Here is a 144179-nt window from a genome sequence, read left to right as displayed (position 1 = left end):
GGATGCAATCACTAGCTCAATGATACAGTCCGTCAGTTCGGCCTCTGTGAAGTCACATTGGAGACCCTCAGCAATGACTGACAAACTGGTCAATAGACTCAATCGGCTGCTGTCGAAAAGACATAAATTTGAGCCTAAGGATACAGAAATTTAGCTTAGCTCGAAGTTGATCCTCTAACGTGGACCAGATTTTCACAGAATCCTTCTGCTCTTCTTCAGTTAGACCAGAAGTATTAGGGCAATATAAGCCTTCATTGCCAATGGCAATACGTATCTTTACTGACTCCACAGCTTCACCACGTCTGTGACTGCTGCTCAACAAAACAAAACTGTACTCTTTGCTTGAAAAGCTGACCTTCTAATAGCAGGTCCACTGCTTTCCAGTTGATAGTAGGCAGTGAGAAACTGTGCTGTCATTCTTGCAATAATTCATTGCCTTTAACTTTACCTGAAGCTAAAAGAAATCTCCTGCTGTACAAGCAGACAGAAATATTGCAGCAGCAAATGCCTGCAGTTCTACTTGTGACCACAGTGTTGTCTACAATCCTTTGGGGAGATACTGAGTGCTGCAAGTTTGTTGCAGAACCAAGCAGGTGCAAAATGCTTAGGGTGACCAGATTTTTAAAAGTCAAAACCAGGACACATTTAAGAGTCTTGGGAATCTTGGGAAGTCTTGGGACTCTGTGATGATTGAAACGTTGGGCAACTAATGGCAGAAGTCCAGGGAAAGGGGTAGTTGAAGGTAAGTGGTCATGTGATGACATCTCCCAGAATATGTCCAGCCAGAATTGGCAAACTAAAGACACCCAAATATTGAAGATAACAGTTTTGAAGCACAGACTTCTGCTTCAATGACATTTCTGTCTCATTTTCTTAAAAAAAACTGAACCAAGGCTACGTTGGTCACAAGATCCCAGAATCCTCTATTCTGCTCTAACTTTGCTGTGCAATGCACTATGGTAAGACCAATCTCCATTTGAAAGTCTTGTTTATTTTCATTTGCATATTGGGTTCTAATAGACATTTTCAGCCAGAAGCTGGATTTTAAACTATTGAACATGCCTTAAGTGTGGGAGATTTTGTTTGCAACCAGAGCCACAAGCAGGAAAGCTCGCAATCTTTCAATGAGATGTTTGGTTGAACATGCCATGACTCAGCTGAACTTGCCTGCCATGTTCCTCAGCACTGATTGGTGGTTTTCCGATGGGCACTTTCTGACTACCTGCTTAAGAGTGGTTTGCGGTTGGCAGACACAGCTGTCAATCTTCTGTCATCACCCAGAGGCTGATTCCCTCCCACCTTCCAGGTGGTATTCCAGGTAAATTACCCCCATGATCTCCAATAAATTAACCTGAGTGCCTCCTGTAAATCAGTGCTTTCCTTGCTGGACTCCTCCATGGAAACCCTAATTGGCCAATCAAGAGTGCTCTGACGGAATGGGTGATCAGGACACTGAATAGCAAACCGACCAGGGCAGTGATAAGCTGTCCCATTGAGAATCTGGCCATTTTTGGGGGAAGAATTGCCCCGGCGCAGGCTCTGGATGTTGGTGAGAAGGATTTCTGTGCATGTGGGAGCATCCTGGTGCAGCCGATTAATGGTCAGTGAGTGGGTGACATTCTGATTCCCAGGCTTTTTAAAAATTCATTCATGGGTTTGGGTGTCACTGGCAAGGCCAACATTTATTGCCCATCCCTAACTATCCTCAAGAAGGTGGTGGTGAGCTGCCTTCTTGAACCACTGCAGTCTATGTGGTGTGGGTACATCCACTGTGCTGCAACCAAGGTTTTTTTAGGGTTTTCCAAAAATAAATGGAGCACTAGGTAAGGGAGTGGGGGAATTGGAAGAGAAGAGTTGATGATGCTGTGCAAAAAAGTGAAGTACTGATGGATTTCTGTGCCATGGTTCATGCAGGGGTATTGAGTATAAAAGCTGGGAAGTCATGCTGCAGCTGTATAGAACCTTGGTTAGGCCACACTTGGAAGATTACGTGCAATTCTGGTCGCCACATTACCAGAAGGATATGGAGGCATTGGAGAGGGTGCAGAGGAGGTTTACCAGGATGCTGCCTGGTCTGGAGGTTATTAGCTATGAGGAGAGGTTGGAGAAATTCGGATTGTTCTCACTAGAGCGATGGAGATTGAGGGGCGACTTGATAGAAGTTTACAAAATTATGAGTGGCATGGACAGAGTAGATAGTCAGAAGCTTTTTCCCAGTGTGGAAGAGTCAATTACTAGGGGACATAGATTTAAGGTGAGAGGAGAAAACTATAGAGGAGATGTGCAGGGCAAGTTTTTTTACGCAGAGGGTAGTGAGTGTTTGGAATTCGCTGCCAGAGGAGGTGGTGGAAGCAGGAACGATAGTTGTGTTGAAGAGGCAGCTTGACAAATACATGAATAGGATGGGAATAGAGGGATACGGACCCCAGAAGTGCAAAATGTTTTAGTTGACGGGCAATATGATCGGCACAGGCTTGGAGGGCCGAAGAGCCTGTTCCTGTGCTGTACTTTTCTTTGTTCTTTGTTCTAACTATTTGAGCTATTTTGAGGAAATTGTCTGCACACCAGGACGTTCAGTCACCATAAAGACACTGCAATGTTGCAACTTCACAGACTTCCATAGAATAAAGCTGACCATGGTCCAAATTACCTTACCCAATACAAAACCTTACCCTATACGAATGCAGAGCTGCCTACACAAGCTGATGGTAGTTTTGCAAATGATGTAGCCTGTGAATCTTCTGATATCTATGACAAGTACCTCATTGGAGCAGGAGGAGTTCAAAACTGAAAAATCCCCCTCACTGCCACCATTTTGTGTTCTGTTAACCTCTGTGACAGCTACTACCATGCACACAAGGCCTGACAACTCAAGATGGGATCAGTAACACAATAACATGGATTCTTTATTCAGATGGTTCAGCACATACAAAGAGGGTCTTCGCTGTACAAGTCCCTTTTCAGACTGCCAGCATACAGAAGTCACATATTCTGTTACATCACATCTCTTACATTGCTGTACATTGGAAACATAACCACACCTCTTAAAGGTGCACCATAACACTCCGGACTTTCTTTTTTACTAACCTAGGAACACCTGTCTTTGGCCTTTATCACCTTTCTCAATAGCACCAGATTTCTTTCAATTATCAAACTTCCTATCTCTCCAATTTCTCTGGAAGTGTCCAAATTGGGACCTGTTACTAATATGCTTGTGAGTCAATTCATAATCATCTACCATTTCTGCAGCTTTTATTTTACGAACTTTATGTACTTTCAGGTGGAACCTTATTCCTGAAGGGACACTGTTTTTGAATTCTTCCATCAGAATCACTTTCCTAAAGTTCTCAAAATCGTGTTCAACCTTCATTGATCTATACCGCCTATCAACACCATTTCCTCTCTCCAGTTAATTCTACATAAATTTCCTCTTCAAATTTCTGAATCTCTGACTGTCTATAGGCCTCTGGTACCAATTCATATGCACTGAGAACAGCACTCTTCACTCTGTCATAGTCGCGTGAGTGCTGTTCTGAAAGAGATAAGTACACCTCCAAAGCTTTCCCTATGAAAATGCTCTGCAGGAGCATAGTCCAGGATTGTTTAGGCAAATTCAGATTATGGCAATTTTGTCAAATGACACACAGGTACTCCTTCCTCCCTAAATTTAGGTACCAAGAGAATATTCTTTGCCAAATCAAAACTAGGTGTTTGCTCTCGGTCATCCTCATCTTCACCACCAATGTACATTCATGTAATCTGAGTCTTTCTCTTTCCAATTATATATCTCTTTCTTTAGCTCTTTCCTCTGTTTCTAACATCTCCCTAATTTTTCTCTTTCTTTTGGAACACGAGTTTTTTTCATTTCTCTTTCTTCACTTTCCATTTTCATTCTCTCTATTTCAAGTTGTCTCCTTTCCCTTTCTTTCTCTTTAAAATGCTCTTTGGGCCAAATCAGTGTTAAATGCCGACATCACGATCTGCCCACTATACATGCTGCTGGCGAGAATAATATTTCATGTTTTTTCCACCTCAGGAGGATCAAGAAGTGGACACAACACAACTCCAGGTACAATTAATGGCTACTTTATTGCAAATCTTTAGCATCTGCGTGCACTAAGATAGTACATCCATCAAACATGATCAGTTCAGAATTACAGTAAAGCATAGTAAAAGAATTATATGATTATAGTATGTGCTTGAAAAGCTTTTACAGTTCATTTAGCAAAGTGGCTTCCAACATTGTATATTACATGCATGACACAGCACAAAGACATCAGAAAGAACACAGGAGCAGGAGTAGGCCATTTAGCCTCTCGAGCCTGCTCTGCAATTTAACTAGACCCTGGCTGATCTTCTACCTCAACGCTATCTTCCCACACTATCCCCATATTCCTTGATGTCATAGGTATTTAGAATGACTTCTGCTTTGAACATACTCAATGACTGAGCCTCAGTAAATCAGCAATTGTACTTAAACATTATGATGTTGCTTCCTATTTTGATTATTTATCTTTTTGCATGCTATAATTATTGCTACTATTACACTACTTAAAGTCCACAACTAAAGCTCTCTGGACTGCTTCCATAAGCTGGTTTTGTTCCTTTTGCTGCAAGAAGCATGTTCAAAAGCTAATCAACATTTAATTTTAATAATTTTGACCATTATTAAATGTTAAAAGTTCTCCTTTTGTGTAAACTTTAAATTACTCCACCCCTTTAATTCACTTTTCTTCTCCAGCTGCTCATGTGCCCCCGGACTCAGCCAAATGTGAATCAGGTGCTACATTTATGAAGTTGGACAATGAGTTTTTGATGGACAATAAAGCTACCATTAACTTTCAGGTACAGTCTATGCTAGTAGAGGAAAATCAAGGCTACTGAGCCTACTTCATTTTTCATATAACACATGAAGCCTTGTCATAGCACGTGAGGCCAGGCAGACTAATATATTAGCAGTTAGTTCTCTCTGTACATAATGAGGTACAGGGTCAATGCCAAATATAATTTTCTTTTCTAAACCTGAAAATCGGCGTACACTGTCCAGGATAATAGTGTCAAAAGGAATATTAATCTCCAATATGTCATCTGCTTTTACTAAACGTATATCTAGTTTCAGTCTTTTGAACTCACACTGCAGCAGGTAACTGTAAACGTTGCATTTTTTCCCTGTACTGCACAGAATAGCTATCTGTTTTGTTGAGTAGCCTGTCTCAAGGTAATGTTTTATTTTGGCCCCGATGTATTTGGTTATCTCTTCTCGTGTTAATTTTCCTTGCTCAACCTCTCCAGGAAATGAATGTCCACAATTGGCATTTTCAGATAGTCTTTTCAGAAACTCATACTTGACTTTGTTATTTAGTGACTCAAGAATCTTAGTCATGTTTAACCAGACAACTTTGTGTATTGTCCTGGCATTCCGGACTCCTATTGTCAATTCCTCTCGTGGATCCTGGAATTCAACCCTGGGCAATCCATTCGGTGAAGTATGGGACATCTGGAAGTAATCCATGAAAATCCAGAAGACCCCTGGCCCATTAGGATGTGTTTCTTTGGCTGTTGTGATTTCTTCAGCCTTTTTATACCAGTTACCATTCTCAAGGCGGAAGTTTTGAGCCTCATCAATGACAATATGTTTCGTCGTTGGGTAATTGAAACTCATGAATTTCTTCCTTGTAACACAGGTGCAATTTGTTTCTTGCCTAAAATTAAATTCCAGTTTAGTATAAAATGTCACTGAAAAACAGCTTAGTGTGACCAAAAAAATTTCAAAACCAAATTTTTCTTATGAGCCTTACATAGCTGGGTGTACAGCCTGACATGTCCAGCTGTTTTTGGGAAGGGTTATCAGCTATGGCTCAGTTGCAACATTCTCACCTCAGTCAGAAGGTTGTGGAGGTTCAAGTCTCACTCCACAAACTTTAGCACAAAATCTAGACAGACACTCGAGCGCAGTACTGAAGGAGTGGTGCATTGTGAGAGGTGCCATCTTTTGGAAGCAATGTTAAATTAATACCGTTTGCCCTCTCAGCTGAATGTAAATGACCCGGTGTCTCTATTTTGAAGAAATGCAAGGAAGTTCTCCCTGGTGTCCTGGTCAAAACTTATTCGTCACCAATATCTAAAACAGATTATCTGTTCATTATTGCTGTTTGTGGGTGCTTGCTGTGTACAAATTGGTTGCTGTGTTTCATACCTTACAACAGTGACTAAACTTCAAAAAGACTTCATCGGCTGTGAGGCATTTCGGACTTTCCTGAAGTCATTTTAAAGATGCAATATAAATGCAAGCTGTTTTTCCTTTTCACAATGACAAGTAAGTGGCTGTATAAGGTAAGAAAAATGAGGACCAACAAACCTAAGCAGATGTGATAGAAGGAGATGTACACATTTTTAAAGGGAATATTGTGGAATTTAATCAAATGGGCCAACATTAGGATTTGTGCCAATGAAGATTAAACTAAAGGAAAATTGGGCAAAGGAATTGGAAGAAAAGGCTCTCATCCATCATTCTTTTACATCACCCATGACCCAAACTATAAAAATACATCAGTACATTAATCTCTGTTCTTAAAAAAGCTATAAAAGATATAAATTTTACCTCATAAATTTCTCCAATGGATTATTTTCACAAATGTAAAGAACCTCATCTTGTTCACATTGGAAGGTGTTGATAATTCTTTCAATGAGTTGCCTAGCTATAATTGTTTTGCCAGTTCCAGGAAGGCCGTGCACAAAGAGTTTTTTGCATTTCTCAATATTGTGTTTTGAATGAAGAATCTCAAATTGCTCCAATGTTAGCAGATTGAGAAATTCATAGCCAAGCTGGTCACTTAGAAAGGATCTGAAACTCAGTAGAACAATAGTCAGCGCTCTCAGCAATGCTTTGATATCATTACTTCTTAAGGAGCTATAAGCACTTGGGTACTGAACTTCTAACTTCCTCTTAGCATTGTTCACATTGTCCAATCGCATTGTAGGTGTATTATCGTCTTTGACTGACTCACTGTTGGGATACCAAAGGATTTTGGGAATTACGCATAGTTTTCCAGTATAACCACCTGGATTCACCAGTTTTTTTTTAATGGAAAACGCTGTGTCTTTTGAATACTTGAAAACGTCATCACTTTCCCGTCTGACAATAGTGTACAATAGTGGAGTACTCTTTGTGCCCACAAGCAGTGCATCACATATTACATCCTGGTTCTTTGGCAGGCCAATGTCAACAGCCCAGCTTCTGGAGAAAATCAGGACTCCCTGGCTTCCTGCAGGTTTCATTTTAGGCAGCAGCTTCCCCAGAGCTGGATAATTTTTAAGCAATTCGTTATATAAGTGGTCTGGTACTATACTGATGATGGTGGAGTTAAATTCCACTGTAAAAAAAGTAAACAATATATTAAGTATATAATACTGAATAATTAAGCCAATGATGCAAAGGTTGAATGGCTTCTAACAGTACATGCCATTATTAACATTAAATCATAACTTGTGGCGAGGAAGAACTACCCTCAGAATTGTAAATCAACTCAAGTTGTTGGATAGCTTGGGCTACTCCGTTATTAGCTGCATTGAAATGCCAGCTCGCCATCAGCCGCCCCGCCATCAACCGCCCCATGAGGTGTCAGCTGTGGCTCAGTTCATAGCACCCTCACCTTTGAATCAGAGGGTTGTGGGTTCATGTCCCACTCCCGGAAAACCAAGAACTGTGATTGTACTCAAAAGAGTTGCAATCTGTGACTGCTGATAACTCGAAAGAGTATCAACCGCCCCATGAGTTTCATGAAGTTGCTGCATTTGCATATTAATTGCCCATAAAATTCGCCACAGGAGGTTATATCTAGTAATTAAGAGCACATGCACCCTTTTAACAATGTGATCATTGGTAATGACTCTAGTCCAGAAAGTGAACATTTGAAAGTGTGGAGTAACATTCCTTCGGAAGTTGAATGGCTCTTGAAGATTTTAAAGATGGCAAATTTTATTTTAATTTATTTTTCTTGATTTTACTTCATTTCTCCTTTTTTTCCCTCTCAAACCAGGTTTTCCCTCTCTTTATTCGACATTGAAATAGCCCACTCTAATTCACCCTTAATTTCTCTCCTTCCTCTGTTTATTTCTGAACCCTTCAATCTCTTTGGTTAAGGAGATACACTATTAGTCTCATCTCTCTGGAACCAGGTTCCCAGATGCCCCGTTGCCCTCACTGCTGTTATCAGCTTGCACTTCCACCAACTGACAGGGCAAAAGAATTTTGGGCCAAAGGTTGCAGGAAAAATCTAATTAACATGACGCTCAGTGAGATGCCCCTCGCCAGTAAATTCCAGCCCAATGAGATCTACATTTAAAAAGGGACCCAATTTTAATAAGTAATTTACATCATGATCTGCTCCATGTGCTCCAGAAAAGTTTGTTTTAAGTCTTCAGACGTATCCAGAAAGTCCACCTAATACCTACAATTCCTTATGTTAACCTTTCTTCATTTATTCACAATCCTCTTTCTCATTATTTCTCATCTCAAAGGGAACTCCCATGCCTCTTCCAATGCTGAAACAGACTGCCAAAAAATGTAGCTTCCTCTTTCCTGCCGAACACTTTGCCTTAAACAATTTAATCACTCTCTATAAAGCCCAAGCCTGTCCAAGGCTTGAATTGCACCATTTTTCCCTGATATACTTTAATTACCCAGACTTGCATGTAGAGGACACAATTTCAAAATTTGCAGATGACACAAAATTTAGAAGGATTATGAATTGTGAAGAGCATAACGATAAACTTCAAGAGGCCATAGACAGGCTGGTGGAGGGGGCAGACACAAGCCAGATGGATGCAGAGAGACTTCAGTTTGAAAAGGGCACGGAGAGCGAGAGAGTCTTCAATTTGAAAAGGGCCTGGAGCGCAGCAAGGACTTCAGTTTAACTTCTGGAGAGAGAGGTTAAAACTTCGGGACAGAGGTTAAAACAGCGAGACTTCGGGACAGAGGTTAAAACAGCGAGACTTCGGGACAGAGGTTATATCTGAACAGGAAAGGGATCAATATCCTCACGGGGAGATTTGCTCATGCTGTTGGGGCAGATTTAAACTAAATTGGCAGGGGGGTGGGATCCTGAAAAGTAGTTCAGAGAGGAGAGAAGCTGAGATGGAATTTGAAGTTAAAACACTAAGTGAGTCTGGAGGCACAGGAAACATAGGCCAGATAAGAAAAAAGTGAGTTTAGCAAGGCTAAATGGAATATATTTTAATGCAAGGAGCCTGAAGAATACGACAGATGAGCTGATGGCACAGATAGGCACGTGGGAGTATGATGTCATAGCTATGACCGAGACTTGGCTAAAAGGGCAGGATTGGCAGCTCAACATTCCTGGTTATACAGTATTCAGAGGAAATAGAGAGGGGAATAGAAGGGGTTGGGGGGTGCGTCACAATTTTGATCAAGGCATCGATTATAGCAGTGAGGAGGGATGATATCTTGGAAGGATCATCAAATTAGGCCATATGGGTAGAAGTATAAAAACACAAAAGGTGCAAACACGTTGTTGGGAGTATACTATAGGCCCCCAAACAGTCAGGGAGAGATAGAGGATCAAATATGTAATCAAATCTCAGAGAAGTGTAAGAATAATAAGGCAGTAATAGTAGGGGTTTTTAACTACGCAAATATTAACTGGGACAGTTTTAGTGTGCAAGGTAGGGAGCAAAATTCTGAAGTTGAATCCAGGAGAATTTTTTTAGCCAGTACATAGAAAGCCCAACAAGGGTGGGCGCAGTTCTGGACCTAATAATCGGAAACAAGCTTGGGCAGGTGGAAGGCGTATCAGTTGGGGAACCTTTTGGAGAAAGTGACCATAACTCAGCTAGATTTAGGATAGTTCTGTAAAAGGATAAGGTTGGACCAGGAATAAAAGTTCTAAACTGGGGAAAGGTTAATTTTACTAAGATGAGATACGATTTAGCCCAAGTGAACTGGGAGAAGCTACTTGTAGATAAAACTGTGTCAGAGCAGTGGGGGACATTCAAGGAGGAAATAACGAGAGTACAGGGCAAATATGTTCCCGTAAAGACAAAGAGGGGGGACCAAGTCTGGAGAAGCCTGGATGTCAAGGGTCATAAAGATTAGGATTAATAAAAAAAGAGAAGTTTATGGCAGATACCAAGGGCTCAATACAGCAGAGTCCCTAGCTGAGTATAAAAAGTGCAGGGGAAAACTTAAAAAAGAAATTAGGAAAGCTGAGAGTGCATGAGAAGGCTTTGGTAGGTAGAATATAGGAAAACCCAAAGGGGTTTTTTAAATATATAAACTAAGGAAAGAATCGGGCCAATTAGGGACCATAGAGGTAATATGTGTGTGGACCCGGAAGACGTGGGTACAGTCCTCAATGAATACTTTGCGTTGGTCTTCACAATGGAAAAGGACGACAAAGGTATAGACATCGGTGGAGGACTGTGAAATTTAGAGGAAATTAACAGAGAGGAGGTGCTAGTGGGTTTATCGGCCTTAAAAGTGGATAGATCTGCAGGCCCGGATGAGATGTATCCCAGGCTGTTGAGGGAGGCAAGGGAAGAGATATCAGGGGCCCTGGCAGTAATTTTCAAATCCTCTCTGGCCACAGGTGAGGTGCCAGAGGGCTGGCATCTGCTAATGTTGTCCCATTATTAAAAAAGGGAGGAAGGGATCGACCAGGAAATTACAGGCCAGACAGTCTCACCTCAGTGGGGGGGAAGTTACTGGAAAGAATGCTGAGGGACAGAATATATCTGCACTTAGAGAGACATGGATTAATCAGGGATAGTCAGCATGGATTTGTTAAGGGAAAGTCGTGTTTGACAAATTTGGTCAAATTTTATGAGGAGGTAACCAGGAGTGTTGATAAGGGTAATGCATTTGATGCGGTCTACATGGACTTCAGCAAGGCCTTTGATAAGGTCCCTCATGGCAGACTGGTCAAGAAAGTAAGAGCCCATGGGATCCAGGGCAAAGTGGCACGTTGGATCCAAAATTGGCTGAGAGGCAGGAAGCAGAGGATGATGGTAGAGGGATGTTTCTGTGGCTGGAAGTCTGTTTTCAGTCGGGTTCCGCAGGGCTTGGTGCTGGGGCCCTTGCTGCTTGTGATGTACGTGAATGATTTGGGATTAAATGTAGGGGGTATGATCAAGAAGTTTGCATATGACATGAAAATTGGTAGGGTGATAAATAGTGAGGAGGATAACCGTAAATTGCAGAAGGATATCAATGGACTGGTCAGGTGGGCAGAACAGTAGCAAATGCTCAGAAAAGTGTGAGGTAATGCACTTGGGGAGGGCTGACAAGGCAAGGGATTACACTATGAATGGTAGGACCCTGGAAAATACTGAAGATCAGAGGGTGTGCATATGCACAGATCCCTGAAGGTAGCAGGGCAGGTAGATAAGGCGGTTAAGAAGGCAAATGGGATACTTGCCTTTATTAGCCGAGGCACAGAATACAAGAGCAGGAAGGTTATGCTGGAATTGTATAAATCACTGATTAGGCCACAACTGGAGTACTGGTCCTACATTATAGGAAGGATGTGATTGCATTGGAGAGGATGTAGAGGGTGCAGAGAGTTGGCACAGACACAAAAGGGCTGAATAGTTTACTCTGTGTTGTAACCATTATACAATTCTATACTCAGTCACACCCATCAGTTAACATCCCAGGTTCCTTCATCAGCACCATCTCTCATTCACAGAACAGATCTATCAGAAATGAGACCACAGCGGTATACAGTTGGGCAGGCCATGGCCCTTGGAAACCTTGACATTGACTCCAGACCCTATTAAGTCTCATGGGCTTACATCAAACTGAGTACGTTAAACACTTCAAAGGCTGTGGCCCTGGAAAACATCTTGTTCACAAAAAGAATGACAAAACTGAAAATTATAAATTATCATTTGAACACATGAAGTCAAAAACAGAAAAAGATGCAGACTCTTTGCAGATTAATCAGCATCCGTAAAAGAACAGATGCATACCCTTCACTAGAACTGAAAAATTAACAGAAAGGCACATTTAAATATCAGAAAAAGATATATATATATATATATATCATATATATAATCTTAATGTATAAAACAGATTGACAAACAAATGGGAAGGAACCATCAGTGCAATGCTACAACACTTATTGGCATTTCGTAGAAGGGAAGTGACATTTTCACCAAGGTTTCCAACCTTTAAACAGCTGCTGTCGCAACTTGTCCAAACGTCCAGCATCTTTGAGTGAAAACACTGACTTACACCCTGGTGGTGCTGCACTCACACTCAATTCGTTCTCAAAATTCATTCTGAGTTCTTCCATGTCTTCAAGAAAGAGAAAAATATACCTTTAAAATTATGTCAGAAACCTGCAGCATTTTCATATAAATGACTTCTAATGCCAATTATATTCATTTCTTGTGCTTAACTGCTGAATATGGTATCAAAACTATTCTTCTAATTTAGTTACCGTTTTGGGTTAGAAAATCCAGAAGCTGCTTTCCTGTAAAATTACTCGTCCCCACCCCAGTTTACAGGATGTAAAGTGACCTTTGTCAGATTTTACACAACTCAGATACTTACCAGGATCTGTAGTCAATATCAGTTTAGTCCATTCATTGGGCTCTGCTCTTTTAATCTGGCCATTTTCTACCTTCCAGCAGTCAGGGTTATCAACAAACACTACACAGCAGAATGGTTTCACGTACAAAATTAACAAAAAGCTATGTTGTTCTGATTCCTTCATAACTCTGGCAACGTTAAGCTGGTAGTTAATGTCCTTTCGAGTGTTGCAAGTGTGCACAGTGATGAGTTTTTTTACAGTTATGGATACTAATTCCTCAAAATGCTTAGGATCTTCAATGAACTGCCCACATCCAACAATTTGTCTTGAGGTGTCGTTGACACCGATCAATAAAAAGCCACCGTCTGTGTTTGCAAAGGCAGAGATGTACCTTCGCAGTGCCTCTTTAATCCTGTCTACAACTTTTTCCCCTGAAAAGTCTTTAAATTCAATATGCAAAGATTCAGTGAAACCTAATATTTCACCATACTGAAATTGTGTTATTTCTAACATACAGTGAGGTGATTTAATAACATCATTTTTAGGAGATAAACGGCGTTTTTTCGGTGTTTCAGCGCTGGAATCTGAATCTTCCTCAGGGCTGTCACTGTTTCCTGCAAGTTTGGTTCCTTTTCTAAAGAAATTCTCCAATTCAAATGGAGTTATTTGATTAGTACAGCTGTGTGATCGCTTGTAGGCATTGCATTTTATACTACAGAGTTGTGGCAACTTTTGTTCATCATTATTAATTCCACTGCTCCAAGACTGCACAAAAATTAGCATGGTTCCACCTTGTTGAATAAATTCAAAGAAAGATTTGTTTGCTGTTCCACTTGCCAACTGAGCCAACCCAGTTTCTATATCTAACCCAATTCCATGAATGTTATGGTCATAATCTTCATTCAGCACTTTCACAGTGATAATCCCACCCCCAGAGTTTAATAGAGCACATGCGGATCGAAGTATATTATTGCACTGTATTCCTTTAATTTTTTTTGCCATTTGATTTCTGGCTTTCTCCCCAAAAATTGATGTGCCTGCATCCAATACCAGGTCAGGGTATTCAGTCTCTATTACTTGGATGTTCTCTGGTTCCATCCTGGAAGCAAAAACATGGACATGTATTAGCTGAGAACTCGACACCACACATGCTGCTTGTAGATGAGGATCAATGTCTTAGGCTTGTACTGCACAATATGCTTGGAATTAATGAGACTGAAGTATATACCCTCCGATTGCTCAGTAGATAAGTAATCTGAAGTATTACGAGCTATATAGCCAGCAACATCAGAGCTTTAATCCTACATGGCAGTGTATTGAGTTGCATACGAACATATGAAAGAGGAGAAGTAGGCCATTCAGCCTCTCATGCCTGCTCTGCCATTCGATAAGATCATGGCTGATCTGTTTGTGTTTCAAATTCCACATTCCAATCTATTCACAATAATCTTTGATTCCTTTGCCTAACAAGAATCTATCCACCTCTGCCTTAAAAATATTCAGTGATCCCACCTCCACCTTCCGAGGCAGAGAGTTCCAAAGTTGCACAAAATTGCACTGTTGCACAACCCAAGACAAAAAATTTCCCCTCATTTCTGTTTTAATCCCTAATTTTAAAACAGTGCCCCCTAGTTCTGAACTCACCCACGAGGAAACATCCTTTCCACGTCCACCTTGTCAATACCATTCAGGATCTTATATACTTACTTCAATCAAAACACCTCTCACTCTTCTAAACTCCAGTGGAAACAAGCCCAGCCTGTCAAACCTTTTCTCATAACACAACCCGCTCATTCCAGGTATCAATCTAGTAAACCTCCTCTGAACCACCTCCAATGCATTTACATCCTTCCTTAAATAAGGAGACCAAAACTTCACACAGTATTCGAGGTGCGTTCTCACCAATGCTCTGAATAATGAAGCATAACTTCCTTACTTTTATGTTCAATTCCTCTCGTAATAAAGGATAGCATTCCATTAGGCTTCTTAATTAATTGCTGTTCCTGCATACTAACTTTTTGTGACTCATGCACCAGAACACCTAGATCCTTCTGCAGCTCGGAATTCTGCAGCCATTCTCAGTTTAAGTAATACTCTGCTTTTTTAAAAATTAAAATAGACAGCAGAGTATTTCTGAAGTTCAGAATATTCCAGTTGAAAAATGGGGAAAAGAGACAGAAATTATTCGCAAGATTTACTATTGGAAAGGTATATGAGGTCTTTGGCAAAGACTAATTTGAGCTTGGATGTGATGACACAATCACAACAGCTTCTTAACAGAATCTACACAAACTCACAGATGCAAAACAATAGGCATCAACTGTGGCTCAACAGGTAGCACGCTCATCTGAGTTGGAAGGTTGCGGGTTCGAGCCTCACTCCAGAGTCTTGATCACATAATCTATGCTGGCATTTCAATGCAGTACTAAGGGACTGCTGCACTGTCAGAGGTGGCATTCTGGATAAGATGATACACAAAAGTCATATTTGATCTCTCAGGTGGATGTTAAAAATACCACAGCACTAAGAAGAATAGTAGGGGAAGTCTCCCCAATTCCAGCCAATATTTATCCCTTAACAAATATCACTAAAATACTTTAATTGGTCATCTATTTCTTTGTTATTTGTGAGAGCTTGTTGTGTACAAAATGGCTACCATGTTTCCCATGAGAACAGTAACAACACTTCAAAAGTGCTTCATTGGCTGTGAAACAGTGTTGGATGTCCAAAGATAAATGCAAGTTTTCTCTTCTTTCATTTTGAAATAGACAGCAGAGAAAGATAACTGAGGACTGCAAGCACCTCTGTGACTGTGATTGTGGTCCATTATCCCTGCTTATCTACCAGAATCTTTCCACAGTACTTAATGTGGCAGGTCAGACCACCACACTCCCTCCCCTCCACTGTTTCTCCTTTGTCTAACTCCATAGAACTGCCCATTCTTGGTTCCATTCCTATCAATCTGGTTGAAGCCAACATATCTCAAGCAATGGCTTTTTGCTCCTCCCTTCACACCATTATCCCCAGAGTCCCTCAAGGTGCCATCTTTGGCCTTCTCCTTCTCCTCCTCTATATGCTGCCTTTCAGTGCAGGTGGAGAGTCAGCTCCATTATGTATGTTGATAGTATCCAGCTGTACCTATTCAATACCACAGCTCAAATTCTCAACCATCAACGTGCTGTCGCAAATTCTTCAGCTAAAAATCAAGAATACTGAAGGCATCATTTTCAATTCCCTTTCCAAAAGTCAGCTCCCTTAACACTGATTCCATCCTACCACCCTACCCTCCACAAACCCCGCCGTGTTCTCACTCAGACTGAATCAGACCATGGAAAATGGGGTCATCCTGTTCAACACTGAACCGAGATTCAAACCCCTACCCCTTTCATTATCAAGACCGGTCGTTTCCATCCTCAAAATGCATTCTTCCATTCCTAGCTCAGCCCTTCAATTGCTGAAACCCTTTCCCAATGCTTTTGCTATCTGTGGACCGTATAAAAAAAGATAAAAGTAGCTAAAGTAAACATCGGTCTCTTAGAGGGTGAGAGTGGGAAATTAATAGTGGGAAACAAGGAAATGGCAGAGGCTCTGAACAGGTATTTTGCTTCCGTCTTCATATTCGAAGACGCAAAAAACATCTCAAGAATAGTTGAAAATCAAGAGTCAAAAGGGACAGACGAACTGAGAACAATCGCTATCACTAGAGAAAAAGTAATGGGTAACTAATGGGGCTGAAGGCTGACAAGTCCCCTGGGTCTGATATCCTACATCCTAGGGTCTTAAAGGAAGTGACTGCAGAGATAGTGGATGCACTGGTTGTAGTCTTCCAAAATTCCCTACATTCTGGAAAGGTCTCAGCAGATTGGAAAATCGCAAATGTAACACCTCTGTCCAAGAAAGGAGGAAGACAAAAAGCAGGAAACTATAGGGCAGTTAGTCTAACATCCATCATTGGGAAAATGCAGAATCTATCATTAAAGAGTTAACAGCAGGTCATCTAGAAAATCATAATACAATCAGAGAGAATCAACATGGTTGTGTGAAAGGGAAATCATGTTTGACAAATTTACTAGAGTTCTTTGAGGAAATAACAAGGAAAATGGATAAAGTGGAAACCTGTGGATGTGCTGTACTTAGATTTCCAAATGGCATTTGATAAGGAGCCACATCAAAGGTTACTACATAAAATAAGTATTCATGGTGTAGGGGGTAACATATTAGCATGGATAGAGGATTGATTAACTAACAGGAAGCAGAGAGTAAAGATCAATGGGTAATTTGCAGTTTGCCAAGCTGTAAATAGTGGAATGCCACAGGGATCAGTGCTGGGGCCTCAGCTATTTATGATCTATATCAATGACTTGGATGAAAGGACTGAACATATCATAACTAAATTTGCTGATGACACCAAGACAAGTAGGACAGTAAGTTAGCAAGAGGGCAAAGCATCTGCAAAGGGATTTAGAAAAGTTAAGTGAGCGGATTAAAAAAAGGCAGATGGAGTATAACGTGGGAAAATGTGAACTTGTCCAAATTGGCAGGAAGAATAGAAGGTACAGAGTGATTAGGAAGGCAAATGGAATATTGGTGTTTACTGCAAGGGGAATGGAATATAAAATTACGGATGTTTTACTGCGGCTGCACAGGGCCTTAGCAAGACCTCGTCTAGAGCAGTGATTCCCGACCAGTGTGCCGTGAAGGTCGCCTAAGCGTGCAGGGAAATAAGTTTCAAAATTATTAATACATGTATGTTTTTAGGAAATCCATCTTGCTTTGTCTTCAGCTCAGAGGTTGGCATCTCCAAGTCCCGCAGAACCACAGGCCTCTCACACGTGCGGTTTGGATTCTTTACGTTCGTCAGGCTCATGCACAGGCCCTGTGCGTCTGTGCATAGAGAAAAAACTCAAGAAGGGTGTGAAGATCCAGGGACAAGTGAGGAGGACAGTGAGAGGTCCCAAACAGGGGAAGAGGGTACAGGGAGAAGTCCAAAAACAAAGTTCCAAGTAGGGGGAAGACAGGGGTAAGAAACAGGAACCAATAAAGTTTAAAAAAAGGAGAAACAGGTTCCAATTAGAGAAATGGCTGCAGGGAGCAGACCTTAAGTAAAGTGGATTCGGGTGAAGCCCTAGTAGTCAAAGAGGCCTCAAAAGAAGCCCGAAAGATCCGAGAAAACAACCGAAGGTTGGTAATTCCGTGCTGCAGGGTGTTGGGGCAAGGGTATACCTTTGGAGCAGTAGTGGTCTGCTTGGCACGGCCGAAGAGCTAAAATTGTGCTTATAAGTTGTAGCTTGAAGGCATTTATTGTGTAGTATGGTGTGGTTCTTGAAGAGAAATTAAGAATTTTGATCTGATTCAGATGTGGCTGAAACAACAGAACCTCAGGACAAAAAAGTGAGGTTCATACACAGACAGTACAGCAACAGCTACTTGGCCTTTGGATTTTCGTGGACTGGTAATGCCTCTTTCCCTGTCCCAGAATGCCTAATTTGCAGGGAGAGGCTCTCAAATGCTGCAATGGTACCAAGTAAGTTGAAGTGCCATTTGAATACAAGACACTGTTCGCTCACCAGCAAGGATATACAGTGCTTCAAGCGCCTGAGAGAACAAAACGTAAAGCAAAATCCATGTAAGTGTGCAGTCAGCGTGTACGGAGCTGCTTCAGGGAGATTGAAGTGCTTTTTTAAAAAAATTAATAAATACAGTAAAAATTGAATGAAACATGTAAATTAAAAACATGAGTGTCACATGAGATGGGACATGTTTTTAATGTCAAAATAAAGGTTTTATTTAATTAGTATTAGCTTTAGGAAACCTCATCCCGCTCGTGGATGAGGTTTCCTAAAAAATGTGAAGGCCGCTTGGCCTTTTCACCTGCCCACCAGCCGTTAGGTTGGACGGGCAGCGTAAATTTCAAGTTAATTAGGTCCTTAATGGCCTTAATAAGCCTTTCAATTATCGGTGGATGCGCAGCCAACTCCACTGTGCGCCCACCAAACGAAATATCACGCAAGTGCACAGTGATATCAGGACATACGTCTGACATCATCGCACGTTATATTAAGTTATGGCATGTCGGGTGTGTGCCGGAAGCCAAAGGTAAAATTCTGGCCAAAATGTTTTTGCTAGAGGACAGTTCATTTGGAGAAAATAAGAAGTGTTCCTCAATTTTTTTATAATATAAAAGTGTGATGTGACATGAAAACAGTTGGGAACTACTGATCTAGTGTATCGTATACAGTTTTGATCTCCTTATTTGAAAAAGGATATAATTGCATTAGAAGCAGTGCAGAGAGTTCACTTGACTGATTCCTGGGATCAGAGAGGAAAAGTCGAGCAGGTTGGGTTTATACTCATTGGAGTTTTGAAGATGAGAGGTGATCTTCTTGAAACATTTAAGATTCTGAAGGAGTTTGACGGGGTGAACACTGGGAGGATGTTTCCCCTTGTGGGGGAATCTAGAACTAGGAGGCACAGTTTAAAAATTGAGGGTCTCCCATTTAAGATGGAGATGAGAAGAATTTTTTTTTCTCTCAGAAGGTTTGATAGTCTTTGGAATTCTCTTCCCCAGAAAGCAGTGGAGGCTGGGTCATTGAATTTATTCAAGGCTGAGATGGACAGACTTTTGATTGACAAGGGAGTCAAGGATCATGGAGGTCAGATAGGAAAGCAGAATTAAGACCACGATCAGATCAGCCATGATCTTATTGAATGGAGGAGCAGGCTCGAAGGGCTGAATGGCCTCCTGCTAATTCTTGCATTCTTATAGAAGGCAGCGAAAATCCAGAAGCACAAATAAGCCATAGAACCATAGAAAAGTTACAGCACAGAAGGAGGCCATTCGGCCCATCTTGTCCATGCCAACCAGAGGACACCCAGGTGCCCTTTCTAATCCCACCTTCCAGCACCCGGCCCATAGCCCTACAGCTTGCAGCACTTAAGGTGCAGGTCCAGGTACTTTTTAAAAGAGTTTAGAGTTTCTGCCTCTACCACCAACTTGGGCAGTGAATTCCAGACACCCACTACCCTCTGCGTAAAAAAGTTCTTCCTCGTGTCCCCCCTACACCTTCTGCCACTTATCTTGAATCTATGTCCCCTGGTTCTAGAATTCTTCACCAAGGGAAACAATTTTATCCTGTCCACTCTATCTATTCCCCTCATAATTTTGTACACCTCAATCAAGTCACCTCTCAGCCTTCTTTGTTCTAAGGAAAATAACACCAACCTATCCAATCTCTCCTCGTAGCTACACTTTTCTAACCCTGGCAACATTCTTGTAAACCACCTCAGCACTCTCTCCAGAGCTATTACGTCCTTCCTGTAATGTGGTGACCAGGACTGCACACAATACTCTAGTTGTGGCCTGACCAGTGTTTTATACAATTCCAACATTATATCCTTACTTTTATATTCTATACCTCTGCCAATGAAGGAGAGCATTCCATATGCCTTCTTTACAACCTTGTCTACCTGAACTGCTGCCTTCAGGGACCTGTGTACTTGTACGCCAAGATCTCTCACTTCATCTACCCCTCTTAATATATTCCCATTTATTGTGTAATCCCTGTAACTGTTTGACCTCCCTAAATGTATGACCTCACACTTCTCTATGTTAAAACCATCTGCCACTTCACCGCCCACTCCACCAACCCATCGTTTTGGAGATTATGGCTATCCTCTACACTATCCACTACTCGGCCAATCTTTGTGTCATCTGCAAATTTCCCAATCATGCCCTTCCATGTTCACGTCCAAATCGTTAATATATAACACAAACAGCAAGGGTTCCAACACCAAGCCCTGTGGAACACCACTTGAGACAACTTTCCATTCGCAAGGGCATCCATCGACCATTACCCTTTGTTTCCTGTTACAAAGCCAACTTTTTATCCAGTTTACCACATTACCCTGAATCCCATGGGCTTTTACTTTCCTGACCAATCTGCCATGTGGGACCTTGTCAAATGCCTTGCTAAAATCCATGTACACAACATCCACTGCACTACCTTCATCAACCCTTCTTGTCACTTCCTCAAAGAATTCAATCAAATTTGTGAGGCAAGACCTTCCTTTAATAAATCCATGCTGACCATCCCTGACTAGTCCACATGACAGCTAATCCTATCTCTCAGGATTGATTCTACTAATTTGCTCACCACCGATGTAAGACTAACTGGCCTATAATTGTTTGGCATTTCCTTTGATCCCTTTTTAAACAATGGAACTACGTTTGCATTTCTCCAGTCCTCCGGTACCTCTCCTGTATCTAGTGAAGATTGGAAAATCACCCTCAGAGAATCTGCTATCTCCTCCCTGACTTCCTTCAGCAGCCACAGAAACAATCCATCTGGCCCTGGTGACTTATCAACTTTCAAGGATTTCAACCCTTCGAGTACTTCCTCTCTCTTTATGACTATCCCGTCCAATATCTCTCAGTGCTCCTCCTGGACTACTATATCTACATCCTCCCTTTCCTTTGTAAACACGGAGACAAAATATTCATTCAAAACCCTTCCCACAACCTCTGCATCTACGCACAAGTTTACATCTTCATCTCTGATAGGTCCCACTTTTTCCTTATCTAACCTTTTAGCATTAATGTATTGGTAAAACATTTTTGGGTTATCTTTAACTTTACTTGCTAATCTTTTTTCATGCCCTCTCTTTGATTTCTTTTTTTACTTCGTCCCTGCACTTCCTATATTTGTCTAGGCTATCTGCAGTGCTTAGTTCTTTGTGCCTATCGTACGCTTTTTTTTTCTGTTTGATCTTCCCCCATATTCCTCGAGACAACCAGGGGGTCTAGATTTGGCAGTACCACTCTTATTTTTGTAGGGGACATGTCTACTTTGTACAATTTGGATCTTGCTTTTTAGTGCTTCCCACTGGTTTTCCACTGTTTTATCCTCCAGCAGTGCTGTCCAGTCCATCTCATCTAAGTCCCTTCTCATTTCTGCAAAATTTGCCTTCCCCCAGTTCAAGAATTTTACTCCTGCCTTATCTCTGTCCTTTTCCATGGTAATGCTAAATCTAACTGAATTGTGATCACTGTTTCTGATATGGTCACCAACTGTCACTTCACCCACTTGCCCTTCTTCGTTCCCCAAGACTAGGACTAGAGTTGCATCGCCTCTCGTTGGGTTTGTCACTAATTGGTTGAAAAAATTTTCTTGGACACACTGCATGAATTTTTCTCCCTCAGTGCCCCTTATGTTGTTTGCTATTGAAACTCACCTGGTTAAAAATAGTAACGCCCTACATATCAAAATTGCTTAGCTTTAAACAAATTTGCAGCAATACTTCCTGCTTCCTTCAAAATTCCCTCAGTGCCAATACCGCTCGGGCCAACGACCAAAACTCCCGCCCGCGCACAGATCGCCCGGAGTGACGTGTTCATGTCACCGCGCAGGAACGCACCGTCACGCGCATGCGCGGTCCTGGTGTCCAGCTGCAGTGCCGCCAGTGTTCTCTGCGCGTGCGCCAGATCATGACCGAGGAGAATGATCCGCCTCGCGCGCAGGAACGCGTCACGCGCATGCGCGGTCCTGTTGTCCAGCTGCAGTGCCTCCAGTGTTCTCTGCGCGTGCGCCAGATCATTCCGGAGGAGAATGATGCGCCTCAGGTTTGCCGATTACCGAGCTATGTTTGGGCATTAGGGCTGTTAGATGATGCTGTTACAGGAAGCAGATCTCAACTGGCTCACGTTTTGCAAATTATGCTTAATTTGAAAGCCTATAGTTTGTGCAAGTCAAAGACGTGGGAAAGGATTGAAGTCAGTGGTGAAAGAGGAAGATCTAGATGTTACAGCACATCAATCAGTCTATAAATATAAAAACAAAAAGCTAAAAGCTACTGCGGATGCTGGAAATCCAAAACAAAAACAGAATTACCTGGAAAAACTCAGCAGGTCTGGCAGCATCGGTGGAGAAGAAAACAGTTGACGTTTCGAGTCCTCATGACCCTTCGGCAGAACTGATGTATACTTAGGAGAGGGGTGAAATATAAGCTGGTCTAAGGTGGGGGGCGGGGGGGGGGGGGGGGAGAGAGAAGTTGAGGGTGGGGTGGTTGTGGGGATAAGCAAGCAGTGATAGGAGAAGATAATCAAAAGATGTCACAGACAAAAGGATCAAAGAGGTGTTGAAGGTGGTGATATTATCTAAGAAAAGTGCTAATTAAGAATGGAAGACAGGACACTCAAGGTACAGCTCTAGTGGGGGTGGGGTGGAAAGACTAACAAAGTGTTAGTTGTAGATTTAAAAATAATGGAAATAGGTGGGGAAAGAAGAATCTATATAAATTATTGAAAAAAGGGGGGGTGGGGAGGAAGAAACGAGGTGGGGATGGGGGGAGGGGGAGTTTAAGATCTAAAGTTGTTGAATTCATCCTTCGAATGCGGAGGCTGGTGGGGTGATAAGTGAGGACAAGGGGGACCCTATCATGTTTCTGGGAGGGAGGAGATGATTACTTCGGTGCTGCTTCATGCTCTCATCGGGACCTGGAAAAATGTATTAATTTTGCTTCCAATCTCCACCCCGCCATCATTTTCACATGGTCCATCTCTGACACTTCTCTTCCCTTCCTTGACTTCTCTGTCTCAATTTCTGATGATAGACTGACCACCAATAACCATTACAAGCCTACCGACTCCCACAGCTACCTTGACTACAGCTCCTCACACCCCGCTTCCTGTAAGGACTCCATCCCATTCTCTCAGTTCCTTCACCTCCATCGCATCTGTTCTGATGACGCTACCTTCAAAAACAGCTCCTCTGACATGTCTTCCTTCTTCCTTAACCGAGGTTTTCCACCCACGGTCGTTGACAGGGCCCTCAACCGTGTCTGGCCCATATCCCGCGCATCCGCCCTCACGCCTTCTCCTCCCTCCCAGAAACATGATAGGGTCCCCCTTGTCCTCACTTATCACCCCACCAGCCTCCGCATTCAAAGGATCATCCTCCGCCATTTCCGCCAACTCCAGCATGATGCCACCACCAAACACATCTTCCCTTCACCCCCCCTGGCGGCATTCCATAGGGATCGTTCCCTCCGGGACACCCTGGTCCACTCCTCCATCACCCCCTACTCCTCAACCCCCACCTATGGCACCTCCCCATGCCCACGCAGAAGATGCAACACCTGCCCCTTCACTACCTCCTCACCGTCCAAGGGCCCAAACACTCCTTTCAAGTGAAGCAGCATTTCACTTGCATTTCCCCTAACTTAGTCTACTGCATTCGTTGCTCCCAATGCGGTCTCCTCTACATTGGAGAGACCAAACGCAAACTGGGTGACCGCTTTGCAGAACACCTGCAGTCTGTCCGCAAGAAAGACCCAAACCTCCCTGTCGCTTGCCATTTTAACACTCCACCCTGTTCTCTTGCCCACATGTCTGTCCTTGGCTTGCTGCATTGTTCCAGTGAAGCCCAACGCAAACTGGAGGAACAGCACCTCATCTTCCGACTAGGCACTTTACAGCCTTCCGGGCTGAATATTGAATTCAACAACTTTAGATCTTAAACTCCCCCTCCCCCCATCCCCACCCCGTTTCTTCCTCCACCCACCCCCCCCCTTTTTTTCAATAATTTATATAGATTCTTCTTTCCCCACCTATTTCCATTATTTTTAAATCTACAACTAACACTTTGTTAGTCTTTCCACCCCACCCCCACTAGAGCTGCACCTTGAGTATCCTGCCATCCATTCTTAATTAGCACTTTTCTTAGATAATATCACCACCTTCAACACCTCTTTGATCCTTTTGTCAGTGACATCTTTTGATTATCTGCTCCTATCACTGCTTGCTTATCCCTACAACCACCCCACCCTCAACTTCTCTCTCCCCCCGCCCCCCCACCTTAGACTAGCTTATATTTCACCTCTCCTAACTATACTTCAGTTCTGCCGAAGGGTCATGAGGACTCGAAACGTCAACTGTTTTCTTCTCCACCGATGCTGCCAGACCTGCTGAGTTTTTCCAGGTAATTCTGTTTTTGAATCAGTCTATAAAGATTCATAGCCAATGCCATAAATGATAGCCTTCTCCAAGCAGATTCAAACTCAATTCCGTTGACAACAGAGGGGGTTTATTGGGATAACCCCTCAAAAATAGGCACGGGGATCATGATGTGTGATTAACCCGCATCCATTTATTCACACACAATCTCAGAATTGTTACAGTACAGAAAGAGGCCATTCAGCCCATCATGTCTGCACAGGATCTCCGAATGGGCAATTCACCTAGTTCCATTCTCCTGCCTTTTCAAAGGCAATTAGGGATGCGCAATAAATGCTGACTTAGCCAGCGACGCCCACACCCTGTAAATGAATTTAAAAACCTACACATTCTTCCTTTTCAGATAAATATCTAATTCCTTTTGAATGCCTCAACTGAACCTGTCTCTATCACAGTCTCAGCTACTGTATTTCAGATGCTAACCATTCACTGCATGAAAAGGATTTTCCTCATGTTGCCATTGTTTCGATTGCCAATTAATTTAAATCTGTGCCCAATTCTTGATCTTTTCATGAGCGGGAAGGGTTTCTCCCTATCTAATCTTTCTAGACCCTACATGATTTTGAATACCTCTATCAAATCTCCTCTCAGCCTTCTCCAAGGAAAACAGACCCAACTTCTACAATTTATTCTCATAACTAAGTTCCTGATCCCTAGAACCATTCTCATGAATCTTTTCTGCACTCTTCAATTCCTTCACACCTTTCCTAAAATGCAGCGCCCAGAACTGGGCACAATACCCCATTAAGACCGAAGTAGTATTTTGTGCAAGTTCTACATAACCTCCATGCTCTTGTACTCTATGCCCCTATCAATAAAGCCGATGATGCTGTATGCTTTATTAGCAAGACTCTCAACCTGCCCTGTCACTATCAATGACTTATGCATATATACAGCCAAGCCCCTCTGCTCCTGCACCCCCTTTAGAGTTGTACTCTTATTTGATATTGGCTCTAATCTTTCGGTTTCCTGACAGTCAGAGACTGGACATACCCCCAAGATGCGCTACAGGACTCCTCAGAAGTCCCAACGCAATAGCTCTGTAGGAATTGCACAGGAAGTTTGAACTTCCGAAGGACAATTTCCCTGCTCCCTGGAATCCTCCACAAAAGCCTCCAACTCTCAGTTAGAGTTGGAAACTTTGGTTCCGTCCTGATTACCTGCGTAGTTACCCAGGAAATGTTAGAAAAAGCCTAATCTAACTCCTGTGTAACTATACAACTGACACCCCCTCCCCACCACAAAATACACCTTGACCCCCTGATCCCCAACTGCCCCCCTGACCCAACCTGACTAGCCCCCACAACCTGACTCCACCCCCCAACCTGACTTGAATAGCTCCCTCACCCGGCTTCATCCCCCCCACAAATGACTCCCCCCGATACGACCCAACCTGACTAACTCCCTAATCTCTCAACTCTCCCACTACCCAGCCTCACCACCCTACACAGCTGCCACCCTAAGCCCTTACCCACTTACCTTCTCTCCCTAGCTTTTCAAGAAGCTTTGGGACATTTAAACTCTTTACTTACCAGAATACGGCAGCTAGTGCCGTAAAAAGGGAGCATGGCTTCTGCACGGATTCCCTTCACTGATGTCTCTGAGGTTTCCTGCACTGACTGAGTTCTGCAGGATTCTCCATCGGGAGCTTACCCAGAAACATCGGAGGAAAGTAACTGGGAATTTTTTAGTCTGATCATGCCAACCCTGATCACAAAATTTGGGCATTGTTTGTCCATACTCTTCCTCTCAAAATCAATCACTTAACATTTCTCCACATCGAACTTCATCTTCCACTTATCCGTCCATTCCACCAACTTGTCTATGTTCTTTTCAAGTTCTACATTAACCTCCTCGCAGTCCACAAATTTTAAAATTGTTCCCTGCATACCAAGGTCTAGGTCATTAATATATATCATAGAATGAGTGGCCATAGTTTTAGGCTAAGAGGTGGTAGAGTTAAATCAGAGATGAGGAGGAATTACTTTTCTCAAAGGGCTGTGAATCTGTGCAATTCACTACCTCAGAATGCAGTGGATGCTGGGACACTGAGTAAATTTAAGGAGGAGATAGACAGATTTTTAATTAGTAATGGGTTGAAAGGTTATGGGGAGAGGGCGGGAAATTGGAGTTGAGGCTGAAATGAGATCAGCCATGATTGTAATGAATGGCGGGGCAGGCTCGAGGGGCTGAATTGCCTACTCCTGCTCCTAGTTCTTATGTTCTTATGTATCAGGAAGAGCAAGGGTCCCAACATTGACCTCTGGGGAGCTCGACTACAAACATTCCTCCAGCCTGAAAAACATCCATTAACCACTACTCTCTGTTTCCTGTCACTCAGCCAATTTCATATGCATGTTGCTATTGTCCCTTTTATTCCATGAGCTATAACTTTGTCCTTAAGTCTGTTGTGCGGCACTGTATCAAATGCCTTTTGGAAATCCATATACACTACATCAACAGCACTGCCTTCATCAACCCTCTCTGTTACCAATTCAAAAAACTCCAATTTAGTTAAACACAATTTTCCCTGAACAAATCTGTGCTAGTTTCCTTAACTAGCCTGCACTTGTCCATGTGACTATTAATTTTGTCCCCAATTATTGTTTTCAAACTTTCCCCACCACTGAAATTAAACTGACTGGCCTGTAGTTGCTGGAGTTAACTTTACACACTTTTTTGAACAAGGGTGCAACATTTGCAATTCTCCAGTCCTCTGGCAACCCCCCTGAGTCTAAGGAGGACTGGAAAACTATGGACAGTGCTTCTGCAATTTTCACTCTCACTTGGATGCATCTCATCCAGTCCTAGTGCCTCATCAACTTTTAAATACAGACTAGCCTATCTAATACAGCCTCCTTATCAATTTTAAATCCTTCTACTGTATTAATTATCTTCTATTTCACCATGACCTGGGTAGCATCTTCTTCCTTGGTAAAGACAGATGCAAAATATTCATTTAATACCTCAGCCACGCTCCCTGCCTCCATGAGTTAATTCCTTTTTTGGTCCTACCACCCTTTTACTATTTATATGCCTATTGAAGACTTTGGGATTCCCTTTTATGTTAGCTGCCGATCTCTTTTCATACTCTCTTCTTGCTTCTGTATTTGCTTTTTCACTTCTCCTATGAACCTTCCATATTCAGCCTGGTACTCCATTGTATTATCCACCTGACATCTGTCATAAACACTTTTTTTCTTCATCTTTATATCTTTTGTCAACCAGGAAGCTCTGGATTTGTTTGCCCTACCTTTCCTCTTTGTGGGAATATACTTTGACTGTGCCCAAGCTATCTCTTCTTTGAAGGTAGCCCATTGTTCACGTACAGTTTGTCCTGCCAACCTTTGGTTCCAATTTATTCAGCCAGATCCATTCTTAGCCCACTGAAGTTGGCTTTCCCCCAGTTAATTATTCTTACTCTGAATTAGTCTTTGCCCTTTTCCAAAACCAACCTAAACCTTATGACACAATGATCACTGTCCCTAAATGTTCCCCTACTGATACTCAATCCACTTGGCCCACCTCATTCCCGGAACCAGGTCTAGCAGTGCCTCATTTCTTATTGGACTGGGCACATACTGCTGTAGAAAATTTCTCTGAACACATACTATGAACTCTTTCCCCTCTCTGCCCTTTACACTACTACTATCCCAATCTATATTCAGCTAATATAAGTCCCCCATTATAACTGTTCTATAATTTTTGCACCTCCCTATAGTTTCCTTGCAAATGTGTTTCTCCAAGCTCACCGATCCTATTAACCACACTCTGTGTGTTCATGTATATGCAAAGTAACCTTGATGTAAACTTTATTACCTTCTCCATTAATCTGACCCCACCTAATACTTACTATCCCCTAGTCTAGTGTTATCTGTCTCTCCCATATTATGTTCACCTTGGTATTCCTCTCTGATATTTCCTCCTGGTTTCCACACCCAGCCAAACTTGTTTAAACCCTCCCCAATAGCACCAGCAAATCATCCCGCAAGGAACTCAGTCCTGGCTCTGTTTAGGTGCAACCTGTCCAGCATGTACAGGTCCCATCTCCCCAGAGCCTGTCCCAATGTTCCAATAATCTAAAGCCCTCCTTTCTGCACCATCTTTTCAGCCACACATTCATCTGCTTTAGCCTCCTATTTTTATATTCGCTTGTGTGTGGTACTGGGAGTAATCCGGAGATCATTACTTTTGAGGTCCTGCTTCCTAATTTCCTACCTAGTTCTCTAAATTCTGACTGCAGGACCACATCCCTCTTTCTGCCTATGTCATTCGTGCCAATGTGGACCATGACTGATGACTGTTCACCCTCCCCTCTCAGGGTGCTCTGCAGCCACTCAGTGACATCCTTGACCCTGGCACCAGGGAGGCAACACACCATCCTGGATTCATGCCTGAAGTGGCAGAAATCCCTGTCTATTCCCCTATCAAATCACCTATCGTTATTGGTCTTCCAGTCTTCTTTGTGACCCCCTGTACAGCTGAGCTATTCATGGTGCCATGGACTTGGTTCTGGCTGCACTCCTCAGATGAACCATCACTCTCATCAGTATTCAGAACCGAACACTGGTTGGAGAATGGGATGCACTCAGGGTACTCCTGCACTACCTGTTTGTTTCTTCCACCGGGATTTTCTGGCCCCGTCGTGGTGGGACCCACTGCGGGAGATTTGGCAACTCAGCCAAATCCATTGACTTTTGGCGGGACTGGATGATCCTGTTGGCGGACGGGCGGGACTGGAAAATCCTGCCCATCTTGACTGGTGGTCACCCATTCGCGCTTTCCCTGCATTCTCTTAAACCGCAAGGTAGCCACACCTGTAAATGTACTAACCATGAAACTTTCAACCTCACGAGTGCTTCTCAGTGATGCCAGCTGCTGCTCAAGTTCTGAAACAGGGAGCTCAAGCTGCTGCAACTGACAATACTCCTGCACAAATGGTTATCCATGGGAAGAGTCCTGACATTCCCACGTAGCACAGGATGTGCACTCTAGTGGTTGGAGTAGCTCTGCCAATCCTCTATTTATTAGTTAATAACCTTGCTACTGCTAATAAACTTTGCTAGTGCAAATAAGCCTTTATCAATACGAATAAACATTTTAATAAACCCTAACCAACAAATAAACATTTTAATAAACCCTAAACCTTACTAATCTTAATAAACCTTTGGCTTCAGGCAGCAATCAAAGTGGGGGGCAGGGGCCGCCTCTCTCCTGGACCCACCTCCCTCCTGGGCCCAGTTTCCTGAAAGAGGACTTCACCCTAGGTCTGCACCCACCCATCGGGTGGCCCTCCACCCCTGGCCTTTGGAATCTGGTCACCCTCCCCACCGCTCAGGGTTTATTTCCCTAGCTTGCCAAGAGCCCCCCCTCCACCCCCACCCCACCGCCCCAGTATTCATCTTCCATCCTCTCCTGGCTCTGCTTTGCTGGGGCTGAATGTAGTGCCATTAGTTGCCACCACTCCCAGTGACCCTGCAAGGACTGGAGAGCTGCTGGCTAATTGGATGGCTAGCAGCTCTCTGAGACAGGACTTCCCCCTAGATAGGGAAGGATGGTCCAACTCCAGCTAATTGATGCTCCTTGTTTTCGGACACTGCATTGGATGTCTTGGTGGAAAAGATGGAAAAGAGGAGAGATGACCTGTACCCTCGGGGGAACTGGAGGACTACCAGACAAATGTTCAGAAGGCAGTAGGAAAGATATAGTGGTGGAGGTCAATGCCAGTGATGTAGACTCAAGGACCTGGAACCAGTGTTGCAAGAAGTTCAGTACCCTCACACAGTGAATGTATCTCCAAATGCCATATCCTACCAGCTGTACCACCAGCCTCATCCAGCACTCAATTCACCACATGCCCATCACTCAACTGCAAACACTCTGTCAATCAGGGATCATACCTAACATTTACGTGCTCACTCTCACACACTTGGTACTATTGCAAAGCTCGCACCCAAATCTCACAGCTTACACAAATTGGCAGCTATTCAACAAATGGTAACCACATCAGCCAAATAAATTGCAGGATATTCGCTGATGCATGGCTCTCTTTCTTACAGGAGAAAGTGGCTGGCATACAACTGGAGGCAGCTGGAATTAACAGGGTGGGGGAGTGCGCCTGCATGTTTTAACTTCCATGAAGGTGGCGGTGCTGGCCTTTATGGGAAGGTTCATTGCTGAGGGGGCAGCACCAACGTGACTGATGTGATTGAAGATGATGGTACCCATATATCTAATTGTCAATCTCTCATCATTCTTTTCCCTCAGCCCTCAATCTCTTCTGACTTTACAAGCCTCAGACGATGTAAGAGTGCACTTCTTACATGCTCCTCTCCCCTTTACCGCAACCCAACCCTTGTCCCCTTTTCATTTCGGATACTCAAGAACTGGAATCTGGCCAAGTGAAGTAGATATTTATTGAAAAATATAACCAAAGCTGTAATTTCTTTAATATTGCTGGTTTCGGTTACAGCTTTAACATTACTTTAAAATGAGAGCATTTATATTTTATAATTATCTTTTTTTTAAAGCTGTGATTTGTGGTTTAAATCCAGGCTGGGCTGTCTCTGATTTTAATGGCCACTTTCCTACAGTACAATCCATATGAATTAAAAGATAGCTCCAGTTCCATTTACTTAAAAAAGCTACAAGGGTTGGGAAATTGATTTAAGACACTTGTTCAATCGATGTTCAGTAAACACAGATTGACAGTGCCGTTCAGTTAATTCCCGCTTCCTGCTTTGCTGCTTCTGCCAAATAAAAAGGCTCCAATTTTTAAAATCAGGAAATGATTAATAGAAAACCATTTCTCCCGTATATTTTTATATTTGCTCCTTCAGAGCTGAAGATTAGTTTAAACTTAAATGACCAAATAAAAAAAATAAAAACAGATTAAAAATGCCTGAGAATACAAAGTTAAATCATAACATTCCATAGAATAATTTTAATGGGATCAGTTAAATCTCATTTAGTGGCAACGGCAGTCACTGATTATAGTTTAAGAAAATCACTTCTGTTCTGTCTCCCGTTATAAGCATTTGATCTGAGATATTTCTTTCTCTGTGTAAAGTTCATTATGGCAATTTAGTAAAGGTTTTCTCTACTTTTCACATGCAAAAGAACGTCTTTTGTGTTCTGAAACCTCACCCCCTCCCCCTAACAGTTTCTCCATATTCACCATGTTTTGAATTCCTGTTGAGAAGGAAGCAGAGTTGAAAAACAGACACACCATGCATTCAGAGTTCAAAAAGTACCACTGATCAGCAAAGATTCAAAATCAATCAGCTGTTAAATAAAGATGCCAAATTGCAACATAGAATAGTACAACCACCCAATCTCAAGGGGTAAAATCAGGAAGTGAGATACACAAGGGGCTGGATGACTGTAGTGGAAAGGGGGTATTGGTAATGTTTCTATTCCATGGGCTGTGCCAGAACCTTACCCGAATATGCAACAATACATAAGTAGTTCTAAAAATCATTGTATTAAAACTAATCTTCAGCTCTGAAAGATAGGAAAGGTGATGGGGATTTAAAAATAAAATTAAACGAATTGATGAGAGAATTACTAAACTGTTAAAGGGAAATTTACTGACTTCAGTTGTTGACTTCTTTCAGTTTGATTTTCCAAACTCTCCTCCTGGATGCAGCCGTTGCTCTGATTCCAGCGCTCCTATAGTTTGAGCAAAGGTCTTCAGGAAATAATATGTTGGTGGGCGTGGCCTCAAGTTCAGTTGGATCAGGAGATATGACGTGCTTTTTGGAGGATTTTTTAAAAAATTAAAGCAGTAAAGCTAAACTGAGGTCAGATTTTTCAACCTCAGCAGAAATGGGGATGTTCTGGGTCAAATGTGAGCACAGCTTTAGTATGGGGTGTGTTACGCCCAATTTTTATTTGAATTCATCTTTACAACGTGCAAGGCCTATATTTATTGCTCATCCCTAATTTCTCTTGAGAAGCTGGTGATGAGCTGCCTTTTTAAACTGCTGCAGTTCATGTGGTGTAGGTACACCCACAGTTCAGCCAGTTAGGGAGGGCATTGCAGGATTTTGACCCAGTTATAGTCAAGGAAAGATGGAGAATTTTCCCCATATCGGGCGGGGAGTGCGGGTGCGGGTGCTGGCAGGCGCGTTTCCGATTGTGGGCGGGCAATGAAGGCCCGCTCAGCGTGTTTGGTGACTCCTGGGGACGGCGGGAGTGGACGGGCACAGGCGGAACGGCAATTGCTGCCGGGTCCAATGGCGACCCGGCGGCCTGTTTAAAGGCCAAGCTGCAGCCGCACCAAGGCTGCTGTACCTGGCCAGAGGTTGGGGGCAAGGCAAATCAGAAAGAGACATGCAGGACTGTAGGGCTGGTGGGCAGTGTGTGCCCAGATTTTCTGATGAGTGTCTTGCTGCCCTCCTTGAGGAGGTGGCAGCACGGTGGGATGTACTTCTTCCCGAGGTCGGGAGGAGGAAGCCACCCCACTTGACCAAGCGTGCGTGGGAGAAGGTTGCAGAGATTGTAAGCTCCCACGATGTGGTGTGGCGCTCATGGACCCAGTGCCACAAGCGCTTCGACAACCTGCTGCGCACGGGAAGGGTGAGTAACATGTTGGCATCGTTCACGTCACCCATCATGTAACCTTCTCCCCCGCTGGCGGTCGACCCATGTTTGAGTGGCCTGAGTGCAATGAGTTAGTGACGGCATGTGTCCTTAGCTGGGCGGCCCACCAGAGATTGTCTATGCGTACAGCATGAGGGGGTTGTAATGAGATGGGTTTTGCACCCGCAGCATGTGGTGTAGTGACACCCACATGACTGTGGTGAGGTCAACCTGGAGGAGCTACACCCAGGCGCACTGGTCGAACTCCACGACACGTGGAAGTCAGGGTGATGACATGGTGTGAGGGGATCTTCAAGGTGCTGTGGCACAGATGGATGTGCTGCCCTCTGCGCTCCATGTCATTGTGCCTCCTTGCAACGGCTGGTACAACCGTATGTTCCCAACTGTGATGAAGGCAGCATGTGGGCCCGGTGGGGGGGGGGGGTGGTAAATGACCAGGCAAAATAGTGTGTGCCAGCCACCAGCGGGGGCAGGATGCACTGCAGACCTGCAGTGGCCAACTGGGCTTGGGGTGGGCTGGCCACGAGGAGATTTATGGTATAAGTATCACTTATCAATGCAATTTTTTCATTTGCAGGAGAAGAATTCTCATAACAGCAGCGAGCGGCTGAGGACCGGCGGTGGGCCAGCCCAGATATTGATGCTCAGCCGTTATGAGCAGGAGGCACTGGATCTGGAGAGGCGGCATGCGCCCAGGTCCACTGGAGCCGGAGAGGTAGGGATTCCACGGGCAGGTATGTATGGCCAGCACTCACGTCACCAGTGGTCTCCCAACAGCCATGCCATTGCTGATTATTCAGAGTGACGTTACCAACATGGCTTGCCCAGTGCATGTGGAATGATGAGCACGTGATGAGCCGGGGGACAAGCATCTACATTGACATTGCTCGCAGGCTAACTGATCGAATTTCCTTACTCTTCCTTTCAGCATCAGCGGCGCACGGCCGGGACCCAGAGCAGCAGGGGCCCGCTCTGACACCTGAGGGGCATGAAGCAGCACTATCAGGAGGGTCACACCATCTCTGCCAGGCAGGCACCAGCGCAGATGCTGGCACCTCGGTGGGCATCATATCTTCGGCTAGTGTCCCGGGTCACAGCAGTGAGGGCACTTCTCCATCGCTGCAGCAGCTGGCAGACAGAGAGTGCGAATGGCACCCGCAGTGGGAGGACTGAAGGGGTCCAGGCATGTGCTCAGTCTGTGGCAGATGATGAGCCTCTGGAGTCGTGGGCGATGCAGCCAAGTGCTGACATGCGGCCGGGTGTTCGGGAACATCTGGTGGAGATACATGAGGCTCTGCTTGGCTTGGTGTCAGTGGTGGAGGAGTCTACGCGGGCCATGACCGATGCATTGAGCATCATGGCTGAGCACCAAGCTTCCTCCACGGGGAGGCAGCTCTAGGGACAGGATCAGGGATTGCGATCGGATCTGAGCACCCTCACAGGGGCATTGACCTCATCTGGTCAGTGCCTGTGTGGGCAGTGGTTTGGCCACCAGGTATCCCACCTTGGTGCCCATCCATCTACGGTGAGCAGGGAAGGCCAAATGGTGCCTCTCAGGGCGATGTGGATGAGGGCAGCAGCTCCTCCGCCCCTCTGCCAGTGACCAAGGCACCCAATGAGGCTGAGATGAATGGGTAGATGCCAATTGTGGAGCTGGCAGCTCCCTCCCAGGCAGGTCCATCACAGGCTCGATGGGCCAGAGGACGTCCGTGAAGGTCATCGAGGCCAACAGGACATCAGAGAGAGCAGGCTGTCTCAGATGCCACTGCCAGCGACGGGGCACCACAAAGACGTAGCACCTGCAAACGAAAGATGAAGGCACCTTAGGCACACCCTGGGTTCATCACTGGTGGTTTTCTGTTGCCCCCGCCCCCCTCAAGAGTTGATTAGAACTTTGTGTGAAGTCCAACACATTTTGATTTCTGTAATTTGACAAGACTTTGGTCACAATATTAAATTAATGTTGTCTCAAATGGCTGTGGGTTCCTCTTTATTTGGAATGGTGCATGGATTCCTGAGATTGGATGAGTGATTTGTGTGTCTTTCAGATTTATTGACGGTGCCCATCGCCAATCCTCCTGTCCAGACACATGAGGTCTCCAAGATGGAGGATACGTGCCAAGCTTGTGTTGTAGATCCATATGTGCTGTGCTAGCTAAAGGTTCCTTGGATTAGAGCGTCCCAGGTATCCCTGCCTCCCTGGAGTATGCCCGGGTCAGCCTGTGCCCCCTCATCATTTCTCTGTGCGTGCTCATCCTCAGACTCACTGCTGGACTCATCGTGCTCAGCCCCAGCCACTCCGTCTACATCTTCTTTGTCCACAGCGCCCCCTTTGCAGAGCTAGATTGTGGAGAGCGCAGCATGCAACCATTATAAGCGACACTCGACCTGGGGGGTACTGGAGCGCGCCCCCAGAACGGTCCAGGCATCTGAAGCGCATTTTGAGAAGACTGATGGCTCTCTCCACCACAGCCCTTGTGAAGGCGTGGCTCCTATTGTACCGCTGCTCAGCTTCTGTTCTTGGATGGTGGTGAGGCGTCATGAGCCACCTTCTGAGGGGATAGCCCTTGTCACCCAATAGCCATCCACCCAGCCGGGCTGGAGCACTGAAGAGTCCCGGCACCTGGGAGTGTCTGAGGATGTAGGCGTCGTGGGAGCTGCCAGGGTACCTTGCACAGACTTGCAGAATCTACATCCTCTGGTCACACACTATCTGCACGTTCATGGAGTGGAAGCCCTTCCTGCTGACGAAGGCACCGGGCTCAGCTGCTGGCGCCTTGATGGCCACATGTGTACAGTCTATTGCACCCTGGACGCGGGTGAAGCCAGCAATGGCTGCGAAGCCTCTGGCTCGTTCTGTCTGGCTGGCATCATCCCAGCGGTAGTGGTTTAAGGTCAGTGCACGCCTGGACAGAGCGTTTATTACCTGCTTGATACAAGTGTGGACAGTTGACTGGGAGACACCGCAGAGATCACCCACCGAGTCCTGGGAAGAGCCGGAGGCATAGAAGTTGAGGGCAGCTGTGACCTTTAGAGAGACGGGCATGGGGTGTCCACCCACACAGTTAGCTGATATCTCTGAACCAATCACCTGACAGATAATGTTGACTGTCTCCCTTGACAGACAGAGCCTCCTTTGGCACTGCACCTCAGACATATTGAGGTAGGTGGTTTGCGCTCTGTATACCCTGGCAGCAGGATAGTGGCGTCTTCTGCGGCCCCTTATGCCTTGGACTGTCTCTTGGCCCTGCACCCCTTGTGCCTGCGCCTGTACTCCCAAAGGTGGCTCCCCAGGAGGCTGAATGTGCACTCCTGGCCTCCTCCTCCTTCTAGCCCTCCCTTCCTCCTCAGATGAGGTACCTTCATTGGAGAGATCACCTCCCATTCCCAGGCTCAGGGAGGCTTGCTGAAACCTACAGGCCCTTAAACAAATCCTCACTGAAAAGTGCTGACCTGAAGGTTATGAGTGGAGTCCAAGCAGCTGCTCTGCATTTGAAACTTCTCCACCTCACACACGCAACTTTCAATAACTTCTGAGCACTAACTGCTAAATGTCGGCATTCGCAAAATCAATGATCCCTCTTTCTCGCCCATGGATGAGGATCATGAAAGTTTCGGATAGCCGCCTGCCCGTTGTGCCTGTCGCAAGCCGAATATCGCCTTAAAATCCAGGACAATTGGAGCCATAACTACCTTAATTGGCCCGGTAATGACTGGCGGCTGCACAATGGACATAGTCACGTGCCCGCCCAGCGAAATATTGCGATGGCGCGCAGTGACATCGGGACGCGCGCCCGACGTCACCACGTGTCGTTTTATGTGTCAGCCTGTGGGTCCCACCCCCTGCACCCCGACGGAAAAATTCTGCCCATGATATATTTACGAGGCAGGATAATGTGAAGCTTGGAGGGGAACCTGCAGGTGGTGGTGTATCCATGCTGCCTTCGTCCTTCTAGGTGGTAGAGGTCATGAATTTGGAAAGTGCTGTCAAAGGAGGCTTGGCAGGTTGCTGCAGTGCATCTTGTAGAAGCTGCGCACTGCAATTACTATGTGCTGGTGGTAGAGTGAATGTTTAAGGTGGTGAATGGGGTGCCGATCAGGCAAGCTGCTTTGTCTTGAATAGTACTGAGCTTGAAGAGTATTGTTGGGCCGCACACATCCAGGTAGGTGGAGACTATTCCATCACATTCCTGACTTGTGCCTTGTAGACGTGGACAGGCTTTGGAGAGTCAGGAGATGAATTACTCGCTGCATCATTTCCAGCCTCTACCCTGCTCTTGTAGCCACAGTATTTATATGGCTGGTCCAGTTCAGTTTCTGGAAAATGGTAACTTTGATGGTGGGGGATTCAATGATGGTAATATCATTGACTGTCAAGGGGAGATGCTTTGATTCTCTTTTGTTTGATATGGCCATTGCCTGACACTGTGTGATGCAAATATTACTTGCCACTGATCAGCCCAAGTCTGAATGTTGTCTAGGTCTTTCTGCATGCAGGCACAGACTGCTTCAGTAACTGAGAAGCTACAAAAGGTTCTGAACAATGTGCAATCTTCAGCAAACATCTCCACTTCTAACCTTATGATGGAGGGAAGATCATTGATGAAGCAGTTGAGGAGGGTTGGGTCTCGGACATTGCTCCGAGGGACTTCTGCAGCAATGTCCTGGGGGGTGAGAAAATTGGCTTTCAACAACCAAAACCATCTCTAATTAGTGGAGTGTTTTACCCCCGATTCCCATTGACTTCAATTTTGATAGGGCTCTTTGATGCTGCACTCTGTCAAAAGCTGCCTTGATATCAAAGGCAGTCACTCTCATCTCACCTCTTTAGTTCAACTCTTTTGTCCATGTTTGGACCAAGGCTGTAATGAGGTCTGGAGCTGAGTGACTCAGAGTAGAACTCAGACTGAGCATCGGCGAGCAGGTTATTGCTGAATAAGTGCCCTTTGATAGCACTGTTGATGACTCCTTTCATCACTTTGATGCTTGAAAGTAACTTGATGGGGTGGTAATTGGCCATTTCGGATTTGTCCTGTTTTTGTGGACAGGGCATACCTGGGCAATTTCCTAATTTTGTTGGGTAGATGTCAAGTGCTGCCCTGCCACTGCATCTCGCGCACAGGCAATCGAGGTGGGGGTCAGGGTAAGCAAGGGAAGTGGCCACGCATTATGGACACCTGTATAAACTGACCATGCCTCCGCAACTGAGACAGATCAGGCGCAGCCACAGTGATATGATTGGGGTCGGGCTCATAGCCTGCCCACCCATGCAAGCAAAGCAAAGGCACCAAAGGGCCACCAAGCGCTCCATACCTTTACCCTCCACCCCCATCGCCTCCCCCGCACCCCCCCGGCACAGACTTTGAGTCCGCCACCACTTTGTTGGACCGCAGAGCAGTTGGACTGCACATCAGAACAAGAAGCCACATGCAGGGAGACATTCTTCGGAGTTTATTGACAATAGTGAACAGTATGTACAAATGATCAACACCCATGCCCAGGCTGTGCAACTACTTTTACTGAACTTTTCTAACCCTGAATCTATGACTTGGTGCTACCTGGCTATCCACAGCAGAGGTGGAGGCAGCCTGCTGACTGTGACACCCTGTCTGTGATGACTTTGGTGGGCATCCTCTGAGGGGCCGAGACTTGATGGGCCCCGGCCTGCTTTCGGGGTCCTGCTCTGTGGCAGTGGCACCTCCCCAACCTGTGAAGCTGGAGCTGCGGAGGTCACAGGAAGAGGGGTTTCAGATGGGCCAGTCACTCCCAGAGTCACCTGGCTGGATGGCCCCAGAGTGTACACCTGCTGATCCTCCTCCCTATGGGTGCCTGAGGGCCCCTGGCTGACTCCGTGAGCAGAACGGGTAGCTGGAGTGAGATCAAGCTGCCCAGCACTCCTCTTGTGTACACACTGTTGGAGGCCAACTATGGCATCAGGGATGGGGTTCAGCCCACACAGCAGTGCAGGAATGACATCCTGGACCAAGGTCTCCATGGTGGCTGCCATTGTGTCAGTGTTGACCTCGATGCATTGCAATGCCGATTCAGCAATGTTCTGGCCTCCAGCAGTCCTCCAAGTGCCAGGGACATGGGAAGTCCCTGCGTCCGCCTGCTGTGGTTCAGAAAGTGTGACGTGCTCAGATTGTGATTTCGAGGCTACTCTAAAGCTAGGTTCCACCGAGGTGTGTGTCTCTGCGCTGGTGGAGGATGTGGGTGAGCGCTGTGATGGGACTTCAGAGAGGGTGCCTTCAGATTCCTCTTCAGAGATTTCTTCAGGGCTTGATTGGAGGTCCTGGATCATGGACTCTGTCGGCTGTTTGGCAGATGTGCCTGCGAAAGCATAGGGAGATAATTAGTGCATGGCAGTGGCCTGTGAAAGAGGACACATCACTCACAGCATGGTTGTCTGATGGATGTTGCTGGATCCTCACTTGGTTGAGTAGCGCCAACCTCACCGTCAGTACAGGACCGGTCCTGGTCATCGCCGGCCAGCTGGATGGCTCTGTTTTCGAATTCTGCCAGAACTTTGATCTTTGGCATCCCTCCACTTGTCTGTGGCTTTTCTCTCCTGTTGTGAGCCAGTTTATCCTGCATGAATAGAGATGGGGAGAGTGTATCAGGACGCCTGCCGGACCAGATGATAAGTATGCCTGGCTTGTGTGGGTGGTGAGTGGTCCCATGGACTGGATGAGGACAATGACAGTGTGTGTGAGAGAGTGAATGGTGATGTCCCTTGCACTGGCAGTGAGGGCCCTGTGGATGTGTGATGGGTTTGTGAGTGTGTAGGTTGGGAGTGATGAAAACAGTGACTTACCTTGGTGGAATGGAAGAGATCATTCATCCTTTTGCGGCACTGGGTGGCTGTCCTCCTCTGCAGGGCATTTGTGCTGACCACCTCTGCCACCGCCTCCAAATCCGGTTTGGTGACTTTGCTGCCCATCCTGCGGCCAGAGCTGGGGTACAGGACATCCCGGCTGGCCTCCACGGCACCCAGCAGTCGCTCGAGGGGCCCATTGTTGAAGCGGGGGGCTGCAGTCTTTTTTGCTTTGCTGGCCATGTCTCCTGGGCAGCGGTGGTGAGCTGGTAGCAATGAGCGCTTTGCTGGCAGCTGGGTGGTGGCAGGCAGGTGAACGAGAGCCCGCCTGCCATTGAAACAGTGTGTTTCACGGGAGTGAATATATAATGAGGTGGGCTCGGGATGATACTGCGTGAAAACCGTCATTTTTGTTGTAGGGTAGGACTCCATTTTACCCACCTGCTACTGCACTTAGTGCAAATCTGGGAAAATTCCACCCTTGATCTGATCTGTTTGTTGTAGAATTATTTAGCTCTGTCATATGCAGCTTTTGTTGTTTAGCATATGTGTAGTCCTGTGTTCTATTTTCACCAGGTTAGAATTGTATTTTTAGGTATGCCTGGTGTTGCTCCTGGATTGCTCTCCTACACCCCTCGTTGAACCGGGCTTGGTCACCTGGCTTGATGGTAATGATAGAGTGAGGATTATGCCAGGTCATGATGTTAGATTGTGGCTGAATACAATTCTGCTGCTGCTCATGGCCCACAGCCCCCCATGGATGCCTGGTTTTGACCTGCTAGAACTGTTCTGAATCTATCTATTTTCAGATTATGAGCTCGAATCACTATTTTAATTCAATGAAAGGGAACATAGCTTTTTGATTTGCAAGTTACTTGGCTCAGAATTGGAAAAATAGCTGCAGGAGCAGGTCTCTGAGGCCTGTAGCTCACCATGAAAAGGGAAGTTGTGGTGGGAACAGTAAAGTTGTCTCAGTTTTCACAATGGCTCAGGAGACATGGGGGCAATTCTGGCTGGACCTAAGGAGAATGGTCATATTTGGGGCCTTTGAATGCCCTCCATTAAAAGTGTAGGTGCCAGTTGCATGAAGGGAAACTTGCATCCAGGACAATGCAGTCACCTGGCTGACTCGTACCAAGTTGCTTATAAGGAAGGTACACACAGCTCTCGGGAGCAAAGTAACTGTGAATGTGCTCCTCACTTTAGCATTTTACAGAACCATTACACTTTGACAGACACTTACATTGTAACCAACTGGGATTTCACAATTTACCTTGCAGGTGTTGACAGATGTGGAACAATAAACAGATGCTCAGGCTTCTAACTTGAGATACTTTTCTGATGTTAGGGGTGCAGAGGGTAACTTGGTTCTTCAGTGCTTTTTCCTCCTTCACAGATTGATAGCACCATGGACTGCTGCTTTCTGCATAACAGCTGCTGCGTACCAGATAATGTTTCTGTTGTCACAAATCACCTGAACATTACAATTGCACCTACTTACGAAATTCCAATGGGATTTTGCACTAGAATTTATTGTACAGAGGCAGTTTGGTGAAGTGTCCTTTACAGGAGATCTGTAACCTGTGTGAATAGGCCAACAAACTGTACATCTTCTTAACCAGAATGAAGAATTGTGAATCAGCAGTGTAGAGTCTAAACCAGGAAGTGCCTGTTAGAATATTTAATTCAACATCAAATCAGATACAGAAAGCGAAATGGTGTTAAGAGAGAGAAAGCCAAAAAGTAAAAGAAAAAATATTTAAATGCTTTTATATTTTTAAATTTCCAACAATAATTAAAATCTAGAATGAGACACCATATTTTTAAAAGTTGATTTTCAATATTAGAGAGGTTTTTCAGCATTAATTAAAACTTACCATGTGGTTACAATGAAGAAGCCCTAACTTTTTTCTGGTGAGTTTAATGGGTATCTATTACATAATTGCAGCAACTTCAGACAGTGAAGTATTTCAATGTCACGTCTCTTGGTGAAAAATCATTCTCATGCAGCTTTAGTAGGAGCAGGGCAACTTAGACAGTGACATCCTGATTTCTGCACTTAACTTCACATGTACAGTCCCTGGAATTTGCTATCTGGTTTCCCCTTTAATGATGGTGACTGCTGTTTGGCTCACCATCGTTTCTACAGTAAAATTTGGCCCATGAATTTCAAGGCTCTCAGCGCAACCGGGTGACTATTGACAATGACTCTGAACTGCATCAACAACAATGCCACGATGACTAGTCACACTGCAGGCAACCGTGCGATTGACAACACATGATTTCAGGTTTAGGGAGAGTGCTGAGGGGTTGATTTTAGCATCAGGATTAGTGGTCAGGGGTATGGTAAAAATTAATATTTTTGTTTGGGGTTAGAAGCTTTTTATTTATGTCCCCTGGATACCAGGTTATTGACCGTATCGTTTTCACTAGACCTTCTCTCGGCAGATGCAACCTTCCCACCTGTATCTTGCGAATCAAGAGACTTTTCATTTATTTACAAGCACTTCAATCCACATCACTAAAACAGATTATTGGGTTATTGTCACAGCACCATTTTTGGGACCTTACTGTGTGCAAATTGGCTGCTGCAATTCCCACATTACAGCATTGCTTCATTGGTTGTAAGGCATTTTAGGACATTCCGAAGTTGTGAAAGGCTGTATAAATGAAAAATCTTTCTTTCTTCCAATGGTGTCTTTAAACTTTTATGCAACAGGCTGAAGCAGCTTTCAGCTTTTCAAGTGGATCAATAATATGGAGTGGATGCTAGTGTAATGAACACAGTGTTAATTGGATAATTTAATACCGAACATTTTAATTTGGGGATTTACATTTACGTGTTATCACATTTCAAAGCATTCACATATTGTGAATTACTTGAACTAACTTGACTGTTAGAGACAAATACGCAACCATTTTGCATATACCAAGATCCCAGTTAGTGAGAATGAAAAAGGAGTCACTGAAAATCACAAAGTAGCCCTCGAGAAAATTTCAAGAGCCCTCAAAATCACCATTACTTTGACCCTTGCTGCAGGAAGATGTCACAGCCCATTGTGGATATACCAGTGCTACTCCAATTCAGTTATTTACCCTTTCCTCACATCCCTTTATATTTTGATGCAATTCCCTTTAATAGCTTAATCCCACTTAATAGTATGCTTTGGTTATGAATAATTTAAGCCATTAAAGATGTAATTGATGGATTCTAAGATCCTTCATTTTACATTAAATAATTGAGGACAATTAGATCTGGGAGAACTCACTGCTCTTCAAAAGGAATCTTTAACATTTACCATAAAACACCAGATAGGATCTTAGTTTAATGTCTCATTCAAAGGACAACATCTTAATAATGTAGCACTGGACTGTTTGCTCAGATTATCCATTCACATCCAGGGATGGAAGTCAAACCTGCATACTTTTGAGGTTGAAGGTAAGCCTGGCTGCAACTAGTATAATGGGGCTGGGACTTCATGCACTTTCTGGCCTGAGATGCAATTCAAGTCCGAACAATTGGTGTAAATGAAGGAGGCCATTCCACCTGTATAATTCAATCCTTAAAACTGAGAAGAACAACACTGATGGAAGCCCCAGATTAATGGGATAAATTTTTCTCAGGTTTCTGGCAAAGTTAGGGCAGGAGATTGGGAGAACCTTGTTGAAATTCTATGATTCCCAATCACAGCATCCAATAGCCTTTTAAATTCTGAAATATTTTGCATGTCTGAAAGAGAATTTTTGGTCATTAATCTGTGAAGAAATGCTATCACTGCTTCTACTATGAGACTCATCTCTTTCAGTGGACTGTTGTGGTTCCTTTGCACTCAATTGATTCATTCCATAACCTTAACAACAGATATTTAATATTTATTTTTTTATTCCCTCTAGGTAATAGCTTAAAAAGCGTTGATTGAGGACAGATCAAACTAAATGCAAACTATATACTGACTAACTCCTAACATTTCCCCACTACTGAACAGTTTTCAGCCTGATTTTACACGTCCTGATGACAATGAAATAGGCCTATTGACAGAGTCAAGCATTTTTTTAAAACAGTATTTAGAATTGTACTATGAATATATGTACTATGTACTTTAAATATAAATTAATTATAAACCCAATATGCACATTTATAATCCAATCTGCATTAATTTGTTATAACCAACATTACAATTACAGTTACAATTAGGAATTATACTGAAAATTAAAATCGCAGTGTCAGTATACATTAAATTACATTCTAGGCACCTTTCAGGCAATTAAATTATTCACCTTTTAAAAAAATGTATAAATGTATTCAAATCTAAATTTATGGTGCATGAACCTTTGCTTTAACAGCTACAAAATATCATTTCAATAATAAGGGTCAGAGACATCTGTGACATTTTTCTTCAATATAACTTTCTCCCACTTAGAAAGCTGATGTACAAAATCACGATGTGGCCGAATGGTTGCTTTGCACTTCTGAAGGTGTGCCCAGGAATCCTAAGGGAAAGGAACATCAAGATACTTTTAACTCATTTGCAAACCCCAGCATTCAAAAGGTGATGGCAAAAAAATAACTTCCATTTGTCATAAGTATCAAGAAAACTGTGGAAGGCTCAATCTTCATTATTATAACTGGTGGAGAGATGAGTGGGCCTGCCCCATGTACTCCTGATTGCCACAGTGCCTTTCCCTCCTATTGTTGGTTGCCAATTTTTCTTTGGATTTTAAAACTGTTCTTTAGCCATCTGTCTGCCACAAATAACTGTGCCCTGTTGTTAGACTGATCCTTTGGAGCCCTAAGAATTTTTCTAATATAAATTCCATGATGTGTTGTACTGGTCAGTGCTGGATCTGAACAATGTCTTTATGGTTATCATTGGCTCATGCATGGGAGCATTCAATTATAAATGACATATATTTGCAAGTGACCGCAGCAGTAAGTTGTGGTTGAGCTGAACAAGTTAAGGTGGCTATCAGGGTTCTCTGCACCCACGTCCTGAGCATCAGGTCTCCTCCAAGTCCCATCTCTGTGAAACAGCAAGTTAACAGGATTTGAGGGTATGAATGTAAAAGAAAAATAGAAATTGCAACATCAAGGAACCTTTCCATTTCAAGCAACAATAGAGAGAAGAAACCATTCCTCCCAGATAGAGTGGTGAACACGGAGTATAGACTCCAACACAAAGACAATTAAACCGGGAAACTGAGAGATCTTATCAAATAACTTTTTCATTACACTTAGTCTGAGAAAGGATTAGTTTTTTTTTATTCCATGCTTTCTTATGTTGTACAAGTTAAGCCATTCAAGTTGCAGGTCACAGATGGGGAAAAGGGGGTTTATACAGACAATGGCCAGCATCAGCAAGACAACAATATACTGGGGATATGGTATGTAGTTGACAGTTCAGTATCTCTACTGATTTTTCCTTTCTATTTCCAATTAATATCAGCCACTAATGCTTTTCTCACTACAATCAGCATAATAATAAAATATTTCAAACAAAAGAAGCAAAATCGAGATGAGAAAAAACTTTTTCACACAGTGGGCGGTTCAGGTCTGGAATGCACCGCCTGAGAATATGGTGGAGGCAGGTTCAATTGAGGCATTCAAGGGGGAATTAGACTATTATTTGAAAAGGAACAAAGTGCAGGGTTACGGGAAGAAGGCAGGAGAATGGCACTAGGTGAATTGCTCATTCGGTGAGCCAGTGCCACACGATGGGTCGAATGGCCACCTTCTGTGCTGTAACAATTCTGTGGGTGGAATCTTCTAGTCCCACCAGCAGCAGGTAGCTGCGGGCAGGGGAACCTAATTTGGCAGGAGGCAAAAAATCAGTTTCCCGACAGCCGGATGAACTTTAGCAATTATATTCTGAGGCCTTTAAAGCAGAGTTGAGCTTCCCATCAAACAATGTCAAGAAAGTCTTTTGCATGCATTAGCATGTTATGCATGCTCATTAAAAGGCTATCTTGCCAGAATTAAGCTGCCCCTCCAAATTAATTTTCCTGCCAATCAGAAATTAGAACGGTCACTTTTATGACTGCACGGAAGTAGTGTGCAATTGGCGAGGTAGACTTCTTCCATGATTAATGGTGAGTTGCCACCGTATTGTCCTCTTTGGGGAGTGTCTGTAAATGCCTATGCTTGAGGCTGGGTGGTGGGAGTGCAAGTTACATGGAGGATGAACAAGGAAGGGAGGAAGGGTTAGCTGGGAATGGTGTAGCAATGGCTTAGCAAAAGTGGAAGGGATAATGCAGGCTGTCCTGGTGCCCTTTAAATATAGTGCCCAGACCTTTGACCCCATGAGGTAATGATGCGGACAGCGACTTCCTGCCTGCGCCCGCTGTGAGATTTGCCGAACTCCTCGTGGGTGCATATGTAATAAGCTGAACAGTGCAAGATTACACGTGGCCAGCCATCCTGCCCTCCAGTGGAAATCCCTCCCACTTCTGCTCCCACCACCAAACTGAGACTCCAGAAAGGAAGATTCTGGCTTGTGATTCTGTGAAATGATAGTTTTGACAGTTTAAGAATGGTGCCGTGGTATTGCTCCCAGAGTTCAGGCTGGCTTTTTTGATACTAACACTTCAGACACTTTTAAGAAGAGTTTCTCAGTTACCTTTAGTGAAATTTTCTGAGAATGGATGAGGTAGGCCATCACTATAGTGCAGCAACGGCTTATACCCAGAGTGGAGAACACCATCGCCGTTCCTTTACCCAATTGCTCATCTGTGTGTAAGAAAAGAATGTCTTTAATGTAATTTTGGTGTTTAAACCTTCTCTAATTACATGTAAATAAGAAAAAACTGATGGCAAGTTCCAAAATTGATAACATAGATTTTTGAGTTAGACAGTATAGAATCATATGCCCTGAATTCGCTCAGTCATTCCAACAAACCCCACTGGGATTTGGATGTGGAATATTGTAGGAGATGCTATATTGTAGGGTGTTGAGGAGGAACCAGTGACAACAGTGGCAGAGCCTCCCTTTTGTAGGTGTTTCTGGTTTCTTGATCATAATGGGACCAAATGAGTGCTTGGAGTCTGGTGTGTGACAAGTGAGATATGGGGTCAAGACTGGACCTCGAGAATTGTGATGATTTTAAAAAAATGTAACTTTTTTTAGCAATCATCCAACAGAGAGGAACTGTGGGTATTTTACACCAACGTTTCTAGGGTTTTCGATGGCAGGGCCACCACAGGTGGACAAAAGCCTACTCCTGTAGGCTTCTTTCCCTGACCTTATGAACTTTGACAACATGAGGGGCAGAGTTCTGCCAGGAGCTGTTTTGGTGGGGAGAAGTTTCCAATTGGGAATAATCAACCACAAATTTTTATGCATATTATGCTTGACAAACATTGTACCACACGCTCCGAAGAAGTGTCATACAGACTAGAAACGTTAACTCTGTTTCTCTCTCCACAGATGCTGCCAGACCTGCTCAGTTTTTCCAGCACTTTCTGTTTTGATTGTACCACATGCTATTATTTCTAAATATATCAGTCATTTGTTGTACCATTTTGATATAACATAGGAAGGAACATAGGAGTAGGCCATTTGGTCCCTCGAGTCTGCTCTGCCATTTAACTGGATCATGGTTGATCTTCTACCTCAACGCTATCTTCCTGCACTATCCCTATATCCCTTGATGTCTTTGGTATCTAGAAATCTATTGACCTCTACTTTGAACATACTCGATGACTCAGCCTCCACTAAACTCTGGGATGGATAATTCCAAAGGTTCGCCACCCTCTGACTAAAGAAATTCTTTCTCATTACAGTCCTAAATGGCATATCCCTTATTCTGAGACAGTTTCTCTTGGTTCTAGACCCCCCCCCATCCAGGGGAAACATCCTTTCTGCATCTACCCTGTCGAGGCCTGTAAGAATTTTGTACACTTCAAAAAGATTGCCTCTCATTCTTCTAAACTCTAGAGAATACAGGCCCAGTCTCCTCAATCTTTCCTCAGAGGACAATCCCACCATCCCAGGATTAGTTCGGTGAATCTTTGCTGCACTCCCTCTATGGCCAGAATATCCTTTCTTAGGTAAGGAGACCAAAACTGCACACACTACTCCAGGTGTCATCTCACCAAGACTCTCTGCAACTGCAGCAAGACTTCTTACTCCTAGACTCAAATCCGCTTGCAATAAAGACTAACATATCACTTGCCTTCCCAATTGCTTGTTGCACCTGCATGTTAGCTTTCAGTGACTTATGGACAACACTATCCAGGTCTCTCTGGACATCAACACTTCCCAATCTCTCCCCATTTAAGAAAAACTCTGCATTTCTGTTTTTACTACCAAAGTGGATAACTTCACATTTTTTCACATTATATTCTATTTGCTATGTTCTTAGTCTGTTTAAATCTCCTTGAAGCCTCTTTGCATCCTCCTCACAACTCACATTTCCGCCAAGTTTTGTGTCATCAGAAAACTTGGAAATATTCCATTTTGTCCCCACATCCAAATCATTGATATAGATTGTGAATAGCTAGGGCCCAAGCACTGATCTTTGTGGTATCCCACCAGTCACAGCCTGCCAGCCTGAGAATGATATAATGCCTATAACATAATGCCTATGACATAATGCCTATATCTTCCTCATTAAGAAAAGAACCTGCGTACAAGAAATATTCCTGTGTTGCCCCAAAGAATATGCTGACTATATAAGTGAAGCAATTTTAAACTTTCATGCCAATAACTTGCACACCTGCACTCAAGTTTGGGTTCCACCAGTGCCACACAGCTACAGATCACATCACAATCTTGATGCAAGCCTGGATGCAAGGGTGATTGTCAAATGAGTGCAACTGTCCTTGGCAGTAAGGTAGCATTTTCACAAAACCATCACCCAGGAGTCCTAGGAAAACAGGAAAATATACTTGGTCCAACCAGCTTCAGCTGCTTCATCAATGATTTTTCCTCTATCATAAGGATATTTGCTGATGATTCCAGAGTGTTGACACCATTCACAACTCCTCTGATAATGAAGTAATCAATGCCAGCCTACACTGGGACCTGGATAACACCTAGGCCTGGGCTGACAAGTGGCAGGTACGATTTATGTCACACAAATGACAGGTATTGACCATCATGCAAAAGAAAGACTTGAGGAACTGTTTTCTTTATGTTTGTATTGCAGATTATACAGCGATATGACAGAATTGGTTAAAGTCATGAAGAATGGAACAGGGTAGACAGAAGCAAACTGTTTTCAGTAGTTGAAGACTTTAGAATGAGGAGCCATGGATACAAGATTAAATGTAAGAAATGTAAAACCGAGAGCAAAAAAAACCTTCTAACAGAGTTGTGAGGCTGTAGAATTGACTTCCATGATTAGAGGGTGAGGCAGAAAGAGCTGCAACATTCAAGATTGGATAGGTGGATGAAGGAATTTATCTAATCCTATATACAGCAATCATACAATGACCCTACTCACCTATATGTTTCTGTATATGACCAAACATAATAAAGCCATAACACATTGGTGGGTGGGTAATTAGCCATGGTCCACAAAGGACTGTAGGCACCTCTCCATTAGAGAGAGACAAGTGGTTATATAGATTGAGGGGCACCACTCTGCATAAAGCATGGGGCAAGGTAAGGAGACAGGCCCCCATGCTGTTGGCATCATTCTGCATCAGACACCAGCCATTTAGCCAACTGAGCCAACCGACTTCCAATACAAATGACCAATCATTGAATATATCTGACAAAGTATTGCATTATCAAGTGTAAATATTCAGGTCTGGTACCAACGAAAGAACAGATTTTTCTAAAAACTTTACTGCAAAAATTTAAGATGGTAAGGAAGTTCACATCATCAGGAATTAAATTCCAGTAAAATAAATTGCTTAGATAATATGCTTTCATGTTCAGAACGACAAGTCATCAGGTAGTGCTATACGGAATCTGGATGATAACCCAAGTGGACGGAAATGTTTTTATTTATCTCTGTTACTTAGGTCCATATCCAGCTCAGATTGATTGGATCTGCTCTGTGCTAAAGCAGAACAAGACTGCTCCTTATTCAACATTAAGTGGTCATATCGCCAAGTATTGGAAATGAAAAACACACCAGAGATGAGAAGGAATTTCCTCTCTCAGAGGGTATTAAATCTGTAGAATTCTTTACCGCATAGGGCTGTAGAGGCTGGGTCATTAAGATAGACAGATTTTTAATCAGTAAGGCAATCAAGAGTTATGGAGAAAAGGCAGGAAAGTGGAATTGAGGATTATCAGATCAGCCATGAACTCATTGAATCAGAGCAGACTCAATGGGCCGAATGGCCTACTTCTGCTCCTACGTCTTATGGTCGCCACCACTGGTGCTCTTTTGAAATTCGAGTTGAGGCAAACTGCTTTAGTCTGCTATATATGTCTAAGCAGTGATTGCTTGATCCATCCAGTGAGTTCCTGAAATGGGAAACATTTTATTCCCCATAATGTCCCTCACTTTGATGAACACAAAAATAGTCACAGAAAAATAGCAACTGGTGGATTGCTTCATTGAAGCATTTTTACCTCAACATCAAAATCATCATAACAAGTTAAAAGCAAAATACTGCAGATCTGAAATAAAAACAGATAGTTCTGTAAAACCTCAGCAGGTCTGGCAGCATCTGTGGAGAGAGAAACAGAGTTAACGTTTCGCGTCCAATATGACTCTTCTTTGGAGCCCCAAGTTCCAAAGAAGAGTCATATTGGCCTTGAAACAATGGGAGGAATTTTCCATTTTGCAGGCAAAGTGTGGTGGCGGGCAGGATAGTCGGCATGTTTCCAGCTGTTCAGCGGGGCAGGTTCTCCCGCCTGATTGCCCACTTTAAACCTCATTAATTATGCATTGCGAGCTGCTCGCTGAATTGCGTGGCTGGACGGGCACTGATTCATCCACCCAACATTACTTCAGAGGTTCCAACTTCCTGGCGCCATATTTAAGCAGCACCAAAACACACAATCAACTCTCTGCAGGCCCGCTGTGTGCTGATAAAAAGATGTCCTGCCACAAAAGCAAGCCCATTGTGCCACGGTTCAGCCACTGACTCCCTGGTGATCCTCTTCCAGGCCATCCAGCAATGCAGAGATAGCCTGTTCCCAAGGGATGGCAGCAGGAGGCCGACCAACCTGATCTCGGCGACTAAGGAGGAGGTCACCAGGGGGGTCCATGCCCGTGGCTCACAGAAGAGAAACGGCCTTCCGTGCAGGAAGAGGATGATTGATCTCATCTGCTCTAACATGGTAAGTCCACCTTCTACTCACTCATTAGACTCTCATTCTCATAACGCCTTCAGGCACTCTAAGGATTACAGTTCACAGGGATCTCACACACTATTCAGAGGGGACATCTGCACTCAATACCTCACACACACTTTAATATCACTATCATCTCATGTATCATCCTGCAAAATCAACATCTTCAGCCCTTACTGGGGAAGGTACAGCACACAGCAGCCATACATGCTTTCCAACCTCTCTTCCATCCATTGCATCATGCAGGCAAAGCTGGCACTCAACAAGAGGGAGAGATCCCAGACCAGTTGGGGGCCCCCAAAATACAAGAGCTGACTCCTTTCGAGGAGGAGGTAACTGAGTTGACAGGGATCGGTCCTGTGCTGAAGGCAAGATCTGCCTCCCTCAGCAACTCAGCACGGATGAAACATCCATTAGTTGAACATATCATGACCTTCACAGTGAGTTAAATGTAATGTTGGATTTTGCCTACTCAGGAACTCATTCTATCTTCTCTCTTTTCCAGGTACCTGCAGGAACAGGCTGGGGTACCACCTCCAGCCTGCCCCTCAGCCCAGCCCCCAGTCCACCTCAGCTGATGATGCTGTGGACCCACTAGATGTAGAGTCATCACTGCGTACACCTGCACCCTCCACCAGCACAGAGACACACACCTCGGCGGGTCAGAGATCTACATTAGGCTCGGGGTCACTAACTGGGAAACACCTCATTGACACGTCTCCCCAGCAGTTGGAGGCAGTTACAGCCCAGGTCTTTGGCACTCGGAGGACTGCTAGAGAACAGGCCCCTGCTGAGTTCCTGTCTGATGATGAGCCTCAGCAATCGGCCATTGCACACTTGCTGGAGATGCAAAGACAGGCAGGAGGACATCAGGCAGAGTTGTCAGAGGCTGTCAGCAGACTAGAACGAAGGATGGAGGAGTCTGTCCATGTTCCATCTGATGTTGTGGCTCCAGCATGCGAGCGCCTCGAGCTATCCATAGCCAGGGTGGTGGCCACCTTGGAGATGACAGTCCAGCAGTTTCTACCGGGTTTGCACTCCTGCACTCCATCGCTCTAGCCATGAGTGGGATCCATCAGTGGTTAAGCAAGAGGGGGATGGACCTTCCTCCAGGTGCCCCTTCTCTGCATGGAGTCAGGGAGGGACCCAAAAGGAGGAGGAACACCCTTGGGCTTCCACTCAGGATATTCCAAGGGTGTCTAGCCGTTTCAAATTCCCTCTGCCCGTGACCCTATCAGCTCCAGCTGCTCAGGCTGAGGAGGGTGCCTTTGCCCCACAGCAGGAGACTCAATTCAGGCCGGGGTCCTCCAGGTCTCGGGCCTCCAGAGGACGCCCACCGAAGTCATCTCAGACAACAGGGCATGACAGTCAGCAGGCTGCCTCCCCTGCTGTGCATGTTGGGGCTGCATCTAGGTGTTGTGGTAGAGTGCGTAAAGGTAAGAAATCATGTTTACACATTGGTGACACGGGTGCTCATTCACTGTATATAGAATGTGCCTTTGTAAATACAATTTTATTTCATGAACAATGGCTCTTGCATTTGATTCAGTGCTGTCTTATTTCAAGGGTGACCTGTGCTCCCACTCCTCAATGGTCTGCCTTCGTGTGCCTCCGTTTCATGTCATGTTTCACTAGGTCATGTTAGTCACCCACTCCTTGTGTCCTCTAAGGCAGGTGTGTCAAGCCAGAGCCTGAGAATGGATGTCGATAGAGAGAAGCTCTTGTAAGTCTACTTGTAAACAATTCAGTTATGTGCTCCTGTGTTTTAGAGGCTGACATCTAACGTTGTGGCATCAGCACTGAGTTGTGTTGCTTGTGAGTGTGAAGGCACATGCCCTTGATGCATTATGTTCGCTACAACCAAGTCCACAACTGAGTAGCTGCAGAAATGGTCGTGTGATGGTGGTAAAGACTGCGCAATGTGCAGTTGACTCAGGTTGTGCGCTGGTGTTCTGCCTTTCACATCGCACAGGCTCCTCATTCAGCATGTCGATGCTGACCTTTCCACCATGGATCCCCTTGTTATCCTTCAGGGTTGTTGGTCCCAGGCTGCATGATGAGCTTGCTAGAGATGTCAAGTATTGGGAAGGGCTTCCTGATCTCTTCCATGCCTCTAAGGGATCGGAAGAAATGCGCACTTGTCAGCTCATGTGGACATACTCCTGCTGGAACCTAGGGGCAATCAGCGTGTCATGGGCACATCTTCCACATCATGCCACGGCGATGGCATCTCATGCAAAACATCTCCATCCTTCCTGGCCTTCTTCAAGTTCTGGCCCTTCCAAGTCCTCCTTGTTCAAGGGAATCTCTGCCTCCTCCATGTCTCCCTCTGGCAAGTGACCTCCCCTTTGGAGTGCCAGGTTATGCAACGTGCAGCACACCACGATGATGTGGGACATCTTCTGTGCAGAGTACTGCAGATCCCCAATGGAACGATCCAAACATCGGAAGTGCATCTTCAGGATGCCAATGGTCTGCACTGGCTGGCTTCATCCAGTGTAACCTGGATGTAAAGGACATCTGTTACTTCCTTTATGCATTTATGGGTTGCGGACTGAGAGATGCTGCATAGGTCCCCTGTAGATCCCTGGAACAAACCGCTTGTAAAAAAGTTCAGTGCAGTGGTCACCCTTACAGCCACTGGTAAGGGACAGCCTCCCAGTCCATGCAGCATCAGATCCTCCTGAAGAATGAGGCAGATGTGAGTCACTCTCTCTCTTGCTCATCTCTAAAAATGAGAGGCATCTTCAGTACACCCTGGGATGCGCCAGTTGCCTCCTTGGAATGGGTATGAGCTCCTCAGTCTTTTGACATTCCTCTGGGATGATTATATGGTCAATCAGAGGTGATCACGTTGCCCCAAGTCCTACTTCTCTTAATGTAAGTTAGGGTGGCCAAATCAGTCACGTTGCAGTTGACTCTTCCTAACATTTCTTAGCTGAGCCTTGGTCTTGATGTATTCAATTCAAAAGATTTTGGGTGCCCCTTCTATCAGCCCAGGGGTCCAGTAGCGGACTCCCCCTAAACTCTCAAACCTGGTGATTTTTTCCAAAGTTGTTTTTTAACTGCGTAATTCCATCAGACAGACATTACTGCACTTTCCCTTCAGGACCAGCTTCCATCCTCTCCTTGTCACCGCGAATTCCCTCCAGTCTTCCTGGAAGCCCATGATATATGGGTACACTGCCTTCTGATCACTCTCCAGCCTCCTCCTTTAACCTGGAGCCCATTATCATCGTGGTCGACATTCCTGTCTTCCCCCTGAACTGATCACTATGGATGTCCCCATGTATCATGTGGACCTGGCTCCTCGCCATCTCGAGGCCATATACACTGTGATTTACAGGGTTCCCACTCAATAAGAGGGTCAAATACCCTGTTCTGTATTACCAGTTCCCCGCTTACAGGCTGCAGATTCCTCTCCCTGACATTAACAGTGTCATCTGCAGCCCAGTCCGGAGCCTCCCATCCCCCGGGACCACCGTGTGTGAAGGACTGACCACTCACCCTGCAAACCATGTTGTGCATGAACGCCATTGCACAGACAGGCCTACCTGCTCTCTGGACTGGGCCCGAGACTTGTGTGCTATGCATAGCCCTGTAGCCTGGAGCGCGCTGGTTTAGGACTGGCTTTAATTTCCAATTCTGACCATATGGCCTCGTCCCTGGGCTGGCTGTAATTTTGCACCCTGACCATCTGTCTACAGTGCCTAGACTGGATTCACTGTCGAACCCTGACCAAATGACAGTAACGCCTGGAGTACATGACTGACTGACACTTTTCCCCCTCCCCACTGCCTACCTTAGGCACCACCCTCCCCCATCATGAGTCTTTGTGCACCCCTCCCCTCTGGTTCCATACTAACCCCACCCATCCCCCTCACTAGTCTGCATGTATCTCTTCCACGTTGGCCTCCACCGCACCTGCCCCCAGTCATTTCTATGCCTGCCATCCCCTCATACCCTCCTTTTCTCCTCAAAACCCACTTCCCCCCCACCTGGCATGACTTTTCCTATTCTTTTCCCCCACCCTCCCCCAGTCTGGTCTTGTCTGGTACAGTGCAGCCCTGCCTGTGCACCTGAAATGCAGCCATTCCTTTGGACCATGCTGTTCTGGCTGTGCACCCCAACAGCAATTTTTGCCTGGGACCATTCTACCCTGGTTGCGCACCCCAATAACAATCATACTCTAGTAGAGGAGCTTGGTCCCGACTCAGAGCAGTGACGAGAGATGGCAGCAGCGCCTCTGCAGGTAGGCTTTCAATGTTGTACTCACCTTGAAGTTGTGAGTGGTGAGGGTGGGCAGGTACACACCACTTATATCCGGTCGTGAATCCGGTCTAATTACCCACTGGCGTTGCACTTAATCCGGAGGGAGAATGTGATTCCGGAGAGTTAAACTTTTGATGAGTATTCATGGTATGTTAATGCATTCGATGAAGTTCCCAACATTGATCGGTGGGAAAGTCGACCCGCCATTAGGCCGCCATGAAAGTGCTAAGAGGAAAATTCCAAACTCTTTTCACGCCGGTGGGAATCCAACTTTTGGCCAAATGCCCAACTTTGCACTCCTGGCTGCCAAGATTCCCGCCACTGGTGGAAAATTCTGCCCATGAGCTCTGTTTCTCTCTCCACAGAGGCTGCCGGACCTGCTGAGCTTTTCCAGCACTTTCTGTTTTTATTCTTAACAAGTTATTGCCCATTTTCCAGTGCACAGGGAGTGCAGGCCTCACTATAGACAAGCAGAATATGAACTCATTTAAGTTATAAGTGCAGCAATTTTATATACTGTGACACATTTAATTGACTGCTCCAAAGGATATCTACTATTTGTAGGATTAGTCATTAAACTCACCAAGAAAGCCACAGGTCATTCCGAAATGGGACAAAAAGTTAGTTTCTTCTGACGAAGGAATATGTAAAACTGCAGTCATGGTCCCTTCTGTGATGCTTAAAGGACAAACAGATTGCAACAATTGTTTCTTAATGTAGTTTCATAAAATCATAAGATTAAGGTTACATTATAAATTGTGGGTAGTACATATCAATTATTTTTGGATTGTCGTAGCAGAATTCTAGGACAAAGTATTTGGAAGAAAGGTCAAACGGACTCGAAACATTAACTCTGTTTCTCTCTCCACAGATGCTGTCAGACCTGTTGAGTTTTTCCAGCATTTTGTTTTTATCATTGTTGCTGATTGGTATATGCTTCCACAGTGCCTGCCAGCCAACCAACCGTGTGCATCTCTCCCATATTACCATTCTTGTGGGTGAATGGGAGTTGTGGAAGGCATCACAGTTAAGGCTGATTCAGTCATCATCCAACAACCATATATATGTACAGATTCACACAATTTTGCCAGATATAAATCAGCAGTGGGAATCCTAGCTAATTTTTCTTTTGTCCAAGGATTCTGAGACAAATTGTAGCATCTTTGTTGGCACTGCAGCTAAGATCAGCCAAATCAAGAAGAGCAGATATTGAACCTGGGCTGTATAGTTCCACACCCCCTAGACCTTCAAGGGTGTAAATGCATTGGAAGCAGTTCAGAGAAGGTTTACCAGACTAATACTTGGAATGGGTGGGTTGTCTTATGAGGAAAGGTTGGACAAGCTAGGCTTGTATCTGTTGGAGTTTAGAAGAGTAAGAGGCGACTTGATTGAAACATATAAGATCCTGAAGGGTCTTGACAGGGTGGATGTGGAGACGGTGTTTCCTCTTATGGGAGAATCTAGAACTAGTGGTCACTGTATAAAAATAAGCAGTCAGCCATGTTAAAGAGAGATGAGGCAAATTCTTTTCTCTCAGAGGGTCGTCTTTGGAACTCTTTTCCTGAAAAGGCATGCAAGCAGAGTCTTTGAATATTTTTAAAGCAGAGGTGGACAGATTCTTGGTATGCAAGGGGGTGATAGGGTATCGGGGGTAGGCGGGATGCAGAGTTGAGATTACTAGCAGATCAGCCATGATCTTATTAAATGGTGGAGTCGGCTCAAGGGGCTGAATGGCCTACTCCTGCTCCTTGTTCGTATGTTTGTATGTAAACTATGTACAAAAAAGTTGGCCACAGGGATGCCCAGCTCAAAGGTTTTTAAAAAAAATTTTTAAGAGGACATCAAGATAAGTGATGGTGGTTCTGTGGAAGAGAATGTATTCTTGCATTTCAGGTACCAATATCAGCATCAAGCTCTCAAAGGCACAGGTCAAGCAAAATAAAATATCAAAACTCTCCACTTTGTCCTAACCTCAAAGGTACTGTGACCTTTCATTTTTCACACCAACTATGCTGTGATCCGTCTAAGTGAGAATCTTTCTAATTACTCACATTATCTCTTTTGCATGACAGAGGTTGAGGTAAGCTTTGATTTTCAGATCTTTCTCAACTTGCTTGTTGGAGGCTTGTTTGAAATCACCCATGTAAAGCTTGGCTGGTAAAATCTCTACTGGATAGGGTTCAAAGGCATCTAGCTCCTATAGGCAACACATAACACATCAAAATCTTCATGTTTCAGTTGCAATATACATATGAATCAATAAATTCATAATCTGCTTATATTCAATTGCTTCGGCCACATCTACATGGTAAAATTCATGTTTCCTTTCATCTGGAATAAAGAGCTGACTTTGGCCAGAGTGTTGCATTGTCAGTGTCTTCAATGCTGCTTCCTCACTGCCACAGAGAGAACATTTCTGCTGTGCAGAGCTAGTTTCATTGGCTTGAATCTTGCTTTCTTCAGGTGCGCACGATTGGCAGGCCCGGAAGCGGACGCAACATGTGCTTCTCGCTGCGATTGGCCTCTGACTGCGATTTCACGCCAGCTGCCCAATTAACGGGCAGCCAGCATAAAACGTGCGCTGAGAAAGGCTCAGCGCTGCGGGAGGGGGTTGGGAAGAGGTCGGGCACCTAGAGAAGTGAGGGTGTGGGTGGGTGCTCCCTGAAGGCTGACAGGTGCTGTGGAGCTGCCTCAGAGAGCTGCAGTAATGCAAAAATGAAATGAGGTTAATAAACTGCTGCAGCCTGTGTCAACACTGCAAATTCAAGCACTTGACAGCAGACAGCTTGGACCTCATCCCTCAAATGTCTTCTTTTATTTTACTTAACCCTGGACACTTCATCCTGCCCTGGGTCGAGGCTATAATGAAAACATGAAGGCCGCCTGGCCGATTGGCCCGTCCACCAACCGTGAAAGTGGGCGGGCCACATAAAATTGCTGACGATTGGCTACTTAATTGTCAATGGGCACGCTTCTGACTCCCGCACATGCCCGCTGACCGTAGTGCACGGGCGCGATGACTTTGGGACTTGCACCCGACGTCTTCTCGTGTGATTTCAGTTGCTTCCAGGTCGAGCACGGCTGCATGTTCAACGTAAAATTCTGGCTATTAGATATTTCTCTCTTTTGAGTAATTTTCTATTGAAAACACTTTTGCCACCACATCCAACAATTCAGCTACTATATATTGACTGAAAGCACAGAGAATGTTAGCAGCAGTTGGTATAGTGACAGGCTAACCAGATTAAAAGTAATGTCACTGTTTTAGGAAGAGTTGGACAGGCGAAGACCTGCATATCATTTTACTTAATATGAAAGGACACAGGTCGTGATTTAGTTCTAGCGATGGGGGTCCCACCAAACGGTTGGAGAACCAGTTGGAAAACCCACCCGAGAGCTGCTGACCAATCAGAGACCAGTAGTTTCCATTGCCAGCAGTTGCCAATGGGAGCAATGTCCAAGGATTACTGCTGGACACAGGTGATTGGGATGGGATGGGGGTTGTGGGGAGGTGGAGGACGCCAGAGAGTGGGGGTAAAGAGGTTCAGAGTCAAGGCCAAGAGGTGGGTCTTTCAACGGCTCCCACCTTCCCAATGCCAGGTTACTCAGTTGGGCACTGAGTGCCTGTCAAAAAGGGACCCCCTCCCCACGAGGCCACAGGCAAACTGGGCAGGGTTTGCTAGGCTGCCTTTGGGAGGCATGGGAGAGTCATGCGAGTCTTGTTTAATCCCTGAGTCACCATTAAATTCTGGTGGGCAAGGTGGCTCATTAATGAGCCTAATTGGCATCCTGCTACCAGCTTAAAATTATGCCGCAAATCATCAGTTCTACTGCCTGGATTGTTTTGAGGGAGCCCTCCTGGAGCTTGTCTCCAAGGTCATGGTGGCTTGCTGCGCCCTCCAAAACCTCCCCGTCATGGGCGCATAGCCCTTGCCAGCAGGTCTTTGGAGGCTACCCTTGGAAGAGGAAGATAAGAGGAAGAGGGGGAAGAAGAAGTGAAGACATCCATTTGCCCATGAGTGGATACTCAGACTCTGCTTTCCTTGAGATCTCATTCCCATCTCACAGTTGCTCCACAATTCCCCACCTTTCAATCCATCTATTACCGCCCACAGAGTCCTTTTGGCTAAAATTCTGAAGTAAAAGCCACTACCTAAAAAAAGTTCCATAACAACTTTATTCAAAAACATTTAAAATAATATTTACAGAACTTAACTATTCACCCTTGTACATCCCTTTAGTGCCTGTCTAACAGGTGCTTTGGCCTGATGTAGTGCTCTTAACCATTGTGACTCCAGTGGCTATATTGTAGCTGGCGGAGACTGTTGATGGCCTTGCAGCTCTGGTACTTGACACACCACCTCGGTTTGAGCCACAACAGTCTCGGCGTGCATCCTCCTGTACACTGCCCCAAAGTCTTTACCTATAGGAGAGTTCATCTGCAACTTTGTCCACTGGTGAGCTGGTGTACAAATTATCCTTTTACCCTGGACTGGCTGCAGCCTACTCATTCCTGGTGACTCACCACTTTCGGATTCCAAATATATACCACCCTCTATCAAACTGGATAACATCACATTTCTCCATGTTATATTCCATCACTGATGTTTGTGGTATCCCATTAGTTACAGCCTGCCCACCCTAAAATGTTTATTCTTACTCTGTTTTCTGTTCATTTACCAATCTCAATCCATGCTAATAAATTACCCTCAATCCCATGATCCCTAATTTTGAATAATAACCACTTGCGTACCACCTTGACAAAAGCTTTTGGAGAGTCCAAATACACTACATCCACTGGTTCCCCCTTACCTACCTTGCTTGCTTTACCTTCAAAAGCCTCTGACAGATTTATCAAACATGATTTCCCATTCATTGATCTGTTGGCTCTGCCCAATTATATGATTTTCTAAGTCTTGTTACCACATCCTTAATAATAGATTCTTGTATTTTCCCTAGTACTGATGTCAGGCTAACTGGTTGAAAATTCCCTGTCTTCTCTCTCTTTTTGAATGGCAGGGCTATGTTTGCTACCTTCCAATTTGTAGGGACCATTCTAACATCTAGGGAATTTTGGAAGATCAAAATTATTGCATCCAGTATCTCAGTAGTCACTTTTTAAAAAATCCTTGCATGTAGGCCATCAGGTCCAAGGGATTTGTCGACATTCAGTCCCATTAATTTCTCTATACTATTTCTTTACGAATACTAATTTCTTTAAGTTCCTCATTCTCATCAGGCCCTTGAATGCTCATTATTTCCAGATAATTTGTGTCTTTTACCATGAAGCCAGATACGAAGTGCTTAATGTCTCTGCCATTTTCTTATTGCCCATTATAATTTATCCTTTCCCAACCTGTTTATTCTTTTGCTAAGCTCTCCTCCATATTAAACACCACTTGGAAGAAACAATAAGGCTGGCAAGGGAAGAGAATATAATCTGAGTGGGGGACTTCAATGTGCATCACCAAGCGTGGCTTAGTAGCACCACTACTGACCAAGCTGGCTGAGTCCTCAAGGACATATCTGCCAGACTGGGCCTGCAGCATGTGGTGAAGCAGTCAACAAGAGGGAAAAACCAACAAGACCTTGTCCTCACCAATATACCTGTGGTCAATGCATCTGTCCATGACAGCATTGGTAGAAGTGATCACTGCACTCTTGTGAGGATGAAGTCCTGTATTCACAATGAGGATACCGCCATCATGTTGTGTGGCACTGCCACCATGCTAAATGGGATAGATTCAGAACAGTTCTAGCAAATCAAAACTGGGCAGCCATGAGGCACTGTGGGGCATTAGCAGAAGAATTGTATTCAACCACAATCTGTAACCTCATTGCCTGGCATATCCCTCATTCTACCATTACCATCAAGCCAGGGGATGAAACCCTGGCTTAATGAAGAGTGCAGAAGGGCACATGCATGCCAGGAGCAGCATCAGGCGTATCGTAAAATGAGGTGTCAACCTGGTGAAGCTACAACACAGGGTTATTCGCATGCCAAACAGCAGGAGCAGCATGCAATAGACAGAGCTAAGTGATCCCACAATCAAGGGATCGGATCTAAGCTCTGCAGTGCTGTCTCATCCAGTCGTGAATGGTGGTGAACAATTCAACAACTAATCGGAGAAGGAGGCTCCAAAAATATCCCCATCCTCAATGATAGGGGTGCCCAGCTCATCAGTGCAAAAGACAAGGCTCAAGCATTTGATACAATCTTCAGCCAGAAGTGCCAAGCGGATGATCCAGATGCCTGTCTTCAGACAATTCGATTCGCTCCACATGATATCGAGAACCAGCTGAAGGCACTGGATATTGCAAAGGCTATGGGCCTTAGAAAACTCTGACAACAGTACTGAAGAGTTGTGCTCCAGAACTAGCTGCATCCTTAGCCAAGCTGTAACAGCACAGCTACAATGCTGGAATCTACCCAGCAATGTGGAAAACTATCCATGTCCTGTTCACAAAAAGCAGGACAAATCCCACGCAGTCAATTACCACTTCATCAATCTGCTTGCACACGAGCAGGGGAGAGGCCTCATCCTGAATGAGACACAGCCAGAGTGAGTGTGGGTATTGGCAATTTGGTGCACAGTGGGAATTCAGTGCAGAGGGGAAGAGGTGCTCTTTGCATTTTTTTTTTGCTATCCAACTTCTTAAATCTTCTGAGAGTGGTCTTGCCCTGCTGCAGCAGCAGAGGCTACAAGGGAGAGAAATGGCTGGTAAGTAGCGGGTAAGGTTGGGTAAGTATTTACTACTTTTATCGCTTATAGTTTAAGGTATTTTTTGTGATTTATAGTTTGTATACTCTGTGGTAACGAGGGTCAGGAAAGAAGGACTCTAGAGTAATTGATTTAAAAGGTTTAAAGGGTTAAGTCATGGCAGGAGAGCTCAAAGCCGAGGTGTACTCCTCGTGCTCCATGTGGGAAGCCGGGAACATTTCCAGTGCCCGGGAGCAGCATGTGTGCAGGAAGTGTGTCCAGCTGCAGCTCCTGGAAGCTCGGGTTTCAGAGCTGGAACAGCAGCTGGGGACACTGTGGAACATCCGCGAGTCTGAGAGCATCATGGATAGCACGTTTAGAGAGGTGGTCACACTGCAGCTGAAGGGACTTGAGGAAGGAAGGGAATGGGTGACCACCAGGTGGTCCAAGAGAAATAGGCAGGTAGTTCAGGAGTCCCCTGGGGTCTCGATTGCAAATCGGTATTCCATTTTGGAGGCTGATGAGGGCGGCTGGTTCCTCCAGGGAGTACAGACAGAGCCAAGCTTCTGGCACCACAAGCAGTCTGTCTGTACAGGAGGGGAGGAAGAGCAATAGTAATAGGGGATTCTATAGTCAGGGGAACAGATGGGCGCTACTGTGGCCATCAATGTGACTCCAGGATGGTGTGTTGCCTCCCTGGTGCCAGGGTCCGGGATGTCACTGAACGGCTGCAGGGCATCCTGAAGGGGGAGGGTGATAAGGCAGAGGTCATGGTACATGTTGGTACCAATGACATAGGTAGAAAGAGGGACGAGGTCTTGCATCAAGAATTCATGGAGTTAGGCAGTAGACTGAAAAGCAGGACCTCTCGGGTTGTAATCTCTGGATACTCCCAGTGCCACGTGCTAGCGAGCTCAGAAATAGGAGAATAGCGCAGATGAATACGTGGCTTAAGAGTTGGTGCAGGAGGGAGGGTTTTAGATTCCTGGATCACTGAGACCATTTCTGGGGAAGGTGGGACCTGTAGAAGCGGGACGGCGTACATCTGAACCAGAGCGGGACTAACATCCTTGCAGGCGAGTTTGCTAGTGTTGTTGGGAGGAATTTAAACTAATTCGGCGGGGGGAGGGGACACAGAATGTTAGCAGAATAGGGACACATCATAATACAGTAAAACAATCAAGTCAGAGGGAGTACAAAACAAAAATACCTGGAAAAACTCAGCAGGTCTGGCAGCATCTGTGGAGAGGAGCACAGTTAACGTTTCGAGTCTGCATGATTCTTCATTAAGTTTCAAGAGAGTAAGGCAAGTCTGGATGGCCTCTACTTTAATGCCAGGAGTATTACAGGTAAAACGGATGAGTTGGTGAGGATTGAGGAATTGTGATATAGTAGCCATCACAGAGACATGGTTGAAGGCTATGGGCCAGGTGCTGGTAAATGGGATTAGATAGGTAAGTCAGGTGTTTCTCACGTGTCGATGCAGACTCGATGGGCTGAAGGGCCTCTTCTGCACTGTGTGATTCTGTAATACTCTTGATCATCAGAAAGAATTGGAAGGGGTCATTGATGGTGCTGTCAAGCGGTACTCAGTCAGCACTAACCTGCTCACTGACAGTCAGTTTGGATTCCACCAGGGCCACTCAGTTCCTGACCTCATTACAGCCTTACTCCTGGATAAAAGAGTTGAACTCATGAGCCAAGATGAGAGTGACTGCCCTTCACATCAAAGCAGCATTTGACCAGATGTGGCATCAAAGAGCCTCTAGCAAAACTGGAGTCAATGGGAATCAAGGTGTAAACTCTCCACTAGTTGGAATCATACCTAGCACAAAGGAAGATGGTTGTGGTTGTTGGAGGTCAATTATCTCAGTCCCAGGACATCACTGCAGGAGTTCGTCAGAGCAGTGTCCTAGGCCCAATCATCATCAGCTGCTTCATCAGTGATCTTCCTTCCATCATAATGTCAGAAGTGGGGATGTTCGCTGATGATTGCACAATGTATAGCTCCCTTCACAACTCTGCATAACTTAATTGCCACTTATCAGCCCAAGCCTCTATGTTGCCCATATGCAGCAAGATCTGGGCAACATAGAGGCCTGGGCTGATAAGTGGTAATTAACATTTGTGCCAGGCAATGACCATCTCCAACAAGAGATAATCCAAACATCTCCCTTGACGTTCAATGGCATTACCATCACTGAATCCCCCACTATCAACATCCTGGGGGATACCATTCACCAGAAACTGAACAAGACCAGCCATATAAATACTGTGGCGACAAATGCAGGTCAGAGGTTGGGAATTCTGTGGAGAATAACTCACTCCCCAACTCCCCAAAGCCGGTCCACCATCTACAAGGCACAAGTCAGGAATGTGATGGAATACATTCCACTTGCTTGAATGAGTACAGCTCTAACAACACTCAAGAAGCGCAACACCATCCAGGACAAAGCAACCACATGACTGGTACCCAATACACCACCTTCAACATCCACTCCTTCCACCACTGATGCACAGTGGCAGTGTGTACCATCTACAAGATGCACTCACCAAGGGTCTTTCGACAGCACCTTCCAAACCCACAACCTCTACCACCTAGAAGGACAAGGTGTGCAGATGCATGGGAACATCACTGTCTGTAAGCTACCCTCGAAATCACACAACATCGCAACTTTGAATTATATCGCTGTTCCTTCACTGTCGCTGGGTCAAAATCCTGGAACTCCCTCTTTAACAGCACTGTAGGTGGGCCTACACCACATGGACTGCAGCAGTTCAAGAAGGCAGCTCACCACCACCTTCTCAAGGGCAATTAGGGATTTGCAATAAAAAAATGCTGGCCAAGCCAGCGATGCCCACCTCCCATGAAAAGTTTTTTAAAAACTACCTCCCTGACCCACAGTGCCCCCTCACCCACTTATCTTCCCTCCATAGCTTCTCAAAGTGGCTTTGGGACATTTATACTTAATATGGCAGCTAGGGCCATAAAAAGGGGGTGCGGCTTGGGCAAGGATTTTACAGCCCTGCCGCAGCGTGTCTCCCCCCAGCAGATGCGGCAAACTATTTAAATCTATATTCAGTTCGGCAGGACCATAATAGCCTGCTGGGCAGGAGGGGCAGTAAAATCCTGGCCTTGGTTTTGCCTGACACTCCTGTACTACAAAGGAGGACCCATATGCTCCACATTTCTGAGGAGAGTTGGTCCCGAGGTCTGGGTGACAAACATGTAACTCCAGTGTAAGGTAAGTAAATAGGACTGTTGTGGCAATCCAATGGTGAGTGCCACTCCTTGAAAGATTCGGCCCAATGTCTATTTGTAATAATTTATGCATTTCAGTATTTGCCGTTGCTTATCTACCATCATAGTTTTAATTTAGTTTCCCAAACTACATTGATCAGTTCTCCCTTCATTGCTACATAGTTTGCGTTGTTCAGATTTAAGACCCTAGTTTCAGTCTTAACCAAATCAGTCTGAAACTCAATATAAAATCCTATCATACCATGATTACTCTTTCCCAGAGATTCCTATACTCCAAGGTTACTAATTAATCCAATCTCACTGCACAATACTAGATCTAAAATAGTCAGTTCTCTTGTTAGTTCCTTGATGCACTGAACCTAGATCTAGAACTCGTCCTTCACACTGCTACTGCAATTTTGGTCAACAAAGGCTATATGAAGAGTAAAGTCCCTCATGATTACTGTGTTATACTTGTTACATGCACCTTTGATTTTATTCTCCTCTGCCCAACATGACACCTATTGTATCAGGGCCTACAAACTACTCTCACCAGTATTTCCTGCCCATTGTTGTTTCTTAGCTCAATGCAAGTTGATTTTACATCCTGATTTTCTGAGGTAGGTAGAAAGTCCTAAAGCACTTTGAGAAAGTGAATTACTTTTCTAAGTGAAGTCACTGTTGTAGTAGACAAATGCAGCAGCCAATTTACACATAGCTAGATCCCATAAATGGGTATGAGAAAAATTACCAGATAATCTGCTTTAGCTATTGGTTGTGGGATAAATGTTTAGCAGAATACTAGAGAGAACTCCCCTGCTCTGACTTGAAAGTGTTATGGGATTTTTAACATCTAATGAACACTCAATTTGAGCCTTGGCTAGACTCTGCACTGAAACACAGCATCTTTGGCAGGGCAGCATTCACTCAGTGCTGCACTGAAGTGCTAAGCCCTAATTCAGTGCTTAATTTCTGCTACCAAGGTGGGTAGCTCAGGTTGGGAAATCTCCCGCCTCGCTGCACCTGCCTCGGTAGGAAGGCTGCTGAAAGGTGGGATCTTAGCTCCTGGGGTACAGGCATGGGATACAGTCAGGCCTAGAAGCAGATCAGAGGCAGCCACAGGGATAGCAAAGTGCTAAGGCAGGCTGGTTTAAGCCTTGGTTCTCTGGTACTTTGTCTCAGTTGTTTGGTTATATTTTGGGCCCTCTAGCCCCACTTTGGTCTAGTCCTCACCCCCCCACACTTCATCACCCTTCACCCACTGCCCATGTCACCTACATATTCTTAGGTCAACTTATGGCTCCTCATCCACTCCCCATGGTCCCTTATAGCCCCATGCCCAACTATGCCAAATCAATGCCAACCCACCCTTGGCCCTTATACCCTCCATGCTAACTCACCCAGTATCCGCCATGGGCAGACCTCAGAAGCCATGATGAGAAGAAATAAAATAAAGTTCTAGCCTTTACTATAGGATACTAAAAATACTCCTATTCATGAGAGCCTGTTCAACCCTTTTTTAATTTCAAGAGGTTAATCTCTTATAAAAACAAACATACTTCTATTCCTAACCCCACATCAAATCCTTCCAGAGTCTCTTTGAGTGCCAATCAAACTGTGAACTAAACCCCCCTCCCCCCACTAGATAATCATAGCTTTTGGAAACCAGTCAAGTATTCATACAGAGCCTTTACAGAAATGTCAATGAACAGATACTCAAACTGCTAGAACAGAGTTTTTGTTACTCTCACTGACACCTGCAGCCTATTTTTTATTTTTTAAGGGCTGGAAATTTAAAATAACTTCACATCATGACAGTTATATGGACCTTATCTGGCCTTCAAGAGCCTTTACATACACTCCATAAGTTTGTGACTCCCACCCTGCGGGTAAGCCCCTTGGAGCAGTCAAAATGGGGTCTGAGTTCAGATTTCCCTCATGTGTGAATCATGCCTCGCCACTCCTTTCCCCTCCAGCAAAAATTGTATCTGTTGGAAATGGGAGTGGGACTTCCACATCTGGGTCAGGTGAGTAGAAAAGTAGCAAATGGAATTCAATTTGAAAGCTCCACAGAGTCTCCACGACTCTGTGAAAATTCGAACCTAAGTCTCTGGAGTGGTGCTGGAACCCACAAGCATCTGAATCAGAAACGAGTGTGCAATCTACTGAGCCAAGCCCGGCATAAGAACACAACTATTAATTTATTCAGAGAATACTGACTAACAAAATACAGCAGCAACAAATGTAACATACAGTGTATTCTGTCCTACAAAGCTCAAATAAAGCTCAATGTAACCTCAAGACAAAGGAGGGTGGAGAAGTGCTTCATTTTTCAAGGAAGCACTTTACAGCCTTCTGCAATCAACATAAGGTTGAACAATTTAAGATCATAATCTCTGTTCCTATTTTTATTTTCGATTGTTTGGCTGTTTTTGGATGGTAGCTATTGGTAATGATCCTGTCTTTTCCCATTTACACCTCTAGACACATCTTCTGTTTCTTTACTTGTCCCTTTACCACCCGCTTTGCCTTGCACCATCATTTCTTGTGTCATTTAATCTCTCCTGCCTATTCTTTTGTAATTTTCTTCTCCACCCTCCTTTGTCTGCCTCTGTACTTGCTTTAAACCTGTTACGTCTCTAACCTTTTCTAGTTTTAATGAAAGACCATCAACCTGAAATGTTAACTCTGTTATTCTCTCCACAGTTACAGCACCTCATGTGAATGTCCACATGTTTTTTAACCATGATGAGGGTTTATGCCTCTACCATCCTTTCAGGCAGTGGGTTCCAGACCCTACCACCTTCTCTAGTGAAAAGAGTATTCCCCAATTCCCCTATAATCTGTCAATTACTTTAAATCTATGCTCCCTGGTTATTGACCTCTCTGCTAACAGAAAAACGCTCTTCCTATCCATTTTATTTATTGAGGTGTATAATTTTATACACCTCAATTAATTTCCCTCAGCTTCTTCTGTTCCAAAGAAAACAGCCCCCAGCCTATTCAATATTTCCTCATAGCTAAAATTTTCCACTCTTAACAACATCTTCGTAAAACTCTTCAGCACTGTCTCCAGGGTGATCACATCCTTCTTGAAATGTGGTGACCAAAACTGTATACAATATTCTAGCTGTAGTTTAAACAAGTGTTGTATACAGTCCCAGCATAACTGCCCTGTTCTTATACCATAGGTTAATAAAGAGAAGTATCCTGTATGACTTCTTGACCACCTTAGCTATTTAGCTTCCCTCAGGGATCTGTAGACATACATTCTTTCATTCCCAGTAAAGGCATGTCATATTTACGACTTTAAACATGGACGGTATTCAATATAAAATTCTCTGGAACTGCTTTTTCTTTTAAAAAGGGACATTAAAAAGCTTCTAAGATGGCTGCCATGGGTCTGCTGACTTTTGCAATTCCTGCATAGACTTTTGCAACTTCTGCATAGGCTTAGGACTACCTCAATTCTCTGGAAAGTTTCTACTTGAATAACCACAGGTGGAGTGCTTCCCCTCGAATGGACATAACAAGACAAAACCATCTGTGGAATTCACATCTCCTATTATTTGTGGACCTATCCAAAATTCAAAATCTATACACTCCTAAACTCATTGTCTCTGAACTTGAAACTTAACAAATAGAGCTGTAGAGAAACCAGCTCATCATAAGTAAGTGTGAATAGCCAGCATCCATTCCTCCCATTGTGTAGCAATGGCTTCTAACTTCAAATCATTCTGGGTGGACAATGGGAGTATTGATCATGTGGTGACCTGATCAAAACTGTCTTCAGATAACCAATCCTTCTTATTCCAAGCACCAGTCAGTCTGCAAACAACATAAGAAAACAGCAACAGAAGCAAACAAAGCAACACCAATGCTTTAAAAACTGGAGGCTGCAACATCATCAGGTCTCCAAGCCTGTTCCTATTCAAGTCCACCAGTGCACAGAACTGAACACCTAGTAATAAGACTGCAAGCAACTAACTTCGTGGCCTGCTAAAAAATCCACTTCTTCGAGGGAATCCTGCAATGACTTTAATATACAAGTTAGATTATTTAATTCACCTAATGACACTTCAAGAACCCAAGATGAGCCAATCACATGACTTATGAACTATTCCTTTGCTTGTAACTTGTAAAAGTGCACTATCCTCTTTAACTGTATTTTCCTTGAGAGTGTGTGAGTGCGTGTGTGTGATGTGGTATTAGATTCTCAGTGAGAATTAGTCAGACTCAGCTTTCCCTTAACAAATCTGCGCTATCCTTGATTAATCTGGCCTTTCTAAATGATGATTTATATGGTCTCGCAGAATTTTTTCCAATAATTTGCCTACCACCAACGTTAAGCTGACTGGCTTGTAATTACTTGGTCTATCGCTTCCTCCCTTTTTAAACAACAGTACAACGCTAGCAGTCCTCCAATCCTCTAGCATCAATGCCTTTAGCCAGAGAGGATTGGAAAATGATGGTCAGAGCCTCCACTACTTCTTCCCTTTCTTCCCTTAACAGTCTAGGGTACATTTTATCCCCACCTGGTTATTTGTCCACTTTCAACGACGCTAAACACCTTAATATTCTCTCTCTCACTTTGTTTATCCCATCCATTATTTCACACTCTTCCTCCTAACTACAATATATGCTTCGTCCCTCTTCTTTGTGAGGACATCCTTAAAATAACAAACAGCATGATTACTTTGTGCAACAGCAGGGCAAGTGCAGGCAGATTTTCAGGGCTGCATCGATTCTTGTTTTAATGCCTTATAAGAGATGCAAAAGGGCACTCTGATCATGAATGGCTTTTCCTTACCTGCAATAGTGATACCACCATTAAAACCATGTCACAGATGCAGATTTGTACAAATAATGCACAGGAAAAGTGTGAATTGACCTGTGCAACTCACTTTTATAACACAGACTCAACTGTGTCAACATAAAATCAAATGGCTCTGATTACAAAACCTACCTGCGGTACGTAAAATAATTTCTGTGTCCTGAAGAATGGATAGCAGGCAGAGAAGAATTCGTACCCACCATTCAGGACCCTGATAGGTTGCAGGCTGACAACTTCCAGAAGTGTTGCATATTGAATAGCTGGACCTAGAATTGATGCAAAATAAATTAGTGACATGAACTTTTAACCCAAGAGTATATTTATTGTGAAATTCAATTTAAAGAAATTGGTCTTAATTCATATATCCAATCTACCAATTCCAGAATCTGAGTCTCACACATCTGACTCAGGAGTGAGGCAATGGTTTGCATAATCCAGTTGCTTGATGGTAATTCAGAATTTAAGGGCGGAATTTTACCGGAATCCAGGTTGGGGGGCTAGAAAGCAGGGGAAGGTGAGGGCTGGTAAATGCCGGAGAGCTGTGTCCTGAATGCGGCCCGGCCATTTTACCAGTGATAGTACAGGAATGCAGAAGCTGCTCCCAAGCGGAGCCAGGGAGCCTATTTAAATAATTAACGGTCACGTAAAGGGCTATTTTGAGAAGGTGGCTTTTCTACAGCTTCTAGGAATGGGGTGGGGGGATGCCATCCATGGTCCAAAGAGTGGGCCCTCAGTGGCAAAGGCTGCTCACAATTCCAATGCCACCATTTGAGGGATTACCTTCTTCCTCAAATCACCGGGGCCTGCCTGCTTGGCCCCTGCAGAGAAGAAAAATTTCTGACTCCCATGCGAGGGTGCCTCAAAATGGAGGCACCCTCTTGTTCCCCTTGCAGCCTCAGAAGTGGCAATGGCACTGTCAAGATTGCAGTGCTGCCAGCAGTGATACTGACAAATAATGTCATTGTATTAATTATGGTGGTATTTATTTCCTGTTTTCATGCAAGGTTGTACCCTTGCCTATTGAAGGCAGGCTTCGTGCTGGGGAATGATTCCATGGGTAGTGATTACCATACGTTATCTTGCCCAAGTGGCCTTTATTCATCTATTACTCTTGATAATAAACATCTGCAGGCTATTCATTCACAGGTGACATCAGTGCTGGGAATGATCTTTTCTTAACATGGGTGGGCTTGGATTGTGATCAGTAGCAAGCATCCTGGCTGGCTTCCCCCTTCCTAACCCAGAGGCACAAAGGGCAACTACAGTACCCCAATTGTCACCCTGTCTGACACCAGCTAACTCAACATGGATCAGGAATCAAACCTGCAATCTTTCTCAACGTTATGGCTCAGTTACTCAATGGACATGTGCACTGAGGCATCAGGGCAGTCAGTATTGTTATAAGTACATACATACAATAGGGTACAAAAATGCTGCTTGGTCGGTGGCTTAAAAATTGGTGGCATTGCCTCAACCATCCCTTATGCACTCCACCCATCTATGGACTGGATTGTCAGGCAGGATGCATAACAGGGCTACCAACATGAACAACACCGTGGCTGGGATTTTCGGGTCCTGCCTGCAGCGGAACCCGCAGGTGGGATGGAAAATTGGGAGTGGCAGCCAAACGTCCATTGACTTTGGGCGGGAATTTCCAGTCCCGGTCTTAACCATTATATGTACTGATTGTATATTTACCTTCTTCGTCAGATGATTTTGTGTGCCCATCATATACTACACAATACTTTACACACTCAAGCTCTATATCCTGTGGGAGCAAGTAATTTCCATCCGCATCCTGCAAAGCAAAAATAGTGACTCAGTTATTTGTATAAAATAGAAATCTATATGCGAAAAGAAGGGAAAATTAGTAACATCACACTGTACCATTCTAGGGCCTAATATTTCAGCTGAGGCAAAAGGCCTCGCGTACATGTCAAGGTATAAAGCTTACAAATATCTCGCTGCTTCAGGCTGGAACCCAGCATCAATAAAGGGACTAATTTTTTTTTAAATTATAAAATAAATTATCATAAAACTTATTTAAATTAGAAATGTATAATTAATTTTTAAAAATTATTTAAACATTTTCTGTCAGACTTCTCGGGGCATATTTTAATATTCTGACATGCTGGGAGCTGGAGGGTTTGGTAACGCATTGGGAAACACTTAAGTCTGAGTTTCTTCTCATGCTGTAGAGTTTGTATGGTGGAGGGGTCTGATAATGGGAGAGATTGGGGGGGACCAGAAGCAAGTGTTCCTTGTCTTCTCTCCAAGATTGTTCTCACCTCACTGCAGCTGTTGGATTTCCCAAGGTTTGGAAACCCTGTATGGCCACAGTTAAACCTGAAAAGTAGGGTAAATCCAAGGCATCCAGCTCATTAGCGTATTTAAAATGCCAACCCGCCCCTTGTCCCGCTTGAATGAAAACCGGATGTCTGTGGTTTGGAGACATCTTCCCAACACTATTCCACTTTTTGCCCATTTAACTCCACCACCTCGACCCACACTCAATTCCACTGGTTCACTCATGTTAAAATTGCCCCATATGAATGACATTGTAATCCACTAAGAAAATCTCCATTGACCTTGTAGGAACTGCGTGGTATGATGCTAGCAAAAAATGCTTCTTACAAAGCAGATCCTTAATTATATTTGATGCAATACGATTACACGATCCTCAAAGGTTGGACTTGCTTAACAAGAAAGCAAACTCCAGCAGTACATCTACTAATTTCTTACTTATAACTCCATTTAGTTACTAAGAATGCTACATATTGTAGTTCTCTGGTTAGAACTCTGAACTTAAGAAACAGGAGCAGGAGTAGATCATAAAGCCCATTGAGATGACTTCGTCATTCTATGAGGCCATGGCTGATCTTCAACCTCAACTTCATCTTCCCATGCTATCCCCATATTCCTTGATTCCTTATGTGTCTAAATGCCTATCAATCTCGATTTTGAATATACTCAACAACTTATCATCCCCAGCCTTCTAAGGTAGGGAATTCCAGAGAATCAAAACCCTCCGAGTGAAGATTTTTTTCCTCATCTCAGTCTGAAACAGCTGTCCTCTTATCCTGAAACTATGATCCTAGTTCAAAACTTTCTAGCCAGGGGAAGAAGCCTCTCAGCATCTAAATATTGATGTAATATTATCTGTTTGTGTTGACCTGTGGAACTCTGAATTGTATTTGTGCATGATATATTGCGGACCTAGATGATAATAAGACACAAGCTTCTGAGTACTTAGATTTCACCAATTTTCAGCTAGGTTCAGTAGACGACACTCTTCTTTCTGCATCAGAAGGTCACAGGTTCAAGCCCCCCTCCAGGGCCTGAGCACATTATCTAGGTTTGCACTTCACTACAGTACTGACATATTTGGGTGAGATGTTAAACCAAGGCCCATTTTCCTGTTGAGGTGGACAGAAGAGGCCTTATGGCACTAGCCATAAAATAGGGAATTCTTTTAGCGTCTTGGTCAAATCACCTTCCTTGATTAACACCATCAATGCATAGGCATTTATTAGTCATGCATTTGTTGTTTGTAGGACCCCACTGCAAGCCAATTGGTTGCCATATTTGTCCACTACACTTCAAAACTAAACCATTGAGATATCTCAAATCGCTTTACAACGCAAAGTTTGAAAACAGGTTAGGCAAGTTGTTTCACACTGCTACTATGCAGTGGCTACATGAGTGGTATTTTCCACTAACAGGATGTGGCTGTCAATCCACACAATTGAGCAACAACATGTATGAATTTCAGTGCCGGTACATAGGCCATATATCCCAGCAATTGGCTGACTGAATCAAACAGCTTGTTTCTTCGGTTGTTCACGATAGACAGAGTACAGACCACACTCAACCAGCCTGCTCTTGCAGAACCAAAAACAAAACATCTACTGTTAGATGTGATTCTGCAATTGGGCAGCACTTGCTGAACAATCCTGAGTGCGCCAATAGCTACACAAGCAACTAAGATAATCAGTCGAGCTTGTAATGTGGTTCATTTACGCTTGCTAGACGCAACACATTCACATACAGGGACCCGTTCTCTGCAAACAAAAGGAATATGTTCAAGCCTTGCGCCTTTTTTTAACCAGGAGCTTGGGAAGCCTTTCATTCCCTCATTGCTTTCTCCATGGCAATGCCACGGCCAATCAGTCAATTTGCCAACCAATCAGCACTCTTTTATCCTGTAGTATATATTGTTGTGACAGTTTGAAATCTGGCATTCTTGCTTTGTCCTGAGGAGTGTAAGACAAAAAACTTCAATAACATCTCTCTTTTCAGCAATTTCAATTTTAGATATCATAAGATGGGCGCTTTACATAAATTATTTTTTCTTCTATTAAACAGAAAGAAAAGTGTTACCCTTCTTGCCCTCTTGGCTGTGATCACGTGACTTTCATTATATTGAGATTTGGTCCGTACATCTGTAATATGTTTTAAAAAGCTATGTTAAGTATGGATTTACATTACAGTGAAAAATGATTGGCAAGTTCATTCTGTATCAGACAAATAAAGAAGGCATGAAATGTTTTATTTGTTTCTAAAAAATCTGAGGTTTAAAATTTTGTAATGTATATTAACAGATCTCCCACAGCATTGCTCATGGTTTATAAATACAACTTTAGCCAAACAAATTTCTATAAATTATATTTGTTGCTGTTTGTGTGTGTTTTTTAACACTTGTACTGATTATTTTTATGGAAGTAGCTGAAGGTGTGACCCTAGACTCTCATTTTACTTGCAGATCTCCTTTGGGATTGCTTATTGTGATTTGGATGATAGACTGTTTTATAACACAGTGTCATACCTCAAAACACATGATGTATCATCAAGTCTACTGGTTTACAATGACAAGAAAAGTCAAATTGTTTTGATTACATCATATTCTTGGATTTTTACTAGTGCTTTGGGCATTAAATTCCACCACTATGCCCCTTATTTTGTCAAAGTAAACACAGAGATTTTATTATATGTATATGCCAGTATATCTCCTGTTCTAGCATTCAAGGTCAGTTGGAAGTGTGACATGGAAAAGTGTGACTTGGAAAGTGTGACATTTACATGAAGTGTATGGTATTGTAACAAAAATGAAATATTTGCATCTAGTATTGATTTAGTGACCGTGCCTTCAAATCCAATCTCCAACTAATGGCGACTTAAGGGTCTCATTCCATCACTGCTGGTATTTCACCTGCGGCAGCAGAACGTCCACGCCATGTGGGAAGCCTGGCAGCTTTAACTGCATGGGCTGCTGGCAGACATGGGAGCGGGGGAACCTCTTTTGCAGGTCCCCTGCCACCCCCTCGGTCTCTTGAACCTTGCCCCCTCACTCCTCGCTGAGACCCTTGACCACAGACTTAGCTGGGCTCCTCAGCATGAAGGAACTGCCTGTCGTCCCAGTAGCGGCCACCGGCCCTGGCTGTCATTACTGGGAGTACAGAGATGCCAGCCAATTCGATTGGCTGACAGCTCTCCATGGTAGGATTTCATCCTGAGAAAAGTGCGGAAGCCTTTTCTTAAAGGAATTAACACTCCTCCCAGTGTGAAATTGCTGCGGATAGCCATCAGGATCATATGCAGGCCCCCCCTTCTGACTTTTTAGCCAGGGAAAGCAGGGGCCATGGCGCCCTGTAAAATTTTCCAGTCTGATACCTGATTAATTGATTGCACACTCAGCTGCTGCTGTTTAGCAGAACAATATCTGGTTAGTCATAGGGCCAGAGGCATGGTGATAATCAGAAAGAGAGGGTGCAAGATGATCAGATTTTCACAAGTCTTAACCAGGACACATTGAAAACCCTTGGGAAGACGGGCTTCATGATGATTGACACGTTGAGGGACCAATGCCAGGCATCTGTGGAAAGGGCACTAGAAGTTCATGGGGTGACATTTCACGGAATATGTCGAGCCAGAAGGGCCCAATCAATTTAATTTTAACCCAATATCTCTTCCTCTGGAACACGCCTCAAGCCTCCAAGAAATCATTTCAATACTGTTTCAATGTGCTGTCATTTTTTGCATATTGCACACTACTCTATTTCTGTGCAAACAATAATACGCAGTGAAACTATAGTAAGTTTGAACAAGTAACTCAGAACAGCATTGTCTGCAACACAGCCCATTAGTTCCAGTTGAACACATTGGCAGATTGTGTTAACATGCAGCAGGAGAATTGCATTTACAAGCATTTATCATTAAATATAATTTCCACAAATGGAGGCATTGTACCTGGTAATAGGTACATCTTGAGATTAGATACTTGCATTACAATTCGTTCTGCTAGTCTGCCTTTACTAATGATTTACCCAATCAAATAATTGCGAAGTTTAATAGAAGATTGATTGGGCAATTAAGTTGCCTGCTGTGACCATATCACTGCCTTTGGAGGTCAACTGGACCGGCGGGATAGGATCATCCAAACCTGCAAAGTGACTGACAACTCCTGGCAGACACGCAGATGGCACATCGGTGAGGGCGACTTACTGAGTGAGAGTCAATGGGATTGTTGAGGGAGAGGGACGAGGGGCACGGTGGAGCAATTACGGAGCACCAGCAGCAGATTTTACTGAGAGTGCTTGTCCTGGGTTGGGCAAGTGTCTGGGTGCTGCAAGTACATTTAAAAGGCATCATCAGCAATGGAACCATTGGCGCCAAAAGTTATTGATAACCCCCTTGGACTGAACTCCTTCTCTGCCTGGCTGCACAACAACGGTCTCAGGCAGTGCTAAATTGCTTCAGCAATTTCTTCAGAACCAAGTGTGGAGCTGACCCCAATTCCCAGGGTGCAACGCAGTACGACATTTTTTTTTGATGACGGTAAATTGAATACAAGGGTGGGTTAAAGGGGAGGGGCCCTGAGCAGAACTGAAAACCCGGATATTTGATCAATTTGAGGTAAACTATCAGGACACTGGGACGCCCAGTGAAAAACTGGGACTGTCCCAGCCAAACCAGGATGTCTGGTCACCCTGGACCGGGTGGGACGACTCACCCATTCTGTCAAAGGAAAGATTTCTCATTAAAAGGGTCATGGTATTTTTCAGAAAAACTCACCTGCACTTGGATTTTTAAGGCTGCAGCAATCACAGGAATGGAGAGGTGACCAGGGATTGCTGCCCCCTCATCCAACCCCCACCCCCCAACCCTCAGGACATTCACTCTTAGCTGGAGGTCCTGAGGGATCTGAGGGGCTGCAGTGAGGTGAGCTTTCCCAAGGATGAGAGAAGTAGGACAACCTCACAAACCAAACAGGTGTGGATGGAAGTGACCGATGAAGTCAGCAGCAGAGGTATAGTCCCTTCAACCTGGAAACAATGCCCAAGTGGATCTAGGGCCACAGGGGAGCCTGACAGGTGAGTGACAACAGATTCAGGTACTAATTGCCTACAGTGGGATTTAGGGGAGGCAGTGACATAGTGGTAATATTACTGGACTAGTAATCCAGGGGCCCAGGCTAAGGCTCTGGGGACATGGGTTCAAATCCCACCACAGCAGCTGGTGAAATTATTTATTGTTGTAAAAATCCATCTCGTTCACTAACACCCTTTAAGGAAGGAAATCTGCCATCCTTACCTGGTCTGGTCTGGCCTACATGTGACTCCAGAATGTAGTTGACAGCAATGTGGTTGATTCTTAAATGCCCTCTGAAATGGCCTAGCAGGGCAATTAGAGATGGGCAACAAATGCTGGTCTTCCCAGCAACATCCACATCCCATGAAAGAATAAAGAACATGCTGACTTGCCCAGCATTCTTCTTCACAGCACTCCTCAGGCCAAAACATCTTTCAGGTCCATTCATTCCTTTCTCTCCAGGCACCTCACATCCCTATCTGAACAGCCAACACTCACATTCATCTTCAAGCTATTGTCCTCTCGTACCCATGCCTCACAGTCACCATCGACAAATGTTGTCCGCCATTCCTCTCCACACAATCCATTACGAACACTCACACCTGTCTGCTTTTCCTCCTTGCAAAAGATTGATACGTCTGTAGATTTGACCAATGATAGTAGAACAAAATGGGGTATGGACAGGAAATTAGACTCAGAGGGCCAAAGGGTATGGGGATTAGAATGTAGGGCTTGAAGGAGAATGCAAAATTAAGTTGAGGTAAGGCAATGGGATGGGAATTTATAAATGAAGATGAGGATTTTGAACAATGTTGCAGTCTGAAGTTAATGGAAGTTGGCGAAGACAAAGTTAATGAGAGAGCTGGACTTTGGTGGCAGACAGGGTATAGGGAGAGGAGTTTCAAATGCATTGGAGTTAATGCAGCACAGAATAAAGGTGAGAATGAGGTAAGAGTGAAGGCTGTTGATGCCAGGGTTATGAAGTAAGTAATGTTGGCATTGGAGAGGATATGGATTTTTTGTATCTAGGAATCAAACAGACAACAAGTAGGATAATATCCATGACTACAGTCACACGTGATGCTATTGATGACTTTGACTAGTGCAATCACAGTGCTGTGGGTAGGGTGGGAATGAACTGAAGGGATTTGAACAGGGAATTGTAGGAGAGATATGAGCAGGATGGTAATGACACATTTAAAAACTTAGAGGAAGGACCAATACCAAGGTTGGAAGCTGAATCCAATCAATGTATTTCTGCCTAGCCTTTCCTTTCTCAGATTTAGTTTTGTTTTAATGTCTTCAAAGGGCACTCAGACTTAAAGCATGAAAACAGTGTCCTCTAACCAACCCTGGGGAGTATAAGTCTAGTGTACTTGACATCTTGAATTTTTACCCATCTTATGGGAAAGTACCTAAGGCTCAATGTATTGCATTTCCATTACAGCTCTGCTGACAGCGTAAACTAGTGGATTGGGAATCATGATCATGAGCTCCTGTCCACCACTCTCACATTCACATTCCAACATCGGCATGTTGAATCACTGGAGCCTCTTGACGGTTCAATGGTTGATAATGTGAGCAAAGGCTCAGGCTGGCTCCTTGTTTGACCACAGGCAGTGTTATGGAAGCCAAGAATTGAGATGGCACAGGTATTTTTAAAAACATGATTGATTATCTGGTGTTTCACTGTTAAATCATATTTAACCAGCTACATTTATATTTTCATGAAATTATGAGCAATGTTTTCAGCATCAATAAAGTTACGCAATGTAATAAATTTTAGGTGATCTTCTGTGTCTAGAACAGTATGTTGAGGAATCAACTAGTGAATGCGCTATTTTAGATCTAGTATTGTGCAATGAGAAACAGCTAATTAATAATCTTGTTGTAAAGGAGCCTTTAGGGAAGAATTACCATAATATGATAGAATTTTACATGAAGTTTGAAAGTGATGTAGTTCAATCCAAAACTAGTTAAGGATTCTATCAGATCAAAGAGGCCAAAGTTGCCAAAAAAAAGTAGTAAGCCTGAGGATTTGGAGCATTTTAAAATTCAGCAAAGGAGAACCAAGAAATTGATAAAGAAAGAGTAAATAGACTATGAAAGTAAGCTAGTGGGGAACATAAAAACGGACTGGAATAGATTTGAAGGGTATGTAAAAAGGAAAAGGTTAGTAAAGACAAATATGGGCCCATTACAGGCAGAGAATTGAGAATTTATAATGGGTAAGAAGGAAATGGCAGAGAAGCCAAACAAATACTTTGTGTCTGTCTTCACAGAGGAAGATACAAAAAAACCTCCCTGAAATATTAGGCAGCCTAGGGACTAGTGAGATTAAGGATCTGAAAGAAATTGGTATTAGCAAAAAAGTAGTGCTAGAGAAATTAGTGGGACTTAAAGTTAATAAATGCCCTGGACCTGATGGTGTACTTCCCAGAGTATTGAAAGAGGTGGCTGTAGAGATAGTGGATGCATTGGTGATCATCTTTCAAAATTCTACAGATTCTGGAATGGTGCCTGCAGATTAGAAGGTAGCAAACATAACGGCATTATTTAAGAAAGGAGGGAGAGAGAAAACAGGGAACTAAAGACCTTCTAGCCCGACATCAGTAGTAGGGAAAATGATAGAATCTATTCTAAAGCATGTGATAAGTGGGCACTTAGAAAATAAATGTGAGATTGGGCGAAGTTAGAATAGATTTATGAAAGGTAAATCATGCTTGACAAGCCTGTTGGGGTTTTTTGAGTATTTTACTAGCAGGTAAGGAAGAACCAGTGGATGTGGTGTATTTGGATATTCAGAAAGCTTTCAATAAGATCCCACACAAGAGGTTAGTAAGCAAAATTAGAGCACGTGGGATTGGGGGAAATATACTGGCATGGATTGAGGATTGGTTAACGGACAAAAAACAGAGAGCAGGGATAATTGGATCATTCTCAGGTTGGCAGGCTCTGACTGACCACAAGGATCAGTGCTTGGACCCCAGCTATTCACAATCTATATCAATGATTTGGATGTGGGGACCAAATGTAATATTTCCAAGTTCACTGATGACATAGAACTTGGTGGGAATGTGACTTGTGAGGAAGATGCAAAGAGATTTCAAGGAGATTTAGGCAAACTAATTGAGTGGGCAAGAACATGCAAATGTAATATAATGTGGAAAAATGTGAAGTTATCCACTTTGGTAGGAAAAACAGAAATGCAGAGTATTTCTTAGATAGGGAGAGATTGGGAGGTGTTGATGTCCAAAAAGACCTGGGTGTTCCTGTTCATAAGTCACTGAAAGCTAACATGAAGGTGTAGCAAGCAATTAGGAAGGCAAATGGTATGTTAGCCTTTATTGCAAGAGAATTTGAGTACAGGAGTAAGGAAGTCTTCCTGCAATTATGTAGAGCCTTGGTGAGACCGCCTAGAGTATTGTGTGCAATTTTGGTCACCTTACCTAAGGATGGATATACAGGCCATAGGAGTGCAACGAAAGTTCACCAGACTAATCACTGGGATGGCGGTATTGTCTTATATGGAGAGAATGAGAAAACTGAGCCTGTATTTCCTACAGCTTAGAAGAGTGAGAGGTGATCTGATTGAAGTGTACAAAGTTCTTACAGGGTTTGACAAGGTAGATGCAGGAAGGATATTTCCCCTGGTTGGGGGTTGGTGGGGGGTGGGGGGGTGGGGGGGTGGGGGCAGGTCTAGGGCCTGGGAACATAGTCTCAGAATAAGAGGTAGGCCATTTAGGACCTAGATGAGGAGACATTTCTTCAGTCAGAGGGTGTTACATGTTTGGAATTCTCTACTCCAGAGAGCTGTAAAGACTCAGTCATTGAGAACGTTCAAAGCAGAGGTCGATAGATTTCTAGATACCAATGACATCCAGGGATATAGGTATAGTGCAGGAAGATGGTGTTGTGGTAGAAGATTAGCCAGTTAAATGGTGGAGCAGACTCAAGAGGCCGAATGACTTACTCCTGCTCCTATGTCACTGCATACAGGTGCTCGCTAGGAATGAAGCTGGAGAACTCAAAAAAAATTGAAGATTTTAAGCAATGAATTTGAATGATCAGCTCAGGGGAAGCATTTATGTTGGTCACAAATGCACGTTGGCCTGAGGGAAAATTGTTATGTAGGAAAAGATGGTCCCATTTTCCTATTACAAATCTGAAAACCTGACCTTCCAAATGGATGTGTTCAGCAACACTCTTAGTTTTAGCATGGAAGTGTCTCACGTAGAAAACAGAGAACATTCAAACACAGAGGCAGCAAGAGTCAGCAGGGTGTGGCTAAAAAAGCTACTTTATTCAGCGACATGATTAGTCTTATTGAGTCCAGGCCAATGTCAGCTGGAATTTTAATTGGGCAGATAAAATCTAAATTATTTTTATAATAAAGGTCAGACCAAAGTATGTGAACCAAGTTATGGTACCCTCTTTTAACAAATAATTTTTTATTTGAAGACAGCTTTAAACATTAATATTTGGACCTGAATGTCTTCCCATGTACCATGCATTGTTTTAGGTACAGAATCCAATGTTTTAGGCAGAAATAATACAAATTATCATATGAACAGACTGAACTATTTGTTACTAATGTGAGACTTTATAAGAATGTTACATTTTAAATCTTTCTTCCTCAGTACTCCTACCAAAGGAACTCCAATCCACAACACCATGACCTTCACTATGGGTAAGGCAATGAGACGGGTGCTGAATCCATTCCAGTCAGCAGGGGTCAAACCCTGTGCTGTTGGCAACAATTTAATCCACACCAGCCATCTGAGTCAACCAGCCCTTCAAAGAGACAGATTTGCTGTAGCAACATGCACTTTTACATGCAAGTTGTAGTCAGCACTATGATGGTAGAGGCTCCAATTTTCTTTCTTTCACATGGAAGGAATTACATGTTGTTACTCAACCTGTTTGGCCATATTATGAACGTATCTTCCTTAGCCATCAAGTCCTGGAGTGAGACTTGAACCCGAGCTTCTGGCTCAGAGATTGGTGCCCTACCACTATAACAACACTTCCTCTAGGTTTTAAAATGTCTCTTTTAATTTAAGGTGAAACAGAATGTTCTGAATGGGGATCATACTAAACTTTTGCCTGGAGATAGGCCCATGTGAAACCCAAAATGAAACCTTTTGAAAATTAAGTGACAGTTTTCATAACTTAACACAGAAAAAAGGACAGCTGCTATTGGAGACGGAGACACAAGAGACATGCAGAGAGAGAGAGAGAGAGAGACAGAGAGAGAAGCAGCTACTGCTGTGAAGAGCAGAAAAAACTGTTTTGTGTTAGCACCAGGCAGGAAGCTAGTGAGAGCTGGTTGTTCAAAGAGAAGAGGACAGAACAAACGACATTTTTGGAGTTGTAAGGAACAAGGAGTTAGTCTGGTGGGCCTTGCTGGTGGAAGTCAAATGAAGAGAATAGTGATGGGGCAAGAAAACAAACAAAGGTGGTACAGAGGAGGTCTACTAGATTGATACCTGGAATGAGCGGGTTGTCTTATGAAGAAAGGTTAGACAGACTGGGCTTGTTTCCACTGGAGTTTAGAAGAGTGAAGGGTGACTTAAATGAAGTATATAAGGTCCTGAACGGTATTGACAGGGTGGACGCAGAAAAGATATTTTCTCTTCTGGGTGAGTCCAGAAAAAGGGGGCACTATTTTAAAATTAGGGGTTACCCATTTAGGACAGATAAGGAGAAATTTTTTCTCCAAGGGTTGTGTGACTTTGGAACTCCCTGCCCCCTGTGGCACAGTGGTATTGTCAATGGACTAGTAATACAGAGACCCAGGCTCTGGGGACCCGGGTTCAAATCCCACCATGGCAGATGATCTGGAATTAAAAGTTTAATGATGACCATGAAATCATTGTCGATTGCCGTAAAAACCCATCTGGTTCACTAATGTCCTTTAAAGAAGGAAATCTTATGTGGTCTGGCCTATATGTGACTCCGGACCCACAGCGATGTGGTTGACTTTTAAATGCTCTCTGAAATGGCCAGCAAGCCACTCAGTTGTACCAAACCACTATGAAGTCTATAATGGCTGAAACCGGATGGACCATTCAGCATCAGTTTAGGCACCAGAAAGGACAACAGCAATGTCAGCCCTGTCAACCCTTCAAAGTCCTCCTTACTAAAATGTGCCAAAATTGGGAGAGCAGTCTCACAGACTAGTTAAGCAACAGCCTGACCTAGTCATACTCACAGAATCGTACCTTACGGATAATGTCCCAGACACCAGCATCACTATCCCTGGGTATGTTCTGTCCCACCGGCAGAGGTGGCGGCACAGTGGTATACAGTCAGGAGGATGTTGCCTTGGGAGTCCTAAACATCGAATCCGGACCCCATGAAGGCTCATGGCATCGGGTCAAACATGGGCAAGGAAGCCTCCTGCTGATTACCACGTACCATCCCCCATCAGCTGATGAATTAGCACTCCTCCATGTTGAACACCACTTGGAGGAAGCACTGAGGGTGGCAGGGGCACAGAGCGTAATCTGGGTGGGGGACTTCAATGTCCATCACCAAGAGTGGCTCGGTAGCACCACCACAGACCACGTCCTAAAGGATATAGCTGCAAGACTGGATCTGCAGCAGATGGTGGGGGAACCAACAAGAGGGAAAAACATACTTGACCTCATCCTCACCAACGTGCATGCCGCAGGTGCATCTGTCCCTGACAGTATTGAGAGGAGCGACCACCGCACAGCCGTTGTGGAGATGAAGTCCCACCTTCACATTGAGGATACCCTCCATTGTGTTGTGTGGCACTACCACCGTGCTAAATGGGATAGATTTCGAACAGATCTAGCAACTAAAGATTGGGAATTCATGAGGCTCTGTAGGCCATCAGCAGCAGCAGAATTATACTCAACCACAATCTGTAACCTTATGGCCCGACATATCCCCCATTCTATCATTAGCATCAAGCCAGGGGATCAACCCTGGTTCAATGAGGAGTGCAGGAGGGCATGCCAGGAGCAGCATCAGGCATACTTAAAAATGAGGTGTCAGCCTGATGAAGCGACAACACAGGACTGCTTGCATGCCAAACAGCATAAGTAGCATGCGATAGACAGAGCTAAGTGATTCCACAACCAACAGATCAGATCTAAGCTCTGCAGTCCTCCACATCCAGTCATGAATGATGGTAGAAAATTTTGCAACTCATTGGAGGAGGAAGCTCCACAAATATCCCCATCCTCAATGATGGGGAAGTCCAGCACATCAGTGCAAAGGATAAGGCTGAAGCATCTGACACAATCTTCAGCCAGAAGTGTCGAGTGGATGATTGATCTCGGCCTCCTCTGGAGGTCCCAGCAACACAAATGCCAGTCTTCAGTCAATTTGATTCATTGCATGTAATATCAAGAAATGGCTGAAGGCACTGGATATTGCAAAGGCTGTAGGACAACATTCAGGCAATAGTACTGAAGAGCTGTGCTCCAGAACTTGCTGCACCCCTAGCCGTTGTTCCAGTACAGCTACAACACTGCCATCCACCCAGCAATGTGGAAAATTGCCCAGGTATGTCCTGTACACAAAAAGCAGGCCAAATCCAACCTGGCCAATTACCGCCCCATCAGTCTATTCTTGATCATCAGTAAAGTGATGGAAGAGGTCATCAACAGTGCTATTAAGGGGCACTTGCTTTGAAATAACCCGCACACTGACGCTCAGTTTGGGTTCCACCAGGGCCACTCAGCTCCTGACCTCATTATAGCCTTGGTTTCAACAAGAATGAAAAAGCTGAACTCCAGAGGTGAGGTGAGAGTGACTGCACTTGACCTCAAGGCAGCATTTGACTGAGTGCATCATGGAGCCCTAGCAAAACTGGAGTCAATGGGAATCAAGGGGAAAACTCTCCACTGTTTGGAGTCATACCCAGCAAAAAGGAAGATGGTCATCAATGACCATCCTTCCATCATAAGGTCAGAAGTGAAGATGTTCACTAATGATTACACAATGTTCAGCATCATTCATGACTCCTCAGATACTGAAGCAGTCCATGTCCAAATGCAGCAAGACCTGGATAATATCCAGGCTTGGGCTGACAATTGGCAAGTAACATTCGTGCCACACAAGTGCTGGGCAATGATCATCTCCAACAAGACAGAATCTAACCATCACCCCTTGAGATTCAATGGTATTACCATCATTGAAACCCAACTATCAACATCTTGGGGTTACCATTGACCAGAAACTGAACTGGACTAGCCATATAAATACTGTGGCTACAAGAGTTGGTTAGGGGCTAGGGAACCTGCAGCAAGTAACTCGCCTCCGGACTCCCCAAAGCCTATACACCATCTGCAAGGCACAAGTCAAGAGTGTGATGGAATATTCTCCATTTGCCTGGATGAGTGCAGCTCCAAATAGACTCAAGAAGCTTGACATCATCCAAGACAAAGTAGCCTGCTTGATTGACATGCCTTCCACAAACATTCACTCCCTCCACCACTGATGCACAATAGCAGCAGTGTGTACCATCTTCAAGATGCACTGCAGAAACTCAGCAAGTCCCCTTCGACAGCAGCTTCCAAACCCACGACCACTACCATCTAGAAAGACAAGGGCAGCAGATGCATGGGAACACCACCACCTGGAAGCTCCCCTCCAAGCCACATACCATCCTGACTTGGAAATATATCACTGTTACTTCAGTGTCGCTGGGTCAAAATCCTGGAACTGATTCCCTAACAGCACTGTAGGTGTACCTACACCACATGGACTGCAGTGGTTCAAGGCAGCAGCTCGCCACCAGCTTCAAGGGCAATTAGGGATGGGCAATGAATACTGGCATTGCCAGCACTGCCCACATCCCCATGAATGACTAAAAAAGGTGGCAGTGGAGGCGGGGGTCACTGAATATTTTTAAGGCGGAGGTAAATAGATTCTTGTTAGGCAAGGGAATCAAAGGCTATCGGGGGTAGATAGGAATGTGGAAATCGAAACACAAGCAGATCAGCCATGATCTTATCGAATGGTGGAGCAGACTCGAGTGGCTGAATGGCCTACTTCTGCTCCTAATTCATATATTTGTAAAGAAGCATAGGATATGCCTAGAGTAGTCGTGTTGCTGACTGCAACGGAATAAAACCCCCAAAACATGCAAAGGAAACAAAATGGGAACCCTAGCTAAATTGGAGTCAATGGGATCAGGGAAAACTCTCTGCTGGTTGGAGTCATACCTAGCACAAATAAAAATGGTTGCGCTCGTTGGAGGTCAATCATCTCAGTTCCAGGAGATCACTGCAGGAGTTTCTCAGGGTAGTGTCCTTAGCCCAACCATCTTCAGCTGCTTCATCATTGGCCTTTCTTCCATAATAAGGTCAGAGCTGAGGATGTTCGCTGATGATTGTGCAATGTTCAGTACCATTTGTGACTCCTCAGACACTGAAGCAGTCCATGTCTGAATGCTGCAAGACGCAGACAATATCCAGGCTGGGCTGACAAGTGACAAGTGGCATTCGAGCCAAACAAGTGCCAGGCAATGACCATCTCCTACAAGAGAGAATCTAACCATCACTCCTTGACATTCAATGGTATCACCATCGCTAAATCCCCCACTATCAACATCCTGGGGGTTACCATTGACCAGAAACTGAGCTGGACGAGCCATATAAATACTGTAGCTACAAGAGCAGGTCAGGGGCTAGGAATCTTGCGGTGAGTAAGACACCTCCTGACTCCCCAAAGCCTGTCCACCATCTACAGGGCACAGGTCAGGAGTGTGATGGAATACTCTCTACTTGCCTAGATGAGTGCAGTTCCAACAACACTCAAGAAGCTTGACACTGTCCAGGACAAAGCAGCCCACTTGATTGGCACCGCTTCTGCACACATTCAAACCCTACACCACTGACGCACAGTGGCAGCAGTGTGTATCATCTACAAGATGCATTACAGGAACTCACCAAGGCTCCTTAGGCAACACCTTCCAAACTCATGACCCCTACCACCTAGAAGGACAAGGGCAGCAGATGCATGGGAACACCACCACCTGAAAGTTCCTCTTCAAGCCACACATCATCCTGACTTGGAAATATATCATCATTCCTTCACTGTCGCTGGGTCAAAATCCTGGAACTCCCTCCCTAACAGCACTGTGGGTGTACCTACACCAGATGGACTGCAGCAGCTCACTACCATTTTCTCATGAGCAATTAGGGATGGGTAATAAATGCTGGTCGAGCCAGCAACAACCACATCCCATGGATGAATAAAAAAAATTCAATATTTTCAAATCGGATAAAGAGAAACGTTCAAAGAAAATGAGGAAAGAAAGTCTTTTTTTCCAGGGTTGCACGCAGCAGTGTTCTGGAGATTGATCTTCAATTCCTGGAGACTCGAGGCCAACCCTGGAAGGTTGGCAAGACTATATCCAGTCTAATCCAACTTGTCTAAAAGCAAAATACTGCGGATGCTGGAAATCTAGAACAAAAACAAAAATACCTGGAAAAACTCAGCAGGTCTGACAGCATCTGCGGAGAGGGATACAGTTGACGTTTCGAGTCCATGTGACTGATTCTGATGAAGGGTCATACGGACTCAAAACGTCAACTGTATCCCTCTCCGCAGATGCTGTCAGACCTACTGAGTTTTTCCAGGTATTTTTGTTTTTGTCCTAATCCAACTTGTCAGCTGATGCCACACTCTGTCAAATGCTGCCTTGCTGGGGAATGGGGAAAAAGGCGATTTGGCTGACAGTCAAGCATCATCCAATTGGGTAACGAGTCTTTTTCCTTTCCAATTGGTGTAGGAAGGCAGTGGGTCACAAGAACGGATGTGTAGGTCGACTAATGGCTGGAGTGTGGGGGCAAGTCATGTGATGAAACCTCCAGAAATACATTTAATCACAGCTGGCAACCATAATTGGAGACTTATGGCCGGCATGAACAGGATGGACCAAATGCCCTCCTTCTGCGCCTCAAATGTTTCTAATACATCTCACTGTGTTTTACTCACCAACTAAATAGAGGTAAATGGGCTCTGTCAGTCTGGAGTACCTTGTGTACTGATTCAGCAAATTATAGAGATCTGTTGCATCACAAAAGATGATTCCAGCCATTGCAATAGTAAAGGTGAAAGCAATAAATTGTTGGGTAATGATCACTAAGTTCCAGGCTTTACCCACGCTTCCTATTGCTGCTCCCTCCTTGGTCTGCTCACTCTCAACAACTCCTTAGTTACAGGCAGGGACAAGTGGTAGCTAGGAAGTGACGTCATGGAAAGGGCGGGTTCCCGCCATAAATGCGCATGCTCAAAGCGCACTCGCGCTTCCATGATAATTGACAGTCATTCTCACCAATCGGATGACATTGCGGCGCCCGGATTCGCCAATCAGCGGAAAGGGCGGGCGCACGTGCTGCGCTTCAACCTAACCGGATGCGCATCACGTGACGGGGATGACGCCGCCAGCCAGTGGCAGAGGCGGACCGGGGCTGCGGATGGCACGGATTGGTGGATGGGCGGCGGACTAGCAGGTTAGGGTGCGTCACGGAGCTGGGTTTAGTCCTTTAGCTGGAGGTCGTTGGAGTCACTGTCGCTCAGGGATCTGCCGCAGTTGGAAATGTTGTCCCGTATCGCCAGGCCCGCCGTCTCCGCACTCGGCAGGAGTTTCTCCGTTTCGTCGCAGGTGAGAGGCGGGGGAAAGGGAGCGGGAACCCCTGCTGCTCGTGGCCTGAGGGAACCCAGGATCTGGGCCTCAGAAGCCGGGTGGCTGCATGAAGGAGGAGTCCCATCTGTAACAGGATGTACCCGGTGCTGGGGGCCATCCTCCTGCTCTAATTACCCTGATTTCAACCTTGTTGCTGACCTGCCGTGTGGCCTTCGCTTGGGTTTCACCAATTAAGTTCAGTATAAACTGACTCAGGTTTCCAGAACAAAAGCAGAATTACCTGGAAAAACTCAGCAGGTCTGGCAGCATCGGTGGAGAAGAAAAGAGTCGACCTTTCGAGTCCTCACGACCCTTCAACAGAATTGAGTATAGTTAGGAGAGAGGTGAAATATAAGCTGGTTTAAGGTGGGGGGCGGGGGGAGAGAGAAGTTGAGGGTGGGATGGTTGTAGGGACGAGCAAGCAGTGATAGGAGCAGATAATCAAAAGATGTCACAGACAAAAGGATCAAAGGGGTGTTGAAGGTGGTGATATTATCTAAGAAAAGTGCTAATTAAGAATGGATGGCAGGACACTCAAGGTACAGCTCTAATGGGGGTGGGGTGGAAAGACTGACAAGGTATTAGTTGTAGATTTAAAAATAATGGAAATAGGTGGGAAAAGAAAAATCTATATAAATTATTGAAAAAAAACAAAAGGGAGGGGGAAGAAACGGGGTGGGGATGGGGGGAGGTAGTTTAAGATCTAAAGTTGTTGAATTCAATATTCAGCCCGGAAGGCTGTAAAGTGCCTAGTCGGAAGATGAGGTGCTGTTCCTCCAGTTTGCGTTGGGCTTCACTGGAACAATGCAGCAAGCCAAGGACAGACATGTGGGCAAGAGAGCAGGGTGGAGTGTTAAAATGGCAAGCAACAGGGAGGTTTGGGTCTTTCTTGCGGACAGACCGCAGGTGTTCTGCAAAGCAGTCGCCCAGTTTGCGTTTGGTGTCTCCATTGTAGAGGAGACTGCATTGGGAGCAACGAATGCAGTAGACTAAGTTAGGGGAAATGCAAGTGAAATGCTGCTTCACTTGAAAGGAGTGTTTGGGCCCTTGGACGGTGAGGAGAGAGGAAGTGAAGGGGCAGGTGTTGCATCTTCTGCGTGGGCATGGGGAGGTGCCATAGGTGGGGGTTGAGGAGTAGGGGGTGATGGAGGAGTGGACCAGGGTGTCTCGGAGGGAACAATCCCTACGGAATGCCGCCAGGGGGGGTGAAGGGAAGATGTGTTTGGTGGTGGCATCATGCTGGAGTTGGCGGAAATGGCAGAGGATGATCCTTTGAATGCGGAGGCTGGTGGGGTGATAAGTGAGGACAAGGGGGACCCTATCATGTTTCTGGGAGGGAGGAGAAGGCGTGAGGGCGGATGCGCGGGAGATGGGCCGGACACGGTTGAGGGCCCTGTCAACGACCGTGGGTGGAAAACCTCGGTTAAGGTTTCCAGTTCTACTCTATTTTCTTTCCGGAAGGTTGTAAGTCACGAGGAGATGGAGTGCATGCCTACAAATGTTAGGCAAACGAGATCAAATAGCTAGCAACCTTGGGCTAAACTTGTGAGCTGATATCATCTATTTCTGCTCATGTATTGGCCCAACGTGTCCTCAAGACAATGCAGAACTATAACTTTAGTTGCCTCCCTAAATAGTATAACATTCATGCCAGCACTCCCTAAGGTGATTTTTGTTTTAGGAGATTGTCAGAGAATGGGATACTTAGCAAGAGACAGGAAAAATTTTTGGAGGGGTGGAAACAAAGACAGTGTTGAAGGGAGATGCTTTTGAATGCAAACTGATTTTTTTGAAAAATCTGCTAAACGATGGCTTTCAGCGGAGAGCAGTAGGAGAGGGCGATGAGCAACAATCCAGTGTCAAAGAATCTATGCTAACCTATCAATCATAAAGTCAGAAGTGGGAGCTGTGTGGTGTTCACAGATGCTTGCACAAGTGTTCTTTTCACCTACAACTCCTCAAACAATGAAAAAGTTCTCGTCTGCATTCAACAAGATCTGGACAGCATTCAAGCTTGGGCACGTAAGTGGTAAGCAACATTGTGTGCCAGGCACAGCCCATTTCCAACAAGAGAGAATCTGACAGCACTGAGTGTTCCAACACCACACAGACTGCAGTGCTCCAACAAGGTGTTCCACCACCAGCTTCTTGAGGGCAGTTGGGGATCCTGCCCAACTGGACCCATGAATGAAAAGAGAACGAACAAAATGGCCTAATAACGATAGCAAGTCACACCTGACCATTTTTTTGTGAAATTAGTATGTACACTAATTATCACTGGTTTGCAGGCCTCCTGTACTCCTGAGATTGTTGAAGGCCAATAGCATTTAGCAACTAAGACAGCAAATTGTTAATTTTTTAATGCTAACTTGAGTGAGATCCCCCTGTGTCCCCCTCCACCCATGAAAGAATAAAGAAAAAGTAGATCATATTTCCTGATGGTGAGGGTAATGTCAAATTACTAAATTGTGCCAGTATAACATGGTGTCCAAGCACTCTGATTCACAGCTAGAGAATTCTTTGATCTAATGGGATGTGTTTGCATCCAGTTAGTATGAACAAATATATAGTTCCAGATTTTATAAATAGGACCAAATAAAATTTGTGCATTGTAGACCATTCATCTCTTATTGAGTAAGATGTCAATACTTGGCATTTGGCTGCAAAATAAATGGTGAACTTTAGAAATATCCACTTCTTGGAATAGTTCCGTGTTCATCACATATCTGTTCATTGTGCTGCTATATAGAGCAGTGGTGGATGTGGAGCTTATAAAATTACTGGGTAAGTCTGAATATCTCCATTATACCACAGTGCAAAAACAGCCTTCACCAAAGCCAGAAATGACATCCTTTGTCAATGTTCGTAGTATAATACCTTCTCTGTAGATGTTGACATGGTTGGTCACGCCAACCTCCCTCAAAATCTCCATTCCTTTCGTTCTGGACGTTTATGTACTTCCCACCCCTCTTGCCTCATTGTTTCTCTTCCTAAATCTCACTTAATTGTGACCTAGTTGGTAGTGCTGTTACATCCTGAGATTGAAGGTTCTGTGTTCGAGTCTCACTCCAGTGATTTGAGCACAAAAGCCTGGGCTGACGCTCCAGTCCACTGCTGAGTGCTACTTTATAGATGCTGTGTTTGAATGTTAAACTGAGGCTCCATCTGCTCTCGGGTGGAAGTAAAAAGATCCCATTGCACGATTTTGAAGCAATGCAGGGAGTTATCCTCGCCAACATTTATCCCTCAATCAGCATTGCTTAAAAACAGAGAATCTAGTCATTATGTTGCTGTTGTGTGAGCTTGCCCTGCAAAATCTGGCTACTTTTCCTACATTACACTTGAAAAGTACTTCATTTGCTGTAAAGCACTTCAGAACATTGAGAGATTCATGGGGGAAATAAACGGCTTTAGTATTAGAAAACTCTCTAAGTAATTGAGATCTGTCCATCTGTGACTGGGTGCTGTAGAAACTTGAGCCTAACTGTAGAGCTGCAAAGAAATGGCAGGGGAAGTGGCCAGTGACTCATTCATCACTTATTCGGTGCTAGCTACTCTTGATTTTAAAACTACACTTGGACTTGAACCTGTGATTCATTACTTTCCACCCCTTCAAATGGGTCTTAGACTCTTAGCGATGGAATGCATTTATGTTGTAATATTCTGATTTAAAATATAATAATTGGATGTTTTTTGTTCTTTTTAATTCATGCAGGCAGAAAGCAGAAGTAGTTAGTTTCCTTAATAGAAAACTAGTATGGTCCCAGCTGTGACCTACTTTTCCAATTGTTGGTTTTCTTGTGAAGTGTTTCACCTGTTTTACAATGAATATATATGCTACCAAAGTGTGTCTTCTGGCAGGTTGACCGAAGCCATGGTCTGGCTATAACAATATTCAGAGGCTGTTAAGTCTTAAGGGAGAGGAGTCGTCACCCACCTGGTGTGAACTGAATGATTTTACTTTACTGTGTAAAGCTACTGCAAAGAGTACAAGACTGCTGAAATATGGTTGTTCATTTTGCGCTGAGGTGGAACTTCTTTTTCACTACCTGTTCCTCCCAGGTAATGAGTGGGATGGGTAGGAATGGGATGTGACTTGGAAGCAGAGTTCTGTCCTGTGGCTCGGATTAGGATTTCTTATCATGCCTTGTATTATGGGGAAAAAATTGTAAGATGGACTTCCAATGTGAAGTGGTGCAATTTTTGTTTTAAAACTAAAAAATTTAAATGTCAATTTAACTGAAAGACTGTTCAGATACTACCCCTTTAATTGCATGCTAATCTGCTCAGTGCAAAAGAACTGCTTTGGTCTTGTGTTATAATCTGCCTAAGTGCAGTAAGAATGCTGTAATTCTTTTTCTCAGTGTTTATCACACTCTGACTGTTTCTACATGAAGGTGATGATGGTGCTTTGTCGAATTGGGGTTTTGTAAGATATCTGGTGAAACAACTGAACTACCTAGACGATGAGAGAAGAATTAGAAACACCTAGCTCTAGATTTCAGGAAAGAAAATCTTGCTCGGCAAAATTGTTCTTAAAAGAAATGATTGATATGGCGGACGTGCAAAATGCAGTAGATATAGAGTATGCCCAAAGTCTTTGCCTCTGGGAGAACATTGGAAAAGATTGGTTGATGTGGAATTAGGGCGGGGTTGAAATTTGGATTTAAAAACTAGTTGCAAGGGAGAAAACAGGAGTGCGAGTTTAGCCTCAGCAGTTAATGGGTAAGTCTGATGAAAGGTCACCAACCTGAAGCATTGACTTTTTTTTTGCTCTCCATAGATGTGGGTTTTTCCAACATTTTTATTATAGAACTGGGTACTGATGCCCTACAAGTCCTGCTTCTGTTTGCTGTGTGGTTGATGATTTGGAGATGGGGCTGGTGGGAGCGCTATCCTCATTTTCAGTCGACACTAAAATAGGAAGGGCAGTAAATAATTCTGAGAACAAAAGGAGATGTTAATAGGATGGTAGGTAGAATGTGCAAAAAATTGTTTGGTGGGCTTTCAATGTGAGGTGGTGCAATTTTTGTTTTAAAACTAATACCTTTGAATGGCAAAGGCTGGGTGATATGCAGGGCAGTGGGATTTAGGGTGAAGGCCACAACATTAAGAGCAGCTCCTTGAATTAGATGCAGCCATCAAAAATGGTAACTGAATACTAGATTTTATAACCAGTTTGGAATATAAAAGAGATTTAATGCGAATCGACATAATGACTGTGGTAAGATAGCAGATCATGTACATCTTGTAATGTCACAGGTGGACTGCTGTCCATAATTTTGTGCTCCAGAGGGTAGGAATTGAGGCAGTAGAGGGGGCATAGTGCAGGTTCACTGGGATGCTTCCTGGTTTGAAGAAATCCAAATATGAAGAGAGATTTGGAAGGGGCGATCTGGTGGGTGTGGGAGTGGAATATACTCAAGAGTTGTGATTAAATGGAGATTGTGTCAACATTTGAGAATGGGTTTGATGTGTAGTTGAGGGAAAGGAGAGAAAAGCAGTTGGAACAGGATAGAGTGATGGGATTGGGACACTAGCTCACCTAGAGGTTAAACACCTTTGGGCCAAGCAGCCTGTTTGTTAGTTCTATTTGATGGTGCCCTTGATATAGTTTAGATATTCAAATATGTGCTGCAAGTATTTGAGATACAAATTTATTATTAGCAATCCACCAATCTAAATATAGCTTACATTTTTACTCGCTGTGGTGTCTAACTCTTGTCAGGTTTCTTTGGGATGTATCTATTCTTACCATCAGGATCATTCAGAAGTGCTGGCTTGGGCTGTTTACATTCCGTCTGTAACTGCTTACATTTAGCCTCAATTTTCATTAACGTTAATCATTAGTCTGGTGGTAAGTTTTGAAATGCGAATGCAAAACCTATCTAAATACTATATTTCAAATTGCAATGTCAATAGGGAAATCTCAATATTGTGGCCTTACCCAGCAAGGAACACCCCTACTAATTCTTTTCATATAATTGTGCAATTTCCCCTTCTATCCAGAGGAGAGTGTGAGAGGAGGAGCCTGGGACAGGCAGTCAGCAATTGCTGGGGCATAGGGACCGTTTCTGGGGTAGGTGGGACCTGTGCAGGTTGGACAAGTTACGTCTGAACAGGAAAGGGACCAACATCCTCACGGGGAGGTTTGCTAATGCTGTTGGGGCGGATTTAAACTAAATTGGCAGGGGGATGGGATCCTGAAAAGTAGTTCAGAGGGGAGAGAAACTGAGATGGAATTAGAAGTTAAAACACTAAGTGAGTCTGGAAGGCAGGGGAAACATAGGCTAGATAAGAAAGAAGTGAGTTTAGCAAGGCTAAATGGAATATAGTTTAATGCAAGGATTCTGAGGAATAAGACAGATGAGCTGAGGGCACAGATAGGTACGTGGGAGTATGATATCATAGCTATGACCGAGACTTGGCTAAAAGAAGGGCAGGATTGGCAGCACAACATCCCTGGATATATGATATTCAGACAAGATAGGGAGAAGGTTAGAAGAGGAGGGGGGATTGCAATATTGATCAAGGAATCAATTATAGCAGTGAGGAGGGATGATATCTTTGAAGGATCAGCAAATGAGGCCATGTGGGTAGAAGTAAAAAACAGCAAACACGTTGGGTGTATACTATAGGCCCCTAAACAGTCAGAGGGATAGAGGATCAAATATGTAATCAAAATTTCAGAAAGGTGTAAGAATAATAAGGCAGGAATAGTGGGAGATTTTAACTACCCACATATTAACTGGGATAGTTTGTGTGCAAGGTAGGGAGGGAGCAAAATTCTTAAGTTGCATCCAGGAGAACTTTTTTAGCCAGTACATAGAAAGCCCTACAAGGGAGGGGACAGTTCTGGACATAATATTTGGAACTGAGACCGGACAGGTGGAAGGCATATCAGTAGGGGAGCATTTTGGAGATAGTGACCATTACTCAGTTAGATTTAGGATAGTTATAGTAAAGGATAAGGTTGGATCAAGAATAAAAGTTCTAAACTGGGGAAAGGCTAATTTTATTAAGATGAGATACAATATTGGCCCAAGTGGACTGGGAGCAGCTACTTGCAGATAAAACTGTGTCAGAGCAGTGGGAGGCATTTGAGGAGGAAATAGCGAGAGTACAGGGCAAATATGTTCCCGTAAAGACAAAAGAGGGGGACCAAGTCTGGAGAACCAAGTATGTCGAGGAACATAAAGGTTAGGATTAAGAAAAAAAGAGAATCTTATGGCAGACACCAAAGGCACAATACGACAGAGTCCCTAGAGGAGTATAAAAAGTGCAGGGGGAAACTTAAAAAGGAAATTAGGAAAGCTAAGAGAGTGCATGAGAAAGCATTGCTGGGTAGAATAAAGGAAAACCCAAAGGGTTTTTAAAAAATATATAGAGCAAGAGAATAACTCGGGAAAGAGTAGAAACAATTAGGGACTGTAGAGGTAATGTGTGTGGGGACCTGGAAGACATGGGTACAGTCCTCAATGAATACTTTGCGTCGGTCTTCACAATGGAAAAGGACGATGCAGGTATAGACATCAGGGTGGAGGACTGTGAAATATTAGAGGAAATTAACAGAAAGGAGGTGCCAGCGGGTTTAGCGGCCTTAAAAGTGGATAAATCCGCAGGACCAGATGAGATGTATCCCAGGCTGTTGAGGGAGGCAAGGGAAGAGATATCGGGGCCCTGGCAGTAATTTTCAAATCCTCTCTGGCCACAGGAGAGGTGCCAGAGGACTGGAGCACTGCTAATGTTGTCCCATTATTAAAAAAAAGGAAGGGATAGACCAGGAAATTATAGGCCAGCCATTCTAACCTCGGTGGTGGGGAAGCTACTAGAAAGAATTTTGAGGGACAGAAATTAATCGGGGATAGTCAGCATGGATTTGTTAAGGGAAGGTTGTGTTTGACAAATTTGATTGAATTTTTTGAGGTATCCAGGAGTGTTGACGAGGGTAATGCATTTGATGTGGTCTACATGGACTTTAGCAAGGCTTTTGATAAGGTCCCTCATGGCAGACTAGTCAAGAAAGTAAGAGCCCATGGGATCCAAGGCAAAGTGGCATGTTGGATCCAAAATTGGCTGAGGCAGGAAGCAGAGGGTGATGATAGAGGGATGTTTCTGTGACTGGAAGTCTGTTTCCAGTGGGGTTCCGCAGGGCTTGGTGCTGGGACCCTTGCTGTTTGTGGTGTACATAAATGATTTGGACTTAAATATAAGGGGTATGATCAAGAAGTTCGCAAATGGCATGAAAATTGGTTGGGCGGTAAATAGTGAGGCAGATAGCTGTAAGCTGCAGGAGGATATCAGTGGACTGGTCAGGTGGGCAGAGCAGTAGCAAATGGAATTCAACTTGGAAAAATGTGAGGTAATGCACTTGGGGAGGGTTAACTAGGCAAGGGATTACACAATGAATGGTAGGACCCTGGAAAGTATTGAAGATCAGAGGAACCTTGGTGTGCATATCCACAGATCCCTAAAGGTAGCAGGGCAGGTAGATAAGGTGGTTAAGAAGGCATATGGGATACATGCCTTTACTAGCCGAGGCGTAGAATACAAGAGCAGGGAGGCTATGCTGGAGGTTAGGCCACAACTGGAATACTGCGTGCAATTCTGGTCACCACATTATAGGAAGGATGTGATTGCACAGGAGAGGGTACAGAGGAGATTTAGCAGGATGCTGCCTGGGCTGGAGGGTCTGAGCTATGAGGAAAGATTGGATAGGCAGGGGTTGTTTTCCTTGAAGCAGTGAAGGTTGAGAGGGGACCTGATAGAGATGTATAAGATTGAGGGGCATAGATAGGGTGGATAGGAAGGTACTTTTTCCATTAGTTGGGGTGGGGGTTAATAACCAGGGGACATAGATTTAAGGTGAGAGGTAGAAGGCTAAGAGGGGAATTGAGGAGAAATCGTTTCAACCAGAGGGTGGTGGGAGTCTGGAACTCACTGCCTGAAAAGGTGGTTGAGTCAGAAACTCTTGTAACATTTAAGTATCTAGATATTCACTTGCGTTGTCATAAACTCTGGGGCCATGGGCTGGAAAATGGGATTAGTGTAGTCAGATCTTTGTTGGCAGGTGTGGACACAATGGGCCAAATGGCCTCTTTCTATGCTGTAAACATCTGAGTCTGAGGAATGAAGATTGCCTTGTGCCATTTTGACTCTGGTTTATTTTATCTTGCGTTCAGTCAAGCTAAGCTAACTTCCTTTGCTTGCCTGTCTGTGCTTTGTCTTTAATTATTTGAATTGGTAACCAATTACTGAACTGTTCTGCCCCCATATGCCTGTTTGAACAGGCATTGAAGAAGCTACATACACTGATTCTGCAATCCAGTGTACTGGACACATTGCTGTCTCTCGGAACCACTGTTTTGGGTTGCTTGTCTAAGTGAAAATCCCTTTCAACTGTGTGCGGCCTGTCGTGGAGACCTAGCGGTGTATTGGGTATGTTTTATTTTGTCCTTTTGAGTCTGTCTAATATTGGATTGTATAGTCAGCGCAGGAGTTTAGCCTCACTCGTGTATAAGCATGACATCAGGAAGTTGCTAAAAATCGTACTGGTAGCGTACTTTGTTAGAAACACATTCTGAAGTAACTATTTAAACACTGATTCAGTCTTCTAAACCATTTGTATCACCAGTTTCTTGTATTCTTTTTGCTTCAGACCAATTTATAATTCTTGAGAAGTTCAGTTATTGGCTTTACTGTGAATGATAGTATTTTCTGGTTTCTGCACTGGCCCTTTCTGGGCAGTCCATGCAACGTCCAGTATAAAATATCGCAGTAAAAGGCTGATTGCTCAGCCTGTGGCAAGGCTGCTCCTGTTTAGAGCACATAAAGGTGGATGGGCGCAGTAAAAACTGACTCTTGGTGTGAGCAGGATTCTCTCAAGTGAGCTGGGAGTCAGCCTGAGTAATACACTCAATTTATTGAGTCCTGTATTTCTAAGGATTGTCTTGCTTGAGAACTGTTGACATACTATAATGCATTTGTGGGAGTTCATAAGGTTGAATCAGCTATTCCAGGATTCCACAGCAAGGCAGGCCAAGAATTGAGTTCAAGGCACAGGGAGCAGCATGTCTAATTCTTGGGTTGAAAGTGACTCATGGCTATCATGAGCATTAGTACTTTACAAGTATGGACACAGGCCAATGTACTAAATACACTTGGTGTGCAGGTAGAGGGGAATGTGTCTTGATCTTTAGATCACAGATGTCTTGGCTCACTTTTAAAAGAGTTCAACTAGCAAATAGAATACCTGTGCATCCTCAGAGCAGCAATTAAAACAGCAGCCATTTAAAATAGCAAGCATATTACTGCTTAATGTCCATAATAAGGTAGAAAATAGAAGAAACCTGATTTATGTTCTTTGTGAGCTGGTTTGACCAAACCTTTATCCCCTTCACCGTCAGGTCAGACAGCCTGAAGGTGCTGGGGATATGATTTGGAGGGACCAGGACATGCGTTAGCCACTCGCTCCTTCCAGTTTCTATGATGAAAAGAAAACTAGGCATGTGGGAGCGACACTTCCTCTCCTTTTGCGGGTAAGAACCTGGTCATCAGGTGTGAGGCACTCTTGTGTTGCTGTCTGGCCCATTCCTTACTTCTGCACAGTGGCGATCACCTGAGCCACCTTTCATTTTGCCTGGAGGTCGAAAATGAAACGTGTTCGCAGGGACACGATGTACAAACCTCTAGATAAAGGGGGGTAAAAATGCCCAACATTGCTCTCCTCCAGAAGGCCACCTTTGTGTGCAGCTGCATCGAGCTGTGCATAGACCCTTGGTATGCAAACACCAAGTGTCACTATGTGCTGTGGTTCTACCTGTCCCCGGTGTTGCGAAGGATGGGTCTCGCCATGCTGTCGCGGAACGTTTCAAGTAGTTGGACTGTGCCACACCACCTGTCCCTCGTGGAAAAATTTATGCAGAAAAACACCTTTGACCACAAGCCCATCAGGCAGTGGTTGTCAGAGGCCCTGAGGGAAAAGGAGATGGTGGATCCTGTCGGATGGTTCCCCGAGCAGACTCAGTCATTTGGCAGAATGCCTCATCGCCAGAACTTTCCAACAAGCACCAAGATCAAGCTTGGTTGGTGGTGAGAAAGGCCCTTCCAATCAAATCCTTCCTACATGCCAGGAGTCTCACCCCCTCCGCACGTTGCCCTTGAGATGGCTGTTTGGGGAAGAGATCGTTGTTCACCTTCTTGTGGAATGTTCCTTTGCAAAGAAGGACTGGAGAGAGATTGTGGTTTTTGTCGAGATTCATCCCGAGCAGCTCTGTGACACAGGACTCCGTGCTCTACAGGCTGTTCCCAGGGGCATACACCGAGACAAACATCAACTGCAACTAGAGGATCATCAGCTCAGTGAAAGACACTCTTTGGTCTGCCGGAAACATGTTGGTCTTCCAGTGCAAAGAGTTGCCCCTGACTTGAGTGTTGCAGACTGATTATTCCAAGGTCCAGGACTACATGCTGAGGGATGCACTAAAGCTTGGGGCATCTGCCGCAAAGGTGCAATGGGGAAAGATCTAAGACCTTTCTTCCATAGTGCACTGTGGGGCTGGGAATTGTATAGACCCCTCGGTTTGTATGATTCACGTTGAATGTATGCAGTGAATACTATATTGTATTAAAGCACCAAGCAACATGATCTATGTAGATAACTGAAATACCTTTGCATTAAAACAAAAATAGCTGAAAAAGCTCAGCAGGCCTGAGCATCTATGGAGAGGAAGACAGAGTTAACGTTTTGAGTCCGTATGACCCTTCATCAGAACTAAAGAGAAATATAAATGAGGTGAAATATAAGCTGTTTGAGGGGGGTGGGACAGGTGAAGCTGTACAGAGGGCCAGTGATAGGTGGAGGCAAAGAAGAGATTGCCAAAGATGTCATAGACAAAGGACAAATACCATTGCATTACCTGACTTGTCTGTAATGACCATCTTGAAATGTCTGTAATGTTCATTGATTGTATTGAAGCACCTCATGATCTATGTGGAAAACTTGAATATGATTGCACTTTTTCTGATGGCCATTTTGAAATGTTTTGTAATGTTCTTTCAGATATTTTGTGAATAAAATATATTTTTCCAAAAAAAAAGTTGACCCACCGCCAACTTCTCAGGGCAGCCAGGAATGGGAAATACATGTCCACATTCAGAGAACAAAAATAAAGGATGTTTGTTTAGATTGTAACAAGAACTGGGTGAAAATAATGTGTAGTCATTCTTTCAGGGTTGAAGCCTAGGCTTGCAAGCGTGATAGAGAAAAGCAGCACTCGTATAACCTAACTTTTGACAATGGGTTTATTGAGATGGGTGCAAGGTGGGGTCTCTGCAAACAACTCTTAAGTTGTTTCAGAAAGTAGAAAACTAGCTAACAATTGGTCAAATTGTTCTAGAAATGGGAAGCAGTGGGAATTTTTTCAGTGTTAAAATCTCCATGAGTGGTTAAGTTATTAAAGTGATTTTAATAGTGTTAATTACTGGCATTGCTTGATAACTGATCTGTGTCATCTGCTTTATTTCTTTTGCCCAGAACAATGCCAAGGTAGCAGTATTAGGTGCATCAGGTGGCATTGGCCAGCCTCTTTCTCTGCTGCTGAAGAACAGCCCTCTTGTGGGTGACCTCTCGCTCTATGACATTGCTCACACACCTGGTGTTGCAGCTGATCTCAGTCACATTGAGACCAGGGCAAAGGTTGTTGGTGAGTATATATTTAAAGGAATTTGTTTAGTGCTGCTTAAGTGATTATAATATGTATAAATTAATATTGAACATAAATAATCCAAGCTGTGTTTGTATATGGCTAATCTGCAGTCTGGACTCAGCAAAGTAATCTGTAGAGGATGAATAATTTTAGGAAAATTGTCTATAGTGGTGTACCTCTGAACAGACGTGTCAGGATCTCTGGCACCAGGGAAAGAATAGGGCCCATTAGGGCCAAAGTGGCCAATCTGAGGAGCCAGAAGATGTAGGTGAGGTTTTAAATGAGTACCTATATTCACTAGAGAAGGATGATGTAGGTATAGAAATCAGGGAGGAGGACTGTGATATATTTGAACGAATTAGCATTGAGGGGGAGGAGGTATTATCTGTTTTAGCCAGCTTAAAATTGGATAAATCCCCAGGCCCAGATAAGATGTATCCAAGGTTGCTGTGGGAGGCAGGGGAGGAGATTGCAGGTGCCCTGACAGTAATTTGGCAAATTGGATCCAAAATTGGCTTAATGGCAGGAGGCAGAAGGTGATGGTCGAAAGTTGTTTTTGCTACCTGTGGCGTACTGCAGGGTACGGTGCTGGGTCCCTTGCTGTTTGTAGTGTACATTAGTGACCTAGTTATGAATGTAGGAGGTATGATCAGTAAGTTCGCAGATGACACGGAAATTGGTGGTGTGGTAAATAGGGAGGAGGAAAGGCTTAGGCTACAGGACGATATAGACGAGCTGGTCAGAAGGCCAGGACAATGGCAGATGGAATTTAATCCTGATAAGTGTGAGGTGATGCATTTTGGGAGGACTAACAAGACAAGGAAATACATGATGAATGGTAGGACCCTAGGAAGTACAGAGGGTCAGAGACCTTGCTGTGTATGTCCATGGATCCTTGATAAGTTGGTTAAGAAGGCATATGGGATACTTGGCTTTATTAGTCAAGGGATTGAATACAAGAGCAGGGAGGTTATGATGGAGCTGTATGAAATGTTAGGCAGGCCACATCTGGAGTAGTGTGTGCAGTTCTGGTTGCCACACTATAGGATGTGATTGCACTGGAGGGGGTGCAGAGGATATTGCCTGGGATGGAGAATTCAGTTATGAAGAGAGACTAGGTAGGCTGGGGTTGTTTTCCTTAGAGCAGAGAAGGCTGAGGGGGGACCTGATTGAGGCGTACAAAATTGAGGGGCGTAGATAGGAAGAAACTTCCCCCCCTTCAATAACCAGGGGTCATAGATTTAAGGTAAGGGCAAGCGGTTTAGCGGGGATTTGAGGAAAAAATTTTTCAGCCCAGGGATATCTGGAACTCTCTGCCTGGAAGGGTGGTAGAGGTAGGAACCCTCACAACATTTAAGAAGTATTTAGATGAACACTTGAAACGCTATAGCATACAAGGCTATGGGCCAGGTGCTGGAAAATGGGATTAGAGTAGATGGGGGCTTGATGACAGGTGTGGACACGATGCGCAGAAGGGCCTCTTTGTTGTAAAACTCTGATTCTGAAAGTCAATCAGATTGTTTCTGCATTATAAAGCACTCAATGAAAAGTTGCATATTTCCAGGTTACATGGGCCCTGAACAGCTGCCTGACGCCTTGAAAGGATCTGAGCTGGTGGTCATTCCTGCTGGAGTACCTAGGAAACCTGGTATGTACTTAATGTTTGAGTAATAATCCTTTGCTGACTGAGCTATGGCCTTGCTTAGTCAAGCATTACAAGTCTTAAAACTGATGATTGTTGCAATGAGTTCACAACGGTGGATTAATATTCTTTTCTCTAGTAACACAATAAAAAGATGTATGGGATTCCCACCATGCTCTCTGACACTGATCAGGTGACAATCCTCACTAATAGACCATATGTTTCAGATTGAACAAAACATGCGCTGTGTGTTTAGGCAGAAGCAAAATAAGCCTGATAAAGAGCATGATAGTGTTTAACTTAAAACTGTTTGAGACTAAAAGAACGTATTAATGTTTTGTCCTTCTACAAATTCTGACTTAGATGAGTGTGTAATGAAGGTTCACAGCTCCATGGAGTCTTTTTTTAAAATTAATTCACGGATGTGGGCTTCGCTGGCTGGGCCAGCATTTATTGCCCATTCCTAGTTGCCCTTTAGAAGGTGGTAGTGAGCTGCCTTCTTGAGCCGCTGCAGCCCATGTGGTGTAGGTACACCCACAGTGCTGTTAGGAAGGGAGTTCCAGGATTTTGACCCAGTGACAGTGAAGGAACGGCAATATATTTCCAAGTCAGGGTGGTGAGTGGCTTGGAGGGGAACTTCCAGGTGGTGGTGCCCGTCTATCTGCTGCCCTTGTCCTTCTAGGTGGTAGTGGTCATGGGTTTGGAAGGTGCTGCCTAAGGAGCCTTAGTGAATTCCTGCAGTGCATCTTGTAGATGGTACACACTGCTGCTACTGTGTGTTGGTGGTGGAGGGAGTGAGTGTTTGTGGATATGGTGCCAATCAAGTGGACTGCTTTGCCCTGGATGGTGTCCAGCTTCTTCAGTGTTGTAGGAGCTGCACTCATCCAGGCAAGTGGCTAGTATTCCATCACACTGCTGACTTGTGCCTTGTAGGTGGTGGACAGGCTTTGGGGAGTCAGGAGGCGAGTTACTCGTCGCATGATTCCTAGCCTCTTACCTGCTCTTGTAGCCACGTTATTTATATGGCTAGTCCAGTTCAATTTCTGGTCAATGCTAACCTCCAGGATGTTGATAGTGGGGGATTCAGTGATGGTAATGCCATTGATCATCAAGGGGCGATGGTTGAATTCTCTCATGTTGGAGATGGTCATTGCCTGACACTTGTGTGGTACGAATATTAATTGCCACTTGTCAGCCCAAGCCTGGATATTGTCTACAGTCTGTGCCACTACAGAGAGCTGGATGGTCGACACAAGTGATAAGGTACTGCCAAACCCCTGCTGTATCTATTGCAGCCTGAGGCCCCCAATCAATCAGATCAGACAATGGAGGCAAATGTTTACATAATGTTTTGATGAGTACTGATACACAGTACTATACAATTACCTGGGAATTGCTAATACAATGTACACCTGGCCACCTTTTATAAAGTCCGGATTATTTTGGTGACTCAGCCATTAAAGATGACTATGACCATGGTGTGCTTTTATTTGTAGGTTCCTGACAAATTACATCTATCTGTAAGCTTGCATTCTGTGATCCTTGCTTTACAGGAATCTGCAAATGAAATCGCCATTGTTCCCTCAGAGGGTAGTGAGTCTTTGGAACTCCCTTCTTCAAAAGGCAGTGGAAGCAGAATCTTTGAATATTTTTGAGACAAGAGGTAGATGGATTCTTGATAAACAAGGGGGTGAAAGGTTATCAGGGGTAGGCAGGAGGCTGCAATCAGATCAGCCATGATCTTATTGAATGGTGGAGCAGGCTGAAGGGGCTGAGTGGCCTACTTCAGCTCCTAATTTGTATGTTTCACAAAGAATGTAGTTAAACTCAAATAGCACAGTAAAGTGAGGATCTCTGCTACAATTTCAAATGTAGTGATTTCAGACAAAGTTGTGCATTGCTACCCACCCACAAAGGCAAAGACTTGCTTCTACAATTCAGTTTAAATTTGCCCCAGTTAAAGTTTCATGTGGAAGGATAAGGCATAGAAGTATCTTCTCTGCGATGTAGTCCACATCAGGGACAACATCATTACCAAAATATTAGAACATATTGATTGCTGTACTTTAGGCTCTTGCAAAGTATTTTCTTATGCCCAACATCGGTTGGTTCCCATTGGGAAGTTTATCACTTAACATTTACTTTGCTTGCATAGAAAGTTGTGATTCATTCACCTTTTGTTTTGAAGTGAAGTTTTACATTCCAGCCAGTGATACATAATCTCTCCACTATAGTGAAATCCAGTCAGTTGGAAGGATGGTTTCTCCTTCTTGGCTGTAGTAAGAAAATTAATGTGGCAACGAAACTGGACCAGCTTTGAACACTCTAAGGAATTAGAGATGATATTTTCAAAAATTAAATGACAAATCTCCTGATTTATTATGGTACACAGACTAATGTGGGCTCCATTTTATCAAAATATTCTGTAATTGATTTTTTTGAAGATTTGATGGAGAAGATAGATTTTCCATCCATTGCTACTGAATCAGTTAAATTATACTTTATTTTAGTGATTCTATTACTAGCACAAACCAGCTGTTTTTTTTTGTTTTAATTTCTCATTTGAAATCCTGTTCTGTTCTCTCTGCAAGCTATCAGCTAAGTTTGTGCCGCTTATACCAAATGGGGCTATAATGAATCTTTCACGGCAATTTAGAGTTGGGGCTAGCATTGTTACCCTAATTTGCAGGCAGTGAGAGAAGTTCTGTCGTCCAGACAAAAGACGCTTTTTTTCTGCTAGAGTTTACACACCCCAGCTGATTGGCAAAATGTTGCTTCAAACCCAATGATTGTTTATCACATTTAGGTTTATGTAAACTTGATTGGATCATTTGTGATTGTTCTTTAAAGATGCATTGCCTTTTCCAAAAAAAAACTTTGTTTCAATATGCACATATTCTTCTCAGTACACCTTTTTTTTGCTTATCTGTTAACTAGATTTTCCAGTTCCAATGGTTATCCAATAACTTGCATACCATATCACACAACTGAAGTACGGAAAAATAAGTCACATCTTAGTGTGGGTAAATAAATTCATAGAAGCCTTATATTGAACAAATTATAGGTTTTGTCTGTAGAGGATTGTTAACTATTAAATTAACAAACTGTTAAGCAACACAAATGTTGAAATTCCATTTGCTTGCAGGCATGACTCGAGATGATCTGTTCAACACCAATGCTACAATAGTTGCAGTTTTAACAGAGGCTTGTGCTCAGCACTGTCCAGAGGCCATGATCTGTATCATCTCCAACCCTGTAAGTTTGCACAGTTTGCTAATGCTAGACCTGTACCAGGCATTGTTACAGTTTGATTGTTGTAGTTGACTGTACTCATTCATTCAGTCCCCCGAATGCACTGTGCAAAACTGAATTGTGTTCTTTCCTGCAAGGAGAAGTGAATGATTTGAGACCTAAAGGCTATTAAAATTCAATGGCAGCATTGGAATCCTAATCAATAAGTCATAGTGTTCTTCTGCAAGGAACCTATTCACTTGAAACTGCATTAACTCAGAATTCTCACTTTGTCTCTCCACCCACCTTTTTAAAAAAAAAATGAAACGTGACTTTGGGAGTGATATTTTTCAATTGCACTATATTCCCAGAACCCCTACACTGAATCAGCAGTGAGATCTGTGGTGGGAGCCAAGAACATAGCTGATTCAATGGATTTCCAGTGTCCTGGTCCAACTTGGCCTCGAGTATGATACTCAGATTCTGTTGATCAAGACAGAAAGGAAACATTTAAATAATTCTGTTGATGCCAAACTAATGTCTGAGTGCTGGTTTAGTTTTGAGCAAAGACTGGAAATTGAGGCTTATTGGCTTTGAAAGGAGGTGACTGAGTCAGAACCTTTCTTCCCATTTATTAGGTGTATACTTCTATAATCTGGAGCAATAATTTGAGGTTTGTTGGGAGCTAGAGCAAGGAGGTATGGGCTAAAAATGATTTGGTATAAAACAGAAAATGCAGGAAATACTCGGGTTTTGCAACATTTGTGGAGAGAGAAACACCTAACGTTTCAGGTCATCAAACAGTAATTTGGTACTTGTTGGGAAGTAATTCTTCATAGAGGTTTTCTGGTCAGGGTAATGGTGGGAAAAATCTTGGACTCATTCAAGAAACAGATGATGGAGGAGAGAGGGAGTAGGTCTCCATTCTGAATGCACAAGCGAAGATGGACCAAATGCCTCCCTCACCTGTTCTTACTGGAATACAAGGAGCATATAAGCTGGGGATAACTTTGAGTAATAGTGAAATTCTCTCCTGCAATGGGCAACTGATGAAGATTGCACAGGTTGTTTTTAACATCTCTACAGGAAAGAAGCACTGAATTTTCTGACCGAAATTCTAACATGTCCATCTAAAACTGGTTACAGATAACAGAATGTGGGCACAGTATTGTGGAGACTTGTAGTGAATGCTGATTTATTATATTTTGATTTTGGAAATTCTAATTTATATTTGACATTCCCAGTGTTAAGTAGACCCTGTTTCATTTTTCAAGGTAAACTCCACAATACCGATCACATCAGAGGTTTTCAAGAAACTTGGAGTCTACAACCCTAACAAAATCTTTGGTGTGACAACATTGGATGTGGTCAGAGCCAATACCTTTATTGGTGAGCTGAAGGTAAACATGGAATAGGATGGGCAAGACATTGGGATGCAATGCATTGAAGAGAATATTTGACATTTCAACAAGACCAGATATATTTAGTTTGACACATCTGGAATAACCATGTATATTTGGTAATCTGCCTCTTTCTTAGCTTAATTGTAAACTCCCTTTTGACTTAAACCAATATCACTCCTGTGTATCTCAAAATCTTGTACATTTCTCTGAGGAAAGATTGTTGAAACCAGGACCAAAGGGCATTTTGACCAGAATTGCCAGTAATCATTTTACAGTAGGGAAAGTATTAAGGACTTGTGTGCTAGTGGGGGATGGTTGTATCTGCTGCTAACCAATAGTATTGAAGGAGATTTAAACTTGCATGTTCTGTTATCTTTCACTGGCACTGCCCAGCCAACCAGTGACCTACTAACTACCCCAACATACTTCAAGATACTTGTTAACTAAGAAGTTTATTCTTTTTTATTCATTCATGGGATGTGGGCATCGCTGGCTAGGCCAGCATTTATTGCCCATCCCTAATTGCCCTTGTTCAGGGCATTTAAGAGCCAACTACATTGCTGTGGGTCCGAAGTCACATGTAGGTCAGACCAGGTAAGGACAGCAGATTTCCTTCCCGAAAGAACTTTAGTGAACCAGATGTGTTTTTACAATAATTGACATCGTTAGACTTTTAATTCCAGATTTTTATTGAATTTAAATTCCACCATCTGCCATGGTGGGATTCAAACCCAGGTTCCCAGAGCATGTTCCTGGGGTCTTTGGATTACTAATCCAGTGACAATACCACTATGCCATCGCCGCCCCTTATATTGTTTTTCTGTTGTCTTCCCAAAGGTTAGATTATTTCCAGCTGAACCACTGTTGGGTACTTGCTAATGTCGTAGCTGTACTGGAAGATTTTGGCTAGGAGTATGGCTAGTTCTGGAGCACAAGTGTTATGACATGGCAGATGATGTCTGCCAGGTGGACCAAATCCACAAGGGAAACTTGGCCATGCTATTAAAACAGTTTTGCAATTTGTATTTATTACAAGATGATTTGTGCACTGAATTCAGAAGTTATGAGTCCACTAAGACCTTTAGAGATTTTTATAAGTTAAAGTATTAACAAAAGAAAAGATTTCAAGCACATACATAAGATTACAATTACTTAGTACTATAACAAACCCTAAACTTCCCACTTAAGTTGACTCTAAATTACACACACCCTTTAAGGCCACGGTCCAAAATAGATTTTAAATTTAAAAAGCAAACCAGGAAGTTACCACAGCATTCACTTGACAGTGGAATTCCTAAAGGCTTTTCTCCAACTTTAGTTACTGGACACAGCAGACTCATGCACAAATGGCTGGAGGCTCCCTGAAGGCTGTTTCTCTCACTCCTGTTAGATCTTACATGGCCCCCAACATAGCCTTTTATTCTCCTTTACATATTTTTCTCTCTTTAATATGTAAATTCCATTGTTCCATATGTCTTTGGAACTTTATCTTTCCCATAGTATAAAAATCTTTCATGTTGCCAATATTGTCAGTAACCTTTAGGAAAAGTAAACACACTGCTTAGCCTTGCTTATCTGGCTAGTTGTAAACATTGTAACATCCCTTTGAAATCCAAACAACCCCATCACTTATCTAAAAATGCAAATTCCCCTCATACTTTGCATGCTAAGACCCCATCCATGTTTACTCATTAGCATTTCAAGTATATTTCTACACCTAACTTCTTTTGATAATTTCAAGCTTGCAGTCTGCCTGACTCTAAATGTAATTAAATCTCAGAACCATTTGCACTCACACCCATAAACCTACTTTACAATAAATCAGAATAATATTATGAAAATTGTTATACTTTCGTAACACACACCTTCATACTAATGGTATTATGCTTCAGCTGTTTCTTGATATCACGTGGAGTGAATCGAATTGGCTGAAGACTGACACCTGTGGTGCTGGGCCCTCAGGAGGAAGCAGAGATGGATCATCCACTTGGCAGTTCTGGCTGAAGGTGGTTGCAAATGCTTCCGTCTTGTCTTTTGCACTGATGTGCTGGACTCCACTACCATTGAGGATGGGAATATTTGTGGAGCCGCCACCTCCAATTAGTTGCTTAATTGTTCACCGCCATTCACAACTGGATGTGGGACTGCAGAGCTTTAATCACATCTGTTGGTTGTGGGATTGCTGAGATGCTGTGAATTTTCACTTTAGAGGACCATAATAATTGCTTGAAGTTGCACATTCCTCAATGTGCGCATGCAAGAATGCTTCAAACCAGCAATGGCACCCAGTTTATTATGTAGCAATTGAGTATTTAATTTTATTTTGGTTGTGAGAATTCACTGCGGACGAATTGTGGTTGGGTTTGGAGGGGCGTATTTGTGATATGTATCTCTAAAAGCTTACAAGGTGTAACGATTTGGCTCCTTTCTACCCTTCACTGGCAATTGAGAATAGAATACCCATAAATGCACTTTTTTATTTTAACATTGCCAATTACCCGATAACTAACTACTCCTGCCTTTCGTTTTGGAACTCTGGTCTCTTAGTCATTAAATAACTGATATGGTGTTGTAATGGCATATTAGTTTAATTCATTTGCATCTGTCAGTATTTTCCACGTTTAAGTCCTTTCCATCTGTATGCAGGGCCTTGACCCAGCACGTGTGTCTGTCCCAGTAGTTGGAGGCCATGCTGGAAAGACCATCATCCCTCTGATCTCTCAGGTAAGCAGGAAATAACATGGTAAAACAATAGGATGACTGTCTGGTACCGAAGTCTTCTACATATGGGAAATAAGTCCGAAACATGTCACTGTTTGACAGCATGTGAATAGTAATAGATTGTTGAGAATTATATTGAATTAACTGTGAATTCCAAAAACCAAATTTCACACAATTATTGAGAAGGCTGCATTCATGCACAGTTGCACTGCTTCATTCCGTGACGTCATTGTGAGCAACTGAGATCAGAGCTAGCCCAATCTGAGAGATACTTATTATAGAGAAAAACAAGGACACACCTCTGGCCCATTTATCCTCTTAATAAATACATACAAATGGTCTTTAATCCCTTCACATGTTTCCTGTCGGACATCTTTCCATAGTTAAGGCTGCCAAGTCAGGTGAAAGTAATGGAAGGCTCTAAATCTTTACTGCTTTTGACACTTAAGGATCAAATGTAAGCACCTTTACTCGTTACAGCCTCAAAAATGCTTAAAGCACAAAATTATAAATGAATGAAAGCTTATTCATATTCCTATGATAGTTACCTTACAATGTAGAATAAATCCGCTGTGCAGTGATTCTAACTTGCAAACATTCAATCTTGCCGCCGAAATGTGTGGTTTTACTTTCGAAACATTTTTTAACTGGGCTGACGTCATTGGTTGTTTGCACATGTGCGAACCAGTGCGCATGTGCAGATGTGTATCAGTGGGCAAGTTGTGTTGGTGGGGAGACACTGCATTGAAAATGCTGGTGTATTGGGTTTGGCGACGTGGATGTGAAAACTAGACTTTGAAAGCTAAAATGAAAAGAGTGGAGGTGTTTGATTTATGGCATGCTTTGCCTTGTTTTTAAGAAAATCATTCCTTACCCTTTCTGCATATCACTCCATTTTTTTCAATAGCTCAGTAGATTCCATGTCTGCCACTCCACATTCAATTTGAATTAAAGTAGTATCCTGCCCTTTTCTTCTTCTGGATCAGCGCCATCAATAAACACCTCCTGAGCATTTAACCTCTGCAGCTTCAGAATATATAACCCAAGGTTACTTCACCAGACCTGTTTTGTGCAGCCACTGGACCAGGGAAGGGATGCCTAAATTAAATAATAATATCCCAAATAAGGTCTGCTCAAGTGCTAGAGTCACTCAGCACTGGATAAGATTGAGTGGACTGTCTCTGACCCCTGAAGGCAACCAAACAGGTTTCACTGCTTTTGTATTTAATGAATTTAATTTCTACCAGATCAAACGCATTCATATTTTAATTTTACAAATAGTTGCCTTTATGCAAATAGACATTGAACAGTTGATTACAGTGCTGAACTTCCATTTTGTTTTGATTCTAGTGCAATCCTAAAGTGGAATTTCCCCAGGATCAACTGGCGGCCTTGACGGGCAGGATTCAGGAGGCTGGTACAGAGGTGGTTAAAGCCAAAGCTGGAGCAGGTTTGTTCATAATTTTGAAGCCATTTATCCAGATGTAGACCCAATATCAGTCCTGTTAGCCAGTCTCCCCAGTGTGGGAGTTGGTTTATGTTTTGTCAACTTGTTTAAATATCCTCATGTTTGAGAAGGCTTCTTTTTGCCATTGTATTCAAACAAGACTGGATTTGAGTTTGGCAAATAATGACTGGAAATTCTGCTTGATAGTATGTGGGCAATGATTCAATAACTCACTGGAAGCAATATTCAAGGCAGCTGAATGTTCTGTTTAGGCAGGATTAAACCATTCCAATATAATCCTGGAGATCAAAGATAAAGGTTTGGTTTCTATTCTTTACCAGATATCTCCTTAAATGCTCCCTGCCCCCTGCAACCTCCAACCTCATCTCCAGCAAGTGTATAAAGCCCTGGAGACTTGGTCAGCAAGACAGAAGCCATCAGTTGAGCTCCCTCTGCTGCTTTCATCCTCGTTCTCCCTGATGTAGCTGAAACCCACATCATGCTCTTTCATCTTCACTCACACAGGAGACCCAACTCCTGCTCTTTTGACCCTATTTCCACTAAACTGCTAAGCACCCTTCCTGACCTGCATTGTAAATGGTGTCCATTTTCCCTTCTCCCTCCTCCCTCCTTTTGAAAACGTTCTAAAGCCCCACCTCTTTGACCAAGCTTTTAGGTACCCCTCCTAATATCACCTCTCCTCATCCTTTTTTTAAATTGTGCCCCTGTGATGCAGGTTAGGACATTTTTTTTTATATACAGGTATAATAAATACAGCACATGATATGAAACACAAGTGCCAGGCAATGACATCTCCAACAGGAGAGAATCTAACCATCACCCCATGACATTCAATGACATTACTAACACTGAATCCCCCCACTATCAATATCCTGGGGGTTACTGTTGACCTAAAACTGAACTGGACTAGCCATATATAAATACTGTGGCTACAAGAGTAGGTCAGAGGCTAGGAATCCTGCAGCAAGTAACTCACCCCCTGACTCCCCCAAAGCCTGTCTGCCATCTACAAGGCACAAGTCAGGAGTGTGATGGAGTACGGTCCACCTGCCTGGATGAGTGCAGCTCCAACAACACTCAAGAAGCTTTGACACCGTCCAGGACAAAGCAACCTGCTTGATCGGCACCATCTTCACAAATATTCACTCCTCCACCACCGACGCACAGTGGAGGCAGTCTGTACCATCTACAAGATGTACTACAGCAACTCACCAAGACTCCTTAGACAGCACCTTCCAAACCCATGACCTCTACCATCTAGAAGGACAAGGGCAGCAGAGGCATGGGTACACCACCCACCTGGAAGTTCCCCTCCAAGCCACTCACCATCCTGACTTGGAAATATATCGCCGTTCCTTCACTGTCGCTGGGTCAAAATCCTGCAACTCCCTCCTTAACAGCACTATGGGTGTACCTACACCACACGGACTGCCAACATTTGAGATTAGAAAATAATCCAGTTTGGTAGTGGCTGAAAGTATATGAAGCACAAGTCAAATTGCAGCTTCTTGAACAATACTGGGGAACTGGAGTTTTACACAATCTGCCCAACATATTGTCCTTTGTGGCCTGATATAATGAACTGAAGTACCCTCATAAGAAACCCTGCCTGCCCCTTTCAAAGGTCTCATCTGGGATTTGAAGCAGGACCTCTTGGATACTCTGCAATGAGAATCCCCAAGCAAGAATCATACTCCTAGACCAACAAGCTGCGTCACAAGTGACTTGGAACAGATTTTCCCTAGAATGCGGAATTACAAGGTTTTTTTTGCTTGAACCTTAACTGACACATGCCATTGTGTGTGTAATAATTTTTCACTGCCTTTTGTGTTCCGTATTTAACAGAGGGCAGATTGCTTTGGTTCTTAACCAGGGCATGTTACATTGGTTGTATGCATTGTGGATTTTAAGGAGAGTTCTTGTATCTTTAATGTTTAGGTTCTGCCACCCTGTCCATGGCTTACGCTGGTGCCAGGTTTGTCTTCTCACTCTTGGATGCTATGAATGGTAAAGAAGGAGTGGTGGAATGTGCATTTGTCAGGTCTGAAGAAACTGAATCGCCATATTTCTCTACACCTCTGCTTCTCGGGGTGAGTTTGTGCTGCTCGGACTGGGCAGATTATTCAGTTTTTAAGTATTAATGAGATCTGTTTTCTCTTAAATTGCAAATGCTCAGCATTTTAAAGCTTTAAATTTGATTTGTTCTATTTTACCGGAATTGTTACATTTAGAATTGAAATGGCTTATGTCTACTTGGTGCTCCCTGTTTTAGTACATCAATAAAATGTGCTTAATGGTCACTCTTGCCTCCAGTCCTGGGCAATTAGCAGTTGGGAAATTCTGTGTAAAATGCCTGGAGGCTGCTGATTTAATTTTTAAACTTGCAAATTTTTGCACTCTGTACCTTCTCCACTGAAGGCACTGACTCTTACAACTTCACTGTCACCATGACCTTTTCTAAATGGTCCATCTAGTGTGAGCCTAGGTGGTTTGTGATGGTGAGCAACTTGGCTGTGGAGAGCACCCCAGCTCTCCATGCCTTATGTACACTCACTTTCCCCAGAGACCAGGTTAGTAATTGAAATTGTGAAACTTATCATTTTCCTGCCCACCATCCAGCAGTGATGATGTCTTAACTGTGGAGCATCCATTTGCTATCTTAGCTGTGATCAGCTAACATATCTCAGAGCAGGAAATGAACCTGAGATCTTCCTGGTTTTTACACCTTATACCTCCTCACTTGTAAGGTCTCGCTGTAGTACTTTTGCCTGCTAGAATACATCACATCCTTCTAAGGTGTTTGCTGTTTCTAAAATGTTTTCTAATTATGATGAATTTCATTAAAAACATCCCCTTTTTCCCCCCCCAGAAAAATGGCATCGAGAAGAATCTTGGACTAGGCAAACTATCTGCTTTTGAAGAGAAGCTTGTAGCCGAAGCTATGGGTGAACTCAAGGGCTCGATAAAGAAAGGAGAGGACTTTGTGAAGAACAGGAAATAAATAAGTGGCTGCATTAATGTGTACAGAATGGAAAACTCCAACCTGTTGCAAACATCCCAACACGAGTGGCTGTCCTGTAGCGTTGGTCACTGCTGTATGTCTGTGCTGTTTGCTAGCAGTTTTTAAACGTCAATTTGCCATGGCAGATCTCTAAGCTCATTAAATTACTAGCACCATTTCTCTACATTGCGTGCAGTTTTTATTTCTCCCAATGAAGACCATTCAATCTTGTGCTGTATGATGCATTTTAAAGATTTGTGTAAGTAATAGGACCTACAGTTTGGCCTAAATGTACATATGTGCTCAGTATTTGGAAATGTCTTGCCTGACAAGATTTCCAAAGCTGGAATATATGATACTTGGATGCTGAGTTCTGAGCGCCTTGGAATGATTTTCTACATTAAACTCATTATGCAAATGTAAGTCGCTGCTATTGCGAAGCAGGCCATAAAATTGCCCCCTTGATGAGGGTCAGTTAGTTTTTTTTTTGTCTGGTCCCACCCCATACATTATGAGACACAAATAACTTATTTTAAAAGCAGATAAATATACCTTATAATCTATGGGAAAGTAAATGGATAGTACAGTATGGTTAATATGCGCTCGAGGTGACATTCGAGAAACACACTGACTGGGGTTTCCACCATGTTCTTCCTTCGGGGGAGGGTTTGTAACCGGTTCTTAGATGGAAAAGTGTCCATACTGCTAATTGTGGCCACATCACATGAAGGTTGCTGTGGGCCCACTATTGCCATAAGAGGTGGGATTGGAACAGAAGAGAAGTTGAAAATACAGTCAAAACCTAAAATAAGGTTGGTATCAGATCCTCTCAGCTCAAAAAAAACCCCAAAGAATCCTACTCAGATGAAATCTTGTATGATCTCTTACATTTGTGATCTTAAGTCAGTGAAGTTGATTTGTAATCTTCCTGCCTTTTATCCTTTTCTCTCCTTCAGCCCCTTCACATCTCTCCTTTTAAGACACTCATTAAAACCTACTTCTTCCCATCCTAATATCTCTTGCTTTGACTTGGTGTCAGATCTTTAATGAAGTGTTGGGATGTTTTACTACATTTAAAGGTGCTATATAAATGCAAGTTATTGCCTGTACTGTCCAACATGTAATTAGATGGTACTATAGCCCTAAGACTATGTTGTAATGTGAACTGTGTATTATATCTTCCACATGCACTGCGAATTTTTCAGTCAGCAGAAATACTTCGGTGAAATGAAGCCTGATTCAAATCATTGTCGCTTTACTGTCCTTCAAGTTAAGCAGATCATAGTACATTCACTGATTTGTTGATTCTTTCCCTGAAAATGAAAAGTTAAACCATGTGCCTGATTGTGTTTTGTGGGCTGGCTGACTTATTTTTGACATTGCTTTTCTTTCTAGACAACTTCAAACTGCAAAATCTAGCCCAGTTCCATTTTAGCTTCTAGTCAGGCCTATTCCTTGCAGTATCTTGTTTAGAACCCGAATAGCTCCTCAGGCGAAACTCTTGCTCCTCATGGAGGCATTGACTAGCTGCTGGGGAACGTTTCACTGGACATCTCCATTGCCTTGTTCAAGTGTCCATTCTTCTCATCTGAGCCTTGATGCTGATCGTCAGTGCTACTCTCGTGATTAAGGTCAGCTTGTGGAGTTGAGACAAGTAATAGACTGGATAGTAAGCTGGTGACAAGACAACTAAGGGTAGCTATTCAGACTGGCAAAAGGTGGGAAGTGGTGTTCCACAGGGATTGGTGCTGAGACCACTTCATAATTTAACATTTGAAGTCTGGACTCAGAAGTACAATTCCAAAATTTATGTACCAAATTGGGACTGAAGATTGACAAAATATAGGACATTAATAAACTTGAATGGGTGTGTAATTGGCAAATGAATTTCAATATAAATGTGTTGTACATCTTGGTAAGAAGAATAGAGGACACCTACTATTTAGTTTAAATGGGGATAGAGGAGCAAAGGATTCTTAAGATGCACGGAAAAACAAACCATTAAAACAGTGTCTTGCATCATTAAAAAAATAAATTTTACTACCAGAGGGGTAGAATTGAGTACTGTGCACAATTCTCATCTCCATATTATGTAAAGGGTTATAAAGGCACTGATTCACAAGGGCAATACCAGAAATGAGACGCTGAAAAGGTTGGACATTTCTCTAGAAAAGAGAACTGAGGGATGACCTGATTTGAGGTTTTTGTGACTGGCTTGATTTGGGTTGAGAAAGAGAAAATGTTTCTGCTTGAGATGTGGGTGTGTGGAGGGGTCCAAAACTTAGGTCATAGATGTAAGAAAGCAACTAATACATTTCAGGAGAAACCTCCTTACCCAGGAAGTGATTAGAATGTGAAAGTTTCTACCATATGAAGTAGTTGATGTGAAAAGTATATATACATTTAAGGGTAGCTAGGTTAGTACATGAGGGAGAAAGCAATAGTGTGTTATGCAGGTAAGGCTAGATGGAGTATGGGGGTGGAGGAGGATAGAGAAAATGATGTTTAATATTTAGTTTTAACCACACAAAGTATATTGATCAGTTAACCTTGTAGTAAACTATCCTTTTAAAGTGTAACCATTAGAGGATACCAGCAGTTAATATCATGTGACTCTGCTTGGCTTCATTTGACAGAAAGGTGACATGGGATTTTAGACACAATGAAGTAACATACTAGTGAGTTAAAACAACTGCTGAAGAGGCCCTCGTTGCACTTCTCTCCATATTACAGAGCCACATTGAGTTGCCGCCTTCAAGGTTGATTGCGCAAGCTTATATTCCTCCACGTCTTAGAGCCTTAACAGCCAGATGCTATCAGGAAATGGAAGGTAGGAGGGAAAGAATAACAACTGTGTCCTACATTAGCTAGTTTTACTTTGTAGTGTTTTAGAAGAAAGCAATTATATTTGACACAATGTATTTGTATTAAGAACTAACTTTTGTAATAATGTGACTAGTAACATCTTTTTAGACTTTTGTCACTCAAGACTATATTAATTGAATGTATAAGGAGACTTTACCTTACATTTTAAACACTGATTACACCTATGTACTTACCTGTTTTGTACAGTGTATAAAATAGGTAATACTTAAAAGTTATAATCTTTTGTATTAGGCCTACATCGTTTTAAGGCGATAAGCAACTTTTCCAAATCATTCTTTTGTTTTAAAAGTAAAGTAACTCATTTTAATTACCAACAACCACAGAGAAAAACATCACGCAGCAGATGGCCCCTGGAGACAGTTATTGATAAGGGTTCTGAGATGATGAGCTCAGGGTATCATTCATGACATGATAGCATACCTCCCCTATCCTAAACAAATGGTTAAAGGAAGATATCACCCTTCCGTCTTAGCAGGAAGTTATTAAAATAGCAGAAATAAACAAGTGAGAAGTAATATCAATTGCTAACCATCACCCTTAGGGCCAATCACAGACTGATCATGCAACCGCTAGGCTAATCAGAGTACAATAACATAATCGAGATCACTGTGGGTTCTAGCTTGGAAAGTGTTAATAAGCAACAGCTTTCACTGACCATGGGGTGACAAATTTGAAACTTAGCACTGCTTGTCAGCTAAAAGCAGAATCCAGAGAGAGAAGACTTCGCCGATGCTGCCAGACCTGCTGAGTTTTTCCAGGTAATTTTGTTTTCGTTTTGGATTTCCAGCATCCGCAGTAGTTTTTTGTTTTTATCACCGTAGTAGCTGCCCTGCTGTGATAAGTTTTAACTTATGACTTACTAAAGTTCCCTGAGTTACTTCACCAAACTCTTTCCTGTTGCCTGTTTGGTTAAAGTCCCAAACGAACAAAATTGGAATTTAAGTTCAATAGAACTTACAAATTGGTGACCCCGTGATTTGAGTCAAAACAGGAACACTCCGGTGTTTGTAAGAAAGGATATCTCTATCTGCAAGGCCAACAGCAGCATTGGGAAGAGGAAGCCCTCAGGGTTGCGGGATCATTGAGAACCTGCCAGTGACTCCGACACCTTTAAGATGACAGCTAAAACTGTTTTTCTACCAAGCTAAGTTAGACAAGATGTCTAGTACAGAGGTCCGGACACTGTTTATGGAGTGTCTGCATAAAGGGGACCGGAGAAGTAATTGCATTTATCCAAGAACTTCTGAGCGAGAAAAAGTTAAGAGCTAAAAAGGCAAAGAACCTTGTGGCATAACGGGCATATTACTGTGCTCGGAGAGATGATGAGGCTTTTAAAATCAGGATAAGATTGAGAACTTAGGAAATGAACTGCAGCAGAAGGATCAGGAGATAGAAAGATTAAAGAAACAGGTTCGTATTTTGGAATGGGGAGCTGAACAGTCAGCTACCTTATTACAACAGCAGAGCATATCCAGCCTGCATGCAGGAGCCAACTGAGTTGAGGAACATTAGCTTAGGCAAGACCTCGCAGAATGTCAGCAGGAGTTGGGTGACACCAGGGGACCTTTAAGGGAATCAGTTAAACAGCCTCAGGGATGCTCTCTATGTAAATGTAAGGTTCTTGAATTAACAAAGTAGATGAACAGCAAGCTCTAGTATCAGCTGTTACAGTTGGAACAGTTCACGGAGTAAATGTCAGCAGGTCTGGCAGCATCGGTGGAGAATAACAAAGTTGACGTTTCGAGTCCTCATGACCCTTCAACAGAACTAAGTAAAAATAGGAGAGGGGTGAAATATAAGCTGGTTTAAGGTGGGGGGGAGATAATGAGGCTTTAAGGTCCCCCTCACCTTAAACCAGCTTATATTTCACCCCTCCTATTTTTACTTAGTTCTGTTGAAGGGTCATGAGGACTCGAAACTTCAACTTTGTTATTCTCCGCCGATGCTGCCAGACCTGCTGAGTTTTTCCAGGTATTTCTGTTTTTGTTTTGGATTTCCAGCATCCGCAGTTTTTTGTTTTTATCAGGGAGTAAATGTGTTTGAACCAGGAGACTGGTTGGATTGTAATCATGGGAATCAGGAAATAACCAGAAGTGAATGGTTAGCAGGCCGTGATTCCCATGAACACAGCTTTAACTATTCAGTTGCTGTGGTTAGTGCACGGAGTGTGATTGACCCGCAGGGCCAGGTCCAGGTTCAGGCTTCGGAGATTAACGTGCGCCCCTTTTCCCCAGAAGCTGAAGTGTTGGGTCGAGCGTTAGGGCCCATTGAGCTGGGTTTGGTTTGGGCACTTCACTGTGCTGAGAAATCTGACAAGGTTTTTCAAGAGTCAGAGAATTTAAGATGCAGGGCGTGCAAGAGAATTCGGGAATAAAAAGGGAAACTGGACAGACAACAGGTACTGGTCCTTGCTGAAATGATAGGAGGCGAGTTCCCTTTTCTGCGCGACGCTCATGTGTCTGACCAAAAAGTAAATTGATCTGTTTCTCTAAATCCCGCCAAGCCACAAGGTTAAGAGGGAAAAGAAGATTTGAGCATAAAGAAAATGATTAGGAGAGAATAAGAAAGTAAGCTTACAGGCACACAGCAGAGTTAAGATGCTGTGTGAAAAGGAAAACGAGAAATCACTTGTTTGTAAATGATTAAGTTTGCTTGTGTACTTTGTTGAGGTGTAAATCTTTGTCCTGTCTGAATCTGATTTTCTTGTGTGTCTGTTAGTAAGTGCGGTTTCTGTGTCACCAAAATAACGACTTATTAACCCTCTGTGGTCTGGTATGTTTTAAGTTTTTTAGGTGTTTGTTTAATGTGTGTATACATTTGTATTGTGGTTGAGATTTTAAACCAGTTTAAACCTTCATTTGTTTTGTCTTTCCCCTGGAGCTTGCGATTTGGGGATACTTTTGACGCTTTGAGTTGATCTCATTAGAAGATCATATTTCTAGGGGTGCAAGGAAATATGAAAGTGTGAATGTGATTACTGAGAGTGCCTATGTTGATTTAATATAAGGTTTAATTGTGAATTTGTGGGAACTCAGTGGCCAGTTAAATGTGAGAATTCACTTTTTCTTTAGTTTTAAAAAAATTACAGCCCTTGGAAGCCCGATTGAAGAAAGAACCACAAGACCGCCGATGGAATTCATTACTTGTTTTTTTTTGAAGCGTGTGTTTTTATTTTGTCTTGGTGTGTGGAATAAACTGATTTTTGTGTGGATGATGTTTGTGTGATTCAAGTTCTAATGGTTCTTCTTCCCGATATTGTGATTTTGCAGTGTCAGTACTTTAAGGCTAACAAAAAGGAAGCGTATATAATAAAGTACATTTTTTAAGTTATGAAACTGGAGTCATGATCACTGACCAGAATCATGATTCCAGGGTATTTTGTTAAACATGTGGGAATTTTAATCCAGATACAAATTCACACATGTGAGAACAAGGTAGTTTTAGCGTCCGATAGGGTATGTGGGAATTTGGGATACTCGAAGTGATTATGACCAATCCTGAGCTGGATTGATCTTGGGTTAGGAACTTCTTGCAAAGTTTAAAGATTTGTTCCTGACATGACTGTCACAAAGAAAAAGAAAAAATTTGAGGTTGGATACTGCAACGAAACAGTTTAAAAGAGAGATTCAGGTTTTCTCTTTCGAGCATAAATGTTTTAAAAAAGGGTGGTGACATCATTACGTCTAATTGAGAATTTTTGCTCCACCCCTTTCCAAGCGGGGAATTAACTCTGAGATAAAAACAAAAAACTACTGCGGATGCTGGAAATCCAAAACAAAAACAGAATTACCTGGAAAAACTCAGCAGGTCTGGCAGCATCGGCGGAGAAGATAAGAGTTGACGTTTCGAGTCCTCATGACCCTTCAGCGGAACTGAGTATAGTTAGGAGAGGGGTGAAATATAAGCTAGTTTAAGGTGGGGGGAGAGAAGTTGGGGAGAGAAATGGAAAGCAATGAAGGTGAACAAGGCAGAAGAGACAGGTGGAAATCCTGTCAGAGAACAGAGCAATACTTCTTCAAGGTAGGCATTTCTTGAAGAGAAGTGGCAGTCAATTAAACACAGAGATAAAAACAAAAAACTACTGCGGATGCTGGAAATCCAAAACAAAAACAGAATTACCTGGAAAAATGGATTTCCAGCATCCGCAGTAGTTTTTTGTTTTTATCTCTGTTTAATTGACTTCCATTTCTCTTCAAGAAATGCCTACCTTGAAGAACTATTGCTCTGTTCTCCGACAGGATTTCCGCCTGTCTCTTCTGCCTTGTTCACCTTCATTGCTTTCCATTTCTCTCCCCAACTTCTCTCTCCACCCCCCCCCCCCCCCCCCAACCCCAATCCTTAAACTAGCTTATATTTCACCCCTCTCCTAACTATACTCCGTTCTGCTGAAGGGTCATGAGGACTTGAAACATCAACTCTTTTCTTCTCCGCCGATGCTGCCAGACCCGCTGAGTTTTTCCAGGTAATTCTGTTTTTGTTGTGGAGAATTAACCCTTTTCTGTTCACAGCTTAAGCTCAGCACAGCATTTACTTTGCTAAATGAAAATGTGTGTGTGTGTATGTATGTATGTATGTATATATATATATATATGTAGGGCATTACAAAATTTTAAATTTCTGAATTGTCAGATATGTTTGGGTGAATTAACCCATTTTGCCCCAAGCAGAATGGATCTTTTGTGTTTTTTTTCACACAGATAACTTCAAGTCGAACAAGATTTTCAGTAGCTTCAAGAATTTGCGAATTTATCTGCAGACTTTCAATATCACAGCTGAGTCATGGACTAAAGCCTTTGTTTTTTTTAAACTAAGAGGAATTTGGCCTTAACCCATTCAGGCTATTTGTTATTCCCAGAAATAAAGTCCTTAAGTATGTGAAATCTGATGTAAACACATTGACCAGTGAGTTTCAGATTTTTCAAAACCACCAAGTCTCAGCACAAGAAATTGGAATTAATGAATTAATTTTAATTCATACAAGTTGGTATTCTAAAAGAAAATTAAGGAATGATTACCTGAAATTCAAAGGAATTGTAGGAAAACAATAAAAAGACATACACACTCAGCCTAGGTGGTTTCCATGGCTATAAAGAAGTTTATTTTGAAGAAGAAATGAATTAATTATGAGAGGAAATCTGTCAGGCCATCAACACTGTTATTTAGAGATGTGAAAAGTGCAGTGTAATTCAGCAAATTACTTTTGAAAAATTATTATTTCATCTAAGGTACAGAACAAACAAGCAAGACATGTTAATGCTTGGAATCAAATAGAAATGTTTGATTTATGTTTTAAAGATATTATGAGAATATTTTATTGGATTGTAAAATTTCTCCGGGGCTCATAAATGTAATAGAATAGTAACTAGTGGAATGTGTCAAACTGGATGAGAGGAAGTTTAAAAAGAGGGTAGAAGATAGAGACAGGAAAACACAGGAACAAGTGGGAATTGGAATAATCTATATCGGGTCTAATTCAGTGGAATATCTCAATCTGATATATTCTAGCAAATGGAAAGTGTAAATGAGGCTAGTAAATTGATAACTTTCTCTTGGTGATGCTTGTGTCCTTGTCTATGTTTTTCTTTAAGAATTGAATTTGACCTTCTGGTCACCACCTGAAGCATCGGGACCATATTTGGAGAGATAAGCAAACACTTTGAGATCTTTTGATAAGATCACATAAGAGCCGAGAATGTGTGGCATGACATTTGGAACGCTGCATTTGTGTGTAGATGAGTTACGTGTGAAGTAACTAATATGCAAGAAATCAGTTCAAAAAGGGTTGATTCAGAGGTTGAGAAGTACTGAATGCACTGAAAAACAGGTCTCAGGCATGTGCAATACTTGACAAAGCATGGCATGAAATGGTTAAAGTGGCCGGTAAAGTGAGACAACACCTTTAAACTGACGAATACTCCATAGAGAAACTGACTTTAAAACATTCAGGATAGAATTGGACACACTGATACCAGTCAAAGTGAGCAACATTAGAGTAGAAGGGTGCAAAATTTGAATTGGAACAACGAAGGGCCTGGGAGTAATTACATGTAGTAAGAAGTATCCACGAGATAGATACAGATGAAAGGAGAGCTGGAGAATCTTTTAAGCCCATGCACGTTGTTATTTCAATGTTATTGAGTGAGGTGATTTGCAGGTGGCAAGTGTCAGACCGAAAGGAACATCAATCTAAGACACCCTTGGTTAAAAACTCTGTCCACAATATCTGTTCAAGTACAAATAGTGACCTTTATTGGGATAATACTGATACTCTGCTACCTGACATATCTCACCTGGAAACTGCAGAGGCGCACCATTGATTTGAGCTGGGCTGCTCCGAAAAACAATGATTGAATTGTTATGTGAGGCATCAAATGCCAAATATTTTAGCCTCAAGGTGGGGAATATGTAGGTAAAATGATGTCTAATGTTTAGTTTTAGATCACACAATCAAAGTATAATGATCAGTTAACTTTGTAGTATACTATCCTTTTAAACTGTAACGAATAGAAGACACCAGCAGTTAATATCATGTGACTCTGCTTAGTTTCATTTGACAGAGAAAGGTACCATGGGATTTTAGACACAATGAGGTAGCATACTAGTGAGTTAATTACAGAACAGCTGATGAAGGGGCCCTTGTTGCACTTATCTCCGTGTTACACAGCCACATTGAGTTGCCGCCTTCAAGGTTGAGTGGGCAAGCTTATATTCCCCCACATCATAGAACCTTAACAGAACCAGGTGTTATCAGGAAAGGGAAGGTAGGACGGGAAGAATAGCAATAGCTGTGTCCTACATTAAGCTAGTTTTACTTTGTAGTATTTTAGAAGAAAGCAATTATATTTGACATGATGTATTTGTATTAAGAACTAACTTTTGTAACAATGTGTGACTAGATTTGTAACTATAATCTTTTTAGACTTTTATCACTCAAGCCTATGTATTAATTGAATGTATAAGGAGACTTTATTACCTCACATTTTAAACACATTACTCCTATGCACTTATATTTTATACACACTGTATAAAATAGGTAATGCTTAAAAGTTATAATCTTTTGTATTAGGCCTACATAGTTTTAAGGTTATAAGCAACTTTCCAAATCACCCTTTTGTTTTAAAAGTAAAGTCTTTCATTCCAATTACCAACAACCACAGAGAGAAAAACATCACCCAGCAGATGGCCCCTGGAGACAGTTATTGATAAGGGTTCTAAGACGATGAGTTCAGGGTATCATTCACGAGGACATGATAGCATACCTCCCCTAACCTAAAAAAATGGTCAAAGGAAGATATCATAAACATCCTTTTGTCTTAGCAGGAAGTTATTAAAATAACAGAAATAAACTCTAGCGAGAAGTAATATCAATTGCTGACCATTACCCTTAGGGCCAATCACAGACTGATCATGCAACCCCTAGGCCAATCGGAATACAATAACATGATTGTACACGCTTTGGGTAGTGGCTTGGAAAATGTTAATAAGTAGCAGCTTTCACTGACCAAGGTGTTCCGAATTTGAAACTGAGCACTGCTTGTCAGCTGAAAGCAGAAGAGCAGAATCCAGAGAAGGAGAAGACTGAGTGTCAACTTGCGCCCAAAGCTGAACCAGGAAGCGAGAACCACAGTACAACTGTAAGATTGCTGCCCTGCTGTGATAAGTATTAACTTATGACTTATTAAAGTTTCCTGAGTGACTTCGCCAAACTGTCTTCTGTTGTCTGAATGGTTAAAGCCTTAACCAGCTGGACTAAACGTGCTGTAAGACTATAATTCTCAGCAGGCATTTGTGGGGCCATGACAGCCAAATCCAATTGAATCCTGTTGCTGATTACAGATGTGCGCTTGTGGCAAAGATTTTTGAATAACTACCGACAGCCTAAGTTGTTACCCTCTGCACCACTTGCTAGGGTTATTGAGGACAACTCCATTGCCACTATCCCTGCTGTAAGCTCAGTACTCAGCCTCTGCACTGATGAAAGATGTGAAATTTACACCATTAGACTTGTGCAGCTTGATTGAAGAGTGAATAGATAAATTAATTTCTGTTTACGGGTTGGAGTATTTTGAGAATTTACAGCCAGACCATATAAATTAAAGCAAAAATAGTCTGGAATATTGGTAAATCCTAACTTGAACCCAGCCATCTATGAAAAAAGCAAAATACAGTGGAAGCTGGAAATCTGAAATAAAAACAGAAAATGCTGGAAAAACTCAGCAAGTCTGGCAGCAAAAGAAGAGTTAACTTTGAGTCTGTATGACTTTTCAGAACTCTTTTATCCCAGCCATCTATTGTCCTGTTTTTGGCACAGATCTCTTGTTGGGTTGATTGGATTTGCACCATTGTTTCAATTGGTTATTCAATTAATAGCATAATGCACACAACCAATGATTCAAAAATACTGGACACCTTTAGCAAGGATATTATTCTTTTCATCCCTAATAGCCAGGACAAGCAAAGATGTTAATCAACAAAGAACAAGGGATTTAGTTTCTGGACTGAAATTATAGTTGCATCATAGGCAAATTAGCAATTTCTTTAAAGTGTTAGCAGTGTATAATTAACCATGTCATTTTATTCTTCGTCTCATCCGGTGCCTCAACAAGAAACTATGTCTCTTTCTTTCAGGTGCAAAGGAATGCAAGCTCCAACAACTCATCGACACCAACGCCCATCCAGGACCTTTCACCCCTGCCCGTCCCTCTGACTCCATCCTGTCTTCCAATCCCAGCCCCGGGCATGTATTCACCATACCCCCTGACCTTCCCCTCTCTGATGCTGAATGTTCAGTGCTCAGCAAAGGACTCAGTTTCATACCCTTACGCCCTCATCTCAGTGAATTTCGGGCTCGGCACGATGCTGAACTCTTCTTCCGCCGCCTTTGTCTCCGTGCTCACTTCTTTGGGCTGGAGTCCTCTCCCCATTCAATGGATCCTTTTACCCACCTCCAATATTCTCCCTCCGCCTGGACCCCTCCCTCTGGATTCTTACCTGCTCTTGATCTATTCATTAGGAATTGTCGGCGTTACATCAGTCGTCTCAATTTCTCTGCTCCTCTCACCCACTCTAACCTGTCTCTTTCTGAACTTGCTGCCCTCAGTTCTCTCAGGTCCAACCCTGACTTTGTCGTCAAACCTGCTGACAAGGGTGGTGCTGTTGTCTGGCGCACTGACCTCTACCTTGCAGAGGCTGAGCGTCAACTCGCAGACACTTCCTCCTACCTCCCCCTGGACCATGACCCCACCACTGAACATCAAGCCATTGTTTCCAGGACTTTCACTGACCTCATCTCATCTGGAGATCTTCCCTCCACAGCTTCCAACCTCATGGTCTCCCAACCTCGGACGGCCCGCTTCTACCTCCTACCCAAAATCCACAAAGAGGACTGTCCCGGCAGACCGATCATATCAGCCTATTCCTGCCCCATGGAACTCATTTCTTGCTATCTTGACTCCATTCTCTCTCCCCTTGTCCAGTTTCCTCCCACCTACATCTGTGATTCCTCTGATGCCCTACATCATATCAACAATTTCCAGTTCCCTGGCTCCAACCGCCTCCTCTTCACCATGGACGTCCAATACCTCGACACCTCCATCCCCCACCAGAATGGTCTGAGGGCTCTTTGCTTCTTCCTCGAACAGAGGCCCGAACAATCCCCATCCACCACCAGTCTCCTCCGTCTGGCTGAACTTGTTCTCTCACTGAACAATTTCTCCTTAAACTTGTCTCACTTCCTCCAAATAAAAGGTGTGGCTATGGGTACCCGCATGAGCCCCAGTTATGTCTGTCTCTTTATGGGGTATGTGGAACATTCCTTGTTCCAGTCCTACTCAGACCCCCTCCCACAACTCTTTCTCCAGTACATCGATGACTGCTTCAGTGCTGCTTCATGCTCTCGTCTGGACCTGGAAAAATTTATTAATTTTGCTTCCAATTTCCACCCCTCCATTATTTTCACATGATCCATCACTGACACTTCCCTTCCCTTCCTTGACCTCTCTGTCTCAATTTCTGGTGATAGACTGTCCACCAATATTCATTACAAGCCCACCAACTCCCACAGCTACCTCGACTACAGCTCCTCACACCCCGCTTCCTGTAAGGACTTCATCCCATTCGCTCAGTTCCTTCGCCTCCGTCACATCTGTTCTGATGATGCCACTTTCCAAAACAGTTCCTCTGACAGGTCTTCCTTCTTCCTTAACTGAGGTTTTCCACCCACGGTGGTTGACAGGGCCCTCAACCGTGTCCAGCCAATCTCCTGTGCATCCGCTCTTACACCTTCCTCTCCCTCCCAGAACCATGATAGGGTCCCCCTTGTCCTCACTTATCACTCCACTAGCCTCCGCATTCAAAGGGTCATCCTCTGCCATTTGCACCAACTCCAGCATGATGCCACCACCAAACATATCTTTCCTTCACCCCCACCCCGTAGGCATTCTGTAGGGACCATTCCATCCGGGACACCCAGGTCCACTCCTCCATCACCCCCTACACCTCAACCCCCTCCCGCGGTACCTTCTCATGGAACCCCAGAAGCTGCAACACCTGCCCCTTTACTTCCCCTCTCCTCACCATCCAAGGGCCCAAACACTTCTTTCAAGTGAAGCAGCACTTCGCTTGCACTTCCCTCAATTTAGTCTACTGCATTCACTGCTCCCAATGCTGTCTCCTCTACATTGGAGAGACCAAATGCAGACTGGGTGACCGCTTTGCGGAACATCTTCGGTCTGTCTGCAAGCATGACCCAGACCTCCCTGTTGCTTGCCATTTCCACACACCACTCTGCTCTCATGTCCACATGTCTGTCCTTGGCCTGCTGCAATGTTCCAGTGAAGCTCAACACAAACTGGAGGAACAGCACCTCATCTTCTGACTAGGCACTTTGCAGCCTCCCGGACTTAACATTGAGTTCAACAACTTCAGATCATGAACTCTCTCCTCCATCCCCACCCCTTTTCTGATCCCCCTTTTTCCAATAATTTATAATTTTTTAATATATTTTTCTTTTCCCACCTATTTCTATTATTTTTATATTTATTTCCATCCATTGTTTTATCTCCACCTTTTAGCCTATTTCGATCCCTTCCCCCCACCCCACCCCCAATAGGGCTATCTGTCACTTGCCCGTCCTGCTTTCTACTCTTAATGTCACCATTAGCACATTCCTTAGCTAATATCACCACCGTCAACACCCCTTTTTTCTGTGACATCTTTGGCAATCTCTTCTTTGCCTCCACCTATCACTGGCCCTCTATTCAGCTCTACCTGTCCCACCCCCCTCAACCAGCTTATATTTCACCTATTTTCTATTTTTCCTTAGTTCTGATGAAGAGTCATATGGACTCGAAACGTTAACTGTGTTCCTCTCCGCAGATGCTGTCAGACCTGCTGAGTTTTTCCAGCTATTTTTGTTTTTGTTTCAGATTTCCAGCATCTGCAGTATATTGCTTTTATAATTAACCAGTTCTATTTTAATTAATGGTCCATGATTGGCAGTAGAATGATGTGATGAACTGTGTCATCGGCTGCAGACAGGCTGAGAAAGATGAGGAGGGAAAGATTACCTTTGTCACAGTCACATAGGGTGTCATTTGTGAATTTGATAAGAGCCGTTTTAGTTCTGTGACAAGGACAGAAACCTAATTGGAGGGATTCAAACATGGAGTACCAGGAAAAATGGGAATGGTTTGGGAGGTGACAACATATTCAAGGACTTTGGAGAGGAAAAGGAGGTTGGAGATGGGACAGTAGTTAACAAGAACAGTGAGGTCAGGGGTTTATTTTTTTGAGGAGAGGGGTGATGATGGCAGATGTAAAGGAGAGAGGGACAACACTTGAAGAGAGGGATCTGCTGACAGTAATGGCTAACATGAGGGTCAGGAGGGAAAGTTAGGTGATCAGCAGTTTATCAGCAATACAGGCCATGAATTGTTTGCCATTCACTTGTACCACAGAGCGACATGTTTGACTGCATTTCCATTTTCGCCTACTGGCTGTGGAATGTTAAGCAAGTCAACTGTTTTCCTTGTTTTTTTTCCTAATTTTCCAGCAAAAAGGAAATGGAATGCTATGAAAATGGATTATTGCACTTCCATGCAGCAACTGATAACATCATTTGGGTAGAGTAATTGACCTTAGTATTTATTTTCCCTGTATGAGCTTTCACTTAGCCGCTCTCATGGTTGAAAATAGATTATGTGCAGACCAATGTCCTATCACTGTGGGACTTTCCTTAAAACTGTCCCTACGCAAATTACAGCAAAATAGTAATTGAATTATACAAAATGGACTGGATGAATCAAGGAAGATTTCAGATTCTAAGAAAAATGGATGTTAAACCAAACACACGGCACAAGTTATTCCACAAAATTAGGACTCGTGGAATTGGGGCTAATAACTTGGATTGAGGATTGGTTAATAGAGAGAAAACTAGCAATTAATGGGTCATTTTCGGGTTGGCATGCTGTAATAAGTGTGGCACTGTAAGGATTAATTCTTGAGTCTCAGATATTTACAAACTATATCAATTAGTTTGATAAGGGGGCTGAGTGTAGTGCATCCAAATTTACTAACAATAGAAAGTTAGGTGGGAATGTAACCCATGAAGAGGAGCAAACAGGCTACAAAATGATATAGATAAGTGGATGAGGAAGAATGTAGAAAATGGAATATAATATGGAGAATTGTGAAGTTATCCACTTTGGCAGGAAAAGCAGAAAAACAGGATATTTTTAAAAAGTGTTATTCTGAGGTACCAGGGTGTCCTTCCATATAGATCACAGAAGATTAACATGCAGTTACAGCAAACAATTAGTTAGTCTTTATTACAAAGAGATTGGGAGTATAAGAGCAAATAAGTCATACTGCAATCGTATAAGGCTTTGATGAGACCACATCTGGAGTACTATTAACGTTTTGGCCTCTTTTATCTAAGGATACACTTGCCAAAGGAGTACAACAAAGATTCATGAGATTGATTCTTGGGATAAGGAGAGATTGTGTAGACCGACCATATATTCCCCATAGTTTAGAAGAACAAGAGGTGATTTCATTGAAGATTATTAAGTGGCTTGACAGCGTAATTGCTGGGAAGATGTTTCCCCTGGCTGGGGAGTTTATATTCCCCATAGTTTAGAAGAACAAGAGGTGATTTCATTGAAGATTATTAAGTGGCTTGACAGGGTAATTGCTGGGAAGATGTTTCACCTGGCTGGGGAGTTTAGAATAGCGTCAGAATATGGAGTCAGCCCGGTAGGACTGAGATGAGGAGAATTCTCTACCCGAGAGAGCTCTGGGTGCTCAGTCTTTTAAGTATATTCAAAACAGAGGTTAGTACCTGTTGAACGTTTCAAGCATTCCCTGTTTTTATTTCACTATTTTAACTACCTTTAACAATTCAATGAAACAGAAGACAGCTTAATTGTTAATGTTTAATTATGTTATTGTGAAATCATCTAACTTTCAAACGATCCTTTTATGGTAGAAACTTCTTTTGGCTGCAAGAAATTTTAGTTATGGGGACAAAAATGACAGTTAACACGCTGCTAAGCATTTTAATTGATTCAATCAGTGCCCCGTTTTATTTCAAATTGTTTGGTTTCATACCTGGTTGGTGGTTTGTTTGCCACTTTCAATTCATATCTTCCCTGTTCTTTCAGATCTGATTTTAGTTGCTGAAAACAACGAAATCTGATATTACAGGAAGCATGTGAGATATAGGAAGTACATATGCTGAACATTTAATATGTTCTGTAAACTGTAATGGAGTTTTAAGAGTCAATTCAGCTGGAATGCTTTTATTAACTGTTTAATAATTAGTTGGACATTGCAAATAAGAACACCAGTAGATTTTTTAGATTAATTTATAATGGGTAGTGTATATTGTTTTTTAAAAACTTCAGTGGTTGTCTATATTTCATGTGGCTACACATTTAATATTGGAACTATTGCAAATAGTTCTGCAGTTGAGTGAATTAATTATTTGCAATGGGTCTCCTATTAAATCAAGAAACCCTTGCAATGGCCTTATGGTATTCAATTAATTAATTAATTTTAATGGTTCTGCAATCTAATCAATTAAGTCATTAATTACAATAATTCTGCTGCTGAACCTGTTGGTTAATTGCAATAATCTTGTTCTCAGAACAAATAATTCATTATTTTTAATAGTTGGGCACCTGACCTGCACCAGAATTGATGAGTAACTGTGGGTTCGCAGCGCTGGGACCAGCTTCGGGACAGGGAGAAATAAAAACAGAAAATGCTGGTGTTATGACCCAGCAGTTTGGCAAAGCTAAGTTATTTGAAAATTGCAGGGGAAAACTTTAAACAACTGTCATAACCTATATTTTTAAGTGGTACGTTTGAGATGCAACTCTAAATTTAGGAATCTGACCACCAGTTCTCGAGAGGTTTTATATTAAATTAAATGAAACATTTTATTAATTTACACAAGTTAAATATATACACATGGCTACAAAGTACTACTATCATAACTTTCAACAACTTCCCAAACTAATCTCCATTAAGGCAACAGCAACCCATAGACTTAACCAGACACCAGGCAAAGCATTTTCACCTTACGAATTCAAAATGAGGTTCCTTTCACTTTGGTTTCTGTGGAGACAGTTGGAGACTTGCTGCTGCTTTGATCTTACATTGTCTCTCCACTGCACACACAAAAACAGCTATTGGTTATATCCAGCACAACTCATTGAATGTCAATTCTCATTGTATCACCAGCCGCTTTGAACTCCACCTCTTCTAACAATAAAACCCCTTTCATAGTACCGATTTTATTAGTAATACAAACATATTGCTTGTCTCTGCTAGCTAGATGTCAGGTTTCACCCCACTTCTTGAATGCTCTATTCAAAAAATGCAAATATACATCTACTTCTCTTACATCTCAAAGCAAGTACACATCAAAGCACACAGACTAGCTGGCTTTAATCCAAGTAAGACACACCCATAGATTGAACCTCTATTTTAAAAGAAAAATATTTTCCAATAATATTATATACATTAATAGCTTCATGACACTGGAAATACTCAGCAGGTTATGGCAGTATCTATGGAGAGAAACTGAATTAATGTTTCAGGCGTGTAAACCTGACAGGACTTCCACATCTGGTCCCACCCGCCATTTTTAAAAGCCTCCGGAGTCGGCCAGTCTCCCCAAAAATCTGACCTAAAGTGTTCAGAAAGGATGGGAAAGGAAGAAAGGGAGATGGGGTGGCAGTAATGATTAGGAAAAACATTGTAGCATTGGAAAGAGAGGGTGTTCTTGAGGAGGCAAGGATAGAATCCATTTGTTTAGATCTGAAAAGTGTGGAAGGAATGACTGGGATATTCAATAGGCCTTCAAATAATGTGAGAGAGATAGAGGAGCAAATCTGTAGGAAAATCACAGCAAGAATGAAGATTGATGATACTGGCGGACTTCCAATGGATAGTTGGGTAATTAACTTGGAATAAAGGGAAAGCAGGGGAAGGAATTTCTGAAATGTGTTAAGGAGAATTTTCTTGACGTGTATGTTTTTGGTCCGACTAGGGAGGAGGCATTGCTGGATCTGGTGGCGGGAAATGAAGTGGGCCAAGGAGACCAAGGGCCGGGTTTTTGTGGAACAGGCAGGAAGTTTGAGTTCGGAAACTTTTTGACACAGCAGACCTCCTTTATAAAGGGTGCTGCCTGTCACATTTTCATTCCGAGGAGGTGGGGGCAGGTGGGAGATGGCCTGCCACCTCCTGAGACAGGTTCGAGATGGCAATGGAGGCAGGCGGATAGCAAAACTGACTGGTTAGAATGCCTGCCTCCATTTACTGGGACATTGGCCCAATTGTAATGATAAATGTCAAGCCCTCAAACCCTTACCTCTCACCCCCACTCAATCACCCACCCTACATGGCCTCCATAGTGCCTCATATCCCCCATGCCCCCTCATACTCCTCATATCCGTATATCCTCATGCCCAGTCCCTGCCCCCTCATACCCACCATTCCCACTCCAAGGCCCCCAAGTATCCTCCAAAGCCAGTCACCCAGTATCCATGATGGGCACATCTTAGGATGTATTTGAAATGGATATCAAAAAATAAACTTCTAACAATCTATTAAAGCTATCATTCAAACATACTTCACACTGAAAAAGAACACACATTCATAAAAGCCAGTCAAGAAAAAGAAAATCTCAAGTGGTCAATCTGTTGTAAAAACAAATATTTATTCACTTACCACATCAAAGACAGATAATCCTTTAACATAGAACATAAGAACATCAGAACTAGGAGCAGGAGTAGGCAATTCAGCCCCTCGAGCCTGCCCCGCCATTCAATACGATCATGGCTGATCTCATTTCGGTCTCAACTCCAATTTCCCGCCCTCTCCCCATAACCTTTCAACCTGTTACTAATTAAAAATCTGTCTATCTCCTCCTTAAATTTATTCAGCGTCCAGGCATCCACTGCACTCTGAGGTAGTGAATTCCAAAGATTCACAACTCTTTGGGAAAAGTAATTCCTCCTCATCTCTGATTTAAATCTACCACCCCTTAGCCTAAAACTATGGCCTCTCATTCTAGAATGCCCCACAAGGGGAAACATCTGCTCTATGTCTACTTTGTCTATCCCCTTTAGCATCCTGTATACCTCAATTAGATCTCCTCTTATCCTTCTAAACTCCAGCGAGTATAGGCATAAACTGCTCAATCTCTTCTCATGGTGACTCATAAACCTGTCAGTCATAAGGGGAGGTGGTTGGCATAGTGGTATTGTACTAGTGGTACTAGTAGTCCAGAGACCCAGGGCAATGCTTTGGGGACCAGGGTTTGAATTCCAACACGGCAGATGGTGAAATTTGAATTCAATAAAAAAATCTGTAAATTAAAAGTCTAATGATAACCATGAAACCATGGCTGATTGTTCTGGTTCACTAATGTCCTTTAGAGAAGGAAACCTGCTATCCTTACCTGGTCTGGCCTACATGTGACTCCAGATCACATTGCTGTAGGTTGATTCTTCAATGCCCCCTGAAATGGCCTAGTAAGCCACTCAGTTCTCAAGGGCAACTAGGGACGGGTGATAAATGCTGTCCTAGCCAGTGATGCCCCCATCCCAGGAACAAATAAAAGAAAATCACAGACATCTGCTGAGTTAAGTGATTCAGCAGCTTTTGAAATTCAGAATGAGCTTAGCTGCCAAAACAAACCCTAGGAAATCTAAACAATGAAGTCTATTGAAGCTGAAAAAATCAGGTGGCCTTTATTTTTCTAAGTTATGCCATTCAAAGCAGTCCAGGAGTAGGTGGGGCGTTTTTTTCTCTGAAGGTTTTTTTTTCAAATTGAAAGAACTCTGGGCATTTAAATCACAATTGAGATCCCATGCAGTGTTTTCTTCAGTTTTGAATAAATAAAAATATTTTTCCAAATGGGCAAATTACTATAATGCATCTCAACACTTACGCAATGTTGAAACCTATCTTTTCAGTAGAGAGCCCCATAATCAATAATTGCAGTAAAATGTAGCATCTAACTATTGAAACTGAAGGAACACTTTGCTTTTGTATTTCAAAGCCTGTTAATTAAAGAATTCCAGGAGCAGGTTGCTTATTTATTTTTGGTTCCCTTATTGAAACTGGAGTTTACTGGCGGATGATGACTCCTCTGAGGTGCCATTACATACATCCCCTACTAAAATGGGTCCAACTCCATGAACATAGCAGGATTATAAAAAGCCCAGCCCTGGAGTGGAGTAGGCAAGATTGGGATTGCTGAGGGCAGGCTTACTATCTTATCCTGGGGCCAAATATCCAGGGGGGAGGCAATGGTGTAGTGGTGTTGTTGTTGGATTAGTAATCCTAGAGCAACCCAGGTTCGAACCCTGCCACAGCAGATGGGATTTAAATTCAATAAAATCTGGAATTAAAAGTCTAATGATGACATTGTTGATTGTTGTTAAAAACCCATCTGGTTCACTAATGCCCTTTAGGGAAGGAAATCTGTCATCCTTACTTGGTCTGGCCTACATGTGACTCCAGACCCAGAGCAATGGGGTTGACTCTGAAATAGCCCAGCAAGCCACTCAGTCATATCAAACTGCTACAAAGTCACAAAAAAGGAATGAAACCAGATGGACCACCTGGCATCAACCTAGGCACTGGAAAAAAACAACAGCAATTGCAGCCCTGTCAACCCTGCAAAGTCTTCCTTACTAACATATGGGGGCTAGTGCCAAAATTGGGAGAGCTGTCTCAGAGACTAGTCAAGCAACAGTCTGATGTAGTCATCTTCAGGAATCATATCTTAAAGATAATGTCCCAGACACCACCATCACCATCCCTGGGTATGTCCTGTCCCACTGTCAGGACAGACCCAGCAGAGGTGGCAGCACAGTGGTATACAGCCAGGAGGGAATTGCCCTGGGAGTCATCAACATCATCTCCAGGCCCCATAAAGTCTCATGGCATCAGGCCAAACATGGGCAAGGAAACCTCCTGCTGATTACCATGTACTGCCCTCCTTCAGCTGATGAATCAATGCTCCTTGATATTGAATGCCAGCTGGAGGAAGCACTGAGGGTGACAAGGGTGCAAAATGTACTCTGGGTGGGGGATTCAATGTCCATCACCAAGAGTGGCTCAATAGCACCACTACTGACCGAGCTGGCTGAATCCTAAATAACATAGTTGCTAGACTGGGTCTGCAGCAGGTGGTGAGGGAACCAACAAGACGGGAAAACATAGTTGAGATATCAATGGATTCTGAGGCAGTAAAAAAGGCTATTTTCAGTGTATATGAGTTGGTTCCTGAGGCATACAGGCAGAAATTTAGGAATATAAAGAAACAGCCTGGTCAGACTTATATTGAGTTTGAGAGAGTAAAACAAAGTAATTTTGATTGGTGGATACAGGCATTATGGTAGAGACAATTTATGCAGCTCTTAGAGAAGTAATCATTTTGGGAGAATTTAAAGATTCAATTCTTTTGGTAGTTATAACTCATGTGGAAGAACAGAGTGTTAAAATGGCAAGGCAATTAGCAGGGATAGCTGATGATTTTGAGTTAGTCCATTGATCTAAACTTTTTTGTCACCTTTTTAAATCCGAGAAGGATAGAAAGTAGAAAGGTGAAAGGAAGGCGGGGAGTCAGGGAAGAGAGGGAGCAGTTGGAAATTTTCAGGAAGTTTCTCTTCAGACCAAAAAGGAAGGTGCTAAGGGTAGAAGTGACACTCGAAAACTGTTTTCATTGTAATAAGGTTGGGCACACAAAGTCAATGTGTAGGAGGTTATAAGAAAAACCTATCGCAGTAGTTGGAACACAGAAAAGTTCTGGAAATAAGAATATTGTGGGTTCAGAGATCCAGGAGCAAGAAAAAACAGTAGTTTGTGTACACGGGAAGCAGGAAGAATCAGTAGTAGGTAAAGAAATGGGAACGTGTTCACAATTTACCCAAGAGAGTGCTGAAGGGAAGGTTACAGAAATGTTTAAAGATTTTGTGTGTGAAGGGAAAGTCTTTCTATGTGTACAGGATGAAGCAGGCAAAGATATTAAAATTTTAAGGGATACAGAGGCTAGTCAGTGCTTAATGTTATATGATAGTGCTATTTGTTGTCCAGAGGGAGTATTGCAGGAAAGAGTGGTAATAAGTGGAATTCATGGAGATGTTAACCTATTCCATTGTAAAAGGTAAATTTTTAAAAAGTAAGTTGAAAACAGCTGAGGTGATTGTTGGAGTAGTGGAGAAATTGCCCATTGCAGAGGTTTAATTTATCTTAGGTAATGATTTAGCTGGGTCATAGATGTTGGTGATGCCAACTGTAGTTGAGCAGCCTGTGGAGGTGCATTCAACAGAGATGTTGCAGAAAGAACATCCTGAATTTCTTTCCAGATTATGTAGTAATGAGATCACAAACTCACAGGTTGAAACAGGAAGAGGAGAATTTTAAAAGACAAGGGAAAGATGCTGACATCCAATTAGCTGGAGCTGCCTTTGAAAAGATTGTTCAGGAAGAGAAGGTTGAAGAGAATGAGATGGAAGTGTTTAGTTCAGTGAAATTGGTAGAGTTGCACCAGAGGGATCCACAAATAAAGAAGTTATATCAGACAGCTTATTACAGAAACAGAGACAGAATGTATTCCAGAATGTTACTACCCTAAAGGTAATGTGTTAATGTTGAAATGGAGACCATTCCATGTTTCAGCAGATGATAAATGGCAGGTAGTACATCAAATAGTTATGCCATCTGGACACAGAAATGAAATATTGAGAGTAGCTCATGAAATTCCAATAGCAGGACATTTAGGAATTAGGAAAACTTGGGCAAAAATACAAAAACATTTCTATTGGCCTGGACTGCATAAAGATGTAGTCAAATTCTGTAGATCATGTCACACATGTCAAGTGACAGGAAAACCTTAAGCAGTGATTAAACCTGCACCTTTAATCCTGATTCAAGCATTTGAGCAACCTTTTCCCAGGGTCCTGATTGATTGAGTAGGACTCCTCTCTAAGACTAGAAGTGGAAACCAGTACTTACTGATAATAATGGATGTGCCTACAAGGTTTCCTGAAGTGATACCTTTGAGAAATATTACAGAGAGAATTGTAGAGGAGTTGACTAAATTTTTACAAGATATGGGTTACTGAAAGTAATACAGTCGGATCAGGGTTTGAATTTCACGTCACAGCTATTCAAGGAAGTAATGAACAGCCTGGGGATAAAGCAGTTTAAGTCATCAGCTTATCATCCTGAATCACAAGGTGCTTTAGAGAATTGGCATCAAACTTTAAAAACCATGATGTGAGCATATAGTCAAGACTATCCACAGGATTGGGATTGGGGGTTTTCATTCTTGTTATTTCCTATTAGGGATGCTCCTAATGAATCACCAGGATTTAATCCTTTTGAGTTAGTCTATGGTCATGAGGGAAGGGGACCACTTACGTGGATTCCGGAGACATTATTGGGTCAGAATTTGGAAACTACTCTCCTGGATTATGTGATAAACCTCAGAGAAAGATTGAACAGAGCATGTGAGTCAGCTAAGGATCAGTTAAAGTTATCACAGCAGGTGATGAAGACAAAAGCAGATAAGAGGGCCAAAGCTCACACTTTTGTTGCTGGGGCAAATGTGTTAGTTTTGTTACCAGTGTTAGGTGAACCATTAAAGGCAAGATTAATGGGCCTTACAGGATTGAAAAGAAACTGAGTGAAGTAACTTATTAAATAAATACTCCAGATAGAAGAAAGAAGCAGAGGGTGTGTCATGTAAATGTGCTTGAAAAGTACTTTGACAGGGAAGAGGACCAAAATGAGGTATTAGTGGTGGTAGATAAAGAGAAAGAAGTAGAAATGAAAGATTCTGAAATTGATTTTCTCCTAATCAAATTGGACAATGAGGGGGTGCTTAAAATTTTTCATGTAATATTGAGTTACCTTCCAGACAACTGTCAAAGTGATTCAGAAATCTATTGCAGTCACAGAAAGCTATTTGTGGGAATAAGCTGGGAAGACAAATTTAGCTACACATGGGGCAGAATTTTGTCCTTGGTGTGCGGGATTGGCGGGGGCTGAGGCGGGCGGGAGCAGTTGGGAAGCCGACTGCCACCCGCGATTGGTAGCCCACTGCAATTTTATGCTGGTGGGCCAATTAAGGCCTGTCCAGCATGCAATGCAGGTTGGGAATGAGCAAGATGGGTAGGTGGGAGCATGAAGTCTGCCAGGTCCAACGGCGACCTGGCGGCTGATTCAAAAGCGGCCTCAGCAGCCCCTGGAAGGCTGCCACAGAAGGACGCTGAAGTCTGGTTAATGGAATCCATTGCAGGTGGACACAGCAGGCTGGAGGGCAGGTTGATGGGGCAGTCGGCCTCGGGTTTCTCCGATGAGTGCCTCGCAGCCCTCCTGGAGGAGATGACAGCACGGAGAGAAACCTTGTCCCCAGAGATGGGAGGAGGAGGCCCCCCACCTCACCAAAAAGGCCTGAGAGGAGGTGGCATCCAGGGTCAGCAGCCACGATGTGGTGAGGCGCACATGTGTCCAGTGGCAGAAGTGCTTCAACGATCTCCTGTGATCGGGAACGGTGAGCACCATGTTGGCATGGGTCACTTTGCAGAACAGTTAAAAGCTGCCCACCCACCCCGTGGACCTCAGAGGTGTTAGAGTGTGAGTGGCAAATGTCAATGAGGCAGGATCTGGCCAAGGGGGTGAGTCCTGGCTGCTTGGACTGAGTGCCTTGTAGGGTCCAGGGGCACAAATCAGCTGAGCCCTGCAAGGTGTTCCTCAGGTGGGGTTGGCCAGGCTGCAATGGTGCTGCAGGTAGAGAGTGGACTAATCAATGCTTCTGTCCTTTCAGGAGAAAATATCCCATAACAATGTTGAGAGGTCGTGGACTGGCAAGGGACCCCCACACCTCCTCATCCTCACGCGGTACGAGCAGGAGGCCCTGGAGCTGGAAAGGCGCCATGTACCTCGGTCAATTGGCCGCGGTGAGGTTGGGGTGCCAGAGGAAGGTAAGAGTGCAGCACACTGAGGTGAGAATGTCGGTTATTGCAACCATTCCAGTGTTGTCTCTATATTGATATGAGCCTCAAACCTGGAATCTCCATTGATAATCGGAAGACGAGGGCACCATGATGCAGATCTCTGTCTCATCGGTGTGCCAGGCATGCACAGTGACAGTGTCATGACTTAAACTAATGACATGTCCTTCTTCTCCCTTTGAGGCTCACCAGCAGGCAGTCGTCATGAGGATCCTGAAGGCCCATCCATGAGCCCTGAGGACCACCATGCTCACCATGCACCTGCGTCACACCCTCTCTGTCAAGCAGGCACCAGCGCTGATACCAGCACCTCGGTGGGCATAAGACTGCCATCTAGTATCTTGGTGCACATTGGTGAGGGCACTTCACACTCACTTGAGGTGCAGGTGGAGGCAGAGAGTGCCCAGGGTGCCGGCAGTTGAAGGACTGATGGGGACCAGGGCAATGCTCAGTCGGTGGCTGATGAGTCATCTGGAGTCATGAGGTGCCATGGTGTCTGTTGTGGAGGAGTCCCTGCGGAGCATAAGCACTGCGTTGACCCTCATGGCTGAGCGCAATGCCTCCTCCATGGAGAGAGTGGTGATTCTCATGGAAAGGCTCCTCCAGGAGCTGAATCAGGGGTTCCTTGGGATGCACTCGGACCTGCAAGCCCTCACACCGGCAATGACCTCATCTGGTCGGTGTCAGTGTGGGAGATGGATCGGGTACCCAGTATCCCAGCTCAGTGCTCATCCATCAATGGTAAGCAGGGAGGTCCAGAGCGACCTCATGTCGGTGCAGCAGCTGCCTGTCGTCTCTGCGGGCTCCTCTCAGGGCGCTTCGGATGATGGCAGCAGCTCCTCCACCCCTCTGCCAGTGACCGTGACATCCAATGAGGCTGCGGTGACTGGGGAGATGCCAGCTGTGCCATTGGCCACTCCCTCCCAGGCGAGGCCAGCACAGGCTCCACGGGCCAAAGGACGCCCGCCAAGGTCACCAAGGCCAACAGGACAGCAGAGTGAGCAGGCTGTCTCCAACGCCAGTGCCAGAACGTGGGGAGCACCTAGAATCTGCATCTTGCGATCACACACTATCTGCACGTTTGTGGAGTGGAAGCCCTTCCTGTTGACGAAGGCTCCCAGCTCACCCACTGGCACCTCAATGGCCAAGTGTGTGCAGTCTATTGCACCCTGGATGCGGGGGAACCCAGCAATCACTATGAAGCCTCTGGCTCGCTCTGTCTGGCTGGCCTTATCCGTACGGTAATGAATGAAAGTCAATGCACGCCTGAACAGAGCGTCTGTCACCAGCTTGACACGACTGTGGACAGCTGATTGGGAGACTCCACACAGATCCCCCACTGAGCTCTGGAAAGAGCCGGAGTCACAGAAGCTTAGGGCCACTGTGACCTTCAGCGCCACTGGCATGGGGTGTCCACCCACACAGTCGGAGCTGACCTCAGGGCTGATCCTCTGACAGATGGAGGTCACTGTCTCCCTTGAGAGATGGAGCCTCTTTCGGCATTGCACCTCAGACGTATTGAGGTAGCTGCATCGCCACCTGTAAACCCTGGCAGCAGGATAATGGTGTCTTCTGTGGCCCCTTCTGCCTTCGACTTCCTGTTGGCCCTGCACCTCTTGTGCCTGCGCCTCTCCTCCCACAAGTTGCTCCCCTGGAAACTGTATAGGACACCTGGCCTCTTCCCCCTTCTGCCCCTCTTCCTCTCTTCCTCCTCAGAGGAGGTGCCTCCAGTGGAGGCCACAATCCCCATTACCAGGGTAAGGGAAGGCTGTCTGATACCTGGAAGGGCCCACGTGGTGTGAAGTCTCCAGGGGCCTGGAAAATAACACTGAGCCCTGAACTGAAGCCTCTAAATTCTCTGAATGCAGCTCTGAAGTGAGATGAGGTTGTCCTGTTCACAGAAGCAACTAGCAGCAAGTGATATCCTACACTTCACACTAATCGCTTTGACAAGGCCCTGACCCCTCTTATCCCACCCGTGGATGAGGTTTTGCAAATTGTGGCCTACCCACCTGCCTGTTTTGCCCATGCAGCGGCCTCAAAATTGCACGGGCTATGTAAAGTCGAAGTCAATTGGTCTCTCAAGGGTCTTAACTGGCCACTTAATTAATGGCAGACATGGCTCTGTCTCCATCGCTCGCCCACCTAGTGAAATATCGCGAGAGTGCACATTGACATCGGCACGCTCGGCCGACATCAACACACTTTATTTAAAGCTCGAGTGGGTCAGGCACATGCCCGCCCGCTGAGCTAAAAATTCTGCCCGTGATGTGGATGTGGGTGATTCAGTTTCAATACGGCAACATCCTTCTAGATTAAATCCAGTAAAATTGTCTCAAGTACAGAAAGAAATTGAATTCATGTTTCCGAATGATATCATAGAGTTTAGTTGAAGTAACTGGAATTCACCTATTGTGATACCAAAGCTGGGTCGAACACAAAGACCGTGTGTGGTGTTATGATGCAGCAGATGATGTGTGCTAGGCGGATCAAATCCACGAGGGAAACTTGATCATTTGGTCACAATATTTTTGCATTTTGCATTTTATTTTGAGATGCAGTAGTAATAAATCCACCAAGACTTTAGAGATTTTTTAGAAAACCAAATTAAACATTTATTAACAAAAGAAAAGATTTCAAACACATACATAGGCCTACAAAATACTACTATAATAACTCCTAAAACCCCCAACTAATCTGGCTTTCAGTTACACCCCCGTTAAGGCAATGTTTTAAAAAAATAGATTTTAAACAGATGCCAGCAAGCTACCACAATACCCTGGGCAGTAGAATTCAAAATGGCTTTTCCCAGCTTTGCTTTCAGTAGACTGCAGGCTTAATGCACAGGTACTGGAGGCTTTTCACACTTGTGTTAGATCTTACAATGCCTTGCCTGACACACAGCCTCTTTTCCTTTATACATGTTTCTCCCTTTTAAAGTAAATCCCATTATTCCCACAAGTCTTTGGAACTTTACCTTTCGCATAATATAAATCTTTTCATGATGCTAATATTATCAGTAACCTTTGGGGAAAATAAACACACTGCTTGGCCTAGCTTCTCTGGCTAGGTGTAACATCCTGCCATCTCTTTGTAATTCAAACAGCTCTGAATTATCTAGAAATGCAAATTCTCCTCACCTCACATTCTAAGTCTTCAGTATTTAACATTTCAAACCTAGCTTCTTTAGATGAGTCAAAGCCTCTAGACCAGTTGTCTCCAATTCAATTAAATCCCACAGACACACACACAGAGAAACTA

The 144179-nt window shown here is 43.6% G+C and overlaps 3 protein-coding genes across 3 annotated transcripts; 1 reads left to right on the top strand and 2 right to left on the bottom strand.

Moving 5' to 3' along the window:
* Nucleotides 1-4070: 4070 nt before the first annotated feature.
* LOC144684643 (schlafen family member 9-like) lies at nucleotides 4071-14852 on the bottom strand. The gene is made up of 4 exons (XM_078548706.1): nucleotides 12575-14852; nucleotides 12188-12316; nucleotides 6602-7373; nucleotides 4071-5702 (listed from the first exon to the last, which is right to left on the bottom strand). Exons 1-4 carry the CDS (start codon nucleotides 13650-13652, stop codon nucleotides 4892-4894), a joined length of 2790 nt encoding a protein of 929 aa, XP_078404832.1. The 5' UTR covers nucleotides 13653-14852; the 3' UTR covers nucleotides 4071-4891.
* A 28987-nt stretch (nucleotides 14853-43839) lies between these two features.
* styxl1 (serine/threonine/tyrosine interacting-like 1) lies at nucleotides 43840-88799 on the bottom strand. The gene is made up of 8 exons (XM_078547845.1): nucleotides 88631-88799; nucleotides 74663-74724; nucleotides 71981-72080; nucleotides 70415-70548; nucleotides 57558-57703; nucleotides 56090-56184; nucleotides 46597-46706; nucleotides 43840-44473 (listed from the first exon to the last, which is right to left on the bottom strand). The coding sequence occupies exons 1-8, from the start codon at nucleotides 88731-88733 to the stop codon at nucleotides 44342-44344; spliced, it is 882 nt and encodes a 293-aa protein (XP_078403971.1). The 5' UTR covers nucleotides 88734-88799; the 3' UTR covers nucleotides 43840-44341.
* Nucleotides 88800-88946: 147 nt separating this feature from the next.
* On the top strand, nucleotides 88947-115678 carry mdh2 (malate dehydrogenase 2, NAD (mitochondrial)). The gene is made up of 9 exons (XM_078548705.1): nucleotides 88947-89300; nucleotides 101857-102025; nucleotides 103593-103676; nucleotides 106816-106925; nucleotides 108176-108301; nucleotides 110951-111028; nucleotides 112376-112475; nucleotides 114432-114583; nucleotides 115363-115678. Exons 1-9 carry the CDS (start codon nucleotides 89235-89237, stop codon nucleotides 115492-115494), a joined length of 1017 nt encoding a protein of 338 aa, XP_078404831.1. The 5' UTR covers nucleotides 88947-89234; the 3' UTR covers nucleotides 115495-115678.
* The last annotated feature ends 28501 nt before the right edge of the window (nucleotides 115679-144179 follow it).

The sequence above is a fragment of the Cetorhinus maximus genome, chromosome 9, assembly GCF_964194155.1.
Source record: "Cetorhinus maximus chromosome 9, sCetMax3.hap1.1, whole genome shotgun sequence".
Classification (NCBI taxonomy): Eukaryota; Metazoa; Chordata; class Chondrichthyes; order Lamniformes; family Cetorhinidae; genus Cetorhinus; species Cetorhinus maximus.
Note: the sequence above shows the minus strand (reverse complement) of the source record. Positions and strands in the feature narration are given on the sequence as shown.

What these genes read in the sequence shown, in the direction of transcription:
- mdh2 (XM_078548705.1), top strand. Translation starts at nt 89,235, where the DNA reads ATGTTGTCCCGTATCGCCAGGCCCGCCGTCTCCGCACTCGGCAGGAGT. An exon ending in GACCAGGGCAAAGGTTGTTG is followed by an intron (nt 102,026 to 103,592) that starts GTGAGTATATAT and finishes GCATATTTCCAG; the next exon opens with GTTACATGGGCCCTGAACAG. An exon ending in CTACACCTCTGCTTCTCGGG is followed by an intron (nt 114,584 to 115,362) that starts GTGAGTTTGTGC and finishes TTCCCCCCCCAG; the next exon opens with AAAAATGGCATCGAGAAGAA.
- LOC144684643 (XM_078548706.1), bottom strand. Translation starts at nt 13,652, where the DNA reads ATGGAACCAGAGAACATCCAAGTAATAGAGACTGAATACCCTGACCTG. An exon ending in GATATTGACTACAGATCCTG is followed by an intron (nt 12,317 to 12,574) that starts GTAAGTATCTGA and finishes TCTTTCTTGAAG; the next exon opens with ACATGGAAGAACTCAGAATG. An exon ending in CCATTGGAGAAATTTATGAG is followed by an intron (nt 5,703 to 6,601) that starts GTAAAATTTATA and finishes ATTTAATTTTAG; the next exon opens with GCAAGAAACAAATTGCACCT.
- styxl1 (XM_078547845.1), bottom strand. Translation starts at nt 88,733, where the DNA reads ATGGCTGGAATCATCTTTTGTGATGCAACAGATCTCTATAATTTGCTG. An exon ending in AAAATCATCTGACGAAGAAG is followed by an intron (nt 70,549 to 71,980) that starts GTAAATATACAA and finishes CATCAATTCTAG; the next exon opens with GTCCAGCTATTCAATATGCA. An exon ending in AATGACCTGTGGCTTTCTTG is followed by an intron (nt 46,707 to 56,089) that starts GTGAGTTTAATG and finishes TCTTACACACAG; the next exon opens with ATGAGCAATTGGGTAAAGGA.